The 144,179-nt window shown below is 35.4% G+C and overlaps 1 protein-coding gene across 1 annotated transcript; it reads left to right on the top strand.

Annotated features, from left to right (window-relative positions):
* The first annotated feature begins 52,079 nt into the window (after positions 1 to 52,079).
* Positions 52,080 to 142,771, top strand: STT3B (STT3 oligosaccharyltransferase complex catalytic subunit B). The gene is made up of 16 exons (XM_039843465.1): positions 52,080 to 52,777; positions 90,235 to 90,343; positions 93,486 to 93,773; positions 112,133 to 112,198; positions 113,779 to 113,878; positions 123,202 to 123,300; positions 124,896 to 125,042; positions 125,978 to 126,026; positions 127,312 to 127,466; positions 129,394 to 129,605; positions 130,934 to 131,121; positions 132,007 to 132,178; positions 133,038 to 133,211; positions 135,370 to 135,483; positions 137,432 to 137,644; positions 141,149 to 142,771. The coding sequence occupies exons 1-16, from the start codon at positions 52,464 to 52,466 to the stop codon at positions 141,227 to 141,229; spliced, it is 2,481 nt and encodes an 826-aa protein (XP_039699399.1). The 5' UTR covers positions 52,080 to 52,463; the 3' UTR covers positions 141,230 to 142,771.
* The last annotated feature ends 1,408 nt before the right edge of the window (positions 142,772 to 144,179 follow it).

The raw sequence follows: 144,179 nt of genomic DNA, 5'->3' as shown, positions 1-144,179 counted from the left end.
CAAAGTAAAATCCTGCTCAGAAAGGGGAAGTGGCTTGAATTTGGCAACACATGTTAAACTGGATGGGAAGCCAATGTTCTCCTTAGATACTTATGGTTGTAGGTTGATTTCCCCAGACATAGTCCCTGAGTGAAGATTCATGCGCTAGTGACTTATTATGGGAATGCTACTGAAAAAGGCCTATAAAAGAGTGGAGTAAGTAGGGCAGGATGAAGCCAAGCAGGAGAGAGACTGCAGGTAAGTCCTCAGAGGCTGCTCCAGCCTCATCCCCAGGGGAGTTTTGGAGTATAAGCTATACCTCAGAGCTTTTATGTTGATTACACCCATTAGTCATTTTTAGAAAATGCTGCCCAAAGAGACCACAAACTCCCAGCAATTTTGACTGGCTCTAGTAGCCTGAGAACAGGCCACTAAAGAAGGGTTGCAGGTATGAGTCCTTGGAATCAAAAATATACTGAAATGGGGGAAGGCACACAGAAAAGGTCAAAGGGACCCGAGGGGATCTGGCCAGAGCACTGACAGGGCCCCTCTGGTTATGACCCTTAATGTATCCGACTGTGAAAAGACCTTCAGAAAGGGATGTCCAATGCTTCATTTCTGCCTCTCAAATTTCATGCAGGATCTTCTTTTGGTCAACACTGAGAACCATAGAAGGAAGGGGATTCTGGGAAATGTAGTTCTCAGCTTAACCAAGTCGATAATCAAATAATTCAGACATTAGGCCTACCTAGCTATTTCAATAAAGTGTCACAAAATCCCAGGATATGAGTGGACTTCCTTTTGCCAGAAGATCCACAGGTACCTGTAGGCCCAAAAGTACCAGGAAGTGCCCAACAGTACCAGAAAGAACTGACACAGCTCTCTGTGTGGTCCCCATTATGTGTTCGATTGAATGGAAGGGGTGTTCTGCAGGTGGAGGATGAAGTTCCAGGCGGCAGGCTGGCCCTGGCCCTGGCAGGTGCTAGCCTGACTCTACACTTCTCCACATGGCCAGTTCTGGTCCTCTCACCTTAGCATCCTGATCCTCAGCTTTCTTGAGCCTTTGATGTCAATTCTCAAGTGCTTATTTGGGAACTCGAAAATACTACTAACTGATGATTTTAATTATCTTTGCACATAAAATTAGAGGCAGTGTCGTGTTGCAGCTGAAAGCATGGTTTCTGAAGGCAGATTTTCTGGGTTCAAACAATAGGTCCATCACTTACCAGCTGTGTGACCTTGACAAAGTTACTTAACCTCTCTGCCTCAATTTCCTCATTTATACAATAAAAATAGTGTTACTACTTATCTCATAGTTGTGGAGAGGATTGGAGGAGTTCATATGTCAGTCATTTCTGCTCCTCATGAGCCTATGCAAGTGGATTCCAGAACACTATTCCTTATATCTCGTGACCAAGCAATTCCATTTCTCAAAACTTATTCAACAGATATGCTGGCATATTTTCCCTTTCCAAAATATGTACCAAAATGTTCATTGAAGCATTGTTTGTCTTCATAAAAGATTACAAAAAAGCTATATGCCCACCAATAAATGTAAACAAATCATGGTGTACAGATAAAATGAAATACTAAGCAGGCTTTAGATAGAATGAGGCAAATACGTACTGATATAGGATAACTTGCAAGATATATTATTAAGTGAAAAAAGAAAGAGGCAGAACAGCCTGCAGTTTGATACCATTTGGAATAACATGAGGGGGGATATATCTTAACTTGTATACATATGTAGAATTTCTTGGGAAGAAATACACACAAATCTAGTAAAAGAGGTACCTTCTGGGAAGGAGGATTAGGAGTTCTGAGTGAGAGAGACACTACTTTTTACTACCGTTTGCATACCTTTTCGTACCGTTTGCATTTTTTATGGTGTCTATTTAAAGAATTAAAGCAATAGGCAATGATAGAAAGTAGAGTAATAGGAATGAATGAATGAATGAATGAAGGCATGAACCCTCTGAACAAAAGCAACTTTTGCTCTTTCTTCATAGTTAATGAACTTCTCCCCAGTCTCTGTGCATAGCTCCGTTTTAAAGTCTGCTTCTAGGAGAAGGCGACAGGGTTCACAAAGAGGCTACAGGGTACTTTCTGTAACAATGAGGTCAAACACTAAAATGCCTGTAGGTTCCAGGTAGGTACCATGAATGCATGAAGCAGCCCAGATGGGGATTATGCTGAACTAAAGGGCCCCTGCTCACAAAAGGAGGGAAGCTATGACAGCTACAGCGGCCACTGGCCTGCAGAAATGCAGGCACGGTGTTGCCAGATCTTTTGATTTCAAGAAAATTCAGAAATCCAAAATAGAATGTAAAATTTTTTCACATGTTTAAAGCAAGTAACTAATACAAATATCTCAACAACATAATGTGGGCCAAAAAAAGAACTCAATATAACTTTATAATTTTTAAGAGAATGGCTATGTTTCCACCAACGAAATACAGGAACTTACTTTAGGCTGAGTTTAGATAAGTAACAAATATTTGGAAAGAGACATTATCATTTTTCCCCCAAGTTCAAGACAATTCAATGTAATGACAGTATTTACAAAGTCAGTATCTTAGTCTATTCAGGCTTTTTTAACAAAATACCATAAATTGAGTAGCTTATAAACAACAGAAACTTATTTCTTACAGTTCTGGAGGCTGGGAAATCCAAGCTCAAGGTGCCAGTATGATCACATTCTCTGGTGATGGCAGTCTTCCTAGTTCATAGCCTGGTTCATGCCTTCTCCCTATCTCCTCACATGGTGCAAGGGGCTAGGGATCTCTCTGGAACCTCTTTGAAAAGGGCACTAATCCCATTCATGAGGGCTCCACGCTCATGACCTAAGCACCTCCAAAAGGCCCCACCTCTTAATACTACTATCTTTGGGGGTTTGGATTGCACCACATGAATTTTGGAGGGATACAAACATTCAAACCCTAGTAGTCAGTTAAGTCTGAAACCTATTTATCTTGGCAATGTATATTGATTAACAGATTTTAAAAGCTATGAGAATTTGTCGAGCCCATTCAAAAGCAAGGGATGGGAGTGTGCAGAGAAAAATTCAAAGTGGAAAGAACAGATATAAAGGGATAGCCAGGCGAACACAGGAATGGAGCCAGAGAGGGGAGCCTGGCAGTATGGAAGTAACAGTACTGATCCACCTCAGGAGCATGGAAAAGAGGCCAAAGGTGAAAAGTCCAACCATTATAAGGTAGGTTTTTCTTGTTTATTGATCTACCTTTCTAAGTACTCTGCGTTCCCAGTCTAATTTGATTAGAATTGTTTGAGTACATCAGTAGCCAAATTATGACTAATTTATTCCTACTAACTTAGATTCTTCCAGCACCCTGTTGGCTGAAAGTGTGCTGATTTCCTGTTGCTCTAGCTTTTTAAAAATCTCAGCTGTAAGCATGACCATGCTTCTTTGGAATCTCAGGCCCACAAGTATTAAGCAAGTCCAGATGAAGTGAGATTAATGGTGGTGTCTGTGTTACTGCAGAGGGAGAGAAAATAGTGGCATTAATAATAATGATGATGATAGTAGCAGCATTTATTATGGGCCAAGGTGCTTTATGAGAGAGACAACGAAGTCCAGCAACTCTGGGGAACGTGCCTTCCTTTGAATCATTTCCATGTATAACTTCTCAGAGTCTAGCAATGATAAATTTAAATGTCTCCAATATACAATATTTAAAAGAACAATGATAGAAAGAAAATAAGGTAACTTCAGTAGCCTTCTTTTTGGATAAAAGCAAATAGAAAGGACAACCAGAACAACAAATCCTTAGCATCTTCTACATCCAGCCAGAGAAGACTGGCAGGAATTCCTGTCCTTGGCAATGAAGTGATGTCCTTGATCAGCCAATCTGGCTGCCCCTGGTTTTGCAAACAGAAAGAACTTTGCCTCGCAAGGTTATATCCTGTTTCCGCTTAATAAGAGCCATCTTGGGCTACACTTTGTCCCATTCTTTTAGGAGTTTATAAAAGGCTGTCAGAATAAGCCAACACACTCTGACACTGTGATATTTTTCTACCTAAGTCAAAGCTGAAATTCCATATTATTGTCTCCTATCAACAGAGCAGGAAGCTAAGACTCACATTAAATAATAAACCCAATCAATGAGAAGCAGAGGACAGATATGAATGAGTTTATCTTACTTCAAAATTATTACTTTCTTTTTATTTCATCTTTTATAACTTTTTCTTTTCTAATTACAGAAGTGGTACAAAAGGATGATGAAAAAAATTGGAATATATAGAAATGAGTTTTCTCTTTCCAGTCTCACTCTATTATTACATGCACACAAAAACACACACCGCATTTCATCAGGATTAGTCATTATATAGTCTTTCCACTTCTCTACAAAGGTACAGAATTCTCACCATGAAGCAAGAAAAATTGCCCCAAGAATTCTAGGTTTTCAACAGTTTACTGCTTAGGCAGGAACAATCTCAAATTACCTCAGATGGGCTTATATTTCCACTATGTTACTTTTCAAAGAACCCATTACATGACTAATACAAGCACTTGATTAAGTGAGATTTTTTAAATATTTGTCTTTCACCTGATTTCAGATTTAGTGCTCAAGTATAATGAATACCAAGTTTAACTAAAGTAAGAACAACCATGGCCATCAAGGGGATGATGAAAAGAAATAACAAATTAAGGTCAAATATCCATCTATTCATTTATCATTCAACAATAATTTTGAGCACCTTTTATATGCCACACCTTGTTTTGGGGATTGAGGATACAACAATATACCAAATAGACAAATTCCTGCTCTCAGGGAGCTTATACTCTAGGAAAGAGAGACAGACAACACATCAACAAATTGATAAAATGTCAGGTTGTGATAAGCACTATGAAAAAAAATAAATCATAATAAAGGAATGGGAAGTGCCAAGGTTGCTCTTTTATATAGTATATTAGTCTGCTTGGGCCTTCAAGACAGGGTGGCTTAATCATCAGAAATTTATTTTCTCATAGTTCTGAAGGCTAAAAGTCCAAGATCAAGGTTACAGCCAGTTCGGTTTCTGGTGAGAACTTTCTTCCTGGCTTGCAGACAGATGCCTTCTCTCTATGTCCTCACATGATATTCCCTTGGTACAAGCTCTCTGGTGTCTCTTATAAGGACACTAATCCTATCAGATCAGGGGCCCACTTTTATGACCTCACATAACCTTACTTTCTTACTCCAAATACAGCCATACTTGGGGTTAGGGCTTCAACATATGCAGTTGGCGGGGACACATACATTTAGTCCATAACATACAAGATAGTCAGAGAAGGCATCTCTGATAAGATATGGTAGCTAGATTTCAAGATGGGCCTCAGCAAGCCTCATCTTCTGATATTCATACTCCTGTGTAGTCTTCTTTCACAATAAATCAGGGTTGGTTTCTGTACAGTAGAGTACAACAAAGATTGAAGTATTTGCCTTCTGAGGCTGGGTCATAAAAGACACTGAAGCTTCCACTTTGCTTTTTGGTTCACTCACTCTGGGGCAAGCTAGGCATCATGTCATGAGGACACTTAAGCAGCCTTGAGAGAGGTCCATGTGGAAAGGAAATCAGACCTCCCACCAACAGCACCATTCTGTCAGACATGTGAATGAACAACCTTGAGAGTGAAAGCTCCAACCCCAGTCAAGACTTCAGATGACTGTAGCCCCAGCTGAAGTCTGGACTCCAACCTCATATGAGACCCTTGAACAGAACCACCCAGCTAAACTCGTTCCAATTTTCTGACCTACACAAAAGGTGAGATAATAAATGTTTGTTGTTGTTTTAAGCCACTAAGAGTTATAGTAAATTTTTTTTATGCAGGAAGAGATAAATAACACACAAGGAGACACTGAGAGATCTGAAGGAAGTAATCAAGATGAAGCCTTTCGGGTCAGAAAAAAAGCTAGTGCCAAAGCCATTAAATTATAGCATGTGGGTAAGTTCAAGGAACAGCAAGGGAGACGGTGTGCCAGGAACAGAATGAGAAAGGGCAAGAAGAGTAGTCAGAGAGAAAATATGGGTTCAGATCATGAAGAATATTATGTGTCTGCAGCCTTGCCAGAGTAAAGTGTAGACAGGCATCCACTTAGGAGGAGCGTCTCATTTGTTTAAATAAAATATTCTGATAACTTTTGAATCTCATGTCATTAGATTATATCAGCCAGCCACCTTGGTGGTCTCAACAATTCTCATGCTTTTAACTATTATTCATATGTTTACAATTCCCAAATTTATACTTCCAGTCTAGATCCCTCCCTTGAACTTCAGCATCTTATACCCAAGGGCCTAATCAACATCTAGGAATATCCAGTGGTTATCTCAAACTTACCGTGTTCAAAATAAGATTCCTGATCTACTCCCACCTCACCCCCCACAGTCCTCCCCATCTGTGAAAGTGAAAACCGATTCTTTTAGGTACTCAAGCCTAAAAGCCTAGGGTCATCTTTCCTCCCATTCTCTGCCCCATATATCCATCCAAATTATCAACAAAGTATATTAACACTCCTTGAAAAATGTATACAGAATCCTACACTTCTCACTACCTCCACCTCATTCGCTGTTCTTCTAGCCACAATTATTTCTAGTCTGAATTATGGTATAAGCCTTCTAACCAGTTTCTTTTTACTTTCTATAGTCTATTCTCTGCCTTAAATCCCCCATATCTCCCCATCTTGTTCAATGTAAAAAACAAAATCTTCATAGGATAAGACCCATCAGGATCATGTGGATGTCAAAGGCCAGGAGCACAGCTGACATCTGAATTGCACATGCAGTCTTTAACCTTGCTGTCTATTTCCTTGGCTGGCTTCTGTTGAATAGAATGGTGATTTTAACAAGACCAGGGTTTTTAATTAATCAGACACTGTTCACTGTGGCTCTGGTCCAATTCATCTTAGGGCAGCTGCTTTCCCACACATTTCTCAGTTCATACTTATAATTATTATCAATAACTACCACATACATACACAGTGTGCCAGACACTACAGCCTGAAAAGACGTGACCTCTGAGCTGAACAGCTTAGTTTCTATTTTAATCATGTAGTTCTAGAATCTTACTCTCCTACTTTTTTTTACCAATAGAGTTAGCTTTTTAAAAGCAGGTAGCCTTTTAAATTCGCCTCTCCGTGAAATTTTGCTCAAGCCTGTTCTTTGGGGGTGTTATGGAAAAAGGAATTTCCTTGAAGAACAACAAATGCAGTCATTGCCACTTAAGAAAAGCTAAAAAATTCAAGTATGGAGAGAAGAATTGAGTTATTTTGCCTTTATGAGTGCAATACTGATTCTCTACGCCACACTCCAGTTACATCCCATCACAAGGAAAGTGTGTCTTATGTTTTTCTTTTATTTATTTTTTAAATGAATTAATTAATTTTTTATGGTGACATTGGTTAATTAAATCCAATAAGTTTCAACTGTACATATCTATCTAAAGCATATCTATATTTACACTGTGTGTTCACCTCCCATAGTTAGATTTCTTTCTATCACCATATATTTGACCTCCTTTACCCTGTCTACCTCTCTCCTTCCCCCAATGTTTTTCTTTTAAATACATTTATTGATGCAAGAATGGACAAATAGACCAAAGGAATAAGAGAGCCTAAACAGATGCATGTTTATAAGGATACTTGATATATAATAAAAGTGGCACTTCCCAGCAGTAAGGAAAGACAGTCATTGAATAAATGGTATGGGACAGTTAGCTGTCCATGTGGAAAATTTGGAATTGAATATCTCCCTTACAACATATACAATACTTTCCCAATAGATTAAAAAATTCAAATAGGAACGGAAAAACACTCAAACTTTTAGAAAAGAATATCTTTATGACCCAAGGAGTTAGGGGGCAGAAAGATTTCTTGAACAAAGCATAAAAAGTACAAACCTTATAGAATGAGATTGATTGGTAAATTGGACTGTTAAAATCATAAGCATATATTCATCAAATGACACCATAAAAAAAGTAAAAAGGCCAGTCACAACTTGGGAATAAGTATCTGCAAAAAGGTAACCAACAAAGTATTAGTAACCTGAAACTACAAAATAGCCCCGTGAATGGTCGAGAAAGCAAACAAACAGCACAATAGTTAAATGCACAATCTATATGAACAAGTATATCTCCAAATATAACCAACAAGTATGACATAGTCAATAAATATTTTTAAAAGATGTTCTTTGTTATTTAACAAGAAACTACAAATTATAATAATGAGATACTACTTCATACCCACTGAATTAGAAAATAACCAAAAAGTATAATACTGAATGTTTGAGACAATATAGAACAACAGGGACTTCATTACCAGGTAATTTGGCATTACCTGGTAAGATTACATAGATGCACATAGTGTATATATAAACCATCAATTTCATTTCTAGGTATAGAACCTAGAGAAACTTCTAAAAATAATAAAATTGTATAGCACCGTATAGTTTATGAAGCACTAGAATTGGTATACATAGTCTATAAACTATTCATAATCCACTTAAAAAATATTTTTTTAAGAGTTTATTTTAGCCCAAACTGATGACCATTGACAGGAAGTTAGATGTCAAATGCTCCTATAATCGACTTTTTTATTAGACATTATTAACTCTACTTTTCATAGGGGTTTAATTACCCTCCAAAGGTTACACGATTGGTGAGAGGCACTGACACTCCCCAGTGTAAATTTCCCCCTCTCCTGGTTACAGCCCCAACTTTACATTGGGGATCCCCCTTTCCCACTTTTATGGGGTCTGGATGAGGCTCCATCCAGACATGGTCAATTAAAGCACCATGGTGATTGATTCAGGGATAACATGAGTGAGTCCTCTCTGATCAGAATGAAACATAGGATTACTGGGAAAGATTCTTGCCCTTTCATGATGCTCTAAAGCCTGGAAGAAAATGAGACCAAGCTACTATAAGCTGCCATTTGGAGTCTGAAAATGAAGAAGACAAACAGAAAGCATACTTGAGAGATGAAAAGAAATTAATTCTTGATGACATAATTTATAGCTCGGATGTACCTAAGGCCAGATCTACTCCAGAACATCTAGGTTATATAAGCAATAAATTAATTCCCTTTATGTTTAAGTGATTTGAGTTACCCTTTCTGCAACTTACAACGAAAGAATTCTGGATGATACAATGACGAAGCCAAAACTGGAGCCCAGGTGTCTCGATGTCCACTGTTCTCTCTATAGCACTACCTAGCAAGGTGTGGCTGGTGGGTTCCAAAACCAATATGAAAACGGTATTTTGTTTTTACTATGACAAAAATCTTTGGGTACATACTAGCTTGTATCTTATCCAATTCAAGGTCAACAACTTCATAATTAAAGTAGTTTCTTTGTCAAAAATTCCCCTTAACATAGTTAAGAACAACATCCTGTAATTACAGATACATTCATCCAAATCACCAATTATGTTTAAAGGTGATCAAAGTACATATATATGTTAAATTATTATCATGAAAGGGATTTAGGCTATTTAATTAAACAATATGAATGAAGTATGATGACACTGCAAATAAAATAACCAATAATACCGAGTTCTAAACAACATTCTCTCCCCACACAGGAGAGTGGGAGATTGTCGGAGTTTGTCACTAGGATGTTCTCGTGGGAGATTGTCAGAGCTTGTCACTAGGATGTTCTTGTCTTCGGACAGAAGCTGACAACACTCAGAGAGAGGACCCACCTCGCCAGCTGGAGTCAGTGAACTGGAACTGGGGGACTCAGGAAACCATGCCCATAACTGCAAGATCGGGATTCCCAAACTTAATCTGACAAGGGTAAATATACTTATGAGCACAGTATTTGAAAGCAGAACTTCCCAGGAATTCCAGAATAGTGATCACCAATGCAGACAATGAAAGTTATTCTCAGTCAGAATAAATAGGTCAGGATATGAAATAATAAGCATGAGATGTCAACACTGCTGCCGAAACTGCAAAAGCATCCAAAGTCTACCACTGCTTGTTTGCCTCCCTCTTGGACCTTCCATCTTCCCTCCTCCCTCTCCCCTGAGCCCCCAGCATCCCAGTGCCTTTGTCTGTGGAAAGCCCCACAGTGAGGCACTCAATCCAGACATACTCTCTGGGGAAGGGCTTAAAGCTTCAAAATTAAGTCTGTCTTTCTCTCTCTGTACCTTACCCATCAGAATTTCCATGAACATCAAAGCCATGCAATTCTAGGCTAGCCGAGCCATGTCACTTACAAACTGGTGAAACTAAGCAAGTTAGGTAACATTCCAAAGCATCAATTTCCTCATCTGAAAAATGGGAATACAGACATACCTCTACTTTTCAAAAGTTCACTTTACGCCACTTCACTTTTACAAAAGACCCACATTAGGACCTGTTTTTGATAATGAAAAGAAATCCGAAAAGGATTTTTATTTTTATGAAAAGAGGCAAAACAATAAAAATAACATTTAGTGTTTGCTTTGCAGTGACTCATTATAGAGGCAGCAGACACTGGGAGCGGTGGTGGCACCACCAAGCTCCTTCTCTTGGGAACTACATCTCATCATGGAGCCACCATAGCTTTGAACTGTGTCTGTGAGCATCTGTACTTTATCTCGATGTATTTTGTGCTTCTGTTAGCAAAATATGTCCTAAGGTAATTCTTTCCTCATTTCATGCCATTTTGACTTATGAATGTTTTCACACAAATGTTCTACTTTTGGATAGTGGGGGAAACCTGTAATAATAGCCCTTAATTCAGAGTTATTGAGAGAATTGAGTGAGATAAAGACTGTAATGCAGTTTACCCAAAGAATGGTCTCAAGGAAAAACTATTAAACATCAGTAATTATTATTATTGTTCCTACTACTAATAATAGTAATAAAGATAAGAATGATCAATATGTTTAACCGTACTATGGAAATTTCTCTATTTTAGAAAAGGAGCTTAATTGCCAGTTGACACTTTTTTGGAAGAGCTCATTCACTATTTGCATTTTGCATCTACTGTTTTTGCCTGTGGGGCTTTCTGTAGAACAGATCATGTATCTTTTACTATAGTAAATTTCAATATTCTTTTTTCATAGGAACCATTAGCTCTAAAATAAGAAACTCTTAATACACAGCATGTCACCAACACAAGCGATGCAAAACAATGCACCAGCCCAAAAATACGATACTAGCAATATACAAGAAGACCTTTTCCCTCTTTTCTTTGGTAATTTACTTTATGAATAAATTGCTTTTCTTTAAAGGTCAATTTGTTGTTTTAGAATACTTTACAACTAACGCTATCCTCTTAATGTAGGGAGTCTCACAAGGGATAATTTAAGCAATATATCCAAAGATTTTATCTATTACATTATAACAATTCTCCCAGAGAAAAAATAACTCACGGTGTTGACTAAGTAAGGTGGTTTGCCTGAATATACAAATTTTATCAAAAAATCAAAACAACAAAAATTTTGTTTTATGTATCTTCCACCTGAATAAGACATAATAGTTAATAACAATTAATGTTTATTGAATATTTACTATATGCCTGGAAATTTAAACTAAAGGTTTATATGTATTATCTCATTGAGTCCTGACAACTATTTTATGAGAAAAGTTATTATTCTCGTTTTTAAGAGAAGAAAACTAAGGCTTACGGATGTTAAGTAACTGAGCCAAAGTCACACAACTAAGAAGGGACGAGTAGAGGATGAGTTTAATTATCCTCTGCGATAATCCAAGCTCGTTTCTCAAACTAGCTAGACCCAAATCCTTGACCACAACACCCCCAAAAGGAAATGTTGAGAAATGTAAATTAGGATAGCTTTGAAGACCTGAATCAGAACAGCCAGTTCCAATCAATCTTGAAGGCTCTATCCTCTTAGTCCTCTTTGGAACATCCATTCTGAACTTCCTACCCATTAGGATGAGATCTAAGAATTTCCTCTTTCTAAGGCAGATTCATCATGAAAAAAAAAAAAATCAGATATCAAAATGACTATCTGCCCTGCACATACACTACTTTCTTACATTCTCCCCACAGCTCTTTGAGGTGGGTATCATTCTTGCTTTACGAATGAGGAAATAGGTTCTGAGAGATTAAGTCAGAGACAAGAGCCTCTTCCTGGCTCATAAGGATGTTCTTTTTGGCCCACAGAGTGGTATTAAAATATTTGAGCCAACATTCGAAAATTAGATTACATGCTAAAAACCTGGATTTCTATATTTTATTTAGAATTTCAAATTCCTAGAAACCCTAGCCAAATCCCGCATGGAAATCAATGGGTAAAGCTGAGGAATAATTGCACAGCCATCGGTGTCCCCATCAACCAGAATCACTTACTTCACTTTGGCATGAATCTCCTCTATTGGTTCCCATTTCTCATAAGAACAGGTATAATATTATGGCCAGTACGCAGTGAGCATCACATCCATGATTATACCTCCCTAAGGATAATCCGCAAGTAACACAGAATGTAGCCCAAGCCTTCTACCACATTCCTGTCTGTCCAATGCATTCTGAGAGAGGTTAATGGGTGACATGATTTCTCGGTATATGAACAGTCGAATTCCAGCATCCTTGTGCCCAACCATCAGATCAAAATTTCTCTCTACCAGTTTTCCTCCACTGAACAATTTGCAGGTTGACTCTGGCTTTTGGAGTTCTCCCTTGAAACCCTCAATAATAAAAGTCCCTCATGTAAAACACCCGAAGCCCATCTATATTATGGTCCAGTCATGCGTTAATTAAAATAACAAGCCATCAACCAAAAAGTAATTTTTAATTAGCATTTCACTGCAGTTTCTCTCAAAGAACACCAAAGAGAGAACACAGAAGAACTGTTAGAAATTCTCTCTTGCCTTTCATGTCTTTTCAATTATTCCCAACCCCTGCAGCTGGCCCAAAGTCTCTCAGCCTTTTCTCTAAAGTTAGATACTGGCACTCACACACACACATGCACATCCCATCAGAGGTATGCCAGCGCCATCTTGCACCAGCTTGAAAGAGCCGATTGTGAAGTTTTCAGGAATTTTGCAAGCTGGTTGTTAAACAACATCCATTATTAAAAATTAAATTATATAAACTTATAACAAAACAAATTATAAACACAGGTGATGAATATGTACCATTAAGAGGGAAAAAGAAATAAACATGAAACAATATGAGTGAATCTCAAAATAATTATGCTGACCAGAAGAAGAGTATACACTGAGTGACCTCACTTATAGAAAACTAATCTAGAGTGATAAAAAGCAGATCAGTGGTTGTTGGAGGAACAGGATAAGAAGCAATGGAAGAGAGATTACAAAGGAGTATGGGAAAATTTTAAGGTGTAATGGGTATGTTTATCATCTTAATTATGGTGATAGTTTCACAGGTGTATACGTGTCTAACTTATTAAATTATATACTTCAAGTATGTGCAATTTATTGTATATTAATTATAACTCAATAAAGCTGTTAAACACTCAAAATTTATCACTTTCTAATTATTTTACTATATTTACTACTCTCTGTACTCATGTAGTTTCTTTACATCTTTGTGTCTTTACTGTGGAAATACTGCATTACGGTGCTTCCTGGCACCTCTTCCCAATTCCATGTTCAGCAATGTCATGATGGTAGCTCGAAATTGGCCATGGAGGGAGTGTTTACACCATGGAAATCAGCAAACACTACAAATCAGGGCTCGATTTTTTGTTTTATTGATTTTCCAGACTTACAAGACTCATGGGAAAATGCTAATAATACAGATTAAACTTTAAAGTGTGTTATGCCTATAGCCATTACATTGTGAATAGCACAAAAAATTAAGAAAATATTATTTTGATATCCTAGAACTATTATCTGATTCAGCAAAGAAGTCTCTCACATCAGTAATGAATGTATAAAGTTAAACATATTCCTTGTTGTTTCACTTTTCTATGTCTAACTTGTTAACATAAATGAAAATATTAACCAACATTTGTCAGAACCATATTCATTTGTCAATTGCAATGGATACAAGAGTTCAGCAAAAATCAATGAGAGCATTCTGTGAAAATCAATTGTTTATATAGAATTTATAATAAAGAGTATTACATATTTTATTATTATTTGTAAATTGCGCGCTACACAATAAACTCTATAATAAACTTAATGTGTGTGTGCGCACATACACACATATATGCACACTCAGAATTTAGTTTTTGTTTTTTCAGAAAGCTTATATTAAACATTTACCATCAATATGTCATTTTCATGTCCTGTGATGTTGTTTGTAAGATAACCATTCCATTTCCTGGTGTCCCCTGCTGTTTCTTTACCTTAGTTCTTTATTATGGAGCTTCATTATGTAGATCAAAGGTTTTTTGTTGTTTTTGTTTGTTTTTCTTCTTTATTTTGTTTGTTTATTTTTCCCAATTTCAGAAAATAAGAAAGGAAAACTCTGGACTGACCAAATAAGTAAGAATTCTTCCTCCTTAGTGAAGAATGAATACTACAGCCTCTTCAATATAATCTGCTCTCTTTTCTTTTATTTCTGCCCCGTGCACGCTTTTGGCACAGTGCTTTAGACAAGGTGCTTACACACAACTACGCTTCCTTTAACAAAGCTGGCAACACTCACTTCTACATCTTCCTTTAAGCTGCCTCACTGGAGTCCTGTTGTAAAAGCCAGCATGTATTTGCTGAGAGCATTGCAAAGAGAAGTACAGGTATTTTTTAGATAACATTTACTGAGCTCAGAGGTGACAAGCAAAGCCTTGAATCCAAGATCGCCTGTCTATATAAAATCATATCAACACTCCGATTACAGAGACAGAAACATTTCCTACAAGGCTGTAAAGACACAGAAATGGAAGTACTCATTTGTCGGGGTGGTAAAAATGTAGGTAAATTTTTTTCCTGTATTTTGAATTCTAGTAATGTCATTATGATATTGTGTGTATAACTGTATAAATAATTGGGTGGATTTGTTTATGGATAGCATATCACCATAGAGAAATAGCATTCTTTTTTTTTTAAACTTTTAATTAAGTTTATTGGGGTAACATTGGTTAATACAATTATATAATTTTCAGGTGTACAATATCATTTGATATCCGTATATTCTATTGTGTGTTTATCACCCAAAGTCCAGTTTCCTTCAGCTACCATATATTTGATCCCCTTTACCCACTTCACCCTCCCCCTAAGAGAAATAGCATTCTTATTAGCTTTGTTCCTATTTATCCTAAAACATGAAGTGTTATACGAACTTCCTCATATTCACCCGTATTCCACAGCCCTGTTACTCCCACTCCCATTATCTGCTGTTTTTCCTCCATGCTTGTTTCCTCACCTTCCCCCACAACCACAGCTGTTCTCCTCCCACCAGCTGCTTCCTGACTCCACATTCTCTTCACAAGCATACCCTTCTCCTGCCCCTGACAGAGCCAAAAAGACCACTGCTTCCTCAGCGATACAGCAGTATCACCCATCACGATCTCCTATATATGCTCCGTTTCCCCAGAAAGGCCAGCATTGTCGTTCCTTCCTGCTTTCATTCAAACTGTTTCCTCCACCTGGAACGCTTTTCTCTACCATTAACCATTGAAACTTTACATCTGTTTCAAAACTCTACAAAGTGATACTTCCTTGGGTAAACCAAGAGTTCTCTGAGGCCCTGAGGAAATAATCTCCATTTCTTGGACTTCTCCAGTCCCTACCTAACCCTCTATTGTCATGTTCCTCTTGAGCTGCTTTCCTCAAGTCTTCTCTGCCAGTCTTTGAGCTTCTCAAAGGATTAACTCATATTAAACTCCATATTCTTGATACTGGAATAATGCCTAGCTCATTCACAGAACAAATGAGTGTTTTATTCTACAATTAGTTATTTACATTAATTCAAAAAAGAGTTACTATGCACTTAAAATGTGCCAGATACTAAAGTAAGTGGTATGGATCATATAAAATAATCAAGCCTAGTCCAAGTCCTCAAGAAGTTTGCGGATGGCATTTGCTGTGGGGAGTACAGGACTGGGACTAGGATGAGGCAAGTGGTGAAGCACTTTCCTCAGGCACAAGGAGATGCAAAAAAAACTTGGTATATCAGTCGGTGTTCTCCAGAGAAACAGACAAAATAATATATACGTATATATATGAAGTTGGCTCACGTTATTGTGGAGGTTGAGAAGTCTCAAGATCTGAAGTTGGTGAGCTAGAGACTCAGGAAAGCCAATGGTGTATGTTCAGTCTGAAAGCCAGAAGTCATAAGCCACCAAGTTCAAAGGCAGTCAAGCAGGAGGTATTCTATCTTACTCATGGGAAGAAGTCATAAGCCACCAAGTTCAAAGGCAGTCAAGCAGGAGGTATTCTATCTTACTCATGGGAAGATTAGCCTTTTCAATCTCTTTGGGCCTTCAACTGATTAGATGAGGCTCACCCATATTAGGGAAAGCAATCTGCTTAACTCAGTCTACTGATTCAAATGTTATTCTCATCCAGAAATACCCTCACAGACACACCCAGAAGAATGTTTGCCCAAATATCTGGGCACTCTATGGCCCAGTGAAGTTGCCATGTAAAATTAACCAACACACTCAATAATTAAGATAAGTAATATTATTATGCAATACTTTCTTAAAAATCAGTATTTATGTAAAAAATCCATGATGATCGAAATATCAAAACTTTAAAGGCAGGATCCTTTTCTTTTTGCCTCAGACTCCAGTATGGCTGAGCACAGCAGTGTGTGAGCATGTGTGTATGTTGGGATGAGAGGAAGAAGGTAAGAAAACAACAACAAATAAAATATGACACACAGGAAAAGGACCTGCATCCGTCTTCCAAAGTCAGCATCATGGTGCACCTTGCTTACTTATCCACCCTGACCCCTTCCTGCTCTTCCCCTGTTTGTCTTGCTTCAGTAAATGATGCAACCATGTGACAGGGGCCCAGCCAGAAAACAGCGAATTACCTTGTCTGTTTCCCTCTCTCCCCTCAGTTCACTGCTTCAGCTTCCCAGGCTTTCCCTCCAGTTCAATTTACGCATTTGCTACAGGGGGTTCTTATAAACACTAAGGTAATCATCCTAATGGTTTACTCCTCAGAAAAGCCTGTCTGTCCTAGACCCTGTCTGTCCCCCCATCCTTTGCTGCTACCAGACTAAACTCAATCCCATGTACTTTTTGGCCTCAGAGCTTTGCCCTTGCTGCTTTCCCTGCCCTCAAACCCTTTCCTTTAGATAACTGGAAAACTTCTACTCAACTCACAGCTGAGAAGCAAAACCTTGAAACAAAGCCAATCAATTTAATACATACTGCACTAAGATTATGGAGATAAACAGTATACAGGCTTCCCTGCAGAGATTCTGATTATCATCATCCCTTCCAGGAAAACTTGCTCAAATATCTCCCATCTCCCACGACAGGGTTGGAAGCCCCTTCTATGTCCTCTCGTGGAAACCCACCTGTATACTTATCATGTGTACTGTATTTTCCTGTTCGCTTGTCTGTCTTCCCACTAAACTGTAAGCAACCTACATTCAGGGACTTTGTTGGAATCACTTTTGTATCCCAGCTGCTGGCACTTTTCTTATATGTAGTAGATGCTAAATAAATGTTTGTTAAATGAATGAATGAATGAATCAATCAATCAATCAATCAATCAAAGTCCTGTGGCACCTGGGTTGTTAGGAACTACGAGTTAGCTGAAGGGAAGAGAAATATTGTCTCCCAGGGTCGTGTGTACAGTTGGACAGGTTGCACTCTTCGTAACTTTAAGAAAGTATGATTCATGCCATGTCTATGTGAAAAGCACACCCAAGGACCACATGAGGAGACCCTTCTCTACCTCTAGATTCCTTGAAGGCAGGAACCCTGGCTTATTCACTTCAGTTTTGCAAACAGTACCTAACACAGTGCCCAGTAGGTTCAACTTGCTATTATGAGAATGAATGCATATATTCAAGTGAATTTTTCATAAAGCTATGATAGCTAAAGGATTGCCCTTCCTCACATTAGGAATATTTTCATCTTTTGAACTATGATGAATAGTCGAAAGTCATGTTCTTTCCCCATTCACTTATTTAACAAAATTTGCTGAAATACCTACTATATATGCCAAGCACAGGTACTGCCTTGTACACTGAGGATACAGCATGGAGCAAAATGAAGACCCTGCCCTCATGGGCTTCCATTATAATAAAGAACAGACAATAAACAAATTACAAAATAAGTGTATAATATAATGTCAGATAGCAGGGAACGAGCTGAAGAAAATTAATGCCATGCCAGGGGGTTGAGGGAAAGGGGGAGCAATTGTAGATGAAAGATGGTTAGGGTAGGCCGCCATGAGGGAGTAATATTAAAACAGCCCTAAATAAATAAAGTGAGGAAGTGAGACATGTTTATATCTAGGTAAGAAATGCTTACTAGGCTGAGGGCAGGGCAAGTAGAAAGGCCTGACTGTGGAAATGAGCTCAATGTGCTTGAGGAAGAGCAAAGAGACCAGCAGTGAGTGGAAAGTGATAGAAGAAAAATACCAGAAAATTGTTGCACTCTGGTCTTCTTTTTCTAGGTTCCATGGAGACCATGAAGCCCTTCAGTTAAAAAATTAGTTGAATTTTTAAGTCACTCCTTACCTCGGGCTATCAGTTTACATCATTATTCAAAAGATTACTTTTTTTTTTTTTTTTAACGTCTTTACATTTTAGCCCTATCTTTTCGATAGGGCACCATAGATAGATGAGATAGATAGATAGGTAGATAGATGATTGATAGATACATAGATAGATATTTTTTAAAAACCTTTTTATTTATCCAAGCGGTACAAGCTTTTTCTTCTTAAAAGAATGTGAGTGTGGAGGGAATTGCTTCTCTATATTTCCACTCCCATCCACAACAAGTGAGGTTTTTGCTAATTATAATTTCAAAAATGGCCTTTTCCTGACCTTGCCCCAATTTTCGAACATCTCCTGTGTGTTAGTTATTAGCAGCCAAGACCAAAAAACAAAATGGAGCAGGCAGTAAGCAAACAAGAATTTCAATATGAAAAATAAAGAGGGCTGAATTTTTATGTCTTTGTCTACATAAGCATGTGAGGTAAAAAGACAATTTACCATTGCTCTTTACAAGGAGATCCTAGTTAAATATTAACACTTCTCATCTTAATGGCAATTCCTTTTGTACCTTGTTAGGCAAGGCAAATTTGACCAAAGTATTTCTTCTGTTATGCTAGAAGGTACTTGTGGACAAAGTATTATACTGAAGGCTCTACTGTGCTCTAGAAAACAATTTCTGTATAATTTTTTCTTACTATAGAAGACTAAGCAATCTGATAATGATTAGATGGGTTATTCTGGAAATAATTCTTTTCTCTTTACGAACCAAGTTGTAACAGTGGAAAAACCAAACTTAATTTAATTTGATCCCTATAATATTGTTTCTCTCTCCCTCAAACCACATTCTTAGAAAATAATTGCTCATTTGGTAGGTTGAAATAATAGCCACATTCAGAATAGAGCTTCTGACATATCAAGGATGAAGTGCACTCAGTAACCTTGTAAACAGTGGTTAAAACCCTAGTCTTTTATACAACCTTAACAAGAGGTAATAAAACTATGAACATGCCTCCACTTTTTGTAGCCTATTCCATGTGAAAAATGTGTAGTTTAGAATTTCAAAGATAAGGGAGAGAAGAAAGAGGAGAGAGATTTTGAAAAATCTCCTCTGATGTTATGGTGATTCTCTTGTTAAATCATTTTCTCCTCCTCCTTCTTTTTATTGGTCCTCTCTTCTGTGGCTCTACATCTATTTACATTTTTTGTCATTTATTATATTACCTTTTTATCCTCTGCCTTATCGCCTCAAAATTTGAGAAGGTTTTGTTTCTTTCTCCTCTTCTTCTATTTTATTACTTTCCTTATTATATCTTCTCTTTCCTTTCATCCCTTCTCTCACAACTGATCATAATACAGAGTTCAAGTTTATTTTGATTGCATTTCTGAAATTAGTTTATTTTCCACATTCTTCATTATAAAATCTGAGTTTGGAGAGGGAAAAGGAAACTAACATTTATTAAACACTTTAGTGCCAGACATTATGCAAGGTGCTTTGTAGTCATAAATTCATGTAATCGTTTTAACAGCCTGTGGTAGATTGGATTACTGTTTAGAAATATTCACCTTCTCCCTCCCTCACTTTCACGGGAAGTATATACTTCCTGCTCCAGTGATGTTGGGTTTGCCTATATAACTTGCTTTGGTTTCAGATTGGGCACGGTGTACTTCTCCTCCCCTTGGCTTTGGTTTCAGTCACGTGACAAGCTTCGGCCACTAGGGTATTAGTAGATGTGATGATGCAGAGACTTGAACTACAGGGGAAAATATTCTCAGGCAGCCCTCTGGTCCCAGGAGGAGGATGAGAACAAAGTCTGACAAAATTTTGTCAGAGAACAAAATCACACTAACTTAGATTAGTCAACTCCCAGGTGACGCCAGCACTCCACAGATGCATGACCTAAAGAAAGATTTATTGCATTATGCCATTGAGATTTTATGGCTTTATTACACAGCAATGGCTAACTAATACACAATGCTATGAGGTAAATAATATTGTCCCTTTTTAACCAAAGTGGAAACAAAGTAAAAAATATGCCCATAGTCAGTCACACAGTAAGTATGCTTCAGAGCCAGGATTCACGCCACGTCTATCAGATCTAAAATCCACTGCTTTTTTTATAGGTATTACAGCATGCCTCTTCCTTAAATTTTGTATTCCTCTTTTCATAAAACAAACAAAAAAATCAATTTGATTTTTACTTTCATGTGTCTCTTGGTTGATTTTTGTTGAGACCAATAGCGCTCCCTGGAAAGTGTCTTTTTTTTCCCTGCCCAGAAATTTGACTTCCTAAAATCATATGTCTCCTTTATTCTATGAGTTCACAATGTGACCCACCGATAACAGGAATAAAAACCTAATAACTGGTTATTTCAAAAATGTAATTTTTCTATATATGTAATTTGATTTTTAAGCTCAGAATTCATCAGATCTGAAAAGCAAGTACTGGGTGCAAGTAAATGATAGATAATCATTTCCTCTCCTCCTCTAGCCTAGAGGGGAGCCCATGATAAAGCAGAAGTATTCTGAGTGGTGGGCCCTGATAACAGTTCTCAGCACTTGGCGGGAATTGGCATTACTGCTGAGTTACTTGTCATTATTTTTCAGAACTGATAGTACTGAAGAGAAATACCTGAAAAATGAGGAAACAGGAAAAACACAATGCCCATTATTTTTAAAAGGCCAGAAGACTCCTCTGGCTATTCAACGTTTATCAGTACCACTTTGATATCTACAAAGGCACTAGAAAAAAAATAGTCAATTCGAAATGATGCCGTCTGTAGTCAACTCAATTGCCAGTCAAAGGGATTCCCACTTTGCTAGCTTAACCCATAAATTTCTAGATATCACCAAAGGTGGCTGTAAAGTTGACAGGGAATACCGTTTTTTGTTTTTCATTCTTTAAATCCATCTTTGGGATACAATTCAGAGTTTCTCAATCTGAGCACTACTGAAATTTTGGCCTGAATAATCCTTAGCTACAGGGGCTATCCTATACATTGCAGATGTTTAGCAGTATACCCCAGCCTCTACCCACTAAATGTCAATGTCTCCAAACACTACCAAATGCCCCACGGGTATCTAAAAGTTGCCCCTGGTTGAGAACCAGTGGGACGTATAAACACTACTTCTATTTACATTCATTTAGTATAACAAACTTTAATGTAGCCTGCTTTCTATCAGCCTTACCAGCCTCTGAGTATGTTCTCAGCAGGTCTTGCCCCGCACTGATGACATAGGCTGTCTGTCAGACCTCCTCAAAGCCCCCAAAGTCTCATCCCATTCCTTCGAGTGATCAGCAGATTGTCCCAAATACATTCTTGAAGAAGTCTTCAGCTACTGTTAATACCTGGTGTTTGCAATTCTTTCCTCCTCTGCCCAAACCTCCTCCCCGTACCCCGCCCCACTCCCAGTGTCTGCAGCCTTGTAAATCATTTGAGGACAACTCTCCATGTCTGTGCTGCCTCAGGAGCATTCAAAGATACCAGCCCTGGAGATGGTAGCCCGATACCACCTTCCCTAGAAGGATGTCTGTGTGCATGCTCCATCACCCGAGCATCAAAAGGATACTATTTGTGCCTTGCCTCTGTCAGGAAAAGAATCCTTTGGGCTTGACGGTTCTCAGACCATTAGGTCAGTGCCTCTCCAACTTAATGTGCATTAAGAATCACCTGGAAGATCTTGTTAAAATGTGATTTTAACTCGGTAGATCTTAGGTGGGACCTGAGAGTTCGCATTTCTTACAAGTTCCCAAGGGAGGCTGACTCTGTAATATACCTTAAGCAGCAAAGTTTAGCAGCTATCAGAATCACCTGGGAAGCAGATTCCTAGAACTTTCCACCAGAGATTCTAATTCAGAGGGTCTAAGTGGAACCCAAGCATTTATGCTTTTAACAACTTAGAATCCACACTTAGAGAAGCAACTCATTGTTATAGCTCATATTTATTAGATTGTAAAACACATTCCCAGGGGCTAGACCCAACCCATGGAGTTATGAAGCAGGTTCCACAGGAATATACTCTTCCTGGTTGTAAGCTCTCTCCCTATAGGCAAATCGCCTCATGGAAATTGGACTTACCTGGGTATATCTGATGACCTGGCTGGTAGCACTCACAGGTCACCATATACACACACATAAGTCCAAGCTCCTGGCAGATATCCTAGATTAGTTGCCTGCTGGGCCCCCGGAAGACCGAAAATGAAGAAAGTTTGGGTCCTTCCAGGTTAGGGTACAGGAAGAAGGTTGTAAATAAAGGCACGATTGCCAATCCATATAGAAAGTAAGTGCAAATTCAGCCATCTAGAAATGGAGAGCTGGAAAATCCTTCCTGGTGGACCTTGGACTATAGCTCTGCCTGTCCCTGGGGCCTTTGAAATGAGCAGTTCTTTCAGACACAGAAAGTTAGAAATGTCTACTGCGTGGAACCCCTTCCAATGTCTTAGAGTTTCAAGGTCAAATACACATTTTGAGTACTTACGGCAAGCAAGAAAGTTTAGGAGAACCTTCCTAGGTTAAAAATAATAGAGGCCTTCCTCTCTGGTATTCACTAACAGAATTTCTTCTCAGTATCGTTTTTCCCACAAGGATCACACTTTGCCATCAAAACAGGCCTAAGACATCGAGTGGAAAACAAAATAGTTCCAGCAAAAGAGAGAGAAAGAGAGAGGCACTACAGTTAAAGGGAGAGAGTAGAGCATTTGTATAATACACTTATTTAAAAGGACCCCCCAAAATTGACAATAGAAGTCAGCATGACTAGGGGTCCCTGTAAGGAACATATAACAGGCATTCTGCATACATTACCTTCTAACACCCTCTCAAGAAAGATGAGGTATCATCATTTCCATTTCATCGATGAAGACATGAAATTCAAAAAATTTGAATGCAAGAGAAAAGAAATCTGAGTTTTTGACCCACGGGAGCTGTCCTATAAGCCCTGTGCTGCTTATACCAAAACTTCTACCTTATTTAAGACACTCATTTTAGGTCTTTCTATGACAGTACCCGAAACTTATAACCTAACTAGTATAACCAAATTTTATTCCAAAATTACTAGGATAAATATAGCACTTAAATACCATAATTTAGGAGATTTTGCATCATTTTTTGAGTGTTTTTACTTGATGGCATTTTTGCACATGAATTTAAAAGGTGAATGTTTATTCTTTGACCTCTGGTGCTTCTCTAAGCTTACCTCCACTCCCCCATTACCTGCTAACACCAATAACGTCATCTATCAAGCTCTTCAATAAGTACAATATACAAAGCAAAATCCTGACAGATTTGGAGGATCAGACTAAATCTACCCAGGAAGAAAATGTCATTGTCTATTTTCATAATAGACTTTTGAAGAAACCTAAAATGTTACTTCTTTCTTTATGAAAACCTATATTGCAAAGGATAAATTGCTGAGCCAGAGCAAATCAATAAGTACGCCAGTGTGGTTCATCTGAATTTTAGTTTTCTCTGCTTCTAACTTCAAAATAGATATCCATCTTATTGCACACTATTTTTGTACGAAGAAATGATCAACATTTTACATTATGATCCAATCCCCTAGTCTCTTAAGAAATATGAACACAATGACCACATAACCTAGATCTCCCAGTGTCGACCCAAATTCAAAAGTTTTTCAATTGCCATTTTTGGGTCCTGGTCTGTGGTTCACTCCTGTGTACAAGAATGCATTCTTATGTGTCCTATTTAAAATAATGAAATATGGATTTCCTCAATATGAAAATTGTCTATCCCATCTTTTTTCTGGAATGAATTCGATTCAGATGAGCTGAACCTCTCCCTCCCAATTCTGTCTGTCCCTCTAATTCCCAAGAGCTTTAATGAGTTTCTATTATGTCGAATTTCTATTATTTACCTAAGCGCTATTACAATAGTTTGGGTTGTTTTTTGTTTTTATTCATTCATTTATTTATTTTTTGCTTTTGTTTATATGTACATTTGTATTCATCCAACTTCTTCTTGACTGTGAATTCTTTGAAAACAAGGACCCCCTTTTCAAGGCATTTGCTTTTGTATCCATATTCCTAACACATAGGCTGGCACACGATATATGTTCAATAGCTACACATTTTAAGTTAACAAAATAAATAAATATGGCTTTGCCCATAAATAAGTACAGAAGTGGGATTTCTGGACACAACAGAGAAAGTTGGGTCTGTGTAAGATGGCTCATCCAGGCAACATGAGTGGCTTCGTGGGGACAAAGGAGGAAAGGGGATTGTGCTAATGGGGAAGATAAAAAAGAGCCGGTGACAAATGTTACCTTCATCCAATTTTGTCTAGAGCTCATCTTGTCCACAGCAATCACAGAGAGCTAAATATAACAGCCAGAAGTGAGGTCAAGGGCCAAGGGCAGGCTTAGTGGAATTAGAAATTAATTAAATTCTAAAGTTAAAGAATGAAGAATAAATGCTCTATTGCTACACTCTAAGAACATCCTCAAGAAAAATAAGTTCCATTAATTTAAAGAACCAGAAATATAGTTCAAAAGAAAAATTGTGTCTCCCCACTCTATAAAAAGCTAATTGCTTGACACTCTTATTGGCCAATAATGTGAGATGTGATTATGGTATACAGCTCTTTTCAGGGCAAGTGTTTTCTTGGGGCTTATACCAGGGAATCGGGGCCTTTAAATGGAATACTTAACAAATCAAATCAGGCAACATTTCAAAGGTACTCGAATAGACTCGTTTTTTTATTTTTATCCACTAGCAGAGAGGATACAGGGGAAGAGGAAATTCTCTTCAAGCAATATGAGAAAGAGCTTGGACCTGGGCCCTCAAACCACAGTCACTTCCTATAGCACCCACATCCATTGATCTGCATTCATCTTCTACCAAGCAGACAAAACTCACCCCAAAAAGTTAGATTTTTCCAGTTCAAAAGAGGTCTACAGTTTGCATATTTTTGACTTATTTAAGAAATCCGGATGCTTCTTCTCCAAAGTTCTGATTTTTGATCTGTGATTTTTATTTTTGCCTTGGTTGACAAAAGATAGTACATCCTTTCTTGGCATTCTGCACCCCTATCTTAGTCACCAGAAGCAGATGGCTATGAACATGTGATCAAACTTATTTTTTTAATGATTTTTTTTTTTAACAAAGTCAATATATCAATACATGAAAGCGGGCAGCCTGTTAGCTTAAAATAATAAGCACTGCAAAAATCTCTTATGTATAGAGCAAAAACTTGGTTCTTGTGCACTCCCTCCACCTCTAAATGCTCAGCTGCTCCACACAGGCTGTAAAAGTTCCCTTTTATTTTTGTTTTCACACTATTCATTAACTGAGGGCATAACTGTTTCTGATTCTGCTCCCATAAACAACCAGCACTTCACAATGGCAGTTTGATGTACACAGATTATAAATTGAGACTTTGCAACTCAACATATAACCACCACTATGTTCTTTTTTTCTTCAATGTAATTACTATCAGCTACTTGTGGTTATTCAAGTTCTTCTTGATGCCGTTTCCCACTTAGCTTAATTAAGTTGTTTGTTGATATTAGTGGGGTTTTGGCTTAACTAAACTTAGCAAAAGGAAAAGTGTGTTTGCTAAAGTTTTTTTGTTGCAAGCAAGAGAAATACAACAAGATGAGCTCAAGCTCATGAAGGAGGGGCTTTATTGTGAGACATGCAGAGTCTCAAAGGTCTTGAGGATATCGAGGTAGAAAGATCTATGTGACCTCAGGAAGAGAAAGAGCCTGGGGATTAGAAAACTAGGAGGACTCATTCAACAAAAGGCATCTTCTACATTCTCACTCCACAAACCAGCTTTTACTTCTCAGGAACTGCAGGTTCAGCCAAGAGTCAGACCTTCCTTTCAGTCTCAATCCCAAATGCCCAGGAGGCTGGCAAGTTTAGAGCAGACATCCAACCCTGGTTCATGTGGCCAGAATAACCATGGTGGCTAGAAAACCAGATGGGAGTCACTCCTAAGAAAATGGGGAGTCATAGTCTCATTGGCTGATCAAACAGCTCCAAAACAGTCCACCAAAGAATATCTTTCTTAAAAACAAAACAAAACAAAACAAAACAAAAAAACACCAAAATATCTAAACAGCTCTAATCCCAGAGAAGGTGTGCAATAGCATGTTTGGCAATTGGGGTGAAAAAGAGGAATGCTTTAGGCCAGTATTTTGTATCACTCCGAAAGAAATGGCCACACTTTCCCTCTTGTTATAGGGAAAACAATGGGGATTTTGAACAGCTTTCTAATTCCCCTCAAACCTTATTTTAATAATATAAATGATTTGCCATTTATTTTGAAATATTATAATTTTTCAAAGTGTCGAAGAAATCTATATTTTGATAGAAGTGCCAAATTCATTTAAAGCCTAATAGAACTTATGAAAGTTATGTTGTTGGATTTTTATTTCCTTCAAATTCCAAAGAACTGAAGCATGATAAGTCTATCTCAGTTTGTAAATATAATAAAGATAACATTTTTGAGATTATTTTTCCCCAGTAGTTCATTTCTTTCTTATGTCCTTTTCTCTCTGAGCATTTAGGCAGTTCTAATCTCATTGCCTCAGGGAAAGAATGATCCCTGATGGAAAGCTGAAACAATGAAGTATTTCTGGCTTGGGTTTCCAAAGTCCTAGGCCCTGTTTTGTGGGATGGGAGGACAGATGGAGGCCATCATCATTCAGCATAGACTGAAAAATTCCATGGTTAAGAATAGGGAGGGGTGGGTGAAGGTTATTGGGTAGACTAGTTCTCCAAGTTAGAAAAATTTGGGGGAGCTGGGTGAAAGAGAGAAATCTTGAGGACATATTAAATATTTGGAAAACAACAAGTTCTCGAGATTGTGTTTTATCCTTTTCCTTGGTCAGAGTCCCCAGTAGGCAGCAAAATTTAAGATAGATTTGTAGGTCCAGAGGATGGGCACCTGATCTCTTTCCCATGTGAGAACTGCCTAGAGTTGTAGCCTAGTACACACAATAATCTGCAGTGGCCCTACTCAGGCAGCAATCTAGAGAAAGTCATATGTATCTAAGCAGGCAAAGCTCTGGTCATCCTGGCCTTAGAGAACTCAGCATAGCAACAAGCAGCAGAATGATTCTCATGCCCCCAAATGTAGTATATAAGTAAAGCAAGCCATAGAAGTGACATCTCAATGGTCATTTGCATGGACTCACTTCTGAGACAGAAGAATGATGAACATTTCAGTGTATGTCTGTGCAGAAAGATGACTTGAAGGCCAGATGCTCTCCAGATGTGTTTTAATAATACATAATCCCCCAAGATTTAGATACGATCTTGAAAAAGATCGGAGACAGATAATTCGAATTAAATGAGATCAGGTTTCAGCTACTCAGCTGAATGGGGGCTCAAAATAGAATTAAGTTGCATTATAGGAAATAAAGTTCTATTCCATGCATGATTTAATTTCTAAACTGAGATATACACCCACTAAATAAATATATAGAAAAGCAAGACAACACAAGAAGCAATGCCAGTAAACCTCTTAGAAGGCCATTCAATGCCATTCAGGATTATGGAAGATTTTCTTATTTTCCAGCAAGTGTTCTTTTTCTCTTTCTCTCCTTTTTTGGGCATGGATAACAATCTATTATCCATGTCCAACATCAGTGGTCCAGAACTCCTCTGGACCACTGATGTTGGGCATGGATAATAGATTGTTAGTAGACATAATGCAAGTAGAGGCAGAGACGCTTAAAAATATTCTTGTGTAGTTTGGCTTGACCTCTTGTGCTTGTGCCCTTCATCATGAAAAGAGCATGCCCCAGATAGTACTTGTCCCACAATGAGGAGATGCATGGAAAATACCAGCATCCAAGCCCAAAATAGAGTCATCCTTGCTGACTCCAAACTCGTGAATGAGAAATAAATATTTGTTGTGGCAACCCACTAAGATCTTTGGATTGTTTGCTATGTGATTTATTACAGTAGTCACTGGCTAATACACATGAAAAGCTATAGCCCTAGGAGATCTGCTGCTGCTCTGATGATGCAACCAAATCTTAAGTACATACGTGCTCAGAAATAGGTGTCCATTGATTCCTTCTCTAATATACTGTCATTATGGCTACTAGATTGGGTATCAATGGTTTACTCTATCCAGAGTTTCTCCCCCTTTTTCAGAGAAATTTATCCTCTTTCTCTTGAAAATCCATTCTTTCTCTCCCATCTAAGCCATAAAGTTCTACTGAATACCGACAACCACAGCATCCAGGCCTTCCAGCCACACCGATTTGTCCATAGATGGTGATGTGACCTAAGCAAGACCAATCAGAGCCTTTCCCCATAATGTTTTAGTGTTGAAGGCATGGGTAGCCATGTGCACTCTCTCTGCATGGAAAATAACAAAGAATGAAGCAAACAGTCAGAAGGAAACAAGTGTGCAAGACAAAGTAATTTCTTGTTGGGTTCAATTCTTGCTTCTCATCCTTCCTAACCACATCTTCCTGCCTGTGTCAGCCAATAAATTCCCCTTTTTGCCTAAGCAAATTCAAGTTGGGTTTTTCTCTCTTGAAATTGAGAATCCAGACAAAGGATTTTGTGCTTTTGCTTCTATTGCTGTGGCCATTGTCAAACGACTCTCCACTCTTCCTCTTCCCATCGCAGCTGCCACATGTAGAGCCCTCTCTTTGTTACCTCTGTTTCTATGCTTCCCTCATCTTGCTATATGTCTGTGTATATCTCATATTCCAGTATCCTCAGAGAAGCCAGCCATGAACCAGAATAGATCCAGGCCACCTCTAAGACTGCTGACCTTTGACCATCTTTGAACCTTGACCTCATCACTACTACAATCAGCTGTGGCCTGAATGGTGGGGGATAAAGCACAATGTCTCATATAAAGGGCTCTGCAGAAAGAGGTTGTGGGTATGGCAGGCACTCTGAGGCTAATCAGAGCCAGGCAGTACCTTTCTTGGCCTGTCCTCCTGTTGCTGCTCTCATCGATCCACATTACTGTTCCCATGTGTGGACAACGGAGGGTTAATTGGAAATGAAAGCGGAAATGGGTTTCTATTTAGGGGATAATATGGAACGGGGAACTTTTTTGGAAAATAATTGGTTGCAGATTCTAACGACGCAACTAAGAAGAGAAGCTTCTTTTTAGCTTCCAATTATTCCATCTTCTAAGACCTTCCTGGTACATTTACTTCTCTCTGACTTAATTGAATTTGCCATCTGAGAATTCTCACATCTAATATTTTTTCCCAATTAAAATGTTGGAGATCAGATCATTCATTCATTCATTCGTTCAACAAACATTAATTAATTAACTTAAAATTGAAGCATAATTCACTTTGGTTTTTTAACTATTTCTAAATTTGTTAGTGATTATTTAACTAATCATTACCTTTTTTTCTTCAATGTTTTATACTGAAAAGTGCCAAACCGAAAAGTTGCAAAATAATCAAGTGAACACCTAGAATCACCTTCCTTTAGGTTCACCAATGAACTTTTATTGATTGGAGTATTACTTACACTGTATTCATTGATTGGAATATTACTTACACTGGGGTCATAAAAATGAAAAAGACAAAGCAAACGCTCCAAAGGAGCTCAAGGTCTAGTCTAACAGTTCTAAACAACAAAAGCAGGTCTGGTAGCAGATTGCATCAAGAATCTCTGATTCAGGTCTGTGGAGCCCAGGGAACTGAATTGAATAAACTCAGCAGGTGACTGTTATAAAGCCAGGTTTGGAGCTGCTGGTTTAGCAGAAGAGAGAGAAAATAAAGAAAGAGGAGCAATATGATAAGCTGAATTAAAGATATGAAAATGCTGTATGAAAACAGAGGATGTAGCAAGATTGGAAGATTCAAATGGGGCTAATTAGTGGAGCTAATTGAACTTTCTCAGATGGAGCTGAATATGAGGGTATGACAGCTGTTCTCAACCCTGGTTCTAGAAACTTCTGTTTATTCACTCTTGTAAACTCCTCCTGTGGTAAATGAAATAATGGGTGTGTATTCGTATAGGGTATTTAAATTCTCATAGCTCTTGGTAATTTCCAGACAATTAATCAAGAGACTTTTTCATTTGTAGAAAGGGGTTAATATGCTTCCCTATTCATTTCACAGGGTTGTCGTACGAATCAAAGACAGGAAAGCTTATGAACATCATTTGTTGTCTGGCAAGTGATTTACATACATAGAATAATTATTATCACCCTCATCAGTGGATCCATTTTCACATTCACACCATCCACATATGTCTGGGTGCTACTTTCCCCCAGCAGCTTTATCACAGAATGTGTGAAAAAGCACAGAGTACATGCAAAGTTTTTATTAACCTCACTTTGGATGGAGCTGGCAACTAATAGTCCTGCAATAAACTTGTATTGACTAATTAATTGATAGGCTTTTTCCAATTACATTAATCTCTCCTGGAGATAAAATGGAGTTATTTGACATATTTCTGGTCTTAGACCATTTCCCCTACACAATATAGAATCTCACAGTAACAAGGAGATATTGATTCTTTCTCAAAGGTATAAAACTGCCCTCAGTGACACAACCTGAGGTGAATTGCCTGAAATTTTGTTATTTCCTACGTAGATGGCTGGTGCTCCTTGTAAACCATTGATTTGCGGATAGGATTATCTTCATTGCTTTGTTTTCTAGTTCTTCAAGTCCCTCAGTGTGGATGGAATAATTAGATTTGGTCCGATTATTTTCTTGAGCTAGGCAAGCTCTTCCTGGTGACAGTTGCTGCTACTGTATCTTGCCCCATGGCGTTTTAGAGTAAATCTGTCATCAAAAAGCCTGCGTGGGATCTCTAACTGGTTTACTTGACTTTCTTTGTTTCCCATGAAGTATCCTCAGAAGGGGACACACATTGGAAGCCTGCTGTGTGTAATTAAGAGATAATTGTAGTTGTCTGAGCATTTTGCGCTGCTATACCATTAGCTTATTTGTAAGCGATGCCTAAATGTGGTTAAGATGACTATTTCGAAAATGAATAAAGAATACATTTTGAAGGATGAAATGTGTGATAATTTGAAAGAGCACTTTACCTTGTTTTGTTAAAACATGCTACATTTTAGCCTGATGTTTTTAAATTAAGCTTAAAGTTTTTAAATTAAGCTTACTTGCTTTGATTTCAAGGAACAATCATCACATATTTTGTCCTACTGTCTACAGACTTGAAGATTCTTTTTATTCCATAACTTTCCTTCTTCAGAGATGTGTAATGCAATCTTTGGACAAGTGAATATGATTAAATGTATTCTAGGACAGTGAATAATGATTCTCAATGAATTCTGGAGCAAGCCTATTCAATTTCATTAACATTGGCTAGATGAAAAAATTGTCTGGTATTATCCTGGGTGTGACTTTTCACTATTCCACTATGTGATAAATGCTAGTGAGTTACATATGGGGAAAAAATTAATAAAACAATATACTGAAAACATTATCTCACTGAATAGTGGATGGATAAGTCAAAGAATAAAAGACAAAACTTAGGGAGTTGCTTAGAGTTAAATAACGTACATAATTCTTGTTTCATTATTGTTTTCTCCATTAAGTTCTATGCTATTTCTTTGGATTGAGCTCTTCCTAATAATGTTTATACAGGTCTCTAGCCAGTTCTAAATGATAAGACTGAGTTGTGCATGCAAATATATACCCCCGATGTGCAACGGGCAAAATTGCGTTGTCAAATAGAACTATGCAGATGTGTTGCTATCAATTCACTTAGGCTCTTGATATGAGTAGAGGAATGTGAAAATTTAACAAGATACCTGAGAAATTCAGTTTGCATTGAATACAATTGTATAAAATTGTTATCCCCTAACAGTGCTCGTCTGAGTAAGATACTATTTTTCTTAGCTTTTAGAGATGAGTAAAAGAGAACCAGTGGCACTTATCTTTTTTTAAAAAAAGGCAGAACTTTATTTGCTCTTTTGCAATAATTATTTCTCTTCATTTGGTAATGGCTACCATAAATAGCATAATCTTAGAATGTCATTATTATCAAATATTTATCAAGTCCTCTTCCATTGCATGCAAAGGTTGTAGAGATTAATAGAGTTGATTAGAAACAGCCAGTGTTCTCAATAGTTTATAATCTATAGACAATTCAGAAGAACATAAAAGATACTATCTTCTTGAAGCTTAGAATGGCATGATCTATTATTCTGTATTTTTGCTCTCTTGTTGTCCTTCTAGAGTCTCCTATCCTAAATGGGTACTCCCAAAAGTCAGTTCCTGAGACAAGAATATGGATGCAGATAGTTTATTTGGGAGGTGATCATAGGAAGCACAGTGAAAGAGTAGAGAAATGAGACAGAGAAGGGAGACAGCCAGTAAAGGGTGTGTTCCTAGTATGTTACTGCTGTGAACAACAGGGCTCAATCCTGCCGTGGACCCACAGAGCACACACGTAGGACACATCTCAGAATTGTTCCTTCTCCCAAAGGGGTGAGGAAATATGGGTGTTTATCCTCCAACTCCTGTCCCTAAGTGGTTGAGGGTTGCTATAGGGGCATTAAATCCCAGACCCTGTGTGCATCCTCCTCACACAGGCCCAGCACAATTCCACTGGCAGAGAGATACAGAAGAGGGAGCGGTTTTGCCAGTATAGAAATTCTCCACAGAAGCAGGCAGGTGACCTCTGTGGAGGACCAAGGGGAGTTGACTGGGGTATTTCTAGTATCTGCTATATCCTCTTTTTTTGTTTGGGTAGAAGTTAGACCTGACCTAAAGCCATCATCAGAATATCTAACATTCAAACATTTTAACCACTACTTTAAGGCACCATATACTTCACTTGTACTAAAAATTACAGTGTTTAATTTAGTCTTGAATAAGCTATCCTGATTTTGAATAGCCTAGAAATTAGCACCCATATCTGGATCATTTTTTTATCACAAGTGTTATACATTGGCATTTTTTTTCTTGTCATCATTTTTTTCTTATAGGGCAATAGGTACCTAAGAAAAGAAGTTATCCATCTTATATAAGACAATTATCTCAAAAGAATCAAAGTAAAACTGTGCTAACCAAAATAGTGGATACTTCAATGTCACCAAGCAATTGCATATTGTAATTCCTGAGGTTATATCCATGCCAAACAGATTCAATCAAATTCCATTTCAAAAGACTTAGTTCAATAAAATCTATTTTTAGAGATTGTCTTCATGACAGGGAACAGCCAGTTTGAAGGTTTCCACCAATTTCTTAAAAGATTGTGTGGGTGACCTAAAGATATATGATGACTTTAAATGGTCAGAGGCAAGTCAGGTGTGGGGCAAAAACAGTAAAAAGTGAGCATCATCACAGCCTTCTAAAAATAAGGCTGGGTATAAGTGCAACTATGGCGGTATTTAAAGGCATTTAAAAGGAAAGACTATTAGAGTCAGCACATGAAGGAGGCAGAAGCGAAAATGAGGAAATTAGGACAATGCCATTTTATCACTTAGGGTTCTGGCAAGTAATGCAAGACATGCTAAAACTGAGTAATTTGTGGAGAGTTTTAAGAAATAGATTACTTATAAAAGTATGGGCAGGATTATGGAAACCACAATGGATTGTGTAATAATCAGGACTAGTAACAGCAGGGAGGAGGTTCAGAGCCTTGAGGGGCAGGGAGTAAGAGAAGTTACCAGAAATCAGAGAGAACTGTGAGAACAAGGCCACCTTACAGGAGCTGTGTCAGTGCTGACTGATGACCCCACAGAGATAATACCAGAGCAATAAAAATTCCAATCTCACCTGCCAGTCCTTGCTTTTGGACAACCCCAACTAGAAGCCAAAGGGCGGGGACTATGTGGATGTCACCTATTCAGGTCAGCTACCAGGAGCAGAGGGCATGATGGAGAGTGGACTTGGAGAGCAAAAGGAGACATCTAGTGCCACTGTTATATGAGAGGACCTTGCTTAATTTATATGCAAGATAGCAAGATAGCCAAGAGAGATCTCTACCCCCCGGGAATTTCTGCTCTTCTTGAATTGTCATGAATCAACTTGAGAGAAAGCAAGTGGAAGTTTGCCATCTCATTTTGCAGTACGGTGTCCCCTAATGTTGGACGTGAAAGAAAGGATACTTGGTCACTACAATGGCAGAGAGTCTGAAATGTCAGGACCCCATTTATAATCCTAAAGAGGATGTGTAGCTCCCTGAGTTCCATTAATTTGTGACAGACTCAGAGAGAAGAGTCCCCATAATCATAAATTAGCAGCATCCCCCCTGCACACCTGGACATTTGTAGAATTTGACCTTGTGCTTCAGAAGCTTTAGGAGTCCCCATGGTGCTCCCAAGCATAATTGCATTAGACTGGTAGCTGCTGCTTATTATGCCCTGGGGGAAATGAATGACGTTCTATAACATGACTTTGCCTCAAGTCAAATAAATTTTTTTTCTAACTGCATGAAAGTGAAAGACACCCGAGTTCTATCATTTCTGGAGCTTTGTACTCATGGCTACATCAATATCCAGTTGTGGGAAGATGGGCAGCAGTTGACTCAGATGGTTCCTCCTCATCTCTGAGGATGGTTTGTAGCAACTTTTCTCACAGTGACTTAAGAAAATCCTGTGTATATGTGCTTTGGGAGGCAGCAGGTAATGCTAAGCCTCAGAGAGCCAGAGAAACTTGGACTGTGACGGCAATTTCCCTTGCTTGAGAGGAATTCTCAGATAAGAGATTGAGCACTCCTTTCTCCTCTGCCATATGGTGCTGCAGTATCATTTAAATTCAAAAGGCCAAAATTCATAGACTGAGAATTGCAGTTGGTAGACACTCCTAATTACTTTACTGATATAAGTAGGTACAGAGAAGCGTAATAATTTAAGTGCTTTCAGATACTGAAAACCGTGCTTTCAGATACTGATAGGAAAACCTCCAAACCTAATGTTTTTTATCTTCTGATTCAAAGGGAAGACCCAGAAAAAAAAAAAAAAAGCCAAAGAAACAGGTTAGGCAAATTGATATAATTAGCAAATTTTACTTTAAAAAAAAAAAAGCTATGCTGCTGACCAACTGTTGGGAACCCTTTAAAATGAGACTTATTATGGCAGGTTTCTTAGAGCAACAGAAAGAAACCCATTAAGCACTAATTCCCACAGATATTGTTAATGTTAATAAAAATCATAATTGTGAAAGAGGTAGGTATGTGGCCAAGCTATTTGACAGAGGAGTTTTTACTGAATAGCAAAATAATTCTAAGAAGTATTTGCTTAAGATAAATAAATATACCTAGACTAGGTAGGGTGGAGAATTCCAGTTTATGAGTCTTAGTAGAGATTTACAAGCGAACATATTTTTTAAATTTTTAATGCAACCTAAGAAGGCAAATTGTAAGAGAACAGTAGTTCTCTCTCCTTTAGGCTAAAAGGAAATGGAGCATGAAGATGCATAGTTTGGCCCTGAGGAAATCTAAGGGAAAACTGAGTTGCCACTCTGAGCAACTGTGAGAGGAATGGAGAGCCTGAGAGGACAAAGAAATAAAGATGACCTTGAATGCTCTTTGAGAGTCCTCCTTTCTGTATCAATCAAGATTTTTTCAATTGAAAAAATAATAAGAGGAAACAAAGAAAGAAAGAAAGAAAGAAAGAAAGAAAGAAAGAAAGAAAGAAGGAAGGAAGGAAGGAAGGAAGAAGGAAGGAAGAAGGAAGGAAGGAAGGAAGGAAGGGAAGGAAGGAAGGAAGGAAGGAAGGAAGGAAGAAAGAGAAAGAAAGAAAGAAAGAGAGGGAAGGAAGGAGGGAGGGAGGGAGGAAAGTTATTAGCTTAAGTAGTAGGGATAGTTTCTTTTCAGGTACAGCTTGGTCCAGAGATTCAAAGACATCGTTGGGGCAAGACTGATCTATTTTCATCATTCAGTTCTTTGGGACAGGCTCTCCTTTTGTGGAGATACAACAGAGAAAGCTCACTATTCTCCCATAGCTGTTTTCCCCTTACTCCTTTGAAATGAAACCTCAGATTTTTGGCTGGACACACAACCTCTTGAGATAAAGCTTACAATTCCATGCCTCTGTTGCAGTTAAGCAAAGCAGTGTGACTAAGTTCAGGCCAATGGGATTCAAGTAAAAGTGTTGTGATCAATTTCCAAAAAGTATTCTTGTAGGATCCCTCTTTACCTCTTCTTCCTCTCTACAGCCTGGAAGTTCAAGCATCTGGGACCATCAGGTAGAGCCATGTTAGCAAGGATTATAGAGCAAGAGAAAAAGAAACCACCACACAGCCCTGAATTACTTACCTCTAGACTTTTATCTATGTGAGAAAAAATACATTTCTATCTTGTTTAAATTATCGTAAATTTGGGTTTCTGCCTCACAGCAAAACCTAATATTAATTAACGCACATAGCAGAATGCTTACCACAGTTTCAGGCTAATATCCTATAAGGTAAAGTCCCATAGCATACTACACCTGCCTCTCTCTCAATAGCCCTAAAAAGAATTTTGAGCATCTCAGTGGCTCTGATTGGGTCACAGGCCAGTCCCTGAACCAATCACTGTGGCTTGGGCTCTGACAGGTTTAACAGATGTGTCCACTGCTGGGGCTGAGAGTAGAGTTTTCTCCATCTAAAGTGCACAGAGGGGAAAGAACAAATGTTCACTATGCTTCCCAGACCGGATTTCCTTCCCTTAATTTTATGATTTTTATCAAAGATGTGATCATCTTTCTAGGCTCATAACATTTTACGCATAATCCTTTACTTCTTGATATTGTCTCTTGGGCTTGATATGGTCTCTTCTCCAAAATCTCTCAGGAAAAAAAAACAAACAACAGATACAAGAGACCCATTATGATATGGTAGTGTAATGTTTGGGGAAAGTAAATGATATGTATGTCCCACAATTTTCTGAGAAAAATATTTTAATAACTGTTTTAACCATAATGGTTAAAAATATACAAATCAACAAAATAACTGATTAGTTTCTTCAAAAGTGTCAAGGTCCTGAAGGACAAGAAGACTGAGTAACTGTCACGAGTTAGAGCAGACCAAAGAGACATGACAACTGTAGAGTATAGAGTTTACAGCAGTCATCACGATCCCCAGTCCCTGGTGGTCACATCCTTGTAGCATCCCCTCTCCATGACTTGTTTCTAACCAATAGAATATGGCAAAGGTGATGGGATGTCATTCTGTGATTATGTTACATTATATAGACTCCATATTGCTGCCTTTGAAGAAATTAGTGGCCATACCCACCAGGCAAGGAGCTGAGAGCAACCTCTACAGGCTTAGAGTAGCCTCTGGTCAATAGCCAGCTAGAAGCCGGGGCCTTCAGTCCTATACAGCGGGAGTCCCCAACCCCCAGGCTGCCGACCAGTTGTTACCAGTGTAGCCTGTTAGGAAACAGGATGCACAGCAGGAGGTGAGCAGCAGACAAGCAAAGCTTCATCTGTATTTGCAGCTGCTCCCCAGCACTCAGCTCCCCCTCAGATCATCAGATATTAGATTTTCATAGGAGCACTGGTCCCTGGTGCTTCGCTTTATTGCTCTTCACAGATGTTGCATTTCTTACAAATTGAAGGCAAGACCCTTCTCCAGCAAGATTACAACTTGCTTTATTGCAGTGGTTTAGAACAGAACCTGCAATATTTCTGAGGTATGCCTGTAGTCTCAAGGGAATAAATTCTGCCAGCATCTGAGTGAGTTTGGAAGCGATTCTTCCCAGTCAAGACCAGCCCAGCTGACGCTTGATTACATCCTTGGGAGACCCCTAAGCAGAGGATCCAGTGAAGCTGCGCCCAAACTCCTAACCCACAGAAACTCTGAGATAATTACTGTGGGGTTTTAAGCTGCTAAGTTTGTGGCAATTTGTTTTTATACAGTAATAGGTAACTGTCTTAATCAGCTTGAGCTGCTAGAACAAAATATCATAAACTGGGGAGCTTAATACCAACAGAAATTTGTTTCTCATGGATCATGGTGCCAGCGTGGTGGGGTTATGGTTGGAGCCCTCTTCCAGGTTGAAGAGGGCTAACTTCTTACAGTTCCCTCACATGGTGGTTAAAAGAGAGCTAGCTCTGTGACCTCTTTTTATAATCCCATCCACCCTCATGATCTAATTACCTCCCAAATGCCCCACCTCCAAATACCATCACATTGGGGATTAGATCTATGAATTTGGGGAAGAACACAAACATTCAGGCCATAACAATAACTAATATGACAACTAAATGCAATGTAGGCCCTGGAACAGAAAAAAAGGATATTAATGAAAAAACTGGTAAAATCCAAATAAAGTCTGTAGTTTAGTTAATAGTCAAGTATTAATGTTAATGCCTTAGTTTTAATCATTGTACTATGATTATGTGAGATACTAGTATCAGGGGAAGCCGCATAAAGAGCATATGGGAACTCTGCTACACATCTAGAATTTCCAAAATAAAGTTAAAAAAAAAAAACACAAATAAATTTTAAAGTACACAAATCAACTATAACACTTGTGAAAAAATAAGTCTTGATTCTGTTGGCTAGCAATCGTGTGACACCATGTTCACCTCTCGTGTGCCCACATTTCCCTCTTGTCATCCTCGTCTGCGCATGTCAACACCTGAGCAGCAGTTCTCTCCTTGGCACACAAATTTCTTATTTTCAATCATTTCATATCTCACAGCTGTAGTTAATTATAGTTTTAGTTTTTGTTACTAAAACTATTTGATTATTTAAAAACAATTTTATATAAAAGATCTTTCCACCACTCTTCTTTCTCCCTAGAAATCTCTCTTGCTCCTGTCTCCTCAATAGCTTCTCCCATAACTATATCTCTGCCCCTTCCATACCTCTTTTCTCTCCATCTCTTCCTCATGTAGTTTAAAATTTCTAAGGAAAGATGAACAGGAACCACCAATATAAGGAGAACAAAGGGCCTCATGTGTTGCCATTGTTTATACTTTGGACAACACACAAAACCCACCCTCACCCCTTCTAAATTGCTTACACTCCATCCAGAATGCATCACTTCCCTCTACCTAAATCTGTACAACAGCATCTCAGCCCAGGGTAAAATGTGTCCCAAATGTTGTTCTTTCTTGACCTCAAGCAAGTTTTATGACTTCAAAGTTTGTAACTTTTTTAAAAATCTAGATCAGGTACACAACTTGTCAAAGGAAATGAATGTGGAGAGCCAGAAAGTTATTAAAAAATAGAGTTCATTTGTATAGATTATTGTTTGGAAAATAGGTAGTTCAACCTGGATCACAAACAAAACTAGAATAATAAAGGTTATTATTGTTCACCATTAACTTGGTGAAAATGTCCTATATCTAGCTGAAAAGGGCTAAAAAATTCATAGAATAGATTCCTTACTTTTATTTTGTTGTATAGACTTAAACACTTCTTAAACTTATTGGGAGCACTCAGGGCTTTTTCTTGCTACTCACCCTGAACATTATGGACTGCTGTGTAGATCTTAATATCAACAATATTGGGTCAGTGTCTACTACTGCTCTGCCTTTGAGATGCTTAACTAGTCCTCTGAAATTATAAAAACTTCTTTTGAAGTGTAGATGGAACAAGACATCCTCTAGTACTGAAGCAGAGGCACAAAACCATAAGTATGTGGAGAGTATAAAATAAATCTCCTTTATTTAAAAGGCACAAAGATGAATAGGGAAACATGGAAGAGAACTAAATTAAAGCCCTTATACTCACAGAAGTTACTATTAACTGTTCGTTATTTTTATTAAGTGATGTACATAGGAAAAGATTTGAATTTCTTATTTCGGAATTACCTGTTTAAAGTAAATTTTAAAGTGCACTTAGTCTTGAGGGTTTTCCCTTATCTATGTGACACAGTAAACTTTTAGATACGTGGACTTCATGAGTGCTCTGTTTAGAGAAAGAGAAACTTGAATTCAAGCAGAAATAAATTTAATTTCAAAGTTAATGCTTTCAGGTTTGTTGGCATGCCTGACAAGATTTTATTCTCTTGAATGTTGGGTTGGGCTCTCAGTGTTGACATGAAAGGGAGTCACATGTGTCCAGTAAATGCTGGCAGGTGGGAGAAGGCTGCCCTGGCAGGTTGGGCAAACTACTGGTAGGTGCCTTTCAGTCCCACACCCCTTAGAGAGGGAGTGAGGATTCAATGGTGCTTGTGAGTTCTGTGCAGAGCCACTGGGAACTCAGATCTTCCAGAGACTGTCTAGAAAAGAATGAACAGGAGTTTAAGAGGTATCAGGCTTCTTTGGAAAGTTTTCAGGCCTCAGTAGCTCAGGAGAAATTGAATATATTTCTAATGCACGTGTGTGTGTGTGTGTGTGTGTGAGAGAGAGAGAGAGAGAGAGAGAGAGAGAGAGAGAGAGAGAGAGAAATGAGAGTAGGTAAAATAAAACATTTTTAGTCTAGGTTTTCTTGATTCATGAATATATAAGATCATGTCTAAATATATCACATTATGTACAGGTTACATGAGAAAAGACTATCAAAATCGAATTTCTTGTGACAACATGGATGGACCTCAAGATAATCATGCTAAGCAAAATAAGCCAGACAGAAAAAGTTGAAAATCGCATGTTATCACTTATTTGTGAGATATAAATCTAAAAGCAACACCAGGACAAACAGAGACTCATGGACATGGACTATAGACTAGTGTTACTAGAGGGGAGGGGGTGGAAGGAGGTGGGAGGTAGATGGGGTAAAGGGGTCAAATATGTGGTGACAGAAAGAAATCTAACTATGGGAGGTGAACACACAATGTAAATATATATATGCCTTATTGTTAAAATGTACAGCTGAAACTTATTGGATTTTGTTAACCAATGTCACCATTAAAAAAATTTAAAAATTAAAGATTAAAAAAGAATGAATTTCACCTGTAGCTTGTCAAACATCTGGCTGCTTTACATTTTGGACCTTGCACACAAATGCATGCATATGTGCTCGCTTTTGCCAATAAAGACCACACTGCTCAACCACTTTCAACTGAACATGACCTTTGAGTTGTTTTTCCAATAGTGGTTTGAGATTTACAATGTTATTTCCTCTCATGTGGTTGTATTTGTGACCCAGTACACATGTTTCCAAAATTTCTGACCGAAGTTACATTTTTCAGCTCAGAAATAGTTTTTCTCAGTGAAAAGCTAAGTGGTTTGGTAGTAATAATTTTAAGATTTCTTGAGCATTCACTAAACATTGTCTTCATGCTTTATTTCGATGAACTCATTTAGTCTTGATAACCCTCTTATGTAGATCTTATTACTAATATCATTATTAGTCCCTTTAACGAATGGACAAAATTGAGACACAGAGAGGTTGAATAACTCACCCAAGAGCACACAGCAAATAAAAAGAGCTGAGATACAAACTCAGAAAGTCTGGTTCTAAGGCCTATGCTCTAAATTACTCTAAATAAATTGCTGTTACCATTGTGTTGTTTTCTACATTTTCCATAAGGGAAATCTTTAACAACTGGTACTTTAAAACATGAAATAAAAGGTAGCTAACTAGATTAAAATACTAGCTAGACCCGAAGGAAATTAGGATCTAATGGACAGAATACCTATCTTATAGTCTTTCTGACTATAGTAGTGATATTTGCTGCTCACTGGAAATCCAAGTGCTCTCCTACATTTTCTAGGTCCCTGGTAATAGTTAGGGCTTTGTGACGAGTTCTGCCCATTGGTTGTGAGTGGAAGGAATGAAAATTGTGTCTGGACTGAAAATTTTGATTCTTCAGTCCAATGTGTGACTCTCCAGGTCTCTGTTCATTTGCCACGGTGACAGAAAATGCTACTGGGTCCAGATGCTGTAACTATATGGTGGTAAAGCCTCAGCAGGCTATGTCTACAAGTAATCATGGAACAGAGCCCCTCATAAGCCCCCCATCTGGATTGGAACCATGAATGAAAAATAAATCTTAGTTGTGTTAAGCCATGGAGAATTAAAGACTACTTTGTTTCTGATATTATCTGTCTAATATTGTCTACCAGTTTTACCAGGTTTTCTATGTATTCACTGAAAAGGCATTTGACCTCTCTGAGACTCATTTCCTTATTTCTAAAATATGAACTCTAGTGCTTTCTTGGCAGAGTGGACAAGGGGATTAAGTGAGAGCTCTTGGTATGATAGGCAAATAGGAGATGCTCAATAAATGGTAGCTATTGTAATTATTCAGTATTATACTACATAAAACTAATAGAAAAGCTCAAGTGACATAATACATAAAGGACATGAAGGATATTTTTTAGTAGAGCTTATTATTGGATTCCTATGCAATGCTTATAACTATAAAACAGCTAAAGAATATTTCCAATATAATGCATAAACAGAGTTATAATGCACATCTATTTTATAAATATCTCTTGTTTTGGCACCCAGCATTCATACTCTTGTCTTTTGTTAACTGTAACCAAACTTCCTATGGGAAACCTTCTCTTGCCCCATTCTCAACCAACATGCTTCAGGTGGGGCTCCAGAATCAAGTTCCTGAGGTCACTTCCTTAATAAATCACGAGAAAGCTCATCTCAGGGTCTGCATCCAGGAAAACTGATCTTAGACAGATGTGCAAAGATTTCATGAGTATCAGAGAGATGTTCAAGAGGGGGCAGCAAGTAGAAGCCCCAAAGCGGTAGGAGCTGTAAGGAAGCATGAGTCAAGGGTCTTTGAGAATGAGAATGGTGAGTGAGTTAAAAAGACAGGAGAGGTAGTCACAATGGGAACCAAGACAGAACAGTGGAGTCAACATAAGGACAGAGCACAGTGTAAGAGCTGCTGAACACAAGAAAGATGACAGGTCATGCTACTGGCCTAGCAGAATTTTGTTGAGCCTCTAGAATTGCTGTGTGTCCCAGAATAACTTCTTGTTTTCCACAAGGTCTGGCTGTACAGCTATAGAGATGTCTTCCTGTCTCTTACTCCTCTGTGCATCCTTTCAATAAATTCCATTACCCAGTAACCCAAATATACGTCTGTTCTTTAAAAATCGAAAGAGCCTAAGAAACCTACACTATCAGAAGCAAAATTAACACCACATCATAAATGCCTTTACGATGCTTTAGGTGTTTAGAATATTTTTATAATTAATATAACCCTTTGGCTCCTTTTAATTTTTTTTATTATCAAAATTATAATGTAGTTTTCAATTTTAAACTTCCAGCTAATGTATCATCCATTCTTCAGTGTCACTAATTTAATAACCAATAAAATCTCTTCTAATTCTGTAGTAAATGAGTTTGTTTTTGTGTAATTATTAAGTGAAATACACTTCTTCAGCATATTTATTGCATCTAACTTTAAAATTAAACATTTGAAATATCAACAATTTACAATAGAAAGAAAAAGGGAGATTTAAAAAATGTATACACAAGTACTGAAGCTCGATCTATATTAAATTCTCTTAAGAGAATCCCTATTTCAAGTTTTGTTTCCCTGATACCTGTAGAGTGAAATAATAGTATCTTCATATTTTATATATTTCTTTGAGCTTCACTCTGACTTATTTTATAAGAATACAATTCAATACATTCTCCTACAAATAGAATGCGGTTATTGATTCTGTGATTGCTTGCATTAACACACACACACACTCAAAACCCAAATGTATAGGGATAGGTGATACTACTGCAACAGAATCATTGTAATTGTAATAGAAATACATTGAAAAAATATTATTTGCTAATGTAATCTATTTACTTGTCTGCTCTTATAAGGCTCTCATATAGTTTAGCTACATGTCAGGAAGGCACAAAACTTCCTGAGATTAAGACAAAATGAAACAACCACCTTTCTACCAGGGGGAGCCATTTGCTAACAGTTACTTTATCTTTAGGAAATTTTGACTTGAATTTCTTAATGCACCATAAAAAATCCCTTCATTACCTCCCAGGTACTTTTATAAAGTACATGATCTAGACAGATAATCTAGGGGATATGCTAAATTGAATAGAATAGCTATTTGCTATTTGTTTTTGTTTCTTTTTTTTAAGAAGAGATTTGCATGAAGTCAATACAGATGACCTCATTTTCTGAGCATTAGCAAATAAAACTACACATGTTAATGGCTTCCATAACATTGGAGCATGCCACTCCAATAATTACCCTTAAAGATACACAATCAGTGATGGCAATTCTGCCTCATTGAGAATGTGAAAAGATTGCTTTAAATATAAAATCAAGTGCCCTTAGCCTTACTCATAAGGGAAATGCAAATTAAAACTACCTTTTACACCTTACTGTGAGGAAAAGGCCAACAGTTTCTTGACGCACTCTGCTAGAAAGTCCTGGGAAATGGGCCTCTTACATTGTGGGCTGTAATTTACACAAACTATATGGAGGACAATTTACCTATTGAAATTACAAATATACCCATACCAAATTTCACTCACAGCAATTTTTCCAATCAACACACTTGCACTTGGGAAAAACTACTTTGTTAAGCTATTAATTGTATCCTTGGTTGTCGTATCACAAGATTGGAAACAGCTCAAATATCCATAGATTGGTTATTGATTAAATTAATATGGTATGTCCATCCTTTGGAAATCACGAAGCCATAAAAACAAGTGGAAAGTTTCTCTAAGAGCTGATGTGAAAGATCTTGAAGATCAATGTTTAGAAAAAAATAATCCGAATGGAGAGAAGTGTATAGAACAAGTAAAAAAAGAAAAAAAGAAAAAAAGAAAAAAAATATGTTCATATGTGCTGGCATTTCCATAAAGAATGATGAAAAGATACAAGAGGAAGTAATAAAAATGATTACCTATGGGAATGAGGAATGGGAGGGAATTTGGCTGCAGGAGAAAGAGAGCGAGACAGAGTCTTCATGTAAAGTATTAACTTTAGAGCATTAAGTAACAATCATAGTAATAATGATGATAATAAAATCAAGCTCTCAAATTTGCATCATTTCAGGGATATTCTAGTTTAGGAGTTGGCAAACTATAACCTGCAGACCAAATCTGTCCTGCTACCTATTTTGATAAAAACAAACAAACAAAAAAACTATGGCCTGTGGGTGTGGCTGTGTTTACAGCACAGCCACTCCCATTCATTTTGTTTTTGGCTGCTTTCATGCTCCAACAGCAGAGGTGAGTAGTTGCCAGAGATAGTATGGAAAATATTTACATTTGGGGCTATACAGAAAATAACTTCACAGGGTGATCTGATCACAAATTCCTAACTGGGCAGGTCAGAGTGGGTAGTCATGCCCCAGGCCTATAACTTCTTTAGTGAAAACATTTTTAAGCTAGTCCTGTCTATTGTCCTTGTGCATCTAGGTTAACATGCCTTTGAAATGCCAGTAGTAATACCCCTGAGGTGTAAGGACCCTCAGGAGATGTTCCCCCATAGCACTTACATATTGCCTTTGTAATGCTGTGAGTCACTACCTTCGCCCCTTTCTCATTCCAAGTTTTTCATTAAATTTGTAGAATATTTCTCCATTGGAACTTGAAATACACCAACTTGAGAAAAAGGACTAATTTAGTCACTTTATTAATTTGTATGTACCAAATAAAATATAAATACAATACTATAGTGCATACCAACTCATTTATTCATTCATTCAGTAACTATTTACTGCTATGTGCCTACACGAAAGCTAGGGTCTGGGACTGGAGCAGTGAAAGGACAGGCAAGGTCCCTGCACCATACTTTAGATCCTTATACTGAATGACCACATAGACTTGCAGAGCTGTGTAGAATTTAAAATAATGCTGCTCGACTAATTTTACAGGTACACGCAAAAGCTTCAGTGACTTACCTAAGGTCACTTGACTTCCTGGCAAGATCTGACCCAGAACCCAACTCTTAACCACCCATCTAGGGCTCTTCTGCATGAAAGGCCTTTTAGTTCTAGAACTAAAGCTGAAGTGTCAACTTTAATCTCATGCAGCGTTTGCCAAAATGTCTGAAGACTAGGTGTTTCACAGTCTGTTAACAGGTGTTATGAGGAAAAGAGGCCCTAGGCTTGGGCAATACTGGGTGAAAGTAAGTTACTGCAGGTAATGTTTATCATCAACTTCCACGGAGGGAATAAAGCATTGACCAGGAAAATGATTTTTTTTCCTACCAAAGTACCTTATGGGATGACTATGCCTTAGTACATTTTTTGAGTGATGAAATAGTGATAGCAGGGTTGTCTCTTATTATCCTTGCAGGTTATTTAAGTACATTCTTAGGAAAATTACAAGAAAGATTACTGATAACCTCATCATTCTTTATTTCTACTGTATTAGTCTTCCATAGCTGTGTAACAAATTGTCTCAAAACTTAGAGGCTTAAAACAATAAACATTTATTATCTCACAATTTCTGTGGGTCAGGAATCTGAGCTGAGTCCTCTGGCTATCTCAATGGGTGGCAATCAAAGTGTCATCTGGGTCTGCAGTCATCTCAAGGCTGTCTGTGGAAGTACCTGCTTCTAAGTTTACTCTTGTGGCTAGTGGCAGGCCTCAGGTCCTTGCAGGCTGCTGGCTAGAGACAATAGTTCCATGCCACATGGGGCCTCTTTATAGGACTGTTCACAATGCGAATGTTTGCTTTCCTCAGAGTAAGAGCTGAGCAAGAGAGAGGAGGACAGGAGAGGGAAAGGACAGGAGAGACCAGTTTTTTATAACCTAATTTTGGAAATGACATCTCACCTCTTTTGCCATATCCTATTTGTTAGAAGTAAGTCACTAGATCCAGCCCACACACAAGCGGAGGGGAGTCACAGGGTATGAATACCAGGAATCAAGGATCATTAAAAGCCATTTTAGAAGCTGCCCACCATACCCACTCTGTGAGATTCTCTTCTCACCTTAGCTGCCTGCTAGTTTATTCAGCAGATATTTCAGTAAAACAGCATTCCTATGTAGTGGTTGATGTGAGGCAAGCACTTCCCAGTTTAAAGAAATCAAAGAAGCATTCAGATGGACTCAGGTCATGGCCGATTATCTTAAGGATATACAAGGAGGTAAGTCTCATAGTCCTTCTGTCATCGTTCTAGATATAGAGTAGTCCCAGTAATATTGTCAAAAACCCACATGTACTGCAATGCTTCTTTTGTGCCAGGTGCTGTTCTAGGTTCTTTTCATGTGTTGATTCATTTACTCCATATTACAACCCTAAGAAAGGGGTGCAACTCTTATCCACTCTTTAGAGATGAGGATACCAAGGCGCAGAGAGGTGGAGGAATTTGCCAAAGGCCATGTGACACAGAAAAAGTCAGACAGGATTTCATCTCTGGTAGAAAATCTCCAGAGTGTGTGGTCTAAACGACCATAAAACACTACTTCTAGGCAGCATACCTAGGATTTCACAAGCCCATAACTCAGTTTTCCTCTCTCTGCTTCCCTCTCCTCTACTGGAGCTATAGGTCACCAGATGCTTGTCAGAAAGCAACAAGATAAGAGTTGAGAATTTCCTCAGTCACCAAATATTTATAAATGCCAATTATATGCCAGACTCTGGCAGCTCCCTACTGTGGTGTGTTCAGTACAAGAGTATGTGTCATGTTGTTTCTGTTCGTCTCAGAAGGAAACCTTTTCTCAGCCCTGTGCTGTTCTCGAGACACATTATCAGCATCTAAATCTTCTCTTGACCAAACCGGGAAATGCCAGGGACTAAGGGTCATTTTGTCTTTTCTTGGTTTGACTTGGTTCTCTGTATGCTTTCAAAGCCAGACTTCTAAAAAGGGTGGTTTATATTCCCTGCCTCCACATCCTTTCCTCCCAATCCCTTCCCATCTGCTGCCATCTGGTTTCTGCTCCTTACCACTTGACCAAAATGGACTTTGCTAAAGTAACTGGAGAATTCCTGGCTGCCTATACAAGGTACACTTTTCAGTGGTGTCATACTTTACTTCTCTGCATTGTGTCACCACTGGCCTCCTTTTTTTTCCCCTTTCTTAGTTGCTGGGACATCACCCTCTCTGCTGGTTCTTCTACCTCTTTGGCTACTCCATCTCAGGGTCCCTTGTAGGCATATTTTTTAGTTTCTTAATTTGGGATGTCTTTAGGGTTCTTTCCTCAATCCCTCTTTCATTCTCTTTAAATTGGGTTCCTCCAAATTTCATACATGGCCACAGTGTTCCCCATCTTTATCCCCTCAAAACCCTTCCTCTTGAGTATCAAATCTCTGATTCTAAATGCCTATTAGCTATCTCCTTTTGGATGTCCTAAAGAGACTTAAAACATGACATGTCCAAAGCTGATCTGAGCATCTGACCATGCTCCCCATTTCTTTGACACTACCTCCCACCCAAATGGCCAATCCAGAAACTCCAGACTCATTCCTAATCTTGACTTCCTTTATCTTGCCTCCACCATCAATTTCTGGATTTCACCCTCTTGATAACCTCTCCTATCCCTTCCTTTCTAGGCCCCACCATTTGGGTTTGGGCATCCTACTCTCTTGCCTAAACTTTTACAAATGGCTCTTTACTGGTCTACTTGATCCTACTCTCACCCTTTCCAGTATATTCCTTCTACTGCTGTCATATTTTTCCCTATCAACTAAGTCTGAACATTTTATCACTGTTCAAAATGCTTCAATGGCTCCCAGCTGCTTAAAGGTTAATACCTAACAATGAGGAAGATAAATCCTTGATAATATGGTTATCTCCCTTTAAGCCTCATCTCCCAAGGCACCCTCATTAATAATAAATATTGTGTATTACTTTCAAGGACTTCCTTGTTCCCGCTTGGAATCCTCCCATCCCTCTTCCTAGTGTCTGGAGAACTCTTATTCATTCCTCAAGTTTCAGTTCAAATACCTACCCTCACAAATCCTTAGGTAGACCTGGGCTCACCATCTGCTTTGCTCTTGATGATCCACCATTCTGCTTATCAGATTGCACAGATTATGTTCGACTCTCTGACTCCTCAGAGATTTGAACTCAGTGAGGATAGTTAAGTACATAGTAGGATCAAGAAGCTTAAGGACAGAGAGGCAAAGCAATACATTCAAGCTTCATGCACAAACTCAAAACCATTTTTCTACTTTGGTGGGCTGGAAATTGAGAATTCACTGGTCCCCTCTCCAAAGTACTTTCCACGTTGTACTCTTGATAATCTTTCAAAGCACACATCTGATCATCTCATTCCACTGTACATACACCACATCCTGCTTAAAACCCTTTATGGCTTCTTCTTAGCCTCGGGTTAAAACAAAACCAAAAATACATCTTAACCTGACCTACACTATCTTCAACTCCTACCCCACATTGTTCCACTATCTGTGCTGCAGCCAAACTGACCCTTTTCTGGGTTCCTGTACTTGCCTCCCAGCCCCACTGCAGGGACTTTGCAGGTGCTTCTGTCTAAATGTCTTTTCATTCTTCCCCTGGTCCATTCATCCTCATTCCCAGTCCTCAGTCCTAGTGCTGCTTCCTCGGGGTAACATTCCCATCATGTGCAGATCAACTCCCTTGTGTATCTCTCTTCCATAGAATTTTTCACATTGTATTTTGGTACTGAGCAATGTGATAGGTTTAGTCAATGCCTATCTCCCTAGGGCTGGCTGGTGAGCACCGTGAGGGCAGGAATCATGTTCCCTACTGCCTTCCAGTGCCCACAGTGTTTGGCATAAGGGAGCTCAATACATACTTGTTGACTGAGTGATTGAGCGAGTGAGTGAATAAATGAAGACCAACAATAACAGGGGTTTTTCCTACTGCTTTCACTCTCACCACTCCCCTGCATTTGCATATGTTCCTTAATAATTCTTCGAAGTATTTTCAGATATCTATCTCATTTGGTATTAACAATTGATTTCAAGAGTAGGAGGGTCAACCCATGCAGGTGACTTGTCCAATGTTACACGGCTAGTAAGCAACAATGTAGGACTGGAACCAAGCCTTATCACTTTTCAGACCAGGACTCTGACCATTAAACAACCAAAAGCAAAAGAAGATAATGTAGAACTTAATAGGGAGAATCTACACAAAAGACAAAAAGACAAAAAAAAAAATAAAGAAAAATAAATATCCAAATAAATTAAAACAAAAACACTAAAGTTTTATTTTAGGCTGACAGAACTTTGGTTCATGGAATATGGGCACAAATACTCTAAATGCTGGCATTTTAGCACACGTGGTTTGGGCTTTGAGAAAACACGTCACGTTTCTTACAACAGGGCTCAGTTAATATTGTCATAATTCTCATTAAAAGGTAGATATTTAATAAATGTTCACCATTAAATTGTTGGTGGGAACAGTCTAATTCTGGAAACTTTTTATCCTTTCCTTAATGAGACTATTTATTATTTATTTTTATAGGGAGAGAGAAAAGTTAAATCACTTAACAGGTTAAGAGTAGCTGGATTCATTTAATTCTTAAAGAATTAAAATAGTTTCAAAGAGCAATCTCAAACTAAGAATACTGTTCATTTATCTAACATTTTGAAAAGACCTACTATTTAAACACAATTTCTAAATGTATTTAAATGTTCTAAATGTTAAATTTTTAAATTAAGAAAACGATTGCCTTTATATTACGTGAACACACGCTTTTAAGTTATTTACCTAATAAATGGACAAGTAACTGTTAATATACATAAAAAGTTAGATATTTACTTAATGTTGATTATACTGAAAGCTCCGTGCCCTTCATAGCCAATTCTAGAGTCCCCACTGTTCCACTTATGTTTAAAACTCATTTAACCTTGAGTTTAGTCTACCTGGCTGCACTTTCTTTAGGGACGAGAGGCGTGAGGCAAACGAGGGTATAAAACATAACCTAGATGTACAAAAATTCGTGTACAGGGAACCAGTCCGTTATTAACGAGAGAATTGGGTGACAGCTGAAAGTCCACAAAGTTTCACTTGTTTGATGTAACGTTATGCAGCCTTTAAAATTAATTCCTGCATTTGCGCATATTTCCAGCGAATAGACATTATTTTTCTAACTAGGAAACTACAAGTGAAAAAAGCGAAAGAAAAGTCGCGCTTCGCTTGCCCCACTAGGTCTTTCCAGAGCTAAAGGCTTGTCTCAGGGCTCCGATGAGTTTTCAGCACCGGAAAACTTGTCTTGGTTCCCAATCTCCTAGGCAGGACGCCGGGCGCGCTCCGCTAGGCGGACCGCGGCGTCGCCACCCGCGGATCCCTTGCTGCGTCGGGTGCGGGGCGCCCCGGGCGGCGGAGTTCTGCTAGCCAGTCCTACGCGTGGAGGACTAGTGCAGCGCGCCTGCGCGCTCAGTCACGTGGTGGGCGCTCCGCGCAGAGCAGGTTAAAAGTCACGACCATAGCGAGCCCGCGAGCGTCCGGCCGGCGCGGCGCTCTCCACTTCTCTTAAACCGATTGTGATAGAGGCCGCTCCGCAGTTGTCGACCACCGCCCGATCCCTCAGCCCAGCTCAGCCTCCTGCAACGAGCGGAGCCACCTAGCACACTTCTTCGCCAACAACACAGGCGCGCAAAACCGCGTCTTTCAACTGACAATGAAACCTTACCCGCGAAACACAACCACTCCGGACGAATGGGCGCGAGGCCTGAAGGGGGAGGGGAGAAAACGGTTGAGCCAAGCTCCGCCCCAGATCGCGCTCCTATTGGCCAGCCCGAGGTTTTGGGCCCGCCCACTAACGGACCTGTCGCATTGTGACAGGTGGAAAGGCCAGTTCCTGTTGGGTTGGGGCGGAGTCAGAGGCTGCCTGAGCTCCGCCCGGACTCCAGGGGGCTCCTCCTCCTGCTCCTTACGGCGGGGCGGGCGGCTGGTGTGAGAGGAATGTCATTGCTGCTCGGAGCCGAGGTGCCGCCTCCGTCTGCTCCAGCTCTTTCTCTGGCGCCCTCGTCCCGTCGGCTTTCGCCGCTGCCGCAGCTGCACTGGTGATACGGATGGCTAGTGGAGCGCTAGGGCCATCCGAGTTGAGAGAGCGGCGGTCGCGGCCGCTGCTGAGGCGTAGACTCCCCGCCGCCGCCTCCACCCCCTGTTCCCCGGCCTCGCGGCGCTGAGGGCGGGAGCGCGCGGGGCTCTTCCCTCCTCCTTTTTCTTCCTCCTCCTCCGGGTCCCCGCCCAGCACCCCTCGCACCAGGCGGCGGCGGCGACGGCGAGGAGCGAGACCCGCCGCCGGGGCACAACATGGCGGAGCCCTCGGCCCCGGAGAGCAAGCACAAGTCGTCCCTCAACTCGTCCCCGTGGAGCGGCCTCATGGCCCTGGGGAACAGCCGGCACGGTCACCACGGGCCCGGGGCCCAGTGCGCGCACAAGGCGGCGGGCGGCGTGGCGCCGCCGAAGCCGGCCCCTGCGGGGCTGTCCGGGGGTCTGTCGCAGCCGGCCGGCTGGCAGTCGCTGCTCTCCTTCACCATCCTTTTCCTGGCCTGGCTTGCCGGCTTCAGCTCGCGCCTCTTCGCCGTCATTCGCTTCGAAAGCATCATTCACGAGTTCGACCCGTGGTAAGTGCCCCGCCGCCCCTCCCCCGCCCGCAGCCCACCGGGACCCGCGCCTCTGCCCCGCGCGGCTCTCCCCTGACTTGGCCCCGTGCTGCCGCCGAGCCCCGCTCGCGCCCGGCTGAGGCGGGCGCGGGTCCGGGACCTCCGGGCGCGCCCCCTGCCCGTGGGCGAAGTTTCCCGCGAGCAGCCCAAGGAAGGGTGTGAGGTTCCCCGAGTGGGACCTTGACCCCGAGTAGGGCAAGTGTGACGACTCTCAGGAGAGTGAACGAAGCCCCTCGCGGCCAGGTCGGGTTGCAGAGTCTGGACCCGCCACGCCGGGAGCCGGCAGGTCGTTCCTCCGCCGACTCGTGGCGGACTCCTGGCTCGCGGCTTTCGCGTTCTTTCATTTTTGCTGGCGCGTTTGCTGGTTGGGATGGGATCGGCCAGGGTTGCCCTGTTGCGGTAGGAGGTGAGTGCAGAGGTGCAAGAACCCTGTCTGCTCAGCCGTTTCTCTTTTTGCTCTCAATATATAAGAAGGGGAAAAAAGAATGAGTGAGGTGTAGGAAAGGAAGTAATATCCTTGAAAGTGATCTGAAAGCTAGGGACTCTTATTTAACATTAGGTGTTTCCAAGAGTGGATTTTATCAAGGCCCTTAAGTGCACTTAGCACCTCACTGTTCCACAATTATCTTGGGTTGCTTTTTAGAGCAAGATCGTTACTCTGTTAGCTAAACTGTCATCCTCAGTATGTTATGTACAATATCCGAAAGTATTGCATTAGTTCCTTTATTGGTCTCTGCAGGAAGGTTTGGGATAAGAGAACAAACTGCCACAGTGATGGGGAGCCCTAGGTTATAACATCGGAGTTGCACATGTTATCAGGGACTGACCTGAATGTTTTAAGAAATTACTCCATTAAAAGCACTAGTAATTTAGACACTATACTGGTCTGTAAACTAGTATAGGTAGGAAGAGATTGCTTTAATTAATTTTTTTCCTAACTTGCCCAACCTGAGTTTTTTTAACGTGAGCTTATTATGCCTTTCAAACTAATTTCATTCATTTTATTGACCTACCAGCCTTGCGTTAATGTTACTTTCTAGACTTAACTAAACATATTTATCATTTGAAATACTGAGACAATCTTTTCGAGAGTTAACTAAATACATAGATAATATTTTGTGGAGAGAGTTACCATATTTCAAAATACTAGACTGGAGTTCCATTATGGATAGAAAAATTAGTAGTGCATCATCTATTGAACACCAGAGGGGCCCACTCATGGAGAATTCAGTTTAGGTAAACAGTTAACAACTGTGACATTCATCAGTGAAACATTTTAATTCCATTTTAGAAGTTTTGATTTTTTTCTAATACTTTTTAAAAAATAACTTTTATACTACTTGAAATCATAGAAGAAAATAAATTACTGTGAAGCCTTGTGAATTAGACCCGTATTCTTAGTCTTATCTTTGAAACACCAAATTAGATAAAAATGAAATTGGAACCAGAAAACGAAAACTGCTGATATTTTACTGAACACTGTGAAAAGAGAAAGTTCTGTCTTTTCAGAGTACAACGGCAGTAATGCATGGCTGACCAAACATTACGGGTAACAAAAATTGTGAATAATATTTTCCGACAGTATCATTTTTACAAACGTAATACTGAATACTGTTTAGTAGTAATGTTGAGGCTGAAATTAAGGATTGCAGAAAAATTCACAGCTGAATAAGATGATTTTGTCATTTTTCCTTATTTTGAAGGAAGATTAGAAGTCAACATTAAGTTAGCCAAAGATTATTACTAAATTGAGTATTGTAGTCATGAAAAGTCTTACTGGGTTACTTCACAGATAATATTCTTTTTCTTTTTTTTTTTTTTTAAGTATGGCAAAGAATCAAAAGTTGATATCTTTCTCTGGTTTCAAGGCTATGCCTGGAGAGCATAACTTTTATCCACATGAAAATTTGTTTCATTTCTATTTTTCTATGTATAAAAACACATTTCAGAAACATTCTTTAAATGTATAATATTTGAATTCTAAATCATATACACTAATCTTAATTTATGAGTTTTGCTTACTGATAGTTTTAATATTTATATTTTATTATATTCCTGATTAAATGTTTATGTTCATAATGTTAGGTAATTCTGATTAGTAGTATAAACAGCCTTTTATAATAAAGGAATTGTTCCATTACTAGGAACAAAGATAAACCTAATGTTTAAGTATAATTCAGGTGACTTTAATGAGAGAATTAGGTTTCAAGCAAAAAAAAAAAGTCCTTGTTTGCTCACTTTTTTTCTTTTCATGTCTTTTAAAGATTTCAAGTAGTTAGGCTTTTCATTCTTCTAATCCATTCTTGTTGAAAAATTTTAAAGAGAAAGTTAGGTGTAGATTGCCTGTCCATTATTTGGACTTTTAAAGCAGTTTTTCTTCAGAACTACTAATAGTACCAATACTTTGATTTCCAATCTAACATCCTAGTGTTATACTAGCTTATGAGTTGCAGATTATTGTTTTAACATTTAGCAATGACATGAACTTTTAATAATATTTAAATGATGTTCTCAGGTGTATCTACAAACTAATTTATTCTGGGCTTGCCTGATCCCTTTTTAATATCTCTGTTAGTGGCTTCATTTCTTAAGTATTTTTGGTGGAAAGTTTACTTTCTCTGTTTACTTGTTATTTCTATAAATTTTACAGTTCTTGAATTGTGTAAGACTCTGGTTATCTACCGAAGGTGACTCATTGTCACAGTTATACTTGTTTTTTAAAACATCGCTCAGATTTTTTTTTTTCGTAATTCTTACCAGTTGTTATAAGGGGTGGTATATGATATTGAATATTATATACTTATTGATTTTTTAAGTATAATGCAGTTTTTTAGAACTTAGCATTGGTAATGGTTTTCTTACTATTTCACTTCAGTAGTTTCCTCCCTTATCAGTTGAGTTGATCAGACATGAGGAAGCCGTTTAAGAATATGTTCTGTGTACTTGCCAAACATTTGATTGATTAAACTAGTTTAAATAGCACCTAATTTTATCTTACTTTAATCAGGAGCCAAATGTAGTTTCTACTTACTTTTGTTGTAACCTAATACTTTTACTTATACTAACCAAGTATCTTTTCCATAACCATTATCTTGGTAAATTGTGGTAGCTTTTCCACACAGAGTCAGTGTAAAATCTCCCCATGAAAGAAGAGCTGCCTTTTCTTCTGCCTGCACAGGTTGTAATTAGAGTTCTCCCTAAAGCTGTAAAGAGGATTCTCTAAGCCATGAGTTTGAGCTGCAGTTAGCTGTAAAAGGGCAGAAGAAGCTGCAGTTTAGAGTTGAAACTTGGAATGCTATTTTTCACAGAAACTTGGTATAAATAGGTTAATTAGTATAAAACGTTTTCAAAGGGGCGATAAACCTTTGGAACATAAACTGTAAGTTGGGGACTACTTCCTGTGCTTTGAGGTCTCCATGTTTTTCTTCACTTTGCAGATGACAAAAAAGAGGCTAGTGACCTCAGTTCTGAAGAAGACAAAATGAGTAATAAACTAGTTTTAGAACACAAACATCCTCAAATCTAAAAAAGTCACTTTGACTGTGGAATCATTAGCAACAGCTACATTTCAGAACAGGTATACTTGTCGTTGATTTCACTGTAATTAAAAAATTTTCTGGTCCTGAGCTCTTGATCATTTTAAGTTATAAGAGCTTAGAGAGAAGGTGCCTAGGGCCTTTCATTGTTGAACTGGATGATGGGATTGGACCTGCTCACATTTGGGGTAAGTGCGGTGGCTCCTGTAGGTAATAATCATGGGTTTCATGAGGCATGTAATAGGTCCTGGGGTAGTTAGGATCTGTCAGCAAAGACTTTGGAACTTTTTCTTTCCCCTTGGGGTTTTCATATCTTGAGGGGTTAACTTGCATAAGAGTGCACATCCCTTACTGCCATATGTAGTTTACATAAAGACATTGGTTGTAGACCAAGCATTAGAAACTCAGAATAAGGATTTACATTTTAGGGTCTGACCTACTTGTGAATATGGGAAAGAAACTTACTAGCCTGTCTGTACTTAATCTGTTTCTGATTTTTATCCTCAGTAAGTTTTGAGTGCTTTGGAATATGAGAAAATGTTAAAAGTTCTCTTCATTGTAATATCTTAGTATTCATTATTGCATATGTGCTCTCAAAAATAGTGGAAAGATTAATATTTTTGAGTGACTGAATCATTTTTTTTCTCAATTTGTGTACTTTGAAACTTACTGCTCTTAGAGACAATATTGCAGTTAACCTGATTTATAAAGTATCCCACAATTCAACAGATCTATATTGCTAAATCATTATATTATGAAAAATTTCAAACATATAGAAAGTTGAAAGAATTTTATAGTAAACATTCATACTCAACACCTAGATTCTACAGTTAATATTGTACTTTATCATATCTTTCTATTACTGCTTTTAAATCCTATTTGTAGACACTGATAGTGCCTTCATTGTAATATGAAGAATGTTATCTTTGTTCCCCGACTCTCTGATAGAGGATCTCCTATTTCTGGATAGCATTTGTTTTCTACAATACTTAAACATAATGGATATAAATACTATATGATCCTCAGCTGGACTACAGATTAGAGTCACATTCAGTCATTCTGATTTTTTGTTAGTAACTTACCCGAGTACATTATTAGTCAGTACATTAGCCCATGTTTGTTAAATAACTTTGATGTCTGAGGAGAAACAGAAGTTGTTAGAAGGGTATTTATGGCGGTTTTATTAGACTTAATTTATGTAGAACTCCTAAATTCTTTTGAATTGTTAGAAGCTTATTTTATTGGTCAGCCTGTCGCTTACTCTGAATCTTAGTCATGCTTTTTCTTTGCCATGTTTTATCCAGATGTAATGCTTAATTTAGTTTTCTGTAAGGTTGCAAAAGTGGCTTTTGTTAGTCCCTACAATAAGTGGAAAAAAGGAATACATTTTCAAGTAATATAGGAACCACAAATACAATGCATGGACCAAATTAATAATATTGAAAGGGGAAAAAATATAAATAGTTATTCCATCATCTCATTTATTTGATTTACCCGATTCTGGTGAATAGTTTTTGTTTTTAAGCTGCTTTTTTTCTGAAAAGGTTTCTGTGCCCTCACTTTACCTATTTCTGACCATGAATAATTTCCAGGGATTTAAAAATGGATAGAAAGTGGCAATACTGTAGAACTGAAAATAAGAGAAGTGTTAGGTAAGAGTAAGGGTTATAAGAGGCCCTCATATTTTAGGTAAATGGTAAACTTGCCAGGAAGCCTAACCACTATTTGGAATTTAATATTTTGGGGAAAATGCTTTCATAGTTTAAAATGAAAGACAGCTAAACATATTTTGGAATATAACCTGTATGTAAACTGGTGAATGCCTTTTATGTTGGTCAAGTTTGTACTATTTTTTTAGGTAAATGAATTTCTAAAGAATTGTGACTGGTACCCTAATTACATTGATCATATCATCTGTAACCATTTTTTTCTTTTTGTGGAACAGTGTTGAAAGATAACTTTAATATATGGTCTAAATGGTAGTAAACACTTAGTTTTTACAGTGTCTTACAACTTGATTTTAGAGCTTAGAATTGAGGAGATAAGGTAACATCTTTTATTTCTGTAAATAAGACATTTCAATTCAGTATTCCCTTCAAGGATTGAATAATACAGGTCTGCCTGTCTTGAAATCTGTGTCCTTTTTACTGTATTCTCTGCCTCCAAGACCGGCTTAAAGGAAAGTGTGCTCTGTTTAATTTGTTTTTTAATCAGCTGCCCTGATTTAAGTCTTACCATATTGGCCTGTCAAAATGCCTGGGCACAAACTGCTGTAGCTAAGGTCACTAGTTGGGTGATGGCTAATTACTTTGTTTTGATGTAGGAAAGAAGAGTTGATGGTGTGAAGTTTTTAAACCTGAATGACTAGGGAATTTTCAGATGGGGGCATTTAAGGGAATGCTGAATGAAAGGAAGAGATGATTGAATCCAAGTGAGTGTTATTTTCATTTAGATTTATTTTGTCTGTAAAAAGTTCATAATAGGTTAGAAGTTTTAAGCCATTCCAACTACGAAGTGGAAGCTAAACTTTCAGTAGACCCAGAAGTCTGTAGCCAAAAGGACTTTTAGAGTACTTAGATGTTGGCTTGTCTTGTTTTCCGGGCGGGAATCTGACTACCAGAGAAGTGAAGTACTTTTTCTAAGGTGGTAAGCTGTAGATTGGCTAGATTCTTTTGTATTCACTTTGAACCTGTGTTTACATTAGAGGGAATTTTTGGAGAAGTTGTTTGAATTTGTTATTTCAGAAGATGAGGGGAAGTTAGTTTCTACCACTTTAAGCTGACAATATTGGATATGTCGTTAATTCAAGTTTAGCTATGGAAACAGTTTTTGTGTGAAGTTTGACTTTAGAATTAGTGATTTAAAAAATCACTAATTAAATTTTTGGAGAAGTTGTTTGAATTTGTTATTTCAGAAGATGAGGGGAAGTTAGTTTCTACCACTTTAAGCTGACAATATTGGATATGTCGTTAATTCAAGTTTAGCTATGGAAACAGTTTTTGTGTGAAGTTTGACTTTAGAATTAGTGATTTAAAAAATTAGTGATTTAAAAAACTTTTAAATCACTAATTCTAAAGTCAAACTTCACACAAAACCTGTTTTTTGTGTGTTTATGCATCAGTTACCTGTAATTTAATAGTTTGTTTTCAAACTTCGTTTTTTGACTTTTTTTTCTTTATTCTTATCCAGAGGGAAATGTTTCATGAAGACATAAAGAAATTTTATGTTTATATTAGTAAAGTGTTAATGAATAGTTGATAATCAAGTTGATGTTATTTCTTTTGGTGTTTCCTTTTAATTTATTTGTCATGCCTTAACAGATTTATTAGCTATTCTCAGATAGCTAAATGTTTTTCTTCACAGTACCGTGTTCTTTAGTGGTATCTAGCAATTTCTCCAGCCTACAAATTACTGCAAATGAATGTGGTTTTTAAACGTAAATTATTGTAATGGCTTCAGCAGCACATATACTAAACTTAAATTATTGGATCCCCCCTCCATAGATAGATAACATCGCAACATCTACTGTTTTCTGTACTATTATAAAAATTAAAATATAGTAATTCATAGTTAATTTCTAAAGTTTCATTGTATACACAGCTTAAATTATTGTTTGTTGCTTGCCAAATGGGTGGAATGGAGTTGGTGAAAGGGATTATGACTAGAAACTCACTTGGAATTGCCATATTTACTTGATGCATTTTCTTTTATAATTGACATATAACATTATTTTTAAGTGTATGACATAATGATTCAATATTTGTATACATTTCCAAGTCATCACCACAATAAGTCTAGTTAATATTTGTTACCTTACATAGTTACAGAAATTTTTTTTCTTCTGAGAACTTTTAAGATCTACTCTTAGCACTGCCTATTAAAACACCATAACTCCTGTAAAGTACCATATACCCTATTTAAGTTTTAATAAAGTGAATTATTATACTGTCTTGTGTGATCCACAGGAAAAATAATGGCATACAGGATTATTGGAAGGCAGCACTCTTGTAAGTTTTGAGATATTCTTTGAAAATGTTTTCAGTGTTTACGTAAGCAGGGAAAAAGAAACGTGTTTTACAAAGGCTTTTATTATCAGTGAGAAGGTGTTCAGTTGATATAAAACATTCTGAAAAGTATATAAATCTAATGTATAGTGTAGTGACCAATTTTAAAATAAACACCCATGTGACCAACACCCAGATTAAGAAATAGAACTTTTCCACCACCTCAGAAGCCTTGATGTGTGTTTTCTCATTCCCTTCCCCAACTTCTATAGTAATTACATCCATGTTTTTCTTCATAGGTGGTATAATTCTGTGTGCATTCCTAAATTATATAATTTAGTGTTGTCTATTTTAAAACTTTAGATAAATGAATTTGTGGTTCCCGTGTCTTGCTTTTTCTCAGCATTGCTTTAAGTGTTCAACTTCATTGATCAAAGAGTTGTTGAGAGTGTGTGGGTAATAAAGTTTAGCCAAAATTAGATTAACCAGGCTTCTTAACCCATCTTAGGACACCGCCAGCTCTGTTGTAGCAGGAAGTACATGTAGGAAAGGGAAGACAGGCATTCATGTCATCACTGGAGATCACAAATTATTTCAAGATTGAACGCTTGAGCTGGAGTCAACTTTGTCTCCGGATAATCTTGACAACTCTTTTAAGGGTACTGACCAGATAAATTTAATCTTACAACAGACATTGAGACTACAAGGATGAGGGGGTAGAGGAGGGGACAGCACTGCCTTTCAAGAGACAAGTGATAATCAAATAATCAGATAAATGCAAAATTATTAGTTTTTAAACTATGACTTTTGCCAATTATCATTTTAAAGTGTAGATATTAACATTTATATAAGGAAAGGAGTGGTTTGTAGTTAGTTCTTGAAAGAAAGAAGAGGAAGGAAGAGAATTTTGGAAGGGGATTTGAACTAAAGGAATTTAGAAAAACCCTAATGATGGACTGTTTATTGGTATGTTTGTAGAGCATCGTTGACCCTGGGTTTTGTGTGCTTTTGTTTGTGTAGCTATCATGGGATCTTGAATAGCTTGCATTTCTCTTACATTGTTTCCCATGATGTTTTCTTCTTTCAGTCTTCCATGGCTCCCACTTATATTTTTTCTCAAATTTTTATTTTCTTTATTGATTTAGTAGCTGTCTTGGTCTTCAGAAAGAAGGAGAGAGGTACGATAGGATTCTTTCAGAAACTGTCTTCAGGAGACCGAGTTTTAGTCAAAGAAATTTAAAGGTCATGGAACTTAATGTAGGAATTTGAAATCTGTTGGTCTGTGAGAATTTGGCATTATGTGTTAGCAAGTGATTGAGGATATTGGAAATGTGATTCCAGCTTATAAGCTTTTCTTTTCATTAGAAAGCAGTTCTTAAGTAAAACAAACTTAAATGGTCTCTAATGCATTTTTATTTATTGGTCAGAATGATTTTGATCAGATTTATTCATTTTTTCCTGCTATGTATTAGTATGGAACCCATGCTACGAGAGTGGGTAAATTATTTTTTTCACGGACAAATAAAAGACTGTTGTTATAGTTGATTCATTGTTAGCCGAAGAATTTAAATTTAAGACTGCCTTTCTTCAATCTTCCAATTTTGTCAGCCAGTGTTTCTACATAATTCAAACTTAAAATTTAAACCAAGCATCATAAGAAAGGTATACATACTTATTCTTTCTCCGCCAAATCTCATGTAATACATACCAGAGAGAAATATAAATGACTTTGAATTAGGCTCTGTTTGGATAATCGTCCAACTTAATGAATGATTTAAGCTATTTTATTTAATACCTCTGGTGTTCTTCTTATATGAATTCCCCAAGGAAGTGTGAATTCTTTTCTGAAATGTATTAACTGTTAGAAAACATGCCAGGCATTATTCTTTCAGAAATAACAATCTAATATAGCTTACCTACCTTATGTGCAAGGTATAGGTACAGGTTTTATTAATTCCTGTATAAAGCAAGCTTCAGTTAAATTTTGTTCAGGACTGTTCGTTTAACAATCAAATAGGCCAGAGCCATTTTGGAGATTTTAACACCTGTAATGTAAAAACACTCAAGGAGACTTGTTACTGGTTCTTTGCCTAAATTGGTAAGATACTGTTAAGGTAGTATGGTGCTCATTTCCCCCTCTAATGATAACTTCTAAGAGAAGATTTTTTTTTAGGGTAAGAACATCATCATTTGTAATTTTTCTAGAATATCCAACACTGAATTGGGAACATAGCGTGTTCAATTTGTATTAACATGGACTCTTTATCCTTAATAACCACATTTTATATACTGGTGATAGTAATAGTATGGGAAGTCTCTATTGTGTAATACCTTGATAAACCTTGGATTTGACTGTGATGTCTGTGAAATCATGTGTGTAGTTGTGATATTGTTATTTATAATAAAAAAATATTTATTTGCTCTTCATCCCCATTTCTCGTACATAGCCCTTAAAACCCTTATAATTTCCTGTGTGATTGGGGGACAAGGTGTCTTTTGTTACATTAATGAGGTGACTTTTAGAAAGTCCTTGGGTAGTCTAAGGATGGGGGCTGGTTGCCACTGGAGCCAACCATGTGGTTAGAGGGTTGGAACTGTAAGTCCCTGACCTTTCCTAGGAGTGCGGCGGGGGATTGGAAGTTGAATCACCAGCGGCCAATAATTTAATAACCCATGCCTATGTAACAGAGCCTCCATAAAGAACCAAAAGAATGGGAGTTCAGAGAGCACCAGGTTGGTGAACAGGTGCAGATTCGGAGAGAGTGATGTGTTTGGAGAGGGCATGGAAGTTGCTCCGCACCTCTTTCTACATACTTTGCCTGTGCATCTCTTCCATCTAGCTGTTCTGAGTTTCATGATTTTATAATAAACCAAGTGGTCTAGTAAGTAAAGTGTTTCTCTTTCTCAGAGTTCTGTGAGCCACTCTAGCAAATTAATCAAACCCAAAAGAGGGGTTCGTTGGAATCTGTGATCTATAGCCAGTTAGTTAGAAGCACAGGTGACAACTTGGACTTGGTGTCTGTAGTTAGTGTGTGTGTGAAGGGGTGTCAGTCTTGTAGGACTGAGTCCTGAATCTGTGGGATCTGATGCTGTCTCCAGGTAGATAGTATAAGAATTGAGTGGAATTGTAGGACACCCAGTTGGTGTCCAAGAAATCCTTGGTGGAACACAAACATTGGGAATTGTTGGTGAACTTCTTAGTGAACATCATAATCTAAGTGTAATTTTAATCTTATAGGAGGAAAGAGTTCACGAAGTAATTTGTTTCAGTGATTGCCATCAGCAACTGGGAGATGGCCAGCTGGCTGGATAACTTAGGAAGAACTTTAAAGTGGGGGGCGGGGGATTTTAACTCCATGAGTATTTCTTCCAAGTACAAATAACTCTTAGAGAGTTCTGTCTCAAGTTTTAAATCACTAGTTAACATTGAATAAGAAAAGACAGACTAGTTAATATCCAAAAGAAAAACATATGAATGATAAAAGTTTCAGTGCTGGTAACTTTTGAGATGACAAATGAAAAAAGACAGATGTCAGCAAAAGAAGTAAAATTTCCAAGCTGCCATTTTGTTTGAACTTGAGAAATCTATCTTGATGTGGAGGAAGAGTAAGAATAGAAATTATTATATATTATATATGTAGGCATTAGAATATACTAAATTCAGGCAAAGGATGAGTTTGGGTGGGGTTAGATTAATGATCCATTTGGTTTCTTAGTCCTTGATTTAACTTTATAATTATAGGTAATATGGAAATTAAGCAATGCTTTTAGGAAGGCATCACAGCTCTGACTTATCTCATTTAAACTATCATAATAGGTTAAAGGATACTAAATAAAAATACTCATTGGGGATGAAAAAAGTTTTTTTTTTGGTTGTTTCCATTAAAGTGCTTCTTCAATGGAAATAGCTTTGTGTCTAATTACTTGGAGGATCATTGACTATTATAGATATTGAGAGTTTAATAAGCCACAACAAAATCTCTCTCTTTTTTTTTTCTTTTTGTACTATAGATTGAACTTTAGCAAAATGACTGACCAGGTGTTTAATTATACTATTCCATGTAATAATACCAGCATTCCTGTGAGACCTAAAACTGATATATTGTAATGATCAGTTTTCGATGGTTTTGCTTAAAAACGATGTTTTTTTTTAAAACAAATCTTTATCCTTGTGCCTTCAAAAAGAACAGTGAACAGTTTTAATATATTGACAATTGTAACTGCATATATTCTTAATTTTAAAAATAAACTTTCTTCATGGAAGTTTAATTTCAGTACTACAGTTATTTTTACTCTAGACCATAATTAAAGAAACCCTTTATTTAATATGCTAACCAGCTTCCTGGCATTTGAAGGAGCAGGTTAATGAAAGAATGTGTGGTCGATGAAATAAATCTAATCTTAAAATTGTGTAAAGGCCCGTGACTTCTTCATAGTAGAAGAATGAGCTTGAGGAGCAACTAAAATCTTTTTAAGTAAAATTTTTTTTTGAAGGTTGTTAAAATGAGCTAGTCACTTCATTTCAAAGGGAGCTCTTTTCTCCTGTTTAAGATACTTTATTTTCGTTGTTAAAATAATTTACCACATTTAAATAGAGTAATACAAAGTGTTTAAAGCAAAAGGTTTTCCTTTTGAAGTAAAAATCATTCTAGATGTCTCAAAAATTTGTGTAGTAAGTATTCGATGTTATAACTGTTGGATAAGAATTGCAACCTAATACAAAGTTATATAAATAAAATTTTAATAAATCAAGCTATATTGAAAATTTACCTGCATATAAAAGAATGTAAATGCCCATATATGTAATTATGAACATAATGATAAACACCTGTGAAACTGTTACCCAGCTGTAGAACTAGAACATTACTAATTTCACATCTATTCATTTCTTCTCTAGTCTATCCTGGTTTTCCGAAGCCATTGTCCTGAGTTTTAACATTTCCTTTGCCATATTAAAAAAAATACCCATATGTATGTATCTCTAGACAATATATAGCTAAGTTTTGCTTTGGAACTTTAAAAAATATCCTCTATGTAATCTTTCACTTGTATTTATGTTTTGCTAGTTGATGACATTTGGGTTTTTAATTTTTTGGTTTCTATGAATAATGCTACTATGATGTATGTATGTGCATCTTAGCTTGGGTATAAGCCTGGGAATTTTGTCATGTTTCAGTTATTTATAAAAAAAACACACCACCCCAAAACTTAGAGACAAAAACAGCATTTCATTATTTCACAATTCTGTGGATTGAGTGGGAGGCCCTTCTGCTTCATGGCGTCAGCTGTGAGATGATTTCAGTCATCTGGAGGAGGCTCAACAGACTATAGTCAGCTGAGGCTAGGATGGCTGGAATATTAGAGTTTAGGGTAATCTGGAGTCTTGATGGGAGCTCAGCTGGGGCTTTTGGCTCCTTCACAGGGCTGCTTGGGCTGCCTCACAACAGGGTGGCTGGGTTCTAATAAAGAGCATTCTAAGAGGGAGGAGGCTGCAAGGCCAATTCACAGCTAGGCTTGGAATGATTAGTGTCACTTCCACTATGTTTTATTGTTTGAAATAGACACAGGCCTGTCTTACAGTCAAGGGAGAAGATGCATATACAGGTAGGGAGAGAATCGTTTAAGGGCCATCTTTGGAGACTAACACAGTGGTTTTTTAAAAATTTTATTTCCTCTTCTGTGAAATACCTGTTCTTTTTTTTTTTTAATTGGGTTGTTTTGGATTTGGGGGTGATGAGGGAGTTATAAGTCTGGGTTAAATTTGTTGCAAATCTTAATGCATTTTGTGTTTATTGGTCCTTAAGCAATCTTATGAGAGATTGAAGTCAGACAGCCTCAGGTGCAACATATTTAGTATAGAGAATAGCATGTGCAAACGTGTACACTTATGAAATAGCATGAGGCTTCCATCAGTTTACTTGTTATACCCCTCCCCATCCAAAAGATTGAGGCATGGAAAAATATACAAGTATTTTTTACTCATTTATGGTCAATTATGTTTTAGCTAAATTGTGACTTATGAGGAGACTCAGGCCAGATGTTGCCAAATGACTTGCCCCAGAGTAAGGGAGCTAGAAGCAGTACATTCAGCTCCAAGTTCTTTTCAGTCTTACCTGCATTCCCAATTCCTCAGTACTTTTTCCTCTAAATTACTCATTCAGTTGGATCAGTCAGTCAGGATCTGCCAGTACCTTTAAAACACTTGTATTTTTGTTAGCCAAACTAGTTCTGCTATCAGTGCTCCCACTGTCAGGGTGTGCTGGAGTTCTCAGAGAGGGGAAAGGAATTGGCTGATTTTTGAGATTTTCTTGACTGACCTTGCCTCCAAGCTTTATCATGGAAATTAAGATTAAGTATTGTAGTCAAAATATTTTTACAAAATTAGATGACAGCGATTCACAATTAATATTCAAATGTTTTCTTTTGTTACTTTAAAAAGGACACTGTTGGCATGTAGCTAAACTACTCTAAAACTGAAAATGCCACAGCAATTCTGAATTCCACAATGCAGGACTTTAAATAAAATGAACAGTTTGCCTGAATGTATACAAAATATGCAGAAATAAACTGTAGACCCTTCTTCCCAACCTCAGATTTGGGAAGACACACCTCAGTACATCTCTCCAGTGTAGAAGCAATGCTCCAGGCAGCATGACATATTTTCACATCACTTCACATTTCTTGGGTTTAAGATTCAAAGGCAGAAATGAACGTGATAATAGTACTTCTACTTTTAGGAGAGATTCTTTGACATGTAGTGGAATGGAAAGCATCTGTAGACTGACTCAAGAATGTTTTCCACCAGTGATACCCAGCCATTGCATGACTGAGCCTCTCATCTATTTTTATTCTTTCCTATCCCAGTGTCATTCATGGGAATTACCTCAAGAAGTAAACTAAAGTATAACATTTGTTTTAAGGTTGATACAATGTTACCATGATAAAGCATAGGTGTCAAGTAATTGGCAAAAAGTGTAATGCCAGATTCCATCTGGCTGATATAACACAATTTGCAAAAAAGAAAAAAGGTTAAAAATTAAGTTCATTTAAGATTCAATAAATACATTTGTAATATTTGTAATTTTCAGAATAAACACATTTTAAAATAGTGTACCAAAACATGCTAATCTCTGAGTTTAATACATGTTACAGAAATTAATAAAATTACTTTAAATATGTGAAGGATACTAAAACTTTCATATAGTTCAGTATTTCTGATCACCTCTTTTTCATCCCCTTTCAAAAGGGAGAAAACCTATTCACTCTCCTTTTATTCTTTTCATTCTTAACTCCTTGAATATGTTTGCTTGTACTTTTCTCTTTGAATATGGGTAATTAAAACTAGGTAACTTGAATCACTTTCGGTTTCTCTGAAGTATAGAATGAGCTTCATACCTAGAAGAGAACATAGAAATTATTTGTTACGGTGCTTACCAAAGTACGTTCTGCAGAACACATAACCCAGGAATAGTAGTTCAAAATAAAGGAACCTATGATAATTTAAATTTAGAAAACTGCAACTTATCTTTACAATACATTTTAGTATGTTAAAGGCCAGGAGGTTCTTGAATACAATGTTAATTTTATTTAACCTAGTTTTACCACATTTAATTTAGGAATCGCTGAAGTATTTTTTAAATTAGTGTGCTGTGCAGTGCATTTTTGGGAAAGACTGATCTAGTTGCTTTATTTGATAGATGAGGAGCCTGAGGCCTAATCATACTAAGTGACTCTCTTAAAGACATAGAGCTACAACTAGGACTGACAGCCTAGCAAGCAGGTTTGAAATCTTTATCTTTTTTTTTAATTATTACATTGTGAATATCAAGTATATCTACATTATAATGGAAGCAGATGTATTTTTGGAAACTAAACAAATGAGTATCTGCTCATTTATACCATTCCCCCTGATTTACCTTGGTGACTAAATATTTGATACCCAGCTCTTCAGTACTTAGTAATTTGTCAAATTTTAACATCATTATAGCTTATGAATGTCTTCCTTTAAGTCTTAAAACTTAATATGTCCAGGGAAACCTACGTATATTGCTTATTTTGTGTGATTATTGTAAGTCTGTCCTTAATGTTGCTTTCCCCCATGAATGTTGTTCATTTTGCTTTTGAGCTTATTAGTTGGCCAAACCATTTTGTTTCTTTAATCATAGCAAATTCTGGATCATGAAATGTTATTACTATAGGTAATGCTTGCTTGTTGGAAATCTTATTTCTATAGTATATGAACATGTGTCCTGACTTAAATATATGTATTATAATGCATATTTACATATCTGATGTTTTTAGTGTGTATCTTATTTATGTAGTGTATTATATATAATTTTATAATGTCAATAAGTTAGATAATATCTAATAAGTAAATGTAAAAAAAACACATTTGTTGGAGATCTTGTTTCTGTAATATATGAATGTGTGCCTGACTTAAATACATGTGTGTGTGCTGTGTAAAAAGAAAATGCATACAAGCATGCTCCTGTCCCTTTTGCCCTTTTTTTTTCTTTAGATTTCAGTCTATTGGATTTAACTGAGCAAAAGTATCATTGGATAGTTTTAACATATCAAATATACTATTTTATATGGGATCTTAGACTTTCTATTGAATGGCATTAGAACATTTGATGAGATTTTTTTTGTGCCAGCTTCTCATTGTTCTTTCCTTTTTTCCAAATGGTTTGAGTGTCTTTTATAAAACAGTAGGAGCCTCCTTTTTCAAATGGATACTTGTAGAAATTGATAACTTCTGCCTTAACTGGCAGCGACAGCTAAGAGATAGTACTAAGATATGGATCTTGTTTTCAGTTAATATATGTTTGGAAGAAGTTTTACACTCTGTGTTCTTATGAATTTGGATATCATTTGATTTGCAGCGCATCTCACCTTAAGTAGGAAGGTATGGAGAAGCTCTAGAAGTCTACAGGACATTTTCAGCTTTTGCACAACCCTTGGATTTTCCATGTGTTGCCCTGAAGTAGAGAAACAGGTGGTTTGTCAGTCTGACACATACAGCCTGCTCTGTGCTTATGAAAGATCTCGAATCAGAATGACCCATCCATCAATTTTAAGAGCAGGAAGGTTATTGAGAGTAGTTTTAACACCTAGTTGGAACTGCTTGTACATAAATGAATAGAGGTGATTTGGTGATGGGTGCAGTAGTGGGTAATTTGTGTATTTGTGGGTCTTTTCAAATTTTGGAATTGATTAATAAAGGAAAACAGTAAAAAATGACTTATTCTGTATCATTAGTAATCCTAAATTTTATTGTTTTGCTGTTACTTAAACTCTGATATGAATATATCCTTAAATATGAGTTTACGTAGTTTAAGGTATAAAGTTAGCTTTGTGTTTAATATTATCTAGATAGTGTCCATATATATCACATGGCAGGACTGGATTTAGATTGTTAGTTTTTGAGTTTTTTTCCTTTCCTTTTTTTTTTTTTAATTTATTTTTAAATTGAAGAAATGATTTAAATTTTTTTCTCCATCTACCTGCCCCCCACCCCCTATCTTCTGGTAACCTTATATGTTAGTTTTAGTAGTCTTAGTAAACTGGGTTTTTTTCTGTCTGTGTGTACTTAGCATGTCAATTTGGCATGCTTTTGTTTTTGATCCTGCCACTAGATGGCAGGAATAATAAAAGGTAGATTAAAATGCGAACTTTAGCTTGTGGCCTTAGCTGCTTTGTACTTTTCTTTTACTTTGGTTGTTCTCTTCCCATTAGTGCTAAATTTTGGGTATCTACGAAGTATGCCAACTTGTGGTACTTAGTAAATCTGCTACCTTGTATAACCTTAGAGTACTTAGTGACAGGGTAAAGGAGAAGAGAAAGAGCCGAGAACCTTTAATCCTAGATGTAATTATTGATGTTCTAACACTTTGTCACTTGTGTTTTTATCTTCTCTTAGTGGAATTCCATTCCTTTCTTTTATTTCTTGATTCTCTTCTGCTTACATTGGCATTCATAATTGGTCATTTCTGTTGGTGGCATTAGTTGCCTTCTCATTTACTAGGTTGAATACATGTTAACCTGACCAATTTTGTAAAATTTTATACTGTACTTTGCAAACAGACTCTGAGTTATAATTGGCTATATAAATATTTTCACAGAATGAATTATTTTCCAAAGAACCTATCTGTTTATAGCCTTTGAAGAATAGAATGGTGGACAGAGTTTAGGGTGGTGTGATGTAGCTTGCATAATTATAGAAGACTTTGTCTTAATAGTGGTCTTGCACCTGTTCCTCCTTGCTGATATGAAGTAAGCAGCCATGATGGAAAAGTCCATGTGGCAAGGAACTGCAGGCAGCCTCTATGAGGCTCCAACCAACAGCCAGCAAGAACTAGGGCCCTGAGTTGTATAGCATCAAGGAAATGGATTCTGCCAGCAATTTCAGTGAGCTTGGAAGTAAATTCTTTCTCTAGTTCATTCTCCAAATGAGAACCCAACCCCGGTGATGCCTTGATTGCAGCCATGTGAGACCCTAAGCCCAAGATCCAGTTAAGCTGCATCTGGACTTCTGAGCCATGAAACCATGAGATAATGAACGTATGTTGTTTTAAACCATTGAGTTTGTCGTAATTTGTTATATAGCAATAGAAAACAAATACAAATACTTTTGATAAACCTTTCCCATCTGTGAATGTTACCTGTTTGCCAAGAGCTGTGGATACAATGGTGTGAGCCCAAATACACACAGTTCTAGTCTAGTGGAGGAGATAAATTGAAAATTAAGAATGACAAATGCAGTAAAGCAAAGGCACATGACACCATGAGAGCTTCTAATGGAGAGTTAAATACAAACATCTCTTTAAAACTTATTCAGCTTTTAAAAACTTACTCGTAGGTTGCTTTCTCATTTCTTTTTTTAAAGCATATTTTTGCCATCACAAAACTTAATCTAGCTTTATTTTCTATCAGTATTATGAAAATGATCCATGTGCATTTTTTAGCCCTTGCACGTGTTCTTCTTCTAGACCACTTCCATTCTTCTTTGCCTTTTTGCTCAGCAGTCCTTTAAGTTTGAAGTTAGTTGTCAGTTGTAAGAGCCTTTCATGAGAGCTTTGGGAGGACAGATCTGTCCTGTTTACTAATGTTGCCAGTATGCAGCACAGTGCTGGTGGTAGACTCTTTGAAAAATAAAAATAGAAACAAAAAACACTTGGTATGGAGGAAGTAGAACTCCTATACATTGCTGATGGGAATGTAAATAGTACACTTTGGAACTATTTAATATTTTTTAATATATCTGTACTTTATATCTAAGAGTGGAATGGCTATTTACCCAAAGAAATGAAAACATACATCCTCAAAAACTTACAGGAATGCTCATTCATATTTTATAAGAACAAGAATGTACAACCTTATTCATTATTGCCTTAACTGGAAACAACCCATATGCACTTCCATAGGAGAATGAATTATATATAGTATTTGTTAAGTGGAATACTACTCAGCAATAAAAAAGGAACGAACTGCTGCTACATGAATAAATATCAGAAACATTACGTTATATAAAAGAAGCCAGACACCTATAGAAAGTAGAATCTATGATCCATTTATATTAAATCTGAAAACAAACAAAATGAATCTGTAGTGAAAACTCAGAAGTGTTTGGGATGGGGAAGCGACTAGAAAGGTATATGTTGGAACTTTCTGGCATGATGGTTTTGGGTGATAGTTTTGGTTGGTGTTATGTAAAAAGTTTGTTAAAACTCATTGAATCAAACATGTAAGATTGATGTATTTTAATTCATGTAAATTATACATTATATTTTAAAAATGAAAAAAATGTCAGGTGTCTTTTATCCCAGATACTTCCTTCTCCCTTGATTGTATTTGCTTATTGCCTGTCTCCTCTGCAAGATTGTCTGCTTCATGAGGTCAGGAATAAAGTTTGCCTTTGGCTCTTAGAGTTGTGTACTTGTATGCATAATGCCCAGGCTTAGTGGGTCTGAGTGAAAAGTTCTTTGTAAACTATAATTTATTAATAAGTTGATATCCATATTTTATGGTTGCATTTTTAAGAAAAATATTTGCATTATAACAGAATTTTGTATTCAGTGTTTTCTTTATGCAGCTTCTAGCTTTTTCTGTTCTAGGATGCACAAAAGACATCTGTTTAAGTGTTGGTAGAGCAGTCTCTCCAATTACAACTTGTGCCAACCACAGTTTGAGATAGCAGAGTGCTATATTTGCATACCAAAATTTAAAAATCAGATTTTTTATAAGTGTGAAGTTTATTACTCTTAAACAAGTGAAAACTAAACATTAATTCTATTTTCTCCTGAATATATTTCTGCCATCTTTCCTTAATTTCTTGAGATAGAGCAAAGAAGGAAAATCCAATAGTTTTACTTTTTTGATACAAAAAGCCCTTAAGTACCACAGTACTCTGAAAAAAAAAAAAAAGCCAGATAGTCACATAGCGCTTTCCTAACTAGCGCTATTCCTTGTGGTGGTGATGTTATTATTTTTCCCGATGAAAGTAATAAATTTTAAATGATTTAATGGCTGGGTCAGAAGCTTGAAAAATAAGTGTTGTCTCAACTTCCCCAAACTACCTTGGTAGGTTATGGGTGTAGTTTTTTCTGAATTATTGAAAAAGGTAACTCGGATTTTTCACTGCCAGAAAGAAATACCTTTCTGTTGACTTATGTGTTGGAGGTCTTCTAAAAATGAATTCAGAATTCTCCAAAATTTTTATGCACATTCTTATGGTGAGAGAATTCATATTCTCATCAGATTCTCAGAGACCCTTTCTGGAAAGATGAGAAACCCTGCCTCCCCTTCTGTTTTCTATGAGGTTTTCTTCATTGCCAGCTGATGATTTTGCCAACTTTTCAGAAACATAAACTTTAAGGTCGACTAGAAATTGTCCCATATTGAGCATTTACCTGTACTGAGCACTATGAAAGTGTATATGATATGTCTGTTGGGTCCCTTCATTTCTTCATTGTTCTTTTTACGATTTTTTCTCATCTTTTTGGTTGCTAAAATCATAATTATAATTAACTGGTTTTTTCTGATCTTTTTGGTTGCTAAAATCATAATCATAATTAACTGGTTTCCACAGATTAGCCTCTTCTGTGTTATAGATCATTCCAGACATAGGTGTTAAGAATGATAAAGAAGAAATACTTAATTTTTGTTATGGAACCTCTGGTCAGAAATGTTTGTTCTCAATTATAATACCAGTTTTGTGGGGAAAAATATTTCTTGGCAAGATGTTTAGGAATGGCAAAATCTGAAACCGTGTGGATGCATATATATATATCCTGTCACCTGGTAACACATTCTTCCCTGACTCTCCTATTTCTAATCTTATTGTTCTTATCTTTGAGGTGGTACCTAGCTATAAAAGCCTATAAAAAGATAAAATAGCATGATTCTTGCAAAAATTATTTATTAGGATTGACTTCATATTTTAAGAAAATTATGTTAGTCATTGTGTTTTGATATCTATTCTATTTTAGTTTAAGGACACTGTCATTGATATACTTTCAATAAAAATTTAATAGAGGAAATAGCATTTTTTATCCTTTCTGTTAAGAATTAAGTTACTCATGCCTCTCCTTTTTAGCCTTGGTGTTGGAATATGAAGTCAGATTTAAAGTTTAAACTCACAGGCCCTTATGACCTACATCTTTGTGTGTTTTTATCTAGTCTTGATTTTTTGTATCTGTGCTTCTCTTGTCCTTTATCTTTCTATGTTACCTTTATTATGTATTTTTGTGGAACAAGGTGATAAGTTAAGACATCTTATGTAGATCTTAGAATTTTAAAAAGCACTGATTTTTTAAAATTAGGCTTCGATTGCATATGTGACTATGGTAGAGCAAATGCTTTTAGTACTAATGGTACCTTCAACATTCAACTCATGTAAAAAATAATTATTGTGTGAGAACTATGTGCAGGAATTTTACCAAGTATTCAGTTATATACAGGGTCTTTGTTGTAATGGAACTTATTTTCTGTCAAGCAAACTCAAAAAAGATCAAGATAATTTTAGTGATAAAGGCTATGAAAAAAATAAAGCAATATGCTAGCTAGTGTTTGTGATGTGGCTGTGGAGCTACCACTATGATATAGAAGTGAAAGAGGCCTTTTTGAGGTGATATTTGAATTAAGGCCAGAATGACAAGGAGTTAGTGAAATCTGAATTAAGAGCATTCTTCCAAACAGTTTGGCATGTTGAAGGGACGAAAATAAGGTCCCTGTGGTCAAGATACAGTAAGAAAGGTAGTATGGTTAGTCTTAGGATAGGCTCATATCAAGTGCTGAGGTTGGTAATTGTGGAAATTAAACCTTTATTCAGACTGATTTAAAGTGGAAAAAATTCATTTGACTACAACAGATGCTTTTCGTTTCTGTATATATCACTGAATGGTGTTGTGAGAGAGGATGGTTGAAATACTTTAGAGGCCAGAACGTGAAAAGGAACCCAGATAGCATTGACTAAAGTATATGAAGTGTTCACATAATGAAAATTTAATTAAACCAATTACACAATTTTTATTACCATCTACCTGAATAGTACATTCCTAAAGAGTTAAAACTTCAGACTAGCACTAAATTACTTTGGAAATTTGTGGACAAATGTTTTAAAATTGGATCATATATAAAATGTTCGGAGGCACTTTAGCATTTATTGAACTTACTATATGCCAGACACTGTGCTTGGTGCTGAGGGTAAGAAGATTGTTTCATCTTTGCCAAGAGACCAAATCATGGAAGATAGACTTCTGGCTTTGCTATTCATTAGTTGAGTGACCTTGAGCAAGTTACTTAACCTCTGTGCATTCTTCTCATTCTGTAAATTGGGAATGACAATAAAACCATCTCAATAAGTGTCATGACAATTAAATGAACTAATACAAATAAAGGTACCTATTAGAACAGTATATAATTCATATTAAGCACTCATTAAGTATTCACTATTTGCTTTTGTTATTATTTGTCTAGGATAGAGCCTAATAGGTAAATTAATGCTATTTAGTATGTTGGTTTGAAAGAGGCAAAATGCAAGATTCAGTGGAGGTATAAGAGTACCAATTCTTATCTGAAAATAGTTAAGGCTTGGGAGAAGGTGTCTTGAGTTAGTTCTTAAAAGGTAGTAGGTGTGGAAGGATAAGAAGGTTTTGCTCTTCAGGCATCAAGAACAGCTTGTGCAGTGGTACAGAAGAATGAAAAGGCAAGAACAGTATGTGTTTAGAGAAGAACTAGAAGTTTAAGGGGTGTTAGGTGAGAAAGAAATAGGGAGGAGACATTTCAGGGTGGAGATAGGGAAGAGAGTCTTAAAAGCATTAGGACTTTATCCTGTAGATTTTGGGAAACAGTTGAAGGATCAGTTAATAGTTCATTTTAGAGAGACAGTTGGTCTATTTGGAGGATGGATTGAGAGGTAAGGAGATACCTGAAGCTAAGAATGAGTGATGATTCCCAAATACCTGTGATAAATGGTAACATTTTATTGAAGATAAAGAGCAACTTTAATATTGGAGGGCAGAGTAAAGAGTTCAGTTTTAGATGTGTTGAGTATGATGTGCCTGTGGAGACGTCCGAGTATTCAAGTAGGCTGTTTAATATGTAGATTTAAAATTTAGAAAAAGGAACTGTGTACTTGGGAATCATATATGGTAGTCAGAGTTCAGGGAATGGGTGGGGGGAAAGAAGAGAGGTAACAGTGAAAGAGAAAATGAAGACCAAGCCTTGATTTCAATATTTGGAGCGTGGTGATTAAGAAAGTCTATGTATCTGGTACTTGAAGATATTTTTTTATCCAAGGGATTTAGGGATGTGGGCATGTGTAAGAGAATCAATGCTCAGATTCTCAGCTTCTTTATGTACTTTTTCTTAAAACTGAGTTCCAGGTATCATACTGATTCTCTTCTCCCATCTTTCATTGCACAGTTATCTGTCTCTGACTTTACAAAAGGAAGGCATACCACTCACCTTTCCTTATATGTTGTCCTAAGGTATAAAAACCTCGGGTTCCCAATGAAGACAATTCACAATTTGGTGTGGAGATACTGTGCTTTTTCTCAAAAAGAGCAAGTTAGGTATCTGTTACTGATTCTCAGAATGAGTTTTCAGAAATTTATTTGCTGTATCATCTATAGAGATCAAATATAGCAAATTTATCTTAAAAATACTTAGTAATATATATCTTGAGATATTTGTGAGGATAAGTCTAAAAAACAATATTAAGATTATCCTAATTTTAAGCATGAAGTAGAGCAGAAAAGTCAGTGTTAAATGAGAAGCGAAAAAAATGAACAGAGGTCAATTTCAGGGACAGAAATTACAGTACAAATCTTGAGATGCTTGGCTTTGGTGAGATGTATCTCTTTTGGTATTTTGGTGTTCAGATGGTCTCCCTTAGGAAAGAGCCACATTGTTACATAGCTTAGATTTTCGTATTACTAAGTTGATCATGGTTAAACAGTTCTTTTGGAAGCAGTTGTAGAACTCAAATTAGAAAAATAGATCTTTAATGTAAAAAACAGTGCTTTTTGTTGTGTTTTCATACTACAGTTTTTGCTACTATATTTGAAGAAATAGGAAGAGCCTCTTTCATTTATGGAAGACCTAGACTAATAATGCTAGAGAGAAAAGAGACTAATTGAAATAGTTAAGTATTAGAACTATGTAATGGAGAAGGTAAGCTTCCATTACTTCACTTGGGGTGGAGGCTCTACTTTTAGTCTAATATATTACTTGAATAATCTAAGTAAAAGGTAAAAGGAGTTACAAATTACCCACCCCTACAAAGTTTTGATATTTTTTTCTTCAGAAAGGAAGAATGACTTCCTAAGACAAACAAAATAAGTCTCACATAAACTTCTTTTCATTTCTGAAAGGGTATATGAATAATTTTCTCACTTTAAAAAGACTGTTTAAAGATTTAAGGAAAATAGGATAAAGAGTAAGTTGTCATTTTTAAATTTGATAAGAGAAGCAACCATACTTGAAATTCCTGTGTTATTAGAAAATATTTAGGGGAAAGAGGAAGAGATGCAGAACTAATTGTTAAACTTTAAATTTCATAAGTAATTGTTCATGTCAAAATGCTGATAATAGTGCTGATTAATAATGAAAACTATCCATCTTGCATTCTTTTCCTGAGAACTGAGACTTTTTATAAGTTTTTGATCCATGTATAACATCTACCTTATAAAAGCAAATCGGCCTTTTTAGATCAAATAGAAATTCTTATTCTTCCTTGTTTTATACTTTATAAATAGTTTTAAAAGTATGAAGGAAAAATTCTGTGAGAAAAAGTACTTTCCCATCCTTTCTCCTTTCTTTTTGATACATTGAATATGAAAATGATAATAGTAGACATTGTTTTCATGTTATCATTAGATGTTCTCCTAAAGTAGTCCTTTAACATTTATGTGACAAGCATGTCTCTGATAGGAGGAAGGGTTGGCATAAAACAAGCCTGTATTGGGTGGAAGAGGAAGGAGAGATAGCAAGTCTTTGGGAAAATAAAGTGTTCCCATGCTTACACATACTTTTGTAAGATGAGAAACTTTGAAGAAGTAAAGATTAGAATATTATAGCTTACTGAGAAGAGTTTAATTATCTGGAGACTGGCAGTGGTTGAATTGGTTAATATATGAAGTATAAGAAAGCTGCCAAGAAGAAAAGTTAAGGCAGAGATGGGGACCACCTGTTTTGTATTTCCTTTGTGTAAGTAATACCTGTTGGAGGATTTCTAAAAAATAAAAAGCATTTTATACATTATGTGTAATGCTTATAAAATGGTGATGGTGGCTGTTATTGGTTAAGCTATAGTTAAAATTTTCTGACTATAATTCTTTTTGCCTTGGCTTTTTCATTGTTTTGTTTTTAACAGTTGTTCATTGTATCAAAAAAAAATTGAAGAATAAGATATAATTCATTAACAGCTCGTTGTGTAACCTGCTGAGATGTCTTTAAAGGATATACAGCCTTTGAAATACGTAAATATACATGCACACATGACCTTTTAAGTTTTTGGTCTAAGTAGAATTGTATTATACAGACTAATGAATTTTGCTTCATTTATAAAACAGCACAACGTATATGGGTAGCCATTAGTGCTGTTCATCAATATCTGTTTTCTCTTTTCTGTGCATATGGGTGAGGCCGTGTGACTAGTACTGGCCAATGAATTGAGGGTGTAAATGATATGTGTTTCCACCCAGGTGAGAATTTGTGCTCGACTCTCCAAAGTTCTCTTATCTCTCTGGCATAATGATCAGCAACATTCAAGGTAGTCTAGGCTGTTCTAGCCATGATTGTTTAAAATGTAGTATCTGTACCAAAAAGTTGAAACCTAGAATGACATGTTTGACTTATCTTTTTGTGTCTAAAGTAACTTAAGAAAGGACAAAAGCTTCAAGATTCAAAGTTGCATCTTAACACATCTTAAGAGAACTATGCTAATGGATTTTGCTTATGTAATTTTAAACATGCTAGTGTTTTTCACATACTTGTTTTAACCTTTGAACTTTTTTTTTTCAAATGAGAGTTTACACAATCCCCTAATATATAAGCGGATAAATGTGGATTAAATAGGATGGTACCCTTTTCCATTCAAAAGTGTATATTCCATTCTCTTCAAAGTGTATACCCTACTCCTGTCAGAAAGGTAGTCCCAGAGGGGTTCTTTGGAATCCTCCAAGTACAGGGAACTGTTTGAAATTCACTGTTAATGTTCACAGTGCCCAGAAGGCAGTGCAAATGATTACTGGCATTTATTGCTCCAGTGCCGTTTGGAATCATCTTGTGATCATGCACAAGAATGTGGACACCAGAGTCAGAGCTGCCTGGTTCAAATCCCATCTTGAGCACTTAATGACTGTATAACTTTGGATAAATTATTTAACATCTTTGTGCCTTAATCAGTTATAGATTGGACGCAGTATCTTGCCTCAAAGGGTTGTTCCTTTTTTTGATCTGTGTAATAATTACATGAAACTATTCTTATCACAGTACCTTATAATTGTTAACAATTAAAAAAAATAATCATTGTAAATAGTGTTGAAAACATATTTCTTTGCCACTTCCTCTCTTGGTCACCTTTGTCTTAAACACACTAAACTCTCCTACCTCAACAAAGTCTTTGCACTTGATAGTTTCTTTACCTAGGGACAGCTCTTTGAATGGCTGGCTACTCCCATCTTTAAAAGGTCTCACATGTGTTATGAGACTTCATTTATACCTTTCTTAAAGCAATCTGTATCCCTTCCTTCTCCTTTCCCTTCTTCCTATTTCACTTTTATTTTATCTCTTTAATGTCTTCCAAAGCTCTTATTTCAATTCGTAATTATCTGGTTTATATTTATTATACTTAAGCTCTAGGAGAACAGACACTTTGCCTGTCTTTTTCACTGTTCTATTCTTACTACCTAATAGAAACTTGGTACATATTGCTCAAGAATTTTAAAAATATAAATGATTATTACCTTTTAAAAATAAAAACTATACTAATGTCCAGTGTCTTGACAGGCAGGATTTTTCGGGAGGCTATGAAAAATATGCTGTCAAATTGACATGTTCTTTATCCCCAAAGCCTCACTTACAGTCCACATATCTTTATTTTTGATAGAAACAAGTTCATTTACCCTGGTATCTAAACTCAGCGAATTAAAACACTGAGGTGATTCAAGGCTTCAGCCCTAATTGAGATGTGGTAATACTTGGTACAGTGCTCCACTACTTCCCTTCTCCTTTGTTTTACCTCCTCTTACCCTCCTTTGCTACTTATTATTTGCTGCTTTGTCACTATCATTGATCGAAGCTGCTTGCCTGTCCTTTGTTTCTTCCTTTCTGTTTCTGATTATTCTTCTGTTTCGTAGATTTTGTTTGCAAAGGTTAGGCTAAACTAGACTTACGTTGTATTATGAAAATTAGATATTTGAACTGAACATTTGTAGGATGTGGGACACATTTGTTCTCATCCCTTCTGTATTTAGCCTGCTCTTTCACTGCCTTTTTCTGTTGTTTACTGATTACTTTTTAGTTTGAATTCTATAAAGCCTGGTTTCTCAATTTCTGCGGTTTTTACTGTGTTCATCTTAAAGTGTGTTAATTTTGGATCTGTATAAGAATGTAATAAAGAAGTGACAAGGGTAAGAATCATAACAAAAGGCACTTAATTTGAGACAATTGTTTTAATGCTAGGGTCACAAAAAAGCAACATAGCTTATCTACCCTTCCCCCTCCCCCTGAAAATGTCAAATAGCAGCAAACCTTAAACGTTTAATTATATTTGTATGTATTCAGTAGATAGTTTCAGAGAAGTAACATGGTTTAGGGAAAAGGACAGAACTGGCCTTTGGGAAAGTTGTGTTTCATTTTGAGCATTGCCTTTAGCCCATATCTGGCCTAGAACAGAACTGTCTTTTACTTCCTTAGCTATAAATTAAGTGAAACCTTTCTCAGCTTTTCCATCTCAAATTCTACACATACCATATATTATGTTTCAAACACTAGCTAGTCATTTAGGTGCCACTAGGTTAGTCATAGCGTTAAAGCTAACAATATACTGTTCTTCCACTTATTTATTCTTAGATGTTTTCTAATTTTATTTTTTTGATACAGTGCCATAGTGTTATAGAGAACTGGAAATGTTAATTAAACATAGAAAACTGTTTTCTGCCTTAAAGGTTTCTTTTTGAAGACGGCAAAGCCATAGGTTAATTTTAGAGCTGAGGCATAATTTTTTTTTTTTTAACCTTTCAGATTAAGGGTATATTGTGTTATGCTTCAATACATAATCATGAGATTGTTTTGAGTGTACATTAGGTATTTCAAGATGAAAAAAAAATCTAAAACCAAATATACCAAGTGGTTAAGTCTCCAACAAGATCCATAGGAAGAAAATTGCAGAGGTGGCTCTTAGTGGCTTTGTCTCCTTGTTCATAAAGGCAGCCTTAGTTTACAAATGGATTGGTACTTAGTGTTTGCTTTCCTAAGGAAACAATGTAGTGTATGTTAGATAAGCCTTAACCAGCTGGTAAAGTTCTATTTAAGCTGTATTGTTTTGTATACGGTATTGTACTAATAGCTTTACTAGAACCCAAGAGGTATAACTATTTTTCCATACATGGGATTCCATCATTTAATCTTGTCTTACTCTTTAGGAGGTAGTCTCTTCTTCCTAAATCAAGCATATAATCTTTCCTTAGCTTTTGAGGGGTTTGTTGAGATGAAGAAGACAAACTATGGGATTTACAAGTGTTTAAATAAAAAAGATGCAAGGCTTCTAGAAGCAAGTTCTTTATTCCTATCTTTTCATTTGATTCCTTAGACGTAGAGAAAGGAAGTTAAAAATGCAGTGTTTTTCATTAGCCAAAGGACACTTTAGGTCTTGTTAATTTATGTTGCAGAAGAAAACATATATATTTTAGTCTTTTTGTAGAGGTGGGTATCTAAGACCTCTTTTCATTTGTAATATGGCTATTTTTCTTCCTGTATCAAATTTTAAAAATCAGATTTTACTCCTTCATCCCTAGTTTCTCCTTTACATCTTTAACAGTTTGCTTGTTACTGGGAAGTAGTAAAATTATTTATATGCCCCTTTCAGAAATGAAAAACATCCATACGAGCATTGCTTTATCTTAACAAATTATTCTGCCACACGTTATTGGAATTGCAATGTGTCTCTAGGGATTTGGTCAAGAGAATTGGGGGAGGGGGTGGGGTCATTTATTTATTTTATAACTTCTATGAAAATGTCAAACCAAAAATAGAGAAGACCATAATTAACCTCATATCTGCTATCTGTGTTGAATAATTATTTTGTCACACTTGATTCAAAACAAATCATTTAATTAGTTAAAATACTGAAAGTTGCTCTGACAGTGTTAATAAAAAAGATCTGTAAAATCTGATGGTGTTCTCACACTATTTTAGAATAGATAATATTTTACCACTTGTGTTCCTTTTTTCTTTCAGTTTTATTGGTGACTCCTAACCTTTAATACATCATTTCTCAGTTTACCTGATTTTTTAGGGGGGAAACCATAATTTGTACATACGAGAGTGTGTGAAATTTTCTATAATAAAGACCATGGTAAAAGTGCTCAATGAGAAGGTGAAACTAAAGATTGAGACATTTGTTTTTCAGTTATTTACTCTAATGGAAAAGAGTAGTCGCGTGGTCAACCCAAGTGCCTTTTATGTTTCTTTTGGATTGGTTTTTCCCCCTAATTATAAACTTTTTTCTGGGTTCTTTTTTATATAGTGAAATATAATTAACATATAACAATGTATTAGTTTTAGGTATACAGCATAATGATTTGATATATGTATATATTGCAAGAGAATTACCACAATAAGTTAATATCCATCATTACACCTAGTTACAAAATTTTTCTTATAACTTTTCAGATCCCTTTTAGCTCATCTTTCATATATACAGTACATTGTTGTTAACTATAGTCACCATGCTGAACATTACATCCCCAGGACTTATTTATCATATAACTGGAAGTTTGTACTTTTTGACCACCTTTGCCCGTTTTGCCCACTACCTGCTTCCCATCTCTGGCAACCAGGAATCTGTTCTCTGCATCTGAATTTTTATTTTTATTTTTTCAGATTCTTCTTATGAGTGAGATCATAACAATATTTGTTCTCTGTTTAACTTACTTCATTTAGCATAATGCCCTCAAGGTCTATCCTTGTCACAAATGGCAGCATTTACTTTTTTATGGTAGAATAACATTCCTGTATGTGTGTGTGTGTGTGTACACACCACATTTTCATTATGCGTCAGTGGACACTTAACGTTTTCATGTCTTAGCTATACTGCAGTGAACATAGGGGTGCAGACATTTTTTTGAAATTGTGATCTTGTTTCCTTCAGATGAATACGTAGAAGTGGAATTGCTGGATCATATGGTAGTTCTGTACTTAATTTTTTGAAGAACTCTGTACTGTTTTCCATAGCGGCTGTACCAGGTTACCTTCCCACCAACAATGCAAAAGTGTCTTTTCCCGCATCTTTGCCAACACTTACATCTTGTCTTTTTGATGATAAGCTTTCTAACAGTTGTGATATCTCATTGTGATTTTGATTTACATTTCCCTGTTGATTAGTGATGTTCAGCTCTTTTCACATACCTATTGTCCTTTGTATGTCGTCTTTGGAAAAATATCTATTTGGTTTGGATTGGGTTTTTAATATGCCAACTGAGGCATATTGGGAATTCATATAAAAGAAAATAGCCAAACTATACTTGTAGTAACAACTGAATCTATAATACAGTGTCATGATATGTCGTAAATTTAGATTTCGGTGCTTCTGGTTGTGGAAACCTTGTATACCAGGAGTGAGTTGATCCTGGGGATGCAATAGAACTAAACACATTCTGTTTCTTCCTTTCTCTTTCTTTTAAAATACATTCTATTTTCATTTATGTTTCGTTTTTAGAGACTTTAACCAGATTTTCAATAGAACGTTAATAAGCTTGCTTGCTTGTTTTAACCCTTTAATTTTGCCTTCTGGCTTGAATCTCAGGAAATATAGTTAATTTGGTCTTAGTCTTTAACTTTGGGGATACCATTTAAAATTGGCATTAGGTAGCCATCTGCAAAGCTGTCTTAGTTATATCTCGTCTGCATTTAAAAAATCAGTTAATGCATTCAACAAATATTTGAGGGCCACTATGTGCCAGGGTGCTGTACTGAGTGGGTGTTGGAAGACAAAGTGGTGTCCTCATGGGAGTATTTATCTAGTGAAGTAACTAATTAGTCAAGTAAACTAATGTGAGATTGCATCTGTGGTAAGTGCTAGGAAGAAAAGTACACCAGACATCATCCTTTAGAAATGTGACCAAGTGTGGGGAATGAGTTATTTAGGCTAAGAGGGGAGAATACAGTGACCTGGGGAGAGGAAATTAGCAGTCTGAAGATCTTGAGGAAACAAAGTGAGTTTGGAGGACCAAAGGATGGGGAGGACTAGAAAGTAGGGAGATAGTAAGGTGTGAAATGAGACTGTAAAGTTATATAAGAGCCATAGTATATGTGACTTTGATTATGTTAAGAAGTGGAGGTTCCTTCCCTTTAATTTTGAGAGATAGTTTTTTAATAGTTCCTAGAAGGTTGCAAATATGATCTTATTGCATTTTGAGAAGATGTTCTTTATTGACACAGTAGTCAGAATAGGGACTTAGGAGGTAGGCAAGCTGGATCTAGGGAGATGAATGAGTTAGAGGCTATTGTAGTAGTCTAGTTAAAAGATAATAGCTTGTATTAGAGTGCTAGTATCTAAGAGTGGAAAGAGGAGACAAATTTCAGAGATACTTCAGAAGTAAAATGACAACGTGCTAGTTATGATTTGTAAACAGAATGTAAGAGAAAAGGAACTCTCAAGGGTGACACCTAGATTTTTGGCTTCTTCATCTTAGGTGGTAGTTAGAGAACACTAAAAACAGACATAATGTGTGAATTTGTTTAGAGATAAGTAGGAGTTTGATCATGAATTTAGTTGGATGTTGGGTTTGAGATACCTTTGTGACATTCAAGGTTAAAAAAAAAAACACGTGAGCAGGGAGACAACATTGGCAAATTTTGGCCATATGGGTAGTAATTGAAGACCCAGCTGTAACTGACATCTCTTGGAGAGAGTGAGAGAGTTAATGAGAAAATCTTGGGTGGAAGAAGAGCCTGCATATACAAAAAAGCAGAGAAGAGGACAGGATATGTGGCGTAAAAATCAAGAGACTGCTGTAGTTATAAAAGCCAAAGGAAGACAGTGATTTGACAAAGAGGGAGAGGTCAAGAATTATGTTAAGTGAAAAGTTAAAAATATGACTCAGAAAAACTTTGATTATGAAGTTGGAATCCCCCCATGTTTTGTAGTTTTCAAAACATATAAATAATCCCTTGGAGTCAGTTTTTTTAAGTGAAAAATTGTTTGAAATTTAAAACTTTGTTTTCTTGCTAATATGCTAGCCTCTTTTATTAAAATATTTTCACAAGTTTTAGGGATGTTACTTTTCCACTCGTGCACTTTCTTATCGTGGTTCTCTACTTCCTATAGTTTGTAATCGTTATTTATGAGCTTATGTGACTCTCTAATTATTTTTGAGTTTTGCTTGTACCATTAAATCCAAGGGTTTGGACCTTTTTTTTAATGTTAACTTATTAATGTTGAAGTTTTTTTGTAAATTTAGACAGCACTCTTATGCATGCTGCAAAGGTTAAGAGTTTAGCTTTTTTATGGGAGTCTTTTTTACCCTTGAGAAAAAAATTTTGTCACTTCCATGCTGGTTGGTACATTGTTTCCCATCTCTTTTTATTGAAGAGACAGCCTTTCCATGGTCCCACCTTTAAGTACAATAAATACATTGTATCTAGCATTTGAGAGTTTCCTTTTTAAAATTAAGCTCAGATACTCTTTTTTTTTGGAGAGTAGATAGCATTTTTAACATTAGCTTAGTTTTTCATGTTGCTGGCAAACAGTTGCTTTACTTTCAGTTCCTTATTGATACTCTCTGTGATCTATCCATTGTTGAAAACAGGCTATTTAAGTCTCCTAGTAGTATTGCATTACTATTTCTGCCTTCAGATCTGTTCATATATTTAGATGCTCTGATGTTGGGTGTGTATATATTTTCTTGATGAATTGACTCTTTTATTATTATATAATGAATGACCTTTTGTCTGCCATGCCTGCTCTCTTGCTTTTCATTTACATAAATTATCTTTTTCCATCCCTTCACTTTCAGCCTATGGATGTATGTTCTTAAAGCTGAAGTGAGTTTCTTTTAGGCAGCATATATTTGGTTCTTGTATTTGTATACTCACCCAATGGATTTTGATTGGAGAATTTAATCTATTTATATTTAAAGTAATTTTTGATAGGTAAAGACTTAATATTGCCATCCTGTTTTCTGGCTGTTTTATAGTTCCTTTTATTGTTGCTTTCCTTTGTGATTTGATTTTTCTTAGTGGTATTCTTTGATTGTTTTCATCTTTTTTCTGTCTAGAATAGGTTTTTGCTTTGTGGGTGCCTTGAGTTTTACATAAAACATCTTACAGTTAAACAGTCAATTTTAAGCTGATAATTTAACTTCAGTCACATGCAGAATCTACCTTTTTACCTTGTCCCCATTTTTATGTTTTATGGATGTCACAGCTTACATCTTTTTATTTTGTGTTTTAACAAATTATTGTAGCTATAGATATTTCAATATTTTTTGTCTGTAAACCATTATATTAGAGTTAAGTGATTTACATACCATTATAATACTAGAAAAGTCCGAACTTGATTTATGTACTTATCTTACTAGTGGGTTTTGTATTTCCACGTTTTTACATAACTAATTGTTGTCCTTTCAGCTTTAAGAACTTCTTTTAGCATTTCTTGTAAGGCAGGTCAAGTAGTGATGAACTCTTCAGATTATTTTTTTTTTCTATTTTTTTTTTTGAATATATGTGTTGGTTCTGCAAGGTTTCCGCTGAAAAAAATACACTGATAGCTTTATGCAGGTTCTCATGTATAAGTTTCTTCTTTCAAATTTTTCTCTTTTTCTGTGATTTTTGACAGTTTTATTACAGTGTCTTTCGGTGAAGTCTTGTATGGATTGAATATGTATTGTGAACTGTGAGCATCATTGTTCATCTGTATCTCTCCCCAGATTTGGGAACTTTTCAGTTATTATTTCTTTAAATAAGCTTTCTATCCCTTTCTCTCCTTTTTTTCTCCTTCTTGGGCTCTCATAATGCAAATATTGTTTTCAGTGATTTCCTGTAATTAATGTAGGCTATTTTTCACTCTTTCATTTTTTTTCCTCCTGCCTCGATAGTTTCAAATGGCCTTCCTTCTAGTTCTCAGATTATTTCTTCTGCTTGTTCAAGTCTGCTGTTGATGTTCTCTACTGAATTTTTCATTATATTCATATTCATCAGCTCCAGCGTTCCCCTTGGTTCTTTTTTATAATTTTTGTTTCTCCTTTGGATTTCTCATTTTGTTCATGTACTGTTTTCCTAGCACTAAAACCAGCATAATAAACTATAACAGCACTGTAAAACAAGAATATGATATTAAGGAATAGAAAGTTAAATAATGAAAAACATAAGACAAATAGGAAGAAATGAAATTGAAGAAACCACAGCCCAAACGGCATGTAGAAGACAATTTTTAATTGTCTATCTTGAGTTCTCTTGTGGCTTGCTAACATTCCTTAAAACAATTATTTTGAAATCTTTGTCAAGTAATTTATAAATGTTTCTTGTCAGTTACTGGAAAATAATTGTGTTCCTTTGGCAGTGTCATGCAGCTTTGATTTTTCATGCTTTTTATAGCCTTGCATTGATGTCTGCCCAGTTGATAGACTGGTTTTGGTAGGGAAAGACCAGCTACAGCTGGATTGGCTGTAGCAGTTCTTGCACCAGAGAAGACCCAGCGGTGTAGTCTCTGTGTAGCTTTGACAGCTATGGTTAGCGTGGATGAAGATTGCAGGGGTCCTCAACAGCTAAAGCTGCATATGTCTGCAGGACTTGTGAGGGCTGTTGGGGACCTCCTGATTGCCTCTTTTTTCTCCCATGGATTATTTTCATGGCCAAGGGGATCTGTCTCTCTTGGCATTGGCTCTGGCTCATGGGTGGCCTCTTAGTGATGGTGGTACTGGTGGGTTCCCCTGGAGCAGCCACAGAGCCAGGGTACAGGAGTCAGATACACACAGAGTGGTTATACAGCCAGAGTCTGAAGTGAAAGCACTCACAGAATAACAGTGTCTCTGGGGTCCAGAGTGTTTGTGGCTTTGGTTGCAGGGCATGGCAGCCCTGCCTCTGAGGGAGCACAATAGCTGCTGCTTCTCATAGGGAACACAGCAATGTCTCTTTCCAGGGATTTGTGATGATGATGGCTTTCGGTTATCTTAGTGGCTAAAGCTTCTGTTGTCTTCTACAGAGCAAGCCACTGGGGTCTGTGCTGATGAACACTGTGGCGTTCTCCTTTGTGAAAGTCGCTGGAAATGTGCGGCTGTCGTGAGGGCTATTGAAGTCAGCAGCAAAGCCTTCCTAACTCCTCCATAGAAAAGGCTACTGGGGGCTGCGATGGCACCTACCATATAGCTGATAATGTAGCCGCCTCTCTTTGTTGTTTCTAGCTGTCTCCAGATGTCTCAGCTAAGCCTATCTTCTAGCAATCCTTTCTCTGTGGTTATTCTCCATTTTTTACATCATTGGGCTGCGGTAGAATCGTAATTGTACTTTCGAGCCTTCCCAGGGATATTTTCTTTCATGGATAGCTATTTCGTGTGTATGCCGTCACGCATGTGTGCACAGGAAGGAAGCTGATGTCTCCTACGTCATCTTGCTATTGTTACTCCTCAGAATACTTTCTATCTTGTTCTAATTTGCTTTTCGTTTTTGAACTTTTTACTATTTAGCTTACCTTTTGTTTACCTTGACAATCATTTTTGACACTCAAAACCGTGTAGTTCTTTTATCATAAGTCTTTATTTTGTAATAATAGCAGTAGCCTCTAAGTGCTTTAGAGACATTATATTGTTCACTCATCATAGCTACTTTATGATGTAGGTACTGCTGTTATCCCTCTTTTACAGATGAAGAAACTAGAGCACAGAGAACCTAAGTTATTTTCCCAACTAGGGCCACAAAGCTAGTAAAGTGTGGAACTAAGATATTTAGACCCAGGCAGTATGATTCTAACACCTGTACTTTTCACCTTTAGGTTATACTTCCTTTCAGGCTGCTGTGGCTTAATTTAGCCTTCCAAAGATATTCTTATTTATGTTTCCTATGATACTTGTTTCTTTCATTGTTGATTTTGATGCTTAGCTTTTGTTGCTTACTTTCTTCAAATGTTTGATTTTTGGGTGTGTGCTTTTTTTGGTGTTTGATCAGGTCTGCCTAAAAATGCAATAATGCTTGTATCTAGTGATTATGGGAAGGAGAATTATGATTTGCTGCTGGGAAGGATGTATCAAACTGATACTGAATTAGATGTGAGGATTTTCTATTCATCTTTCTGTACAGCATTGTTCTGCTTTTTGACTCACTTGTCTACATGTAGTGCAGATACCTCTGATCTCCACTTCCTTCCCTTGGCAATGGTAGCAGAAGAGGATCTACCTGCCTGGCTGGCTGTTTCTAATGCCATTACCCTGAGGATTTCTGCAGGTTCTCTTTATACAGAACATGGAATATCTCTGAAATTGCCTCCTTGCTCTCTCCCACCCTCTGGTTTACTTCTACATGCAGTTTGGGCTGTGATTTCTTCAATTTCATTTCTTCCTATTTGTCTTATGTTTTTCATTATTTAACTTTCTATTCCTTAATGTCATATTCTTGTTTTACAGTGCTGTTAAAGTTTCTTATACTGGTTTTAGTGCTATCGTAATTTATTCTTTAGTTTGCAGTTTTTAGGGTTGTAGGATTAGAGACAATTGTATCAAGAGTGTTCATTTTCATCCTATCTTCTGTCAGTGGTTCTTAAACTTTTGAGAGTCATTGACTTCTTCGACCATTTGATGAATTCCATCTATGCTCACGCCCTTTTTTAAAATTCAAATGCAGCTGTTTACCATCTGTACCCCAAAAGATGGCCAGATGTTAATTTTGAGCATTACTAGTTTTGTAGGCATTGAGCATTACTAGGTTTATAGGCATTGGGTGGGGAGCACTTTGTTTTTAGTTATATTAGAGGCATGAGCCTATCTTTTGGAAAATAATTTGTTATTCAAGTTTGAGGAAAATTACTATAAAAGATGTATTTATGTAGCTATAGAATTACATATAAAGACACTTATATTTAAAATGTAATATTAGAAAGGTAGAGCTGTTTCTCTCTAGTAAGCAAAGTTTATAACATTTCCTTTTTTCCTGTTTTCTCTAGGTTTAACTATAGATCAACACATCATCTTGCGTCTCATGGGTTCTATGAATTTTTAAATTGGTTTGATGAAAGAGCATGGTATCCACTAGGAAGAATAGTAGGTGGTACTGTAAGTATATTTGCAGTTATTTACATTCGTATCATAAAATTCATAGTTATTTGAGTAAATGATTAACTGCTAAGATGAGTATTCTTGAGAGCTTTGTGTAGTTAACTAATACATTTTTTATGGCTGATTATACATTATTTAATTTACTAAATCTCTTTTCTTGATACTTAACACTCACCCCCACTTCACAATGTGGGGTTCTCTCACACTAGCCACTATTTTTGACAAATGGCGGAGGCTGTGAGGGGATCTCTTGTCCAAGTGTATCTTAAGTTCAGGTTATTTGTGTATTTTTGTTTTGTTCTTTGGCAACTTTATTGGAAAAAATGCTTTTTGGAAGTAAATAGAAATTTAGAAGAATCAGATAATTTTAATTTTCCAGGTCCCAAATCTTTCCTAAATAACTCCAGATAATTTAGTATTGATCATAGTTCATGGTTAATTATTGTATTCAGAAGACGACATAAGGGAAGATATTTTTAGTATTTTGGATGTAAGGAGAATGTTAAAGCGAAAGTGAAAGGCAAGACACCTATTGAGGAGACATACATGTTTAGTATTGATTTTTTTTCTTGATCATTTTTGTCGGAAGTTTATCAATTTTATTAGACTTTTTAACTCAAAGAAACTTTGACCATTGATTATTTCTATTAAATGTTGTCTTCCGTTGTATTACTTTTAATTTATTTTCTTCCTCCCACTTTAAGTTTGTTTTTGTTTTTTTGACTTCTGGTTAAATTTGCTCAATAATTTTCAACCTTTTCTTTGTTATTAATGTACTCATGTTAAAACTATAAATTTCGCACTAATCAGTTTTTTGAGCTACATTGCATAATTTTGGTATGTAGTATTTTCATTATCATTCAAGTCTATTATAATTTTCATTATAATTTCTTCTCATTCATGGGTTATTTAGAATTGTATTTAACTGGTTAGAGGAAAATATTCCGTATTTTTAATCCTTTGAAATTTGAGACTTGATTTGTAGCCTAGTAGTTGGCAGATTTTATAAATGTTCTTTCTATGTTTGTTCTCTATGATAGTAAGATGTTGTATTTCTAATTTGAGGCATCTTATCCTTGATGTAAATAGAGATACAGATAGTAGGAGAGTAGTTATGTCATGATGGTCTCCAGGGCAAATTCAAAAGATATTGAATGGTAAGAGGTGTGGTAGATGGCTTTTATCTGTACTTCTTGTGGTGCTAATCCTGTCATATACTATTTGTATTAATATTTGATTACTCTTGTTTGTTTCCTTGTGTGTTTAACTTTTTACTTTGAATTCATCCTCAATGGAGGCTTGTTTTCTGAGACCTTTGGTGTCCTGATATTTGCGACCATTCCTATAATTTTCTCTTTTGCCTTTGCTGGAGCTTTTATGGATTTCGCTTTTTTTAGGATAGTTTTTAGAGGTCATTTCTTAGCTCAAGATTTCTTATACCTGAAGTTGTTATAAATGTAGAACCCATATTCACACATGTGATGAATGAGTTTCTTATATCTCATTTTGTTTCTCTTCAGAGCTTTGTAAGTAAGGCAAAACATTTCTTACTGCTTCCCTTAATGAATGGGAAGAATTTGTCTGCTCAGGTTTCACTTATAGGCCGGGCTTTGTGCTGGGAATTAGGCCTTTTTTCTAGGATCTGTGTTAAGTGATCCTCCCACCCCCACTAACTTCCATTTCTGAAGGTGTATATCAGACCTGGAATGTGGTCTTTTCTCTCTTTCTGGGAGCTCTCATGGCATCAGCACCTACTTTAAACTTCTTTATTTTTGGCATCTGCAAGATTCTTTTTCTTTTGAGCTTAAATATGCCTTTATTGTTGTTGGGTGGAGGTTTCGTTGTTATTTGGTTATGGTTTTTTTGGGGAGTGGGGGGTTCTTTGTTCTTTCATCCAGTACTTCTATGTATTTTAGCTGTATTTTGTGTGTCAGCCCACTCTGCCACATTATCAAGGATGTATTGACTTACCTTTAGAGAGGTATTTTCAAATTCATTTCCATTTGTATTGAATATGGCTGACAAAATCATACACTAGGGCCTGGTAATGTATGTGAAATGGAACAAAATTTTATTTTTTAAGATTGGTGATGATTGCCACACTTTTTCCCCCCTTCCTTTATTCTCTTCTGCATATTCAGTAGGTATTGAGCATCCATTTGCCACTCATTGTTCTGGATGCTGGGAAAATTTTCCTGCTATTCTGGATCTTATATTCTTGTGAGGGTGTTTAACTAATAGACAATAAATAAACTAAGTAAAGTAAATAGTATGTGAAATGGTGATAAGTGATGGAGAAAAAGTGAGGGAGTGAGTTAAAGACCTTGGGGAGTTTGCATTTTTAAGTAGTATAGATAGGAAAGGAAATTTATAACATTCTTTGTAGTTTTAGTGATGGAGAAAGAAAAGAATCTTGTAGGATTTAGTTAATGATAGAAATATAAATACACATTTTAATCATTGATTAGTAGCTCAGAAATGTCTTATTTACTTTTCTTTGAATTCTCTTAATGTTTTAGAGGAATCTTCTTTTAGAGTGAGGGTGAGGGGTCCAATTGCTGTTTTAAGTGGTATAAAAATGTTCAACCTTTCAACAGCCCCAAAATATTATCTTTGAATTCACAAATTGACTAGTCCTTCATTTCCTAGCTAGAGTAGTTTACTTTCCAAATCTTGATTTTGAAAGGGGGGAAGAGTCATTACCACTTAGATAATAGTACACACAATTTCATCTTCTTTTCTTATTTCTTTATACACACACAAGTATGGGCAAAACTGGATCATGTTAGAACCCTAAACTTAAGGGTAAGTTAGACTAGGACCGTGTTTTATAATGAAAAAATAGTGGGGTCAATAAGAAACTTACCCACAGTTTTCCATAGAAAAACATTTTCAGTTTTAATAATCATTTCATCTGATCTCTTATTTAAATATGTATCTCTCCATATATGAGCTTTTTCTTTGTAGTCAGTCTAAAAGAACATTTAATTTTGTAGTGCGTGAGGAAGGCAAACTGTTTTGAGATATTATTCTCAAACTTATTATAAACAATATATCATAATAAAGACAAGAACTTATGTTAGTGTTTTCAGCTACATTATTTTATATGTAATTACATTTTCCATTTTGTTCTTCCTAGGTTTACCCAGGGTTGATGATAACAGCTGGCCTTATCCATTGGATTTTAAACACATTGAACATAACAGTTCACATAAGAGATGTATGTGTGTTCCTTGCACCAACTTTTAGCGGCCTTACATCTATATCTACTTTCCTGCTTACCAGAGAACTTTGGAACCAAGGAGCAGGACTTTTAGCTGCTTGTTTTATTGCTATTGTACCAGGTTACATTTCTCGGTCTGTAGCTGGATCCTTTGATAACGAAGGCATTGCTATTTTTGCACTTCAGTTCACGTACTACTTGTGGGTAAGTAACATTTGATTTTTTTACTACCATTAATACCCATGGACTTTCTGCTGAAATGCTGTAGGTGGTACATATTTATCTTTGATCAGTTATAGTTGCATACAGAGATCTGCATTACTGTTCATAGTAAATATAATAATATTTAAAAATGTCAGGTACTATTCTCTCTCCATTTGTTATATAAATTTTGACAATAATCCTACTATGCCTATTTTAGATGATGATAATGTCCTTTATAAGTCATAGCTCCAAAAAAGTTTATCAAACAAAAAAAAAAAACCCAGCTATCAATTTTGTTTGTTTCTTTTGTGTGGACGGAGAATGATCAGAATACTTAGAAAGTTGAAATGTGGTTCAGTGTCTTGGATTTTGAATTCTATGTCCAAAGTTGGCATCATTTTGCTGTTGCCAAGCTATTTCTTTCTTCTTAATCTGTATACCTCTTATTTCCTTTTCTTGTCTTTTCGTATTAGCTAGTTCTTCCAGTACTATGTTGAAAAGGAATGGTAAGAGAGGACATTCTTGCCTTGTTCCTGATCTCAGTAGGAAAGCTTTGAGTTTCTCACCATTAACTATGTTAGCTGTAGATTTTTTTATGTAAGGAAGTTCTACTCTACTGCTAGTTTGTTGAGAGATTTTATGAATGGATGTTGAATTTTGTCAAATGCTTTTCCTGTATCTTTTGATAAAATTACATGATGTTTTTCCTTTGACTTGTTGATGTGATGAATTACATTTATTAATTTTCAAATGTTGAACCAGTTTTTTATACCTGAGATAAATCTAACTTGTTCATGGTGTATAATTCTTAAAATGCATTATTGAATTTGATTTACTAATATTTTGTTGAGGATTTTTGCATCTGTCTTCATAAGAGATTAGTCTGTAGTTTTCTCATAATGACTTTGTCTGGTTTTGGTAGTAGTATAATCTTGACCTCATAGAATGAGTTAGGAATTATTCATTCTGCTTCTGTTTTCTGAAAGAAATTGTAGAGAATTGGTATAATTGCTTATGTAAATATTTGGTAGAATTCACCAGTGAACCCCTTGTCCTGGTGCTTTCTGTTTTGGAAGGTTAATTATTGATTCAATTTTTTAAATAGATACAGGCCTAGTCAGATTATCTATTTCTTTTGTGAGTTTTGGCAGATTTTGTCCTTTAGGAATTGGTTCATTTCATTTAATTGTCAAACTATGAACATAGAGTTCATAGTATTCCTTTATTATCCTTTTAATAAATGTTCATGGGATCTGTAGTGTGATGTTCCTTCTTTCATTCCTGATATTACTAATTTGTGCCCTCTTCTTTCTTAGCCTGTCTAGGGACTAATCGATTTTTTTTTTTTTTAATCTTTCAGAGAACCAATTTTCCGTTTCATTGATTGTCTCTATTTTCTATTTTCTATTTTGTTAATTTCTGCTCTCATTCTTCTTTTCTTCTGCTTCCTTTGGATTTAAATTTCCCTTCTTTTTCTAGTTACCTAAGGTGGAAACTTAGATTATCTTTAAATAATCTTTTAGCTATATCTTTCTCTTCCAGTATATGCATACAGTGCTGTAAATGTCCCTATAAGCACTGTTTTCATCATACAAATTTTGATAAGTTGTTTTCAATTTTATTTAGTTAACAATGTTTTTAAATTTCTCTTCTAATTGTTTTCTTTGGCCCACGTGTTATTTAGAAGTGTTTAATCCGCACTTATTTTGAAAATTTTCAGTTACCTTTCTGTTATTTATTTTTAGTTCTATTGTGGGCTGAGAGTACACATTAAATGATTTCTGTTCTTTTAAATTTGTTAAGATGTGTTTTATGGCCCAGAATGTTTTATCTTGGTGAATGAATGTTCCATGTTGGCTTGAGAAGAATATGTATTCTGCTGTTCAGTGAAGTAGTCGGTAGATGTCTATTATATCTACCTGCTAGATCTGCCCATTCCCGAGAGAGGGGTTTTGCAGTCTCTAATTTTAATAGTGGATTCATCCATTTTTCCTTGCAGTTCTATCAGTTTTTTCCTCATGTAGTTTGACCCTCTGTAATTAGATGCATACACTCTAATGATTATTATGTCTTCTTGGAGAATTAATCCCTTTCTCATTATGTAATGCTTTTTTTTATCCCTGATAACTTTCCTTGCTTGGACATCTGCTATGTCTGAAATTAATATAGCTATTCCTGCTTTGTTTTTGATTAGTATTATCATGGCATAATTTTCTTTGCCATCTGTTTATTTTTAACCTATATGTATCTTTATATTTAAAGTTGGCTTCTTGTACACAACATATACTTGGGTCTTGTTTTTTGATCTACCCTGACAATTTGGTTTTTAATTGGTACATTTAGACTAATATTGATGTTCAGATTATTGATATAGTTGGATTAATATTTACATATATATTCCTGTTTTCTATTTGTTACTCTTGTTCTTTGTTTCTATTTTTGTCCTCCACTCTTTTTCTGGCTTTTGTGGTTTTAATTGTGCATTTTATGATTCCATTTTCTCTCCTTTCATAACATATCTGTTATACTTAACACTGTATCACTTCACAGGTAATCTAAGTACCTTATAATGACAAAATAATCCTAATCTCTTCCTCTTGTTCTTTGTAATGTTACTGTTATTTATTTCACTTATACATAATCATATGTAAGATATATATCCATAAACATATATAATAGAATACATTGTTGATATTATTTCTAACAAATAGTTATCCGTAATATCAATTAAGAATAAGAAAATAGAAGTTTTTATTTTACTTCTGTCTTTGATGTTCTTTGTTCCTTTATGTAGATCTAGGTTTCTGATCTATCTTATTTAACATTTATCGCAAGACAAGTCTGTTGTCAAATTCTCTCAAATGTTGTTTGTCTGAGAAAGTCTTATTTCTCTTTTACAAATTTTGAAGGATAATTTTACAATATATAGAATTCTAGGTTGGTTTTTTTTCTCTCGATACTTTAAATATTTCACTCGCATGTATGGCTTCTTAGTAGAAGTTATGTAATTCTTATTTTAATCCTTCTGCGCATAAGGTGTCTTTTCTACTGGCTGCTTCTAGGACTTTGATTTTCTGTAGTTTGAAAAAGATGTCTAGGTGTAGTTAGATTGGCTGTGTGTGTGTGTGTGTGTGTGTGTGTGTTCGAGCTTCCTGGATCTGTGGTTTGGTGTCTAATGTTCATTTGGGGGAAATTCTCATCATTATCCTTTCAAATATGCTTTTCCTTTCTCTTTTCTACTCTGATATTTCCATTACAGATATATTATACCTTTAAAGCCAGACACACTATACTAAGTAAAAGGAATTTCTGTAATTTCTTTAGTAATGTGAAGGTAAGGTATGGGCAGAGGAGAAGCATTCTATAGTCCTGTGATTAGTAAGCCGGACTGTGAACTTCATAAGTGCTTCCTTTTTTTCCCCTCTCCCCTTAGGTGGGAAAGGATGGCTAGAGTAGGCTAGAGTTGGATATTTTACTTCTCCTATGTAGAAGGCTGTAGCTGACTGGAGTTGGGTATTTCCCTTCCTCCAGGTCAGTTAGGCTCTTATAACATGCTAGCAGGTTAGACACTGGTTAATAGTTCCTCTTGAAGATAGGCCTTGTTAAGAATTGAATGCTCTGGCATATTTCAAAATGGTTCTTTCCCCAACCCTGTGCCAGAAGCAATGAAGGGACTCTTTTCCCCTTATATTGCGAGAACCTGGTTGAGATCCTGGAGGTAAATCACACAAAATTGTGGGGGTCTCCATATGACTGGATCCAACCTGGAGTTTTTCAGTCTCATCACTAAATTTTACACACTGAGTGTCCAGTGATTCTTGAGTTTCAGTTCAGGTTTTCCTTATCTATTTCCACTGGTAAGCCGTGACCCGCTATGTTTACATGTGTGTCTCTCCAGTCTTGAAGGCTGCATTTTGTCCATGTTTTTTCCTCACTTATAGATCCAAGAGGAGTTGCTGATTTTTCAGTCTGTTCAGCTTTTTACTTAGGACATACATGTGGAACCAGAAACTATAAGTCTGTTGCCAAGTTACTTAAACTTAATGTTCTTCTTACATGGAAAATGATGCTACTTAGTACTGCCCTCTACTTTCAGCTTGTGTTTGTTTGTTTATTGTTTTAGCTTTAGCCTATGCTCATTTTTTTCAGTGTTGGAAATTACCAAAAACTTACATGTGAATACTCTCCTTATATATTTAATTAAGTACATTTTTAGGTAGCTAGGTAAGTGGAAGCACTAGTTTTCTTTTTTAATAACTGTTCTACATCTTATAAAACTAATTACTTCATGGACATTTTTACCTTGGCAAGGAATTCCAGAGGAGAATTTTGCAGTCAATATAGGTGGTTGCTTGATCTTGAGTTTGAGAAAAAAGAAAAGCACCCATGGATATGAAGATGATGACAAGCAGTAGGATGCTGCTAATGCTGCTGTAGTCACTAAAAAATGTTTAAAAGCAAACTTAATTTATTATGTGCAGCTGAGGAAAAAAACTTGAAATTTGGAACATTTGTTTGAGGCTTTTTTTGTATATAACTTTTAAAATCGTAAAAGTAATATGTATAAATGTGATAGATCTTGACAGTATAATGCTAAGAGGAGAAATAGGTTGAGGTAGAATATGTACAGCATGATATCATTTATTTAAATTTTAAATAGTACAAACCAGACTATGTATTTATACCTGTTTATAATGAAAGTGTAAAAAAAGGTATGTGTCCATCATATATATCAACTTCATGAAAGTGGTTATTCCTGAATAACCACTGTATGAGTGAGTGAAATAGAAGAAGGAGGTATGAAGTGAGGTTAAAATATATCAGTAAAAAAGACAAAAAATTTAATAAAAATCTGAAGTGGATAAGGTATTTTCGTGTATGGAAGTCTGGATGGCTATTCTCTACTCTTCTATATGTTTGAAACATTTTGTAATAAAAAATAATAATGTCCTATTTGTTGAAAATTTAGAAGCAGAAATCACTTCGATATTGCTACCATTTTCATTTTGTCATATTTCTAAAATTTTTTTATGCTTTTAAGAAACAAATGGCATTATCTGTATAGCTTTGTATTCTTTGTTTTCTTTCAACATATCATGAGTCTGGACCATTGCAAGAGTGTTTTAACTGGCATCTTAATTATCTTACTTAACATTTTTTAAAATTTAACTTTTAAAACCGAGACAAAATTCATATTAACATAAAAATCATTATTTTTAACCATTTTAAAGTCAACAGTTCAGTGGTTTTTAGTATCTTATAGAACATTTTATCACCCTCTAAAGAACCCTTGTAACTCTCAATTCCCCTCACACTCTATCAGTTTTCTTTTTGTCTCTATACGCTTACCTATTCTAGGCATTTCATATCTATAAAAACTATATAAAATATGTGACCTTTTATGTATGGCCTCATTCACTTAGCATAATTACTCATGTTGACATGTATCAAATTTTATTCCTTTTTATGGCTGAATAATCCATTATGTATGGATATACCACACTTTTATGTGCGGATATACCACACTTTTAAAAATCCTTCATCTGTCGATGGACATTTGAGTTGCCTTTATAAACTGTTATGAATAATGCTGCCAACATTAGTGTACAGGTTTTTGTGTGTGGACACATGTTTTCATTCTTTTTGGTACATACCTAAGAGTGGAACCGTTGATTCCGTGGTAACCATGATTAATTTTGTGGAACTGCCAGACTCTTCCCCGCAGTGGTTGTGCACCATTTTACATTCCCACCAGCAGTGTATGAGGGTTTTAATTTCTCTGAATTCTCACCAATACTTTTTTGTATTGCCTATTGGTATGAAGTATCTCATTCGTTCTTTTCCTTACAGTGGTAAATACACATAATGTAAAATTTACCATCTTTACCATTTATAAGTGTAGAGTTCAGTGATATTGAATACATTCATAATGTTGTGCAACCATCACCATTTATCTGTATAGCTTTTCATCTTGTAAAACTTGAAACTATATCCATTTAACAGTAACTCCCCCTTCTTCCCTCCCCATACCCTGACAACCACCATTCGACTATCTATGATTTTTACTACTCTACGTATTTTGTATAAGTGAAATCATACAGTTCTTGTCTTTTTGTGACTGGCTTATTTTACCGAGTTAGCATAATGTCCTCAAGGTTTATTTGTGTTGTAGCATATAACAATTTTCTTACTTTTAAAGACAGTCTATTGTATTTATATATATATATATACCACATTTTGTTTATTCTTTCATCCATTGATGGACACTTGGGTTGCTTCCATGTTTTTGCTATTGTGAATAATGTCGCTATGAACATGGATGTACAAATATCTCTTCAGGACTCTGCTTTCAATTTTGGGAGATATATACCTAGAAGTGAAATTGCTAGATCATGTGGTAATTCTGTTTTTGACATTTTGAGGAACTGTCATACTGTTTTCCTTAGCAGCTGTATCATTTTACATTCCCATCATCAACAGTACACAGGGTTTCCAAAATCTCCACATCCTCACCAATACTTGTTGTTTTTGTTTGCTGTTTGGTTTTTTGTTTGGGTAACCGTACAAATGAGTATAAGGTGGTATCTCACTAGTTTTGATTGTCATTTTCGTAATGATCTGTAATGTTGAGTATCTTTTCATGGGGTTAATGGGTATTTGTATATCTTTGGAGAAATGTTTATTCAAGTCCTTTGCTCATTATGAATCAGATTGTTTTTTTGTTGATGAGTTTTAGGAATTTTCTATATATTCTCCATATTAATACTTTATAAGATATATGATTTGCAAATTTTTCTTTCATCCTGTGGGTTGCCTTTTTTGCACTGCTGATATTGTCTTGATGCACACATTTTTTTTATGAAGTCAGATTTGTTATTTTGTGTCTGTGCCTTCAGTTCCCATCCGAGAAATCATTGCCAAAGATAATGTCAGGAAACTTTGGCCCTATGTTTTCTTCTAAGAGTTTTATATTTTATAGTTTTAGGTCTTACATTTAGGTCTTCTGGAGTTAATTCTTGTATATGGTGTTAGCTAAGGGTCTGACTTCATTATTTTGCCCATTGATGTCCAATTTTCTGAAAACTTTTTGTTGAAAGACTCTTTCACCATTGAATGGTCTTGGCACACTTGTTGAAAATCACTCGGCCACATATGTGAAGATTTATTTGGGGTAATTTGTTCCCTTGGTCTATATGTGTGTCTTTTTGTTACCGCCATGCTGTTTTGATTCCTGTAGCTTTTTATAAGTTTTAAAATCAGGAAGTTTATATTTTCAGCTTTGTTATTTTTCAAGATTCTTTTGGCTCTTAGGGGTCTCTTGAGATTCTATATGAATTGCAGGATGAGTTTTTATTTCTGCAAAAAAACATTTGGATTTTGATACAGATTGCATTAACTCTAGGTCACATAGGATAGTGCACTTAAAAATGTGTATTTGCAGTTTTTTGATGAAGTGGTCTATGAATGTCTGTTAAGTGTGGATCTGTTCTAATATGATATTTAAGGCCATTATTTCCTTATTAATGTTCTGTGCGGATGGTGTGTTTATTTTCAAACCAACTGCTTAACCTCTTTTATAAGGTAATGTGTCTAAAATTTAAAAGAGCCACTACATCAAACTAAAAAGCTTCTGCACAGCAGAAGAAACTGTCAACAAGATAAAGAGACAACCATCCGAACAGAAGATATTTGTAAGCAACACCTCCAATAAGGGCCTAATATCCAACATATACAAAGAACTCATACAACTTAACAACGACAAAAAACAAACAGTCCGATTAAAAAATGGGCAGAGGACCTGAATAGACTTTTTTCCCAAGATGACATACAAATGGCCAACAAACATATGAAAAGATGCACAATGTCGCTAGCTATTAGAGAAATGCATATCAAAACCACAATGAGATGCCATCTCACACCTGTTAGAATAGCCATTAGTTATCAACAAGACAAGTAATAACAAGTGTTGGAGAGGATATGGAGAAAAAGGAACCCTCCTACATTGCTGGTGGGACTGCAAATTGGTACAGCCACTCTGGAAAACAGTATGAAGGTTCCTCAAAAAACTAAGAGTTGATCTACCATATGATCCAACAATCCTTCCACTGGGTATTTACTCCAAAGACTTGAAAACTCATATCCGAAAAGATATTTGCACACCAGTGTTCATAGCAGCATTATTCACGGTGGCTAGGACATGGAAGCAACCGAAGCGTCCTATGATAGATTATTGGCTAAAGAAGCTGTGGTACATATGTACAATGGAATATTACTCAGCCATAAGAAGACATAAAATACTGCCATTTGTGGCAACATGGATGGACCTTGAGATAATTATGCTAAGGAAAATAAGCCAGACAGAAAAAGTTGAAAACCACATGATATCACTTATATGTGGGATAAAAACTTAAAAGCAACAAAGGAACAGGACAAACAAACAGACTCATGGACATGGACAATAGACTAGTGGTTATCAGAGGGTAGCGGCGGGGGGTGGGAGAGGGGAGGTTGATGGGGTGGGTACAAGGGATCAAATATGTGGTGACAGAAAGAACTCTAACTATGGATGGTGTATACACAATACAATATATATATATGCCTTACTGCTAAATTGTACACCTGAAACTTACTGGATTTCTTTAACCAGTGTCACCATAACGAATGAATGAATGAATTTACAAGAGTAGTCTTGTGTCATAGCATTATTGTTTTCAAAGCACTGTTGACAGACATATTTCTGTGTACTTTGGGATTTGTATTCTATAGAGGTTCTAACCTTTTGTCATTAAGATCTAGTGGTTAAAAGTACAGTCTTTGTAGACAAACTGCCATGGTTTTCTTCCTTTTTGTTTAAATGCTAGCTCTATCATTAGGGTTGTTTAAACCATCTCCATGTGTATTTTGTCAACTATAAAAATGGAATATTAAAACCTACCTCATTTGACTTAATACATGCAAGGATATAGAACATTGTGGGAACACAAAGTGATAAGTACATTATTTTTTTTAAAGGTTTCCTCCTGTGCCCTTGTAATCACATCCTTTTCTTAATCCACATTCCTTGCAGCCAGAGATCTGATTTCTGTCTGTTTATCTTTGGTAGTTTGTTTTGTAGAATGCTATGTAATAGAAACAGTAAGGGCTGACTCACTTCACTTAGTGTAATACTTTGACAATCATCCATGTTGTATAGTTTAGTGGTTTGTTACTTTTTATCACTGACTAGTATTCTGTTGTATGAATGTACTATAGTTTTCTAGCTTTTGGCAGTTATTAATAAAGCAGCTATAAATGTTTGCATATAAGTCTTCATATTGACATAAATTAGTGTTCCTCTTAGATAAATGCCTAGGTGTGGGATTACTGGTTTGCATGATAAGTATATACTTAATTTTATAAAAAGCTGCCAAAGAGTTTCCTAAAGTGGTTGTGTCATTTTGTATCCACTCCACCAGAATATGAGGAGTTGCATTTACTTGCTTCATCAGCACATGGTATGTTCAAATTTTTTAATTTTAGCCATCTAGTGGATATGTAATAGTATATCAGGGTTTTAATTTGCTTTTCGCAGGGAGACGTTGTGAGATTTCATCACATTATTCAGAATAGTACAGAATTTAAAACTTAAGAATTGTTTATTGAATTATATCTAGAATTTTCCATTTAATAGTTTTAGGCCATGGTTAACTGAAACCTAGAAAAGCAGAACGGTAGGTAAGGGGGTACTATTATACTATAACTTTATAATCTTGAAGTTGGGTTGTATTTGTCCTGTGATTTTGTTCTTCTATATTGTGTTGGTTATTCTGGGTTTTTCTTTTCCATATAAATTTTTGAATTAATTTGTTTATGTCTACAAGATAACTTGCTGAGATTTTTATTGTGATTATATTGAATCTACACATGAAGTTGGGAAGAATCGACATCTTAACTATATTGAGTTTTCCTATCATAAACATGGAAAATCTCCATTTATTCAGATCTTTGATTTCTTTCCTTGGAGTTTGGTAGTTGTCACATGAATTCTGTACATACTGTTAGATTTATACCTAAGTATTTACTTTTCCTTTCTTTCCTTCCTTCCCTTCTTTTTCTCTTTCAATCTCACCCCTCCCTCTTTCTTTTTCTCCTCTTCCCTTTCTTTCTCCCTCCCTCCCCGCTTTCTCTCTTTCTCTTTCTTGTTCTTTCTCTCCTTCCATCCCTTCCCTTCCTTTCTTCCATTTGTGGTAATGTGCATTGTGTGCTGAATGGTGGCGTTTTTTATTTTAAATTCCAATGGTTCATTGCTGGTAAATAGTAACTCAGTTGAAGTTTGTATCTTACAACATTGCCTATAATTATTTATTAGTTTCAGTAGTTTTTTGTTTGATTTGTTTGAGATTTTCTGTAATGTCATGCAAACAAAAACAGCTTTATTTCTTTCCAGTCTGTATACTGTTTTTCATCTATTATTGCAATAGCTAGCACTTTTCAACTAGTGTTGAAAAGACATGGTGAGAGTAGACATTCTTACATTATTCCTGATCTTAGTGGGAAAGCTTCAAGTTTTCCACCAATAAGTGTGATATCAGCTGTAGATTTTTTGCAGACTTTTTTATCAAGTCAAATTTTTCTTGAATGGGCATTGGATTTTGTCAAATGTTTTTTGGCGTCTATTCATATATGATCTTTTTCCTTTAACCTTTTGGTGTGATGTATTACATTGGTTTTTGAGTATTGAACTAGCCTTGAATACCCAGAATATATCCCACTTGATTATGGTGTGTAAGTCTTTTTATTCATTATTGGATTCAACTTGCTAACATTTGTTGGGGATTTTTTTATCTCTGTGGAAAATATTGATCTGTAGTTTTCCTTTCTTGTAATGTCTTTGTCTGGATTTGGTATTAGGATACTGCTGGCCTCATAGAATGTTAGGAAGTAACCCTGCTGCTATATTTTTGGGAGAAGTTTTAGAAAGTTATCATCTCTTCCTTAAATGTTTGGTAGAATTCACCGGTGAAACCATGTGGGGTTTGTGTTTGGAAGGTTATTAGTTATTGTTTCAATTTCTTTACTAGGTATTGGCCTATTCAGATTATTTTAAGTTTTAAATTTTTAATTCTAATTTGCTATGCTTTTTTATGTACAGTTGGACTCATTGTTCAAACATCATATAACTCAATTGTATTAACTAATTTTAGGTGACTCTTTTTGGAGTATTATAAAGTAAATACACATTAATTCTTTAAAGTACTTACTTAATTCAGGGACACACTTAGCAAAATAAAAAGAAATGATTTTAATTCTGTCAGAACAAGCGACATATTTCCTACCTGTCTTTTATCATATTCCCTGAGTAGGAGCAGCGAGCTAAACTTTTTTTGTCCTGTTAATTAGGTAATAGTAGTCTTTCTATGCTTTCATTCTTCAAACATTAGTAAACATTAGTAAAGGATGAAGAAGTACAATTTAGTAGTTACAAAACAGTCACAGGGACGTAGAGTACAACATAGGGAATACAATCGATAGTTTTGTAATGGCTATGTGTAGAGCCAGATGGATGCTAGAGTAATCGAGGTATCACTTCATAAACTATAAATGTCTAACCATTGTACTGTATACCTGAAACTAATATAAATTTTAACAGATAAAACCACACACAAAAAAGTTCGTAAACTACTAAACAGATTTTAACCATATTAAGTACCTTTATGAAGCTGGAGCAAAAAGGGCTGGTGAGATACCCAGATATGAGTGATGGCCATACCCAATCTCATTGATCCAGTGTTTTTTATGGATAGATATTAGATTATTACTGCTTTAAAGGAAGGTTATAATGAAAATGAAATTAAGGCTATATGAAATTTATGACTAACCTTTTACAGTTTTTTTCATTGCCCAGTACATAAAATCTAAACTAGTGTTTTCTAACTTCAGCCTATAGAACTTTTTTGCTCTAAATCTTTTCTGGGGGTCTTTAATTATGCTTACTAGTTTTTGTTAGAAAGGTATAATTAAATAACAGAAAATTAAGCGAATGAGAAATTACTTATGATTTTAGTACCTTTGGCTTAGCCATTTTAATATATTTTCTATCTGTATTCATTTTCCCATGTACATTGCTTTTTTCTCCTACATGTAGTTGGTGATTATTCAGTAAACACAATTTTGCATCCTGCCTATTTTGTTTAATGTTACATCTTTGCTTAAGTAGAGAAGAAGGCTAGAGATCTTTCTACCCTACCTGGAAGCTAGCTAAAGATTCCTGTCTCCTCCTTTCCAAGCCATCCTGTTTGGTAGGATCTCTTCTCAGAAAGGAGCTGACTTTTCTGACAGAGATTAATCTTTTTCTTTTTGGCTTTCTACTTTGTTTTTCTTTTTTGAAACAGCTTTATTTAGGTATAATTTGTATGTGGTAGAATTCACCTATTTTAAGTTTGATGAGTTTTAGTAAATTTATAAATTTCTATGATCATCATGACAATTTAATTTTAGAACATTTCTATCACTCCTAAATGTTTACTCACTGTCTCTGTTTATAGTCGAGCTTCATTTCTTATCTACTCATCTCTAGACCTAGGCAACCACTGATATGCTTTTTATTTCTAGAAATTTCATATAAACTGCATCATATAATATATATTCTTCTGTATGTGTCTTCTTTTACTTACCATGTTTTAGTGCTTTTTTCATATTGTTGCATATATCACTAGTTCACTCCTTTTTATTATTGAATAAAATCCATTGTGTAGATATATACCAAATTTTGTTCATCCATTCAGTTGGTGGACATTTGGATTTCCAATTTTTGGTTAAATAATGCTGCCGTGAATGCTAGGTACTAATATTTATGTGGATATATGTTTTTATTTTTCCTAGGAACAAATCCCTAGGAGAAGAAATGCTGGATTTTATGTTTAGTGTAGCTCCTCTTTAATAAGCTACCATACTTTTCCAACAAATGTAACATTTTTCATTGTAACCAATATTGTATGAGGGTTCCAGTTTTTCCATATTCTTGGAAATACTGGTTTCATTGGCTTCTGATTATAGCCATTCTAGAGGGTGGCCTAGTAATATCTCATTGTGGTTTTAATTTGCATTTTCTTAGTGACTAATGATGTTGATATCTTTTCATGTGCTTATTGGTATTTTATGTGTATTCTCCTCAGAGAAATATTTATTGAAATCTTTTACTCATTTTTAGAGGGAGAATAGTCTGTCTTATAACGGAGCTGTAAGATTTCCTTTTTTTATTCCAGATAAAGGTCCTGAATCTGACAAGTCCTGTCAGATACGTGTTTTGCATATATTTTCTCCCAGTCTAGCTCTCTTTTCATTTTCTTAATGGTCTTTCGAAGGACAAAAATTTTAAATTTTGATGAAGTCTAATTCATTATTTTTTGTAGATTATACTGTTGGAGTTACGTAAGAAACTGTTGCGTAACTCAGTGCCACACATATGTTCTGTATGTTTTATTCATGAAGTTTTATAATTTAGTTATTACATTTATGTCTATGACCCACTTAGAGTGAATTTTTTAATGTGGTATGAAGGGTCTAAGATCCCCAACACCCTCTTTTGGGAACATGGATATCCAGTTGTTATTCAGTCGTTATTTATTGAAAAGACAATCCTTTCCCCTGAATTGATGTCTTTGTTGAGAATTAATTGACCATAAATTGTGAGTTTATTTCACGACTCTATTCTGTTTCATTGATCTAATATTCTATCCGTATACCATTGACACACTGTCTTGATTAATGTAGCTTCATAGTACCTTTTAAAATTGTGAAGTGTACTATAGTTTTTTATATACTGATCATGTATCCTGTGACCTTGCTAAACTTGCTTGTGAAATTTTTTTAAGATTCCTTGGAATTTTAAAAGATCATGTTATCTACAAAGTGTTTTGCTTCTTCCTTTGGAATCTGTATACATTAAAAAAATTTTTTTCTTGACTGTACTGGCTAGAACCTCTAACACAGTGTCCAATAGAAACAATGAAAATGGACATCCATTCTTTCCTGATCTTAAGGGAAAAGCATTCAGGCTTTCACCATTAAGTATGATGTTAGTCGGAGAGTTATGTATATATTCTTTATCATAGATTAAGAAAGTTTTCATCTCTTTTCAGTTTGAGAGCTTTTATCATGAGTGTGTATTAGATTTTTCTCAAATTCTTTGTTTATGTCTATTGAGATGATCATATGATTTTGTCCTTTATTGCATCAATTTGGGGTTTCTCTACCTCAGCACTATTGGCATTTTTGGCCAGGTAATTTGGGTAATGTTTTGTGTACTGTAGGATATTTAGCAGCATCCCTTGCCTCGACACACAAGATGCCAGGTTGCAGTAACCAAAAATGTCTTCAGACATTGCCAAATGTCCCAGGGAGGGGGCTGGGAGGGTGGCAGAATCACCTTCAATTGGGAACCACTGCATTACTTTATTTTCAGATGTTAAAATAACTGAATTCCTGGAATAAATTCCATTGGTTCATGATGTATGAACCTTTTTAATACATTACTGGGTTTGTATTGTTTATATTTTGTTAAGAACTTTTGCTCTATATCCACAAGGGATATATTGACATGTAGTTTTATTTTCTTATAGCTTTGTCTGGCTTTGGTATCAGGGTTATATTGGGCTCCTAAAATAAATTAGAGAAGTGTTTCCTTCCCTTCCATTTTCTAAAAGTTTTTATAGGATTGTACTGTTTCTTCCTTAACTGTTGATTACTTCTCACGAGTGAAGCCACCTGAACCTGGGAAGATTTTTAACTGCTAATTCAATTTTTATTGACATAGTTCTGTTTTGATTTTATGTTTCTTCATGAGTAATTTGATAATGTGCATCTTTTTTTAAACTCTTCCATTTCATCTAAATGATCTAAATTTTGGCACTTCATAATAACTCCTTTATAATTATTTTCTGTACAGTCTGTAGTGATGTCACCTCTTTATTCCTAGTGTCGCTTTTTTGTATCTTCTCTCTTTTCTTGGTTTAAAGTTTATCAAACTTTTATTTTCATTGATTTTTCTCTATATCTCTTCTATTTCATCTGTTTCTTGATCTTTGTTATTTTCTTCTACTTCGTGATTGGTTTGCTCTTTAGCTTCTTGAGGTTGAAACATAAGTTATTTTAGCACTTTCTACTTTTCTAATAAGAGAGTTAAAGCTTAATCATTGCTTTAGCTATTTTCTGTATATTTTAATATGTTGTGTTTTCATTGTCACATAGTTAAAATTTTTCTTTTATTTCATGATTTCTTTTTTGACCCATGAGTTCTTTAGAAGTGTATTGTTCCAAATATTTGGAAATTTCTCAGCATTCTTATTAATTTCTAATTCTGTTGTTATTGAAGAATTCTAAATCAGGTCTTTCAACATCAACATGTCAAAGACTGAGTTCAGAAAACACCCATGCACACCTACCTGTTTGCCTTCTTCCTTTCCACTGATGGCTAGTACCTTAAGCTAGGAAACTAGGAGTTCTACTCAACTTCTTTTTCTCCATTACTTTTGAATTCTAGTAGCTCACCAAAAAACGTTGATTTGGTCCTTGAGCATAGCCTCTCCTTTTTGTATACATTCTTACTACTATAAATTTGGATCTCAACACTCACTTCATTTATTATACCAGCCTTGTAACTTGTATCTCTATTACCAAGGGCATTCAGGATCTATAAGGGCCTTTTGGCACTCAGTGTCTATACTCATCATATGCTCTGTCATATTGAGCTTTGACTATAGTCCTTTTGTGTCTTATTTCCCTAGTAGGGGCAAGACTGAATTATAATTTGTGTGTCTAACACAAATTTGTGTATTGGTAAATACTGAGGATATGTTTGGGTCACAGTATATATCCTTTCTCATTCTCTCTTAGCCCATGTAGTTAGCTTTAGAGTCTGTGGAAATTTCAGGGTATGAACTATTTTTAGTAGTTGTAAATATATAATGATTTTTTATTTTTATTTTTATTTTTGGTAATAGATTGTAGTAGTCTGGGTCCAATCAATCACAGTAGGTTAAATAAGGGAGTTTTATGTAAAGAAGTATTAACTATAATTGAAGAGTAACTAATATAGAAGGACACTATAGGGTATCCTTGGGCTGAGGTAGAGTACCCAAGGAAAGACAAGCTTTGAAAGGATTTAGATCTCATTGGGGAGGGTGTGGTTCAGCCCACCAACAGCAGAGAAGCTCTATGGTTTGGCCAAGCCAGAGCTGGTTTGGCATTGCCAGACAAGCAATAAACCACCCTTTGGAGTATAGATGTATGGGGGAGCTGGTAACTTGTATAGCATGGTATGCGGTGGGAGTTTGGGTACTAGTGGGCGGGCAGGAGGCTTTCAGAGTGTGTATGGGGCTTCTGGTTACCATGTCAAGAGGACCGCAGAAAGGTTATTGCTAGATCAAGGCTGCAGTCACAACAGGACTTTGTTTTGGGCCCATGGCTGGTGTCTGTACCACCAGATATCCTCGCACCCATCCCACCAAACCCAGCCTACACCTGAAATGATTAGAGAGCCTCTTCTCCTATAGTGTTCCTCTTATACTTCTGAGAAACCTTAACACCATACTCATTTTAAATGAGAAATAGTTAAAGGAATTTTGTTAACACAGAACATATATTGAAGGCTATATTGGAACTTAGAGGCAAAAAATAATAACTGGTTCATAAATATAAAGGACTGAATGGTCATTTGTAAGCTTTCCCTGCCAACATTTTTTTCTTTACCTCTGACTGGACAGCCTATCCTTTGTACTCTCAATCTCTACATATTTTTTCGTTTGCTCTATCGATCTACCTACCATAGCCTTCTGTGCCCCTGTACTTGGGATTCTTTTTTGTTTCTGGTGCATCTCATCCTCTTGAGGACACTATTTCTTCTATTCTCTCCCACTTAGAATTAGACCTTTCTGAACATTTTCTTTTCCATTTCTGTAGTACCCGCTCCCTTTTCTAAAAATTATCTTTAGTCTCTGTTTTGGTCTCCATATGATTTTGGCAGCATTACTTGGTTCCATCTCACTTCTTCAGGCTCTGGAAATTGGACATTACAGGAATAATCTCTAATCTGCCCTGGAAATTTTTCTTACTTTAAATTACATTTTAGCATAAAGGCCTACCTTATTATTTTACCCTGTCAAAGATAAACCTTAGCCCTTATTTTTAAAATCAAGGTATATTTGGAGGGAAGAGGAGGGGTTATTTTGTCACATATATATACCATGATGAATTCAAAGCAGTTTTTCACTAGTCTAGTAGAAATCAGCCTGAAACACCTTTAAGTGCTGTAAACCAAAAATGTTTTCTCTTTCCTTCCTCCCTCCCTTTTCGTTTTGTTTTTACAGTTCTCCCAGAGATTGGCTGTCACCTGTAGTTGGCTTTAATATACTAGCAGAGGCCCATTTTAAAAGTAAAGAATTTCTTGAAATCAGCTCTATAGAATACTGTTAAATTTGAACTTCCTATTGGGGCTTGGCATTAATTTTTTTTTATATATACAGAATTGCTTGTAATGGGACTTCTTATGTCTGTCATTTCTTTAGGACATTCACATTACTCATCTTAAAATTGACCCTTTAGCATAAGTATTTAGAACTTGTGTTTTCTGAAATTTAAAATTCAGTTTTCTGAAGTTGCTAACATATTTTGTTTTTTTTTTTTTCAGATGAATATATAAACTCTTATCTAGGAATTATTTCTTTGATTAGTTTTTTTCAGTAGAGATTTGTCAACTTTTTGAACCTTCATTTACTGCACGTTGCCTTTCCAGTTCAGAGTAATTGAGAATTTTACTGGTATGTCACTAGGCTATCTAGAAACTATTTTAGGAATATAAATTTCTTGGAGATATTGATTATGGTATCTGAAAATTTCTAGATAATGAAAAGTTTTCAAAAATGGATGCTCATCATTGGAATTATATGTGAGATATAGGTGATCACATTCAAATGAAGCAAAATTACACATTAAGGTATATGTAATGTCTAAGCAAACCAACCATATGAAATGTAGATTTACTGAATAAATTTATTATTTAGTTAAAATCTCAATTAGTTGATATTAATCATTTTAAGATAGAAAGTAAAACAAATGGAAAACTATCATTTGTTCCTGTTAAGATTATTCTTTTTCTGAGAGAATAACTAGAAATAAAATCAAAGCTATTTCTAAAATGTCTGACTGCTGCCCAATGTTACAGATGTATATTAAGTGGATCGAAATATCCGAATAACCTCAGTACTTTTTTTATGAGCTTGACTTTTTGTAATACCAGCTTACTAAACATTTAACATCTTTTTATTCAGCAGGAGCATTTATAAACATTTTTATTACATCTGTTGCTTTTTTTTTTTTTTTAGGTAAAATCTGTAAAAACTGGGTCAGTTTTTTGGACAGTGTGCTGCTGCTTGTCATATTTCTATATGGTAAGATGTTATGTTTGAAACTACATAAGGTCTAACAAGTCTATTTGGCAGTTAAACCAGTTTCTCTTCTCATTTAGGGCTAGTTCTCCACTTTGTTTCTCTTGAAATCTTTAGGATCTTAATTTTATTTAATGTATAATCTTTTATTGCTACCATTCTCTTCCCTCTCCCCATCCCCAGGGCCTGTATGGATGTTTGCTTTAATGGGAAGGGCTAATGCTCAATCTCTCAAATATAATATTGGCAGCAAGTGAAACAAAAAATTTTTCTTTTTAAATGTACAGCTTTACCTAAGTTATGGTCACATCCTCTAGGTTAACCGGTAAATTGCCTGTATAATTTTTTCAACAGATTACTTAAGCTTGATGTTCAGTATTACCTCTTCACTCTCCTGTCTTTGTTTTCCATACCACAGCCTGTATACTAGTCTTGTGCTGAAAATTTATGATAATCTTAGGTACCTTTTCTTTAACAAACAAACAAACAAAAACGTCATGGAATTTAAGCATCCGAATTAGCTGTGTTCCTTTTAAAAAATTAAAGCCTCGGGCATATTCTGTACATTTGTAATAGCAAACTCATTCTCTTTCAAGTTTAAACTTAAATTTTGGGTATAACCAAAAGTCCTTCAGTTAGAACTGTGCTCAGTATAACATTGTTTTTGGTCATGTGACTGAAACAGTAAACTGATGCTCTCATATGCATTCTAAACTGAAGGCAGTCCCTTATAAGTGGTTCTGAAATATTTTAGACAAGAGCAGCATTGTTAAAATATATATGTTAACATATAATCTCTTAGGGTGACTACTGGTTTACTTCTAATTATTAGAGCACATCCAAGAACTTTGATTTTGACAAGACCTTACTGCCTTTTATTGAATGTACTTAAAAAACTAATACATTCTGTTGAAAATAAACATCTTTACAATCTTTATTTATTAGACCACAACATACTCAGTTATTCTGACTAAATAGACTTATTCTAACTTTGCAATACAGGCTAAACATTAAAATGGGATCTTGATTTGTATGGGAAATAATTTATACCTAGGGTAGCACCTTTATTCTGAGGATCTCAAAGCATATTCAGATCATCTGAGTATTCCTTTTAGTTGAATTGTTGACCGATACTAATGGTCATTGTTTTTTTTTCTTAGTGAAATTTCTTGCGATGTATTTATCATCAAAAATGGGGGAAGTAATAGCTGTTTTTTCTTTTAAAAACTTATGATCTGTATCCTAAAAGTCCTTATCTTTGTGACAGTCTTTTTACTTTCAATTCACAAATTATAATGTTCTCAACGTTCTTGTTAAGTTTAATTTAATTTTGACTATTTCTCCATTGAATGTAGAAAAGCATATTGGATTTATAGAACTGTATTATTTTAATTTATCAATAAAAATAATGCGAAATAGGTTATTTGTAGGTTATATAAATCCATTTTTTAAGCATCTCAAAATTGCTAAAAATTCTAGTGCTTATAATTGCTTATATGTTTAGATTGTCATGACAAATAAAACTTATCTGTTTTAAAAAACAGACATATAAATTATTTAACTTAGCATTTCTTTACCCATAGGTATCTGCTTGGGGTGGTTATGTGTTTATTATCAACTTAATTCCACTGCATGTATTTGTATTATTACTGATGCAGAGATACAGCAAAAGAGTCTACATAGGTAAGTGATTTGACTTTTGAAATATGTCGACTTCTAAGAGATATTTCACAGACATTAGTTTCATTGAACAGACATTTTTATTAGGCTAGTATTATTCATGAGAAGGTAAAATAATTTTATATTTATTTTGCTTTTTGTTTCAATAAGGAGAGTTGAGCATTTTTACCCAAGTTTGTTATTACCAACTTCTCCTTGATGAGTTTTTGTTATTATAGAAATTAGTCTAGATTTCATATTTGTCAGCCATTTTTTTTTTAATTTGGAGGAACAGGCATTTCTATCATGAAAATTATTCACATATACATACTATTCAAATTCACCTTACCCACTGTAAGAGATTCGAGCATCCTCAGAGTAAACAGTTTAAACTTTTGAAAGTTTCTGTGTGATATACAACAGACTGCCTTTGTTCGTTTGGGCTGCCATAACAAAATACCATGGGCTAGGTAGCTAATAAAACAGAAATTTATTTCTCACTTTCTGGATGAAAAGTCCAAGATTGAGGCATCAGAATAGTCAGGTTCTTATGAGGGCTCTCTTTCTGGTACAGAGCTGATTCCTTGCTAGTCCTCACATGGTAGAAGGGATGTGCCAGCTGTCTGGGGTTTCTTAATAAGCCCTGGAGCCCTCATGACCTAATCAACTCCCAAAGGTCACTTCCTGATACCATCATCTTAGGGTATTAGGTTTTCAACATATGAATAGGGGTGGGGAGCACAAACATTCAGACCATAGCATAGTCTCTGCAAAATCTTTTCTCTACAAATCTTTATTTTCACTACAAGTTTTAAAACACATCTTTCAAATTCGATGGATAGCACGTGTCTCAAACCTTAGAGCTCATTTTCTATGATACAGACAGAAAACTCTTATGGATTGAGTTAATCAGAGAGAAGTTGTGATCAGAAAGCAGTTTCTTAGTAAAATAATACAATTCCATTAAAATAACATTACTAGAAAACAGTAACACAAAGATGTAAAGCTTATTTACTTGATTAAAAAACATAGTTTGGCAGTTTCTCAGAAACTTAATCACAGAGTTACCATGTGATCTGTCAATTCTACTACTAGATACATACCCAAGATGAATAAAACTATATTCATACAGAAGCTTGTACACAGATGTTCAGAGCAACATTCATTATTCATAATAGCCAAAAAACAAAGACAACTCAAATGTCCATCAACTGATAAATGGATATATCCATGCAATGGAATATTATTCGGCCATAAAAAGGAATGAAGTAGTAATACATGGTACATCGTGAGCCTTGAAAACCTTATACTAAGTAAAATAAACGAGACACAAAAGGCCATATGTTATAGGATTCTTTTTGTATGAGAGGTCCAGAATAGGCAAATCCAGAGAGACAAAGTAGATTTAGTGGTTGTCAAGGGTTTGGGGAGTGGAGTGACTGCTAATGGGTATCGGGTTTCTTTTGGGGGATGAGGAAATGTTCTATAAAAAGATAGTGGTGGTAGTTATACAACTTTGTGAACATAATAAAAACCATTCAATGGTATATTTTAAAAGGGTGAATATTATAGAGTATGAATTATACCAATTAAAAATTCATAGCTTATTAATTATATTTATAGCCATTTCAGTGTACCTTATAACAATCACCACTGAAATATATAGTGCTTATGTATAATAATATATCTGGTTCTTTTTATACACCATAAACTGAACTTTACATGTATTTAACTCATTTAATCTTCACAACCACACTGTGAGATATTGTTACTATCTTCATTTTACAGATGAGGAAACAAGAGAAGACATAGTAATTTGCTAAAGATCTTGTAGCTAGTAATAGAGCTGAAGCCCTGAACTTAGATATTTTGGCTCCACAGACTATGATGCTAAAAATCACTGTAACTGTGCCTAGCACATAAGTAAATACCTTACTGTTGGAATACATCAACCTATGAGGTCTTACTACCCTGAAAACATTATAGAGAGTCACTGGGATTTAGAAAGGAGAATACTAGATTAAACTATAATTTTCAACTCTTTTGTTCAGGAAATAAGGAAAAAAAGCTTTTAAGTTAAATGGTCATAGGAGAGGAACTAAGATTTTTGTTAATTTTTAAAATTTGGAGTCGCAGAAATTTAATCGTCAAAGGAGAATAGAGTGGGAGAAGATTGACTTTTGTGAAACACCCATGAATCAGGAAGAGGGAGAAGAGCCAAAGGAGAAGTCAGAAGTAGCCAGATAAGTAACATTGTTAAAGAGGTCAAATGGAAGTGAACATAATACAGTTTAAAACACAGGCAGTGTGTGGCTCCCCTTGAGTGTTAGCACTAAGACCTAGGAGGATGAGAATTGAGTAAAGAAAGACCTTATGTTTGATGAATAGGAATTTTGTTTTCAAGTGTTTGTATATACAGGTTGTTTGTTTCTGATTTTAGCACATAACATCCTTTGTAGTTACCCTTCCCCATGAGCAGAAATATTTAGATAAAGAAAAAAGGATTGATAAATGGCACACTCATAATTATAACCAAAAGTTTGATTGGGTTCTAAGTATCAAATTAAGTGAAGTAAAAATGAGTTATTCAAAATAATTATGAAAAAATTATTTCCATTAGAGTAAAATTTTGTTTACATGTAGAAAAGTAGGCGAATGGTAGTTAATGTGGGTCTATAAGGTAGGAGTGGCATGGGAGTGGGGGATAGGGTGTAAGGAAAGCTGAAATGTAAGGAGGTGAGAAAAGCCTATCTACTTGATGAAATTTGTGTGTGTGGGAATTTTATAAAGTTAAATTATTTTGTGAAGATATATTTTGGACTTGTGAATTTTGCTGTATTGGGAAATAAATTTTAAAAGTTGTTACAAGTAGGATTCTGATGTTTACATAAGAAGAAAAGAACATGAAGTCTTGTTTTACACTTAGGACTATTTTGCAGGTGTCATATAATACTAATGGGATGTAAAATAATTTTAACCTAATTTGATAAAAGTTTATCACACTTTATATCATAAAATTATTAAAAATACAAAGACATGTTTAGGGATATTCAGTGTGGTGTAACTTGTAATTGTGAAAATAGCTGAAATGTCCAATAGGGAAATTATAATTTATAATACACTTAAATTGTAATGTTATATCATGAAATACTATAGTTCAATTAAATAGAATTTTTTAATACTTGATACAGGAAAATGTTAATAAAAAGCAGACAGCAAGAATTACTGGTCATTTTTCTTCATATTTTTCTCTGCTTTCTAAATTTTCTACAATGAGCATGTATTCATAATGAATGAGACTTGCTTTTTCATTTATAGAAACATGAATTTTACTTCCTATGGTTTATAAGTGTCTCATTAACTAAATTAGAATAATAATTTAAGAAGGAATAAATTAATTTCTAGTATTGATTAATGATTTTTAAATGTTACTAAAAAAAATTTGTTTATGATATTGTCTGTTTTCTCTAGTGAGTTAATTTAGTAATAGAATTGCTTTTCCTATACCTAAAAGACATTTTTATGGTAATATTTGCTGGGAACCATCATTGAAAGAGGAGTGTTGTAGACACTTCAGTTTTGCGCAAATTATTCTAGGATTGTATAGCTTGTGAATAAAGAAAAGAATCCTATTGAGTGAATTAAAAGTAAAGCCATAAACTTTATGTATCATGTTTATACTTGGCAGCTATAAGCGGAACATATATAATGCTAGATTAACTTAGACAACAGCAAACTTAAGAATTGCATGTAAAAATTCTGGGTTACAAAAGCTGGAAGTGCTAGAATTTATTTGGTCTAATTCTACCATATTATTTTTGAGGAAATTCAAACAAATTGGTTCCCTAGAGATTTAAGAGTTTAATAGATACTAAATTTTGTGCTAGCCATTAGGATGCTCAAATGATTAGAAGATGACCTTGTTCTAAGGAGCTTATATTATCAATGTAATCCATTATTACAATGTAATTATAGCGTGTGAACTAAATAGAAATAGAAAGGCGTTTGTGAAAATCAGTTTCAATTTTGAGTTTGAGGGAAATCTTATTATGCTTTCCAACTAACCACGTCCTTCTGAAAGTTTGGAGATAAATTTGACCTCTAGAGGAGATAACAGCATAGAAACAGACTTACAGAGGATTTGTAATGATATAACCATAAATGAGAGGTATCACATAAGGTATGCACTGCAGAGTATGCACTGCAGAGCCAGATTAACCACATTCAATTCCTGGCCTAGTCACTTACTAATTTGGGGCAAATTACTTAATTTATGCCTTAATTATGTCCTTATGGATTAAATGGATATAGTAATTCCTACCTCGAAGACTTTTACTGGTAACTGACCTGTATACGAAAACTGCTTATAACACAAAGTGCTATTTAAATGTTTGCCTCTGTTGACATTAAAGTTATGAGGGAAGACAAAGAGTTCCAGAAGCTGAGAAAGGAGATTGTTTATAACGACCGAGGGGAAAAACTCCATTGTGAGTCTAAAGATTATTCCTTTTTTTTTTAACTGAAAATTTTCACTTCTATTTGTGGTTCTGAGAAATGTAGTGGAGAAATAACACTAAAGTGTTATATAAAGTACAAAATAGCAACTAAAACACAACTTCTAATAGAGTGGTGTGCTTATTTTTATTTATGTTTTAAAGTTTAAGTTAATAAATGTATATAAGTGAAAAAATCAAATATTACTAAGATTTATAGGCAAAATTAGTAGCTTCTTTTTCTTCTTTTTCCTTAACTGCCTCACTCCCTGAATTCTCATCCCCAGAGAAAACCACTTTTATTTCTTTTAATTGTTTCTTCTGGTTTGGGGGGGGTGGTGGTGGTGGTGTGTGTGTGTTTTTAAAGGGTTCTGGTCTCTTCCATAGTGTGTATTGGGGGTGAGTCCCACACCATCAAACAGTTATGACATTGTCTAACCTTAATAGCATCAGATGCCACAGGTTAAAGGCCCAGTCCCACAAAACAAAACTGCCGTCACCTTCAGAGGCCAGTCTCAGGTCCAGGTTGTCACCTGTACTTCTGACAGAATGGCTGTAAATTAGAGATTTCTACAGCCCCTTCCTTGGATTCAATTAATTTACTAAAGCAGCTCACAGAACTCAGAGCAACATTTTACTTACTAGATTAGTGGTATATTATAAAAGGATGTAATTCAGGAACAGCCAGATGGGAGAGATGTATTAGGCACCATAAATTGTAATGCTTTGTCACAGAAGAAACTTATTAGCTTAGGAAACATCAGGAGCGTCTTGAAAACTTAAAATTTCAGTGGAACTTGAATCAGACCTTTCAGTGCCTTTTATAGAGCTGCTCATTTGTGCGCCTTAATTAAGGGCAGTGGCTCGTTTTTCTCTGGGTCAATCTGCATCCCTCCTCCCATGCACACCCTTAGATTGAACGAGAAAGTACTTTAAGAGTGAAAAGATGTTTCTTTAGGCTCTTATTAACAGATTACTGCTTGTCTCAAATCAAAGAGTCTTTTTTTTGGAGGTGTGGAGTTTGGTTAAAAATAAACAGTAATAGACCTTGTATATATCTTTCTAATGGTCATTTTTTTTTTTTTCCCCCTGTAATTCTAACAAATTGGAGGTATGATCTTCAGTAGGGAATGCCAGTAACTGTGCTTCCACAGGATGGCAGTGTGGTAACATTTTCATGATGTAATAAATGACAACATTGCTGGTGTGCATTACTTTAGAACTCAATACTTTGATGGAAAGCTTTATTCTTCTGGTTTAAACAGTAAGAAAAGTAGGTTAACGTGGATAGATAGAAAGTTGTAATAGATGTGGATAGTAGTTTGGTCAAGCTTTGTAGAGAGTTCATAGGAGGAAGAATTGGTGGGGAATTTACTGCCATGGGTTTGTGTGGTTGAGGTTTTCTGAGAACAGTAGAGAATGGTACTGGTGTTGTTGATTACTTCTTCAGTGCTCATGTCTAGAAGAGGTGAATCTCTCCTTTCTTTAAGATTTTAAATGGCCAGGGCATTTTTTCACCAGTCTCACATGAACTTGATTCATTGAATTGTGGTTATTTGTGTACATCTCTGGTTTTTCCAAATTAGATATCTAACTCTTAGAGAATAGCGTTGCTCTTAATAGGATTTCATTTTAGAACCTCTTGACCATAATGGCTATGAAGTTAATACTTGAATAAATTAAAGAAGTAAGTTTTCAGCACAGTTAGGTGCTATAGTACGAAGCCTGGAGAAAAAAACGTTTTCATTTTGTAGTGTAGATTGTATTTATTTTTAAGAATTGAGTGTTAATTCACTATTTCTTTTTACTTAGTGTATCTAACTCTAATTTTCTGAATTTTAAAACATGGCTGTAAATGAGATTTAAATTGATGTATACCTAATTTTCAGATTCAAGGAGAAGGGCAATATTGAGCAAGATGAGTTTGTGATATTTTATGTTACCTGGAAAGAAATCCTGAATTTTATTTAATGGAAATACTTATCTGTGTATTAGAGAGTGCTGTGAGATAGAACATATGTCCCCCCATGTAAACATCTAAGGATAAGTGATCCAAAAAACATGAAACAGGAAAGACATGAATCTAGGTCTCTTTAAAAAAAATGATTATCTTTGGATTATTGCATATATCACATTTATCAGCAAATTAAAGGCCCCTTCCCACTTTTTCTTTGAGATTGAGTTTCTTTTTCTTGAATTCATCTCTGTCACTGTTATTAACTCGAACTCTAGTGCATCTCCTTCTGTATGAAGTGTTTTCTTCTTTTCTAATAACAATAAATGTCTTCGTGAAGTTGTATAAAACCACCGAATTGAGAATATTATCAGGTTTATTCTTCTCTTTTTGACTATTCCTAGAAATGAGCTTGAGCAACTCCCTGAGAAGAAATTTCATTAGTAGTTCCCTAGCAAAATGATTGCTGAAATTTTTACACTCTCAAGCACAGAATAGTTCCATTTGAAGAAGGAGAATATGAATGTGTGTCCCTGTGCCCACCATACCTTTTAGTGATTATTTCTGGGAAATGTGACTTAAAGGGAAGTAAATGGACCAGAGATTTTCACTTTTTACTGTATTTTTTCTTTCTTTCTTTTTTTTTAATAAAAACATTACCTCTGCAGTTAAGAACAAGCCAGTAATCCAGAAAAACATACAGATTTGTGTTTGCCTTGGACTGGGCTGGGGGAATGGGGAGCAAATGCTTAATGAGTATGGAGTTTTCTTTCTTTCTTGAAATGTTTTGGAACTAAAGAGAGATGGCGGTTTCACAACATTGTCAATGTACTAAATGCCCCTGAATTGGTCACTTTAAAACAATTTTTCGTCTATTTCACCTCAGTTTTTTAAGTCTACTTTTTGGCTCAACATGCGCCATGTATCATATTTAATCCATATTCCATGACAGTATTATAATATTCAGTGTTCACTTGAGTTTATAATAAAGAGAAATTCAGTCTCAGATGATTGTGATATTTGGATGTAAGTGGGCTTAACTGTAATGAAAACACATAAATGACATAAGTTTTTTCTCAGGCATGACCTTTCTAGTTGTGCCTTTGTGTGTTCAGTATTTGTCTAGGGTTTGATTTCTCATTTCCAGGTGTTTAAAAGGCCTGTCAATCATATAATCTTAAGTTATATTTGTTAGGGGAACCTACAAATCTTGTCCAAACCCCTCATTCTGTAGTGAGGAAACAAACTTTTGTTGTTAAGAAGTTGTTTAAAATCAAATAATGACCTTGCTCTCATTTTTCTTATTCTGCCTCTATGACTATCAGGACATCTACAAAAGACTGATTTGTAAAAGAAACACACTAACATTAGAAAACTCATTGATTAAATATGCTGACAGTTGAAGTCACGTGACATAGAAATTCTTATCTACTTAACTTTTATTGTATTGTGTTCAAGTACCTCATTGAGGGTAATTTCATTCCAACATCAATATCTAGAAAGTACATTATTGGATAGATTACCTCTACAGTCTCCTAGACGACCAGTTTTCCATTAGCTTGAGGTCATTGTAAACTTTATTTATGCATATTAGTCCTTTCTATTATATTTACTTGAACTTCTTATCCTCTTCCTAACATCGTAATCATCTGAAAAGTCAGACAGTTTGGGAGGCAACTTAACATTTGAACCATTAGCCTATAATTTACCTTTAATATAGGTGGGTTTCTTTTAAAAGCAAATAAACATTCTTTCTCAACTAAGTTGGGTAAAGCGAAGTATGTGCTGTTTGCTGTCCTATGCAGTGTGTAGTATTTGGATATGTATACTCTAACAGTTCTCTTCCTACATATACTCCTAATCATTTTTTTCTAATGGAGTACTTTATTTGTCAACAACTAAGTATTGACTATGCTTCATAAAATGTGAATAAGTTTTATAAATGAAATAATTTTCACATTAACTTCAAATAAGTTTTATCTTCATTTCTAAATTTTTAATTACAGCAATTCCAAATACTAACTCTCTCTATTATCATTTAATAGTGGTCTGTAAACACCTGAATGCAAAATAAGTCTTATACAAATTGTAACCCCTCCCCAATTTGCCTGTACATTTAGATTTAGGTTGATACACACACACACACACACACACACACACACACACACACACACACACACATATTTTATATATATATATATATATATATATGTATGTATGTATGTATGTATGTATGTATGTATATACACTCAATGCCAAGAGCAAACAAGTTTTCTTTCTTAGACCCTAATAAATCCAGTAACTAGCCTGTTCTATAGCTTAACTTCTGTGTACTAAGTCCTTTTTTTCTTTAATCACAGAAAACATAGTGATTGAACTTTTTTATTTATTTTTTTACTGTCAAGTACTGTGCAAAGAGTAGTAGGAGACTATAAAAAGGGTGTGAAACACTTAAGAGCTTTTGAGACAGTAGCAGCTATTAATGATAGGTATTCATTAGGTCATGCATACTTTGGATTAATGACAGGCATGATATTTTCTTATTTATATATTACATAGCTTCTTGGGTTATGTCAATGATTATTTAATGATAGTTTGAAAAAAGTTTGATTCCATTTTGGGGAGAGGAAAGCAGCACCAGTCTCCTAAATTGTTTTAAATGATATTTTACAAAATAAAGTACTTAAAATAATTTTTTAAATTGGCAGAAAGAATTTTTATGATTTATAATGTATGATTACCCATAAAATAGTATCAAGTAGAACAGTCACTTCAAGATTCTATTGTTAAAATAAGCTCAGTTAAAATTTTGCTAAAAAGACATGAGTTATGTATATATTTATATTCAGAGTACTTAATATAGTAGTAAATTATCCTCGTTTCCTATTTTGTCTTTATAGCATATAGCACTTTCTACATTGTGGGTTTAATATTATCCATGCAGATACCCTTTGTGGGATTTCAGCCAATCAGAACAAGTGAACACATGGCAGCTGCAGGTATGAGAAGATATTTATTTTCCTTCTTAAGTATTTATAAATGTGTGACTAGCCAATTTTTCAGAGGAATGAAGTGTTTTGTTTTGTTTTTTTAATTTTAATCACATTGGTTCTAAAACATCACCACTGTAAATAAAAATTTCATAGTTTTATTGAGACTTTTTGCTATTGTGTTCCTAAAAGTACCTATCTTCTCAGACACTGCTGTTTTGAAAAGGCAGAACATCTGTTTTTGCAAAATTCATGTTACTTGTAAACACTAAATCATATTTGCTTTGTGTAAACAAATGTTAAACAGTAGTATATCTGTACACTGAGTTACTTTACCACTGAGTTTCCATTCAGCAAACTTAGATGGGACATTTCATTTTCATGTTCCTTACCTCTCACTAAAATATTGTTTCTATATCTACTTACTAGAATTAATGTCTTTTATATTGATTATAAAGCCATATAATTCTCCTTCATATAAGCAGACTACTTTACCATTATTAATTTGGGTCACAATTAACAAGATAATGGGAGATCTATGAATAAAACTTTATCAGAGATTCTCAACATGAGGTCCATGGCCCATAAAAAGACTATGGATAATTATTTTATTTGTAACATTTTATAAATATCAGTATATTTAACTTTCTGAGGTGATGTTCCATAGTTTTTATCATGAGATTTTCTGAGAATCTTGAAAACTCCTGCCCCTCCAAGTAAAGTTAGGAAGCCACAATTTACTGTGAGATACTTTTACTTATATTTCTAATGTCATAAAATTACTAAGTAGTAATGTGAGAAAGAAATATATCATCAGTTTTCAGTATACAATTATGTATGGCAGTGTCTATGTAGATACAAAATCGCCTGACTCTTTATGCATATGCATTATTAGAACTCCTAAAATCTAAATCATTGATAATACTTATTTAATCATTCTAAAATGAACTTATAAAAATAACCCTTATTACTAAATTTTTTTTTGAAAAAAAAAAAAGTCAGTATTCCCGATGGGTTAAGGTTCTTGTGTCTTTTTTTAGTTTTATACCTAGTGCTTTTGTATTGTATTTTATACATTTTGACAATTAAATATTTTCACTGTTACTGTTTTAATTTTATGTTAACACTCACCCTTATATCTACTAATTTAGAATTTATATAAGTGTGTAATTAATGTCACATTTCATTACTCAACTATAAACAGTAACTATCAGAATTCTTCTGATCTAAGTCATTTGTATCCTTCGGTAAATCTTAGGATTGTTTTTTAATAACATTTTTATTTTTTTACCCCCTAGAAAACATGTCACTAAAATATGGGACAAAGGGAAGAATTTAATGTGAATAGGCTCCAGTTATTGAAATGGGATTTTTCTTCCCTGATCCATGTATGGGGAGTCTGATCATTTCAAAAAAAATGTATAGCAATTTTTAGACATATTAATTGGTTAACTGTCATTTGATAAAGGAAATGTTGGTTAGATGAAATGGTTAGTCTTTGATATACATAGTACAGGATTTTCTAAGAATCTCTTCCAAATTAACATTTTTAAATGTCCTTTGAGAAGTGCTTTGTTGATTATTTATATGACCTTTTTCTTTAGGTGTTTTTGCATTACTACAAGCTTATGCATTCTTGCAGTATCTGAGAGATCGATTAACAAAACAAGAGTTCCAGACCCTTTTCTTTTTGGGTGTATCAGTAGCTGCAGGTGTTGTGTTCCTTAGTGTCATCTATTTGACTTATACAGGTGAGTGTCATCACTTGTAAGATGTGAATCCTGTCTCTAGATTATTCAGAAAGGTCATTCTTTTACAACTTTTGTACATGTTCCATTTATCTTAGAAGATCAAATACTGCAGTTGTATTCTTTACAAACAATATGAAAATGATAGTCACAGTTTCCAAAATCTGAATAGCACTGCAAATTGTGACTTTTTTCGTGAGTATATCTTAATTTTGCTGCTTCAGGATCTGCTGAATGCACTTTCAGTTATCTTTCTCTTGATAGATGAATAGTCCCACACTACATAAAACTCAAAGCTTCTGTTCTTAACCTACTCCATGTTTATCCTCTTGTGTGTGCATAAGTTCTCTCTTTCCTTTTAAACAGTTTACCAAATCAGTTTCAGTCCACTTCTGGATTCTAAGTTTCTTTCTGATCCTAACTTCACTAGTCCCTAGAACAAGTCAAACTCTTTCTAAAGGTATTCCATCTGTTAATATACCAGCCTAGGTCATAAAATTACAAAGAATTAATTGTTACGAGTAAAAGGCATAAATGTTTAAAATAATCTTCGTAATTTATCTGAATTTGGCATCCTGGCTTAGATCATTTAAATGACACCTCCTTTTAAAAATTATCCAATGCTATTTTACTATCTTAGCTTTATTACTAGTTAACTAGAAGTTTAAGGGAGAATTGGAAAACTTGCTACTATTTTATCTATCAGCTTGTCATGTTTCTCTGGAAATTTGTTTTTATTTGGTCTCCATGGAAATTTGTTTTTATTTGGTCATTAACCTTATTTTATCTGACTGCCAGCCCTGTGAAATATATTGTCACCTACAAAAACAACCCTGAAATTCTTTTAGTAGTAGGTTAAATTAATCCGTAATAATCAGTAAACGTAAAACAAAAATAATAAAAGGCATATTAATTTCCTCTACATTTTTCCTTTCAAGGTTACATCGCACCATGGAGTGGCAGGTTTTATTCATTGTGGGACACTGGGTAAGTACAATGAGTTATTTGCCCTCATATTAAAATATCCTTTTTCCTCTGTTCTTATATTGTCAGTATCTCTGTCAGTACTTTGGCAACATTTCTAAAGTATCTACCGTATACTAGTTTAGCAAATGTTGAATCCCTTTTATTCTTTGTTATAATGAATGCACCGTTAGTATGATATGTAATATGACATGGACAACTTCTTTAGTTTTATTCGTCAAAACATTTTAGGAAACATTTGTACAACTTTAATGATCGATTTTTATTTTTACAAATGTATTCAAAGTTTCTATCAGTTAGTAATATTTAACTTTTAATCATTAAGGCTAGGTGCTATGTTATAAAGCCATATGCTGTAAATGTAAAGAAAAAACTTTGACTTTTTTCTAATGCCATGTTATCTTAAGTTTGATATTTTTAATGCATTAAATATACTAGGGAATGTGCGTGTTTTTAAGAGTGCTGTTATTAAATGAATTATTTTAAAAATTTGGTTTTAAATTAAACAACTAGTTCAGTAAAACCTTTTGGTCTCTAAGATGCTTTTCTAAAGAAAATATCTGTTGATGATAATTTACCCTTGATTGGGCCTGTCATTTGATGTGATACCAAAAGGGTTCATGCCCAGGTCTAATTGAAGGGCATATGAAAATTATGCATGAATGACCGCAACTAAATTTTGGACACACACTTGAAGACCAGCTAGCGGATCACCAGAGATTTTGAGGGGAAACTCTAGTTGTAGACAGTTACTTTGATTAGGTTAAATTACTAGGTTAAGTATTTGTCAGTCATACTTATTCTTGATTTTTAAACTTTAATAGACTGCTTTGGAATCTCAGGGCATTTTAGAAATGATGTGTCCTGTCTTTTCCATTTCTCTACCTACTTCTGTGCCCTTGCCTTGCTAATGAGAAAAGCATTGTGGTAATATATCTTACTAGACAAGGTATTTCTGCTAGTAATAAGTGCAAAAAGTAATGAAACTTGTTGATGCAAACATAGGAGATTCTAAGTTAAACTGCAGAAACATTCCCGTTTGAGGAAAGATTTTTGTATTAAAAGTCAGAGCCAACATTTTTATATTATAAATGGTCTTAAATAATTCAATTTTAGGGATGGCATATTAGTTTTAGTTTTATCAATGTGGACTAGATTTATTCCCAATATAGCATGTTACGTTGGAACGAGAACTAGGAACTGTATCTACAGTTAAAGAAAATATTTTCATCTATGAAGAACTGTTTTATCATTTAATTTTAAATAATATTAACTTTTTAAATACTAGGTATGCAAAAATACATATTCCAATTATTGCATCAGTGTCTGAGCATCAACCTACGACTTGGGTTTCTTTCTTCTTTGATCTACACATTCTTGTGTGTACCTTCCCAGCAGGCCTGTGGTTCTGCATTAAAAATATCAACGATGAAAGAGTATTTGGTAAGAGATTTTTAATAAATACTTTGATTTAGAACAATAATTTTTGTTATTGAGATCAAAACTTCACTTTGAAGTTTTGTTCTTTGCATGACTATATAGTCAAGATATTTTTCCTCCCTTATTTTGCATAAATGTTAGGAAAAATCTAGCGAATTTGCATTATATATATTAACTATTCTAACTTAGAACTGGTATGTAAAATTTTCATTCAGTTTATTACATTTTCTGAGAGGTTAATGCTGTTTAGTTTGTAGCTGAGAATTGGAAATTATAACTGTTTACTCTATAGTCTTGACTGAACTTTCTAAGTTACATCTGATTAAGTGTGAAGAAGTTCGCAGGGGTATCTATCATCGAAATTTCAGTGCAAAGTACATTTTGTAATGGAATAAGAATCACCTTTAAACACCTTTACTGATTTGTGTATATTTTCAACTAACAAGACTTAGAAATACAAATTATTTTAAAGGCAGATGTTTAGGATCCGACATTCAAAATATAAATTAACAAAATAAGCAGATACCAAAGCATGATTCACTTATCAAAAAAAGTATGCTGGGGGTATTTTGCATGTAATAAAACCTGAAGAAAAAAAAAAGGATCATGAATCATTACACAAGTAAATAATTTGTAGTACTAGGACTTCAACTTGTACAAGTATGGGGCCTAGACCATGAGTGACATTCAAGTTACTGACATTCAAGTTACTATTCCAAAGTGAAGTCAGGAGAGAAAAAAAATAGCACCTGCATGAGTTCTAAACAGAAGATGACATTCTTCTCTAGTTTATATTGATCAGTGTCTCTGAAGAAGGCCATGTTAATATTGCATCATCCAGAAAGATTTAGCCTAAACATATTGCCTGCCTCATGACGCAGCAATCCCAATCCTAGGTATATACCCAAGAGAACTGAGTTCATATGTCCAACAAAGGACATGCTTAAGAATGCACATAGCAACTTTATCCATGATAGCCCCTAAAAAGAAACATCCAAAGTCTATCAGCAGTAGAACAGATAAATTTTGACATAATTGTATAATAGAATATAACGCAGCAATTAATAAAAGAATAACATGGGCAAATTAAAAAGCCATACAAAAGAAAACGTTTTTATATGATTTTCTATGAAGTTAAAGAATAGGGAAACTAAATTAATGCTTTAAAAATCCAAATGTTCTCTATTTTGATATGGGTGGTAATTACACAGGTGTGTGCATATATAAAAATTCAGTGAGCTATATAGTTAACATGGTATAATTAATGTATTTTAGTCAGGAAAATAAATTTTAAATTAACGTCAAATGAGATAGGAACTCAAATGACTCACTGACTTTATAAAGTCATATAGCCTACAGCCAGAAATGGTAGAGCCTTTCCTGTGGTTAACACATTATGTGGAAGGCTTTGGCTGTTGGAAATTACTTTCAAAAAATATTTTTTAAGTCTCTTTACAGCAACTTTATAAGTTCCTCCTTTGTCTAAGAAATTTTTTTCTTCTCATCTCATTCTTTCTTTAGAGCAGGCTTTATGCCAGATATTGGCACTAACTTTTCATAGACTTTATTTGATTCTATAAACTTGCTGTGCCTGATATAATTCACCAAATATTTTCATCCATTAGCTGTATGTTTTCTAATATGTGATGCTGTTGACAAATAATGAATTGTCTCATTCCCCATAACTAATTAAATTTGTATCATGATACATTTTTCTAAACTGTTGACGTGTAATATTTAGTCAACATTAGTTATAATTTCTAAATATGACTGTTACTTCAGTTGGTCAGTATTAGCAATTTAAAAACAATTAGCTTTTTTATGAGATGTTTATCTGCTTTTAGACTTGGTTTATAATGTGGTATTAAATATGCAGTTTCCTGTGAACATTTTCTTTTCTGAAGTATTATAAGAGAGCTTGTCTTTGCAGTTGCTCTGTATGCAATCAGTGCTGTCTACTTTGCTGGAGTGATGGTGCGGCTGATGTTGACTTTGACTCCAGTAGTCTGTATGCTGTCTGCAATTGCCTTCTCAAATGTTTTTGAGCACTATTTGGGGGATGACATGAAAAGGGAAAACCCACCTGTGGAGGACAGCAGTGATGAGGATGACAAAAGAAACCCAGGAAATTTGTATGATAAGGTGGGGAATCTAAAGTAAGGCCTTTAAAATTTTTATGTGCTTTATTTTTCCGCCACAGTAAGAACTATACATTTTAAGAAATGTGATTAAGCAAGGATTTAGACAAACTGTGACATTTCTAATTGGTCTCAATTGTTTGCCTCAAAATTTAAATCCTGATCTTTTAGCTCATAATAAGAAAATAGAATGTAGTCATAGAAGGAATTCTCATTTCTTTTTGGTCAGATTTTATCTAAAATTTCTCTTTGAGAGCAAAAACCTGATACTCTACTAAAACATAAAATTGAACGCTATAAACTCTTTTGAAACCATGTGCACAAGTGCTTATCCTTACAGTCCATATTCAGTGTGAACATTTTAAATATTTGGTTGATTGATTAGTAAAATAAAAGGAATAAAATGTCTTTAAAAAAAAGAAAGCCTCCAGTTTGTTAGCTCAGTAGGTGACTGGCCAATATAATGTAATTTACTTTTAACCTCTCAGGTAACAGCAAGATTATATTTGGTGCAAGTGTGAAAAAGACTTGTAAGAATTAGAGCACTTGTCTTGGATGACATATTAAACTTTATTTGAATATTAACTAGGTTTTAAAATACCAATAAGCAATGAAACTTTCCATTATAAGTATCAACATTGAATTCTGTCTTTCCTTACTATAAGTCCAATATAATTCTTACAGATTTGTGTTAATAAAGCACATACTTGTTTTTGTGTTTGTGGTTATGTTCTGTTGTGTGGTTTCTAAACTAGCATTGCAGTTTAGAACTTATGACTTTCTTCTGTTCTTTCTCCTTGTTTTGGTGGGATTTTTCGTTGGTGTCAAAAATATAATCTTAACAAGTCTTGGTTTGGGGGTTTGGAAAATGTAAGATTGATTCTGATAATGCAGTCTTTGTCCTATACTAAAGTTCTGCATGGTCTGGATTATAGATGGACAGTATCATTTTCAGGATGAGGAATTCAAATTTTATAAGAAAAGGTTGCCAAATTGGGGCCATTTGGTTATCTCCTTTTATTTAAGTAAAACATAAGAACAACTGGGTTTGAAAGCAGCTTCTCACTAGAGATATTTTGCTCTGTGACCAGTTCCTGGATTGAGTATAGTCCCAGGAAACCTTCTCATTCACATTTGACTTTAAAATCTACCTTCATAATTTTTAGAAACTATTGTATCACTCACACAAGAATACCTAATGGTTATACATTTTCATTCTCAAAGAGTTAAATTGATAGATTAACATTCTCCCAACTTTTCCCCTTGAGTATCTTAATGAAGCAAGTCAGATGCAAATGATGAATTTGTCTAACCAGTTTATTGTACCTTCAGGCAGGTAAAGTGAGGAAACATGTAACTGAACAGGAAAAAACTGAAGAGGGATTAGGTCCCAATATAAAAAGCATTGTCACCATGTTGATGCTGATGCTGTTGATGATGTTTGCAGTCCACTGTACCTGGGTCACAAGCAATGCCTACTCCAGTCCAAGTGTGGTCCTGGCCTCTTACAATCATGATGGGTAAGAAAATAACTTGGCTACAAAAAGATTTTACACCTACCCTTTTTTTCTGTCTGAAAAGTTGGAATTCAAAGATAGAATGTTTGTGAGGCTCTGCATTTGAATTTACTGTGTTTTCTTTTGTTCTGTCCCCCGCCACCCACACCCTTTGGTAGAGATGGGTAGCAGTCATAGTATTTCATGCTCTTATTTAGGATATCTTTGCATACATAACATAAGTTTTTCTCAAAGAGTGGTCCTTGGATATGCAATAAGTTCTCACTTAACATCATAAAGAGGTTCTGTGATTTAAAACAACATATACCGAAACCAGCTTTACCATAGGCTAATCGAGTAAGAGTTAAGTTCCTATGACATCTCATTAGTGCTATAACTATAAGGAAAATTATTCAAGGACCTTTTTGTACAGCAACATCATTACCAGGAAGCTTGTTAGAAGTAAAAATTCTTAACCCCAACTAAGCCTATTGAATCAGAAACCTGGGGGCCTCAGCAATCTGTGGTTTAATAAGCCTTCCATGTGATTATGATGCAGCTAAAATTTAAGAACAACTGATTTATATATTGCCTCTCCTTCTCCCACCCTCACCTCCCGCCCCATCCCAGCTTCTGCTTCACTTGGATGCTTTTTAGACTTGCAAAATATCAGGCCCCTCCCAGAACTACTAAACCAGAATCTGCTTTTTTACCAGATATTTAGGTGATTTGTATGCATATTAAAGTTTAAGAAGTATTAGTCTAACTCTCTGTTGAGTCCAGTTGTTGAGATTTTAACTGTCATCCTTAAAATGTGAAATTATTCAGTGGCTTGGCACCTCGAGATTTTAAGTTACCCTTATTTACATTTATAGATCTCATTTAAAAGAATATTATGATTCTTTTCAGCACCAGGAATATCTTAGATGATTTTAGAGAAGCTTACTTTTGGCTAAGGCAAAATACAGATGAACATGCCCGAGTGATGTCTTGGTGGGATTATGGATATCAGATAGCTGGAATGGCTAATAGAACTACTTTGGTGGATAATAACACTTGGAATAACAGCCACATAGCACTGGTAAGAATTCGATAAACAAGATCAAAATTACAAATCTTTATTTACTACTTAGCAATCAAGCTTCACCTGTGATTAAGTAGGAAAAATGTAGGTGAAAATACTCTTTCCTTGCTGAATTCTCAAAAGTCCTCTTTATACATTCATTTAATAAAGTGAGTTCAAGATATGCATATTTATTTTGTTTTTAAGAATGATATTTAAGTATCATTCAGAATTATTTCTGGCAAGTCTCATATTTAATTAGAGAATTAGGCAGAATCAAACTTTTAAAACATTAAATTTGACTGGTATTTTGTTTTATAAATTAAGAAAATTATTTGCAAATATTAAAGCAAATGCAGCTTATTTTATGGACCCACAAATTATGTTCACTCTATAAGTAATTTACATAAATTAAGGTAATCACTTCTCTGTTCTTTAAAGATTTTAAATAGATAAGGGTGTTAACCAAATGAGTTTTATTTGTATTAGTTTGTAGCTAATCATCAGATGTTTGGTAGACTGAAGCGAAAAATATTTGTGCTGGCTAGATAGCTGGTCATCCCTGGCCCTGAGGTTATGAGAAATTATTTCTTTTAAGCTTGCCTGCTTTTACATTAAAATGTTAATTTTATGAAACTTAATTAACAAAATATTAGAACATGTATTCTGATTTTCACATTTCTGCTATAATTGGTTATAGTCAGGTAGGTGCTTATAAATCTCAGTAAATTTGTTGAATTAATAGTAAACCATTTCCATAAAAATTCCAAGTAAATCCTATTCTTGAGATGCATTCCATCTTAAGTAAAAATGCACATTTTTATTTTTAGCATATTCTGGGACTAAGTACACATATTCTCATTCTTTTATTCTGTAGGTGGGAAAAGCTATGTCTTCAAATGAAACAGCAGCCTATAAAATCATGAGGAGTCTGGATGTAGATTATGTTTTGGTTATTTTTGGAGGGGTTATTGGCTATTCTGGTGATGACATCAACAAGTTTCTCTGGATGGTTCGGATAGCTGAAGGGGAACATCCAAAAGACATTCGGGTAAGAACCTCAGCTCAGTATCCAAGTAATTCTTTTATCGTGCTGACTGCATCATTCTGTGTCCTAGATAAGTCTCTTACTCTGACTTTACTATTTATTAAAAATATTGTAAGCATTTTCTCAGTTAAACATTTTTGAAACTCATACCTGATACTTCTGTTCTCTCTGAAGCAATCCCTTATGAGGACTCTTGCTTTGACTCCTTCACAGCGTCTCACTTCTGCCATTTCTTTCCATTTCCATTGCTTCCACTTTGTTACTGATCCTTATGATTCTAAACTTGAATTAGGACAGTAACCTTGAAATTGCTATCTTTGTTCCCTCTCCCAAACTAACATGGCATTGATTATGTCATTTTGTAACTTAAAAGTGTTCAATAAATTAAGGAAAAGGGCCTTGAAACCAGACAGACATGAGTTAGAACTAAAACTTTGCCACTGTCAGCTTGGTGCTATGGGCAAGGTATTTTTGGCCATTCAGCATTATATACTTTTGAGCACTAAGTCTTGTTCTAGTCTAGGTTCTGTTGTGATAATGGTAATTAAGGCAGTGACAGATTATCACTGATGAGAATGCCAGGAATAATTCATTTGTAGTGCTGTTTTGAGACTTTGTAATAAAGTAGATGAAGCCTCATCCTAGTGACTGGTACATAATAATCCCTATAATGAGGCAGTGGTATAAAATCTAAACTCCTTAACTCGGAATGCAAACTCCTTAATAACGTTGCTTTCCTTTGCCGACCTCTTGTTCCTCTACCAACTTTTTCTACTCTGTCAATCTACTCTGGCCTGTGAAACTTGCTCTGTGGTTTCTTTCCTTGATTCATCTGACACATGGTGTCCGTACTCTTCTCTTCTCTTGGGGTACCTTCCCTACCACAGATTTGTTCCCTCTCCAGAAGCTTTCGCTGGTACATCCATGCCTGTACTCATCATCAAATCACATTCTACCTGTTTTGTAGGTAGATTCTGTCATATCTCTTCCACTCAAGTTGTGAGCTCCTAAAGGAGGGGCACCTAACATTGTGGTTTACATGATAAAGGCACGAAAGATGAGAGTAAGATTCACCCCTGATCCAGAATAAAAGGACATTTAGGAAGAATGTGTGCATGTGTATCATGTGACAGGGATGAAATACAGTAAAGCCCCAAATTTCCTGTTCAAATGTAAATACTGTGACATTTTTCCTTGCTATGATTAATAAACATTATTTCCTTAAGTTAATCTTAATTTCCCCAGTATGTGATTTTCATTTATGCATTTGCTTTAGCAGTATTAAAATTGTAAAGTATGATAGATCCAGATACATGCTTTGAACATTTATATGGAAATTCTAAATTTCTTTGCTTTTTAAATGTACTATTTTTAAACTTTGTAAATAGGTAATATAATCGCATGGTTCAAAAAGTAAAGTATAAAGGAATATACAGTATTTAAAAAAAAAAGCCCATAGTAATCACTTATTATTTTCTCAGATAGCTTTCTACACTAGTTATTTTACCCATGTACAAGTATTCTTGTGGGGTAAATTTCTAGAAAAGGAATTTCTGTTTATAGTGCCAAATTGGTCCTCTTAGGTTAATTTATGAATTTGATGAGATATGAGTAAAAATTACTTCAGGAGTTTTCTAAATTCCCTCCTCCCCAACTAAAGAACTAATTTTAGAATTCACATAGAAAAATAAAACATTTAAGAAAACACTGAAAAGAAGTAATTGAGGTGAGGATGAGGATGGGGAAGTTGGAGAAAACGAAACCTGGTATTAAAAACATGGTGTTGGTACCATACTTTTTAAATTATAGAGGTTTTATGTCGTGCTTAAAATCTGCTAGATTTAGTTGCCTTCCCTAACTCCAACAAAGAGTATTGTTCTTTTTCTGTGTTTTCGTAAATGCTCTTCTTACTTTTTATAAATGATTTCTAGATTCATCTTTAAAAAACACCCATGATAGTTTTGTGGAGATTTTTTTTTTAGAGATTACATTAAATTTATAAATTAATAACCTGATACAATATTTTTTTGATATGTAACTAAATATGGCTTTATGAAGATACCCTAAAAGCTAGTCTTTATGGGGAAATGTAAAGGGGAATCTGTAGCTTTGAATATGTTAAATTGAAGTGACACAGAAACTTGTGGTTTCTTTCTTGCAGGAAAGTGACTACTTCACCCCACAAGGAGAATTCCGTGTAGACAAAGCAGGATCCCCCACTTTGTTGAATTGCCTTATGTATAAAATGTCATATTACAGATTTGGAGAAATGCAGGTTAGTTACATAAGTTTTCCTATAATCTTTATTTAAAGCAATATTTTCAAGTAGTCTTGTTTGCATCTAGAAAACAGGATAATGATTCTTTTGTTGTGCTGTAAGAAAAATGTTTTTATCTAAAGATTCTCTCACGTGCCTATTAAATTTAGATTTCTGAAACTTCTATGTGAAAAATTATGAAAATTCTAGACCAAGGATTTCTTTCTAAGACAGTAATTAATATTAGGCTCAAGTCCAACCTTTGCTCGACATCCCACCTTTTGGCCTCATGCTTTTTTGAAAACATTGTTTTCTAGGTAAGAGGTCTTCCAGCTTAGGCAACAGTGTGCTTGGTGGGAAAAGCCTGAAATTTAAGAGTTTAATTATATAGACACTTTAGATATTCACTCTATCTCTGTTCATTACCACAGAGAGCTAGCACTGTCTAGGTCAGAATTTCCTAGAAAATTAGAGTGTACTTACTGTCATAACACTTATGTTTTAAATCTGGCTCTGTCAGGTCATGTAACCCTTGGATAAGACACATCCTCCCTGGACTTGTTTTTTTTCCTTGTCTATATAATGGATAGGACTGATAACTTAATTTCTGAGGCTTTTTATGGCTTTTAGATTGCATGACTGTGATACACAGTTAAACGTTCACACCAAAATTGCAGTGAAAACTGCCTATTCCATATTGTGTTCTGGTTAAGTTAATACTAGAAGGCAGAGGAAAAATTGCTTTTATAATTTTATACAAACACCAGGGATCAGCATAATGTTCATCACTATTAATTTGGAATTACTCTGCAGGTGGCTTTTAAAAAACAGACAGTAATTTTACTACTAAATTTAGGTTTTTGCTTGTGCTCTGATTTCTTCTGAAGGCCACTGCCTAGTCTCTAAATTCATACTAAGGAAAAAGCACTTAAACCATAATAATTAGCTACCTCAGGAAATGGATCAAAGATTAGTTTCTATGTTCACTAATGATAGCATCAAAGGAGTTTTTTTTATCAACAGTTTTAAGCCGTGCTTCTAGCATACTTTCATTTTGATGTCTTCTCTACTCAAGAATAACATACGTTTAAGACATGAAATATAACTTTCTGTTGTGTAGATATGCAAAAACAAGTAATTCTCTCATTAGAGCAGATTTAGTTTTGCTTTAAAGTTGAATTCACTTATGCTCTGTGTGTCAATATAAACTTGTCTGAGAATTTCTTAAAATCTCCCCCAACTCCAGTTTTTCCTCTTCATTCCTCATAAATCCTCCCTTGGTTTGACTTTTTAAACTTCCTTTGTAGTTCCCACTTTCAGGATGTAGTATCACTACTTACTTAGGCATTTATGGAACAAATAACACTGGGGAGATAAAGCCACACTCTGAATAAGGTAAAGTCATATATGCAGCTTACATCCTGGTGGAGGATACAGGTAATTTTCAAAATAAAAAAACTTTAGCAATGAACAAGAAAGAGTAAAAGGTAAGGAAACAGTGGAGACTTCTCAACCACCAATCTCAAGAAAATATTTCCCTGAAGAGATGATATTTGGGCTGAGACCAAAGGAAAGAGCCAGCAATAGAAAAGAGCTGAATGAAGAACTTTCAGGAGGGAATATACAGTGCAAAACCCAGGGACAGAAAAGAAGTCTCTTCTGTGTGTTCTTCTATATACCTATAAAAAGAGTTTTAATGGATTTCATTTTGCTCTTTTTTTTTTTTTTAAATGCCTGCAGGCTTCTCATTCACTCTGAGGGTTCAGTGAAATTCTAATTGTGATATATTTATTGTCTCTCATCCTGATTTCTTCCTATCTGGTTAGCATATGAGTACTGTTACAGTATATTACTCTGGTTCTATTTTTCGAGTTTAAAGGGGGAGAGTTTTATTTGATGATAACACTACCTTCTAATACTGAATGATCTACAATATAGTTAACATCCAATACTGTCACTTTTGCAGCTGGATTTTCGTACACCCCCAGGTTTTGATCGAACACGTAATGCAGAGATTGGAAACAAGGACATTAAATTCAAGCATTTGGAAGAAGCCTTTACATCAGAACACTGGCTTGTAAGGATATATAAAGTGAAAGCACCTGATAACAGGGAGACACTAGACCACAAACCTCGAGTCACCAACATTTTCCCGAAACAGAAGTATTTATCAAAGAAGGTTGGTGTCAAGTTGAAGTCATGTCTGTAAAAGGCTAACTCAGGGTTGGTTGATCTGAAAAATAATTACCGAAATTGCTAATAAATTTCCATTTGCCAGGTCTATAAAGACTATGGCTTATATGCAGAGTAAATTATCAAGATAGCCTGCTTTCCAACTGACCACTTCAGATATCCCAAACAGCAATTTTTTCTGGATAGCATAGTGGTTGTCAGTGAATCAAACTGAGATTTTTCCAGAGGTGTTCTGGCTTTTGTTTGTGCCATTCTCATTAGTAAGACTTATTTGTAAAGTAAGATGTGTCTGTGGCCATCACTTTCTGAACTCAAAGTAAAAGTGAAAATAAAAATGCCAAACACTAAAGTAATACAGCTGTGATTCATTCCTTATCTTTTAGTCAAAGCAAATTTTTATTGCATTTTCATGTTCTTTTCTTAGTATAATAGTGCTTTATTAATCATTGAATAAAACATAAGTTTGAGTTGGTTGAGTCCAGAATCAAAAAAAATCATTTATCTTAAGATAATTATTTTTAAATATAATTATCACGTCAAAGCTTGTAGACAGGAATTATGATAAGACAATTGCAGTCCTTTTGTACAAATCTTTAATAAGATAGAAGTATATTATTGTTGGAGGTCATTGTTGCTCACTTAAGCCAAATAGATCCAATCTTTGCTACAAAAAACTACTAAAAAGGTATATTTGTATAGATTGCCTTCTGTGGGAGATGGGAAATAATGACCTCTCATATATGAAATATTAAGTGTATTTTAAGGTACTACTTACTACCCTTACAATACTAATTATTATTAGACTTGTTTTTTAGTCTTAAGTCTTTAAAGGTGCTTCAGTTTATATTGCTCACATCAATTACAGTAATCTCCCCTTGTACTTGGGGGATATGTATCAAGACCCCCAGTAGATGCTTGAAACTGCAGATAATACGAAACCCTATATATAAGCTGTTTTTTCCTATACATACATACCTTTTCACTTAAGGAAGCACTTTACAAGGGTTGTCTTTGGCACAAATTATCAGATCACTACCCTTGCACTTTGGGGCCATTATTAAGTAAAATGAAGGTTGTTATTTGAACACAAGCACTGCAATACCTACCATGGCAGTTGATCTGATAACCAAGACGGCTGCGAAGTGACTAATAGGCCAGGCAGGGACAAGAGTGTATATAGTGCAGAGACTCTAGACAAAAGAATGATTCACATTTTGGGCAGGACAGAGCAGATAGATAGCACAAGATTTTGTCACACTACTCAGAGTGGCACAAAATTTAAAACTTATGAATTGTTTATTTCTGGAGTTTTTATTTGATATTTTCATACTGAGGGTTAACTAAAACAATAATAATGGACGATTGTATTTTAAATCATTGAAGCAATTATCCCTTTACGTTACTTAAACTATACTTCAAATATATTCAGAATACAGGTAATTTCAGTTTGCACTATAAAAGTGCTGAGTATTAACCGTATGATATATAAACAGAAACTTTTTAAATGAATAATTTATGTGCCAGATACAGGTTACCATATCTAGACTACTGTATTTAAATGTCACATGCAGCTGACACTCATTTTGTTGGTCATATAAAATTTCACTTGCTAGTCTTTACATCAAATGATAGATCAAATGATCTGGTTTCTCAGGCATGTGGTAGAAGCTGGTGAGTCACATCAGTGTAGTAGTCAAAGAAAATGCTACTAGCTAGTCTCAAGGCCAGTTACTCCTAAAACATCTAAGCCTAGTTAAGGTCTACTTTTTCTGAAAAACAAAGCCATTAAACTTGTCTAACTGATTATAATGAATTTTCTTAATCTGACCTCTTTTGTGTTCCCATCATTTCCTCCAAAATGAATAAGTGAGTGGATAAATAAAAATTATTTTTATAGTCCGTTTCGTATGCCCAAAACATATTCTAGTAGCCAACAATATGGATTTTGAATGTCTGGTGTTGATGGCTTTATATTCTCTTTTTTGTGCTAGCAGTAGAGGAATGCTTTTTGTTTGCTTTCCCCTCTCCATCTGGTTTTTACTTTGGGCATGGGGGATATGAGTATAGCTGTCATTCTAGTTTTCCTGCCACTGCAAAGCTGACATGGCTGAGGCACTAGGGCTGCAAAAAAGACTTTTGGGCCTGGCTTACTGCCCACAGAGAAAAACACCTTGAGGGTCTAGTTACATACCTTGCATAGACCTGGGGCATTTTACATGATCTCTAGAAAAGGTTTCATGTTAGAAATCTGTATAATGATGATAAATTAACTCCTTGACGTGATTTGAATTTTTTTTAATTGCGCCCTCTGATACTTTTTACTTTAATAAATAAGTTAATCATAAAGTAACACATTGTGAACAAGTTAGGAGCAGCTAATTTTTGTAACCTTAAAAAGGATTGCATTTTGCCTTGTGTTCTTGTCCCTGTTAGAAAAAAAATTATAAATTGTTTTAAGCCGAACACCTTAAATAAATGTATATGATACTTGATTTATTCTGTTTCTGAAACCTCCTCTAAGAGTTGTATTTAAATGTAAAAATTGAATTGAGTGGTCAGTCTCTTAAGTCTTCAGCCTCTGCTAACCCAGTGCTTTAATGGTGTATTAAATTACTTATTTCCAAAAATACTTATTTCTGACACAGGTATTAGAAAAAGCAAATATCACATTGGCAGATACCTATGCCAATGTGCTATGTGCATAGACACATGTGTTATGATTTATCTTGTAGGTTTCTAACATGGCAAACATTTTTGCAGTAATTTCTGCCACCGCATTTGTAGTTTTTTTATACTAGAAAACATCTGTTGAAAGTGTTTGGGATTCTGAAGTATTAAGAAAAATGTGTTATTTTAAAAATTGTGAAACTCAAGGAATATGGGTTTATTTCTGAGTGTTTGGTCTTTCTTTCTTTTAATTGCTTATTTTCCTACCTAAATTGGAGAAGGTGCCCAGTAACTGTTTTTCTTTCATTTTTGACATAGGTACTATCATCCTCATTTTACAGATAAGAAAACTGGGGTTCCAAAAGTTACTAAGTTAATTTGTATTTCTGATGCACAGCCACTTCTTGGAGGCTAAACCAGGAACAACATTAACATATTCTGATTCCTTAGTTTAGTGTTGTATTCTATCATGCCTGGAAATGTAATTATTACAGCTAAGCATTTAGTGGTTGAGAGAGGAGGTGGGGATTCATTCACCTGATCGATGTGATATGCATTTGAGTAATGCTCTGGTAGTCATTTCATCTTAAAGCTAAGGACCTAGTCCAGTTTATCTTGGATCTCAGCATACTCAGCATAGAACAAGGTAGTGGAGTCCAGCCATAGGAAGAGCTAAGGGCTTACTAAGACAGTCTTCATCACAGTGCAATAAATCGCGCGTGCGGGTGCGCGTGCGTGCGCGTGCGTGCGTGTGTGTGTGTATGTATTTATTTTAATCTGTAGGAAACCTACACTAACACCATGTGTTCTGTTTTCTTTTTAGACTACGAAAAGGAAGCGTGGCTACATTAAAAATAAGCTCATTTTTAAGAAAGGCAAGAAAATATCTAAGAAGACTGTTTAAATACACTGTTCTGGTTCCTAACTTGAAGCAGTTGTCCTTGTGAGAACCGGTCTTTGCCTTTAGCTCATGTCATGTTTCACAGCAACAGAGGGTACAGAACCATCACTGGTCCAGGTTAATGTACAATATTTTCTGGCAATGCCTGATTTAAAAAATAAAATTGGCTTATTGAGAACAGCTGTTTTCGATTTGTAATGTGAAGCAAGACAGAGCACTGCTGTAAATGTCTAACAGCAGATTTTTTTATTGGTACATATTATCCTTCAAATCTGAGAATTTGGACTAATTGCACCAAAGAACCCTCTAATTTGGTCCCAGGCACATGCATACTTGTCAATGTTTTTATTCTTTTACAAGACCTGCATTTTATTTGAATTATCCAAATAGCAATATATAAATTACAAATGACAATGTGATGTGAGCTTCTTGAACCAGTAAACTACTACAGGTCTGAGAAAGAGGTATTAGAAACATAATTATACTTCTTTGAATTATATTTATTTTCATGTTTCTCCAGTGCAAAGAATGTTTCATCAAATGTACATTTTCTGTTGCTTACTGTTTGCTCTAAGAAGCTGCTGTTTCAAAGATGAACCTCTAGTAACTAATTGATTTTAATAGTTTTTTATGTTGACACATTATTGCTGCTGTTAGCAGTTGTTTTCACCAGGTACTTAAGAGCAGATATCATACGTGTTCATTCAAGGGCTAAATTTATATCCTTTGGAAATCATGGCAACTGCACAGAATGTTGCTTACCAGGATGGGGTTTGTATCTTAGTACTGAAGTTAGCACTGTGTTTACATGTAAAAGATTGAGGAAAAAACCCTTAAAGTGAACAGGTGTCCAAAGTTCATTTTCTGTGACTCTTTAAAATGACAAAGGATTTGTAAAGTTTGCCTGGACTTCTCTCATTTTATAACATTTTCGTCCATCACAGTGATTTTGTCCTCTGCTCCAAATTTTTTAAAATCCCTTCAGCATTTGATGAAACACTCTTTAATGCTATATGCATTTTCTTACTTTTATTAAAAATGTGACAGTTGTCAAAAATGCACTAAAATATAAATGGAGATTGAACACGTTCACTTTCCACCTTATAGGCAACTTTATATAGACTTGAAAATTTTCTCCAGTTGTTTAGTAAAAGTGAAAGAGAAAGGTTTTTTCCTGCCACAAGATGTAACTTTTTTTTTATATATAAACAAGCATAACTTACACCACTGCTTTTGGTGGAAAAGTGCAGAATACAGAATAGTATGTACCTTTTATGAAGAAAAGTGTAATTTACAATATTCAGTGAGAATGTTACTGCTGATTTTCTTTTCCAAAGTGTAGAATATTCTTTGATTTATAGAATTCATTTTTGACCCTGATGATGGTTCTTTTACAGACCAATAAAATGGCTGAACATTTTCACAAATAATAAAGTGTAACTAAATCTGGATTTCTGATACCTTGTCATTTGGGGGATTTTATTTTACTTTATTGCTTTAAAATTCAGAAGTTGTTGACTGTAGGGAAAATAAAGTTAATTCAGATTTTGTGTTAAGTGTGTTGTCTTTTACAAATATTTTTTCAGAGGAGTTACTGAACACATCTGTCCTTGGTCACTTTTACAAGGGTTTTAGAGAATATGTGTAGAAAAGAGATGCGAGATTAGTTAACTCAGACCTGTTATTTTGTTTTGCCTTCTTTTCACTGTAGACTGAAAATTTCTTACTTTTTATGGGTTAGTGACAGGGAAAACACCTAGCCACATAGGAATTTTGTCTCCATTTAAAGGAGGATAGGGCTGTAACAAAAGCCCTACTTCAGAAAGTTCTGATATTTAATTAGGTTTTCACTGTAGAATTTCCTCATTAAGGGCAGGAATGAACTCTCAACCTTTCTCAGTTTTAGAGAATACCATTTTGGTTCAGTAGGTTGTCTCAGTAAAACACCATATTATAGCAACATTTGTGACTATTGTAGCATAAAAGCAAAATTATAGTAGTTTAAATACATTGGAATATATGATAATTGGCTCAGAATAGCCTTTAGATCTCTAAATTTATTTCATGTATGATCACTAACACTGTACATCACAGAGGGAGGTATTAAAGATCAAGACCTCCAACTTTTAGACTACATAGCTTTAGTTTTTGTTCCACATCTTAGAATTGCTTTGTAGTATAAATTAGGCAGTAAGACAAGTCCAAAGATAAAATTCAGTTTTCAAACTTACATTGTTACCTTGAGTCCCTAGGCCATGACCAAGAGGCCAGCATTTATAGAATATTACTGTTTACATAGCTGAGAGGCCATAAGATCATGAAATCCAGAGCTACTTTTTTTTAACTGTGGTGATATATAGCAAAATTTACATCTTAACCATTTTAAAATGTACAGCTCAGTAGTGTTGAGTACATTCACATTGTTGTGCAACCAAGCTCCAGAATTCTCTTCTTCCTGCAACTGCTGCTGCTTGATGGCAGGCGGGTTTTGTCAGAAATCTGCTTTGCTGCCCGTAATACTCAATTGAGGTAGGTGGAATAATGGATAAGTGTAGAACTCAGTTGCAGTCTGCAGTTGAGACTCAGGAAATTGAGACAGAGCAACCAGTAAAGAAATGTCTACTGTTTATTTTAAACCTTTCTTGTAAACTGTGAAATGTAACACAGAACACAAAAATGTATACCAGAGAACAGAACAGTGCCAGTATTCCAGAAGCTTCTTCATTCTCCCTCCCAGTCAGTGGCTTGTCCCACTTCCCCCTCCAGAAGATAATCACTGTCCTTGCTTTTAAGGTAATAGATTTCTGGTTTTAATACTTAAGTATTTTTCTCCAAACATGTTTAATTGCAGCTATTCTTTCAACAAATAAATTGAATCAAAGTATATATTTTTTTGTATCTAGTTTCAGTGTTTGTGTGAAATTCATTCAGAATATCATAGGCAGCAGTAATT

Source organism: Pteropus medius, unplaced genomic scaffold (assembly GCF_902729225.1).
Source record: "Pteropus medius unplaced genomic scaffold, Ma_sr-lr_union100, whole genome shotgun sequence".
Taxonomy (NCBI): domain Eukaryota; kingdom Metazoa; phylum Chordata; class Mammalia; order Chiroptera; family Pteropodidae; genus Pteropus; species Pteropus medius.
This window is presented reverse-complemented; position numbering and strand designations above follow the sequence as displayed.

Bases quoted from the DNA above. Each gene is read 5' to 3' on its own strand.
- STT3B (XM_039843465.1), top strand. From the start codon at position 52,464: ATGGCGGAGCCCTCGGCCCCGGAGAGCAAGCACAAGTCGTCCCTCAAC. The intron at 112,199-113,778 runs GTAAGATGTTAT...CTTTACCCATAG, and splicing joins GCTTGTCATATTTCTATATG to GTATCTGCTTGGGGTGGTTA. The intron at 123,301-124,895 runs GTATGAGAAGAT...CTTTTTCTTTAG, and splicing joins TGAACACATGGCAGCTGCAG to GTGTTTTTGCATTACTACAA.